At 40.7% G+C, this 126,742-nt stretch overlaps 3 protein-coding genes across 9 annotated transcripts; 1 reads left to right on the forward strand and 2 right to left on the reverse strand.

The window, feature by feature from the left end:
- Window positions 1–3,457: 3,457 nt before the first annotated feature.
- On the forward strand, window positions 3,458–75,913 carry CIT (citron rho-interacting serine/threonine kinase). 7 transcript variants are annotated; one of them, XM_074843899.1, is made up of 47 exons: window positions 3,458–3,553; window positions 4,317–4,458; window positions 5,761–5,936; window positions 7,280–7,381; window positions 7,588–7,730; window positions 8,657–8,750; window positions 10,106–10,309; window positions 11,515–11,668; window positions 19,032–19,212; window positions 26,471–26,576; window positions 27,447–27,590; window positions 28,928–29,047; window positions 32,569–32,739; window positions 32,997–33,050; window positions 33,613–33,666; window positions 34,802–34,942; window positions 35,313–35,438; window positions 38,337–38,432; window positions 40,111–40,227; window positions 40,651–40,760; window positions 43,652–43,826; window positions 45,178–45,375; window positions 47,487–47,540; window positions 55,183–55,380; window positions 55,865–56,058; window positions 56,564–56,699; window positions 57,109–57,213; window positions 58,619–58,759; window positions 58,915–59,022; window positions 59,722–59,884; window positions 60,131–60,295; window positions 61,525–61,662; window positions 61,938–62,118; window positions 62,327–62,418; window positions 62,709–62,813; window positions 63,692–63,861; window positions 64,904–64,984; window positions 65,203–65,338; window positions 66,597–66,736; window positions 67,599–67,691; window positions 70,013–70,121; window positions 70,247–70,375; window positions 71,239–71,319; window positions 71,928–72,006; window positions 72,123–72,305; window positions 73,156–73,459; window positions 73,958–75,913. In XM_074843899.1, exons 1-47 carry the CDS (start codon window positions 3,458–3,460, stop codon window positions 73,979–73,981), a joined length of 6,213 nt encoding a protein of 2,070 aa, XP_074700000.1. In that variant the 3' UTR covers window positions 73,982–75,913. The 7 variants fall into 7 exon arrangements, with proteins under 7 accessions (XP_074700000.1, XP_074699995.1, XP_074699994.1 ...); XM_074843894.1 differs by lacking the exons at window positions 3,458–3,553; window positions 4,317–4,458; window positions 5,761–5,936 and having other exon boundaries at window positions 7,286–7,381; XM_074843893.1 differs by lacking the exons at window positions 3,458–3,553; window positions 4,317–4,458; window positions 5,761–5,936 and having other exon boundaries at window positions 7,286–7,381; window positions 59,767–59,884.
- A 3,641-nt stretch (window positions 75,914–79,554) lies between these two features.
- Window positions 79,555–88,747, reverse strand: PRKAB1 (protein kinase AMP-activated non-catalytic subunit beta 1). The gene is made up of 8 exons (XM_074843929.1): window positions 88,712–88,747; window positions 87,248–87,422; window positions 86,206–86,372; window positions 84,383–84,476; window positions 83,258–83,372; window positions 81,848–81,981; window positions 81,271–81,339; window positions 79,555–81,188 (listed from the first exon to the last, which is right to left on the reverse strand). The coding sequence occupies exons 2-8, from the start codon at window positions 87,410–87,412 to the stop codon at window positions 81,111–81,113; spliced, it is 822 nt and encodes a 273-aa protein (XP_074700030.1). The 5' UTR covers window positions 87,413–87,422; window positions 88,712–88,747; the 3' UTR covers window positions 79,555–81,110.
- A 7,166-nt stretch (window positions 88,748–95,913) lies between these two features.
- On the reverse strand, window positions 95,914–113,182 carry TMEM233 (transmembrane protein 233). Its single transcript, XM_074843932.1, has 3 exons — window positions 112,992–113,182; window positions 105,693–105,827; window positions 95,914–97,775 (listed from the first exon to the last, which is right to left on the reverse strand). Exons 1-3 carry the CDS (start codon window positions 113,178–113,180, stop codon window positions 97,764–97,766), a joined length of 336 nt encoding a protein of 111 aa, XP_074700033.1. The 5' UTR covers window positions 113,181–113,182; the 3' UTR covers window positions 95,914–97,763.
- Between the last annotated feature and the right edge of the window lie 13,560 nt (window positions 113,183–126,742).

Below are 126,742 nucleotides of genomic sequence, written 5' to 3' on the forward strand. Positions count from 1 at the left end.
GTTCATGTCTTAGACCCCAAGCAGCCTGAAGGGTGTTGCAGTGACAAGCAGTCTTTGGAACACGGTCACCTTGGCGCACTATACAACAGCATGAGGGAGGAGAATTTTGGCCAAAGAAATAAAGGGAAACCCCTACTCTTATAATAGAAGAATGCCAAACAGATGGTAACCAATTCAATTCATGGTGAGATGGCAAAACATGTTGAGCACCATATTGGGAACTGTTTAGGGAAAATCACAGAGCTATTTATTCTGTTACGCTTTTGAATGACCTATTAATTTAATTGTAGGGAATAAGCCCTTGTTTTGTACAATTGCAGGTCTGCTGCTGATCCTTCAAGTGAGGTTATCCACAGGCGTAGCTGTCACGATCAAGAAGTGATATATAATTTGACCGTTATAAAGACAAAGAACTAGTGTACTATGATTGCTCTTGATAAAAATATCAAAAGTATGAAGAAATCACCACGTTCACTCTGAAGACTTCGGATCACCAATTTAAAGAAAAATAATATATGTGTTCTTCTGAAAAGATATTTATTGGTTTTTTACCTGAGACATCAGAAATGGGTATTGTTTTATCACTGAAACTGCACAGCTTTTCTCTCTCTCCTCTCCTCTCCTCCCTCCATCTGCCACTTCAGATTCTTTTCTTAACGTTTGATAACAGTTCTGGTGCAGCTGTATTTTTATGCTACTGTTTCATTTTGCTGGTAGACATTCTTGTCTATGTCTTTTACATGGCAAGAAAGAAGAAAAAACAATAAGTGATCTACCACAAGGATTCTAGCAAAATATATATTTAAGGGTCTTCTTAAAGGGAATTAATCTAATTTGAGCCCTCACCTAAACTATGAAGAAAACTATCTGTCCCAAACAATGCTTTTGACAGCCAGCTTTCTTGCTTGCAAGCACTCAACAGTGTGCAAACAAAAAAATCTTTATTTGGAAAAATTAAATTACAGACATGAAAATCATAGCAACTAAACTCATACCATTGTTGAACCTGCTGGGCAGTTGAGAGGCCAGTTATCCAGCGGAGGGAGACTTGTTAGCCAAGCAGCTCACCTGGCTGGTTAAATTTGGGATATGGTGTGGGAGACCCAGTGCTCGTGTTCATGTTGTAGAAGGGAAGGGGGAGCCTAATGTGGATGAGATGAAGCCTTTAATGACCCATCTCCCCATCCAGTTTGTGGATCAGTGTTCTACACCATCCTGCAAAGATGGAATCAGCCACACCTTGTTATTTGAACACAGTATGGAAATGAGCTGTCAGAAGGAGAACCCAGCTCTTCTGCTTCCCCCATTTTCTAAATCTAAACCGATGTACAGATATGGTAATTTCTCAGGTGGTATTGCAAACAGTGCAGATATTTAACAGTAATTTTCACAGTTAAAAGAGAGGGGGCTAATGGCATTTGTGCAGGAGAAGGTAGGCTGGAGAAAGTCAGAGGTGCCTAAAGTTCTCCTGTTAGTTTGGATGGCAGACAATGAGACTTGTCCAAAATCTAGGACAGAGTACCCTTAGACATGATAGGGTTCCAAATATCAGGGCAGAATGTGGTATTTTACTAAAATGCACTAGCATGAAAATTGACCAGTTTATGAAAAGGAAGCTCTTTATTGCGCTTCTTTTTAAGAGCTGATCTCTCCTGTGCAATGCAGTTGACATAAACAATGACAGTGTCCTGAGTGGAATCCAAAAAGCAAATTTGCAGTGCAGGTGGTAGACAATAAATTAGATTTTAAAAACTCTTTCAGGTTTAATAACTTGAAATGAACCCAGATACCTAAGTTTCAGACAAGAATACACCAAAAATATGTCAGTGTTCCAGGCATGGACTGGAAGAGGTGGAAGGAAGCACAAATCTGTGAAATGACTGTATAAAGTCACAATGTAATAAATCCATCAGTGCATTACTTTATCAGCTGGATGCCAAGCCAGTATTAGCATAATTAAAATGATTGCTGGATAGCAAAACATGTTGTTTTATGTATTTTTTTACAGCCATGTATTTTTAAGGAACCCCATCACCTAGATTTCCATTACCAGCTTAAATCCTGCCAAGGCACTGTGTAACAATGAACTGTACTTTGAAATAGCGCCCTGTGTTCTGCATAACTGTGATGTTTTCAGATAGAATCGGTGCTTCTTGCTGATGTTCTCCACTGATCCATTGTTAAACAAGGTCGTGCTGCATTCCACTTAACATTTTGATGGATGGCACGTAGGCACTTTGGAGGGGATGCCGAGCTGGATCATTTTCACCAACGCTTCACCTGAAAGCTAATTACCCTATATATGAATAAAATGGCCACACATATCACACGCAGAAAAAAATCTGGCACATGAAGGTCAAATAAGCATTTTATAGAAGAAAATTTAAAGCTTCTGAAAACATTTTTATTTCCCCTTTGGCTGTCCTACCTGGCAGTTAGCTGCTGCCAACTATGACGTCTAGTCTATGGTTGAACGAGCTCCAGTCAGAACTATTAAGAATGAGTCATTTTTGCCTTAAGATTTGGGGGGGGGAAAAAAAAAAAAAGGTAAAATACAGGACAAGTGGTGTCACACTCTAGGGGAACAAACCCAGCAGTGTCTCAGCGACAGCACAGGGCTGTGTCCCCCAGCCGCGAGCTGGCAGAGCTCAGGCCCGGCGGAAGGCCGCGGAGCCCTGCCTTGTCCCCTCACCGCTCCCGCCCAACGGCCGGGCGAGCACGGCCCCGAGCGAGCGGCTGCCAGGCCCGGCGCGGCGTGGCGCGGGTCAGGGGAAGCCCCACGCCTCCCCTCAGGGCGGGCTGGCCGGACAGACAGACGGCCACCCTGACGGTTACAACCGTTACCCGCCCTCGCCGCCCGCCGCGCTGGGGAGTGACGCACCGCTGACGTCCCCAGGGGCCTCGGCCGCTCCCCTGAGGAGGCGGTGGCTCGTGACGAGCGCGCTTCCGCCAGACCGGCCTCGGGATTGGCTGGCGCGGGGCGCTGGGCGCGCGTCACCGGAAGTGATGGCCGCCGGGACCCGCCCTTCGCTCCGTTCAAACCTGGATGGCGGTAAGGCGGGGCGGCGCGGGGCGGGGGGTGTGGGGCGGCTGGGGGCCGCGGATCGTCCCGCCGGCGCTGAGGGGAGGCCGGAGCCGCGGCTGCGGGAGCGCGGGCTATTGCCTCGCGGGCAGTGGCTCCGCGGACCGCTGACGCCGCCGTTTGGGCGGTGTGCGCCGTCAGGGTTTGTTGTCGTTTTGCAGCCTTTCCCTCTCCCCGCCTTGCCCAAAACCACGTTAATTGCTGTGACACACCGCATGCGCTCAAAATTGCTAGTTTTAATAAATTTTGTCTCCAAGGAAATACAAATCTTGCTTAAATTATACTCCCCCATCCCCTCTTTTTGTATAAGTGCCTCTGCTTGAAAGTCCCTGTTCTCTTTTTCAGGTGATCTTTTATACAAGATAATCTGTAAAGATGTTGAAGTTTAAATGCGGTGCCCGAAATCCGGTAGAGGCAGGACCGACGGAGCCCATCACCAGCCGAATTTCTCGGCTAAATCTGCTCTTTCAGGTAAAGAGCATCTGTCCTGGGTTTAGCTGTTCTCGGTTTCATCTGTGCCCATACCCAGCGCATCAAAATACAGCTTTGCTTGTTTGTGTGGACACTCAAAGTGTGCCTGTGTGTTCTTTGGAGAAAGGGGTAAAAGAAGGAGATACACACTTTGAACTTCAACAAGTTATCTAGTTTGCACAAAGTTCAGTGGATAGCAGCTGATCTTATGTTTATGTGCATCTGTTAATGTTTTAGACTGAGTGGATTTTCCCATGTAAAGATGGACTATTGCACTCTGGGTCCTCTAATCTGCAGTTTTTTCATGGGTGATGTAGCTGAGGGTTTGTCATGTGGAAGGTTTACCTCACCAGCTGCTGTTTGATCATCTGAGGTTCAGCAGCTTTTCCTTCTAGAGCTAATATTGATACTGATTGCTTAAACCATTTGTACTATGAAAAAACCACATGGTGTAATGTCAAGAAAATAGCCAGTCAGATCAGAGTCATCAATAGGATGTAGATAGTTTCAAGAAAGCTGTGCTTTGAACTTTAACCATCTTTTAAGGATTGCTTTATCTAAAAGTAAAATACCTGTAACAGCTATTACAGATAGATGTAGTGAGTTGATATATTTACCTCACACTTCTGTATCATTTGTCTAATTTCTGGAGTAGTGATTTTAAAATGGATAATATATAATCTGCTCTATACATATGTTATTGATTTGAGGTTTTTCATTGTTGTCTGAGACTCCATCTGCTGTTGCTTCTTTTTTTTTCCAGGGGAAGCCACTCTTTGTGACTCAACAGCAGATGTCTCCTCTCTCCCGGGAAGGCATCCTTGATTCTTTATTCGTTCTTTTTGAAGAATGCAGAAACCCCGCTTTAATGAAAATTAAACATGTTGGCAACTTTGTCAAGAAATGTAAGTTTGTTTGATTTGGTTTTTTAGTTTGTTTGTTTGTTTTCAGGTGTTATTTTAAAAGACAGTTCCTAAGAATCTGAATGCTTAAATAATGCTTTAGTTGCTTTGATTCATTAATGACTGTAACCCAGGACTTTGAGCATCTGACTTTTTGTGGGCAGACTCAACATTGCAAAGGGGATCTTGGCAGTCTTAGTAAGTAAGGCTTTGTTCAGGTCCAAAAAGGTCAAATGCAAGTGGCTTTTGAAGTGCTGTGACTTGAACGTGCATCCTACTTAGTCTGTACTATATTTATAGTTGAGGAGGCACTTTCTTTAGAAGTCTCTGAGTACTGCTTACAGCAAAGCTCCAAGTATGCACAATAGAAGGATGTCAGAAGTTGAGAGCAGGACAGTGACTAGAGGTATGAGGTAAAAAATACAGAAAGGAATTTGGTAATCTTTGGCTCTTTCAGCTTGAAGTAATCTTTTTGGATTCCATGTGTTATCTGAATTTTGCATGTGTGCATTGTAAATAGTAATTCTGTGCTTCAGAAATATAATTTCTGATGGAGTGAATGTTTTACTGATAATGTGCTCAGGTTCTTTTTGGGTAAAAGGTAAAAAAGGGTTCATCAATTTTTCTATCAAGTTACACTGCAAAGCCATTTGGTTAAAAGTAACTTACCATGCCTTCTATAACAGTTCCATCCAACAGTTTCTAGATATTATTAGTAGAGAGTAATTTTCTGCTAGTCTGAAGAATTTTTAGAACAATGTACTGTGAGCAATTGATTATCACAGGGTATGTTGGTTGAAACTAGTCAATGGAAAACTTGAACTGAATATCTGAAATAAATGTCTATGGTTATTTGTTAAACAATAGACTAGTGCCTCCCACAGGCAGAGGAAAAAACCCTGCCACTTGACTCGGTAGAACTCGGCTGGGTAAAGCCCTCGTATTTAGAGAATACCCTTTGTGTTGGTAAAGGATAGTTGGAAAGAAATTAGAAACAAAAGAGGCTATCAGCCTATGATGTTATGAATGGGACAGAGTTACGGTTGCTATGGGAACTGTCTTAGCATTTCCTGATTCTTTTGTATGTACCATATTTCAGTCTTAACTATGCATTAATACAGTCTTTTTCTAGTTCTTATGCATACTGTTTTTTTTTTTTTTAAGAAGCATATTCTAGAATGATTTAACATTTCTTGAGAGTCTGGAACTAAATGGCTTTTTTGTGTTTTATTCCCCATTTTTCATGTTGTGTTTATTATGAAATGCCACTTGGCTAATGTAAAAATAAGTATTTTATTTTTATAGATGCGGAGACTATAGCTGAATTAAGGGAACTGCAACCCAGTGTGAAGGATTTTGAAGTAAAGAGCGTGGTTGGCTGTGGTCACTTTGCAGATGTAAAAGTAGTAAGAGAGAAAGTTACTGGTGATGTATACGCTATGAAGGTGATGAGCAAGGAGTCCTTGTTGGCGCAGGAGCACGTATGTATATTTTTCTGTTATGACAGTAGAACAATAAGTTGCAACTTGTTGAACATTTCCTTTTTGTCACTACTATTAGAATTAAGTTTAAAGTGTATCTTGAGAAGGATCATCCTACATTTCAGTGAAATAATGTATTTGTGTGTAGTTTTTCTGTGTTTAAAAGCCATTGTCATAAACTATGAATCTATTGGGTGAGGTGCCATTCAAAACAAAAGATGGCTCTTGTCTTCAAGGGCTTACCAACTAATTGTAAGACAAGAAAAAACAGATGAAAATACTGGATCAGTATTGATCAGCTTGATGATAGCTTGAATTTTCAGGCAATCCATTAAGCTTTTTTTTTTTTTTATTTTAAAGAGCGACGTAGAATGTCAAGAGTGGGTGTGAAGGCAAACTGTGGTGACTGGATTTTTATGGAGAGCCTCTCACTAGCTTGAGAAATGTGTTACTTGAAAACTTAAAAAAGAGATAATGGAGGTTGTTATCATAGTTTGGTGAGAAACAGAAGTTAATCTTTCACTGACATGAGATGACAAGTAGGACAGAGATACTCCATGAAAGACCTCGTGAATATACAGCAATATCTGCATCATTTGGTCTCAGTATATGGTGCAGTTAGATTGCTGCTGAGATCCCTTAGCGTCGTTTGTGGCTATCAGAAATGAAGATAAACTAAAATTACCTTTGCTATGGCATAGGTTGACAAAAAAGCAAAGTATGATACTACCTTCAATATGATACTTGCTCAGTCTTGTTGAGTGTGGGTCAGTGGAAGTAGGGAATGTTGATCTAAATGAACTTGCATATTCGTTATTTGTTATATTTGTTATATTAATTCCTGTTGTCTGGCTGCACATCTGAATAGTTAAATAGTTGCTAGAGGATGATTTCAAGCAAGCCTTGTATTTTAATACCTTAAAATGAATTTATTGCTGAATTAGCTGTAAGATGCTACCCTGTAATTGCTCTAGTTTCTTTTCTGTTTGTCTGATTCTTTTGAGATTAGTATTATTTCATTAGGGCCAGTCCGAATGAAGTCAACCAAGACTGCACTCCACCCTGGTAGATGCTTCACCAGTTTGAAAGGGAAGCTGGCCTTTGCTGCAGGGACTATTCAGTTGAAAGCAAGCTAGACCACAGAAGGTGTGAGGGGACAAAGGAGTAGAATTCCTTTTTTTTAAAGGTGGACATCACAAGGAAATAGCATTTAATATTTTCTACGTAATTTTTTTGTGATTTGTGCCTTTGGCATAGACTCAAATCTTTCTGAAACTAGGGGATTCTAATGTATTCTAACTCATTTGCATCATGATATAACTGAACACTTCCTTTTTTTGTAGGTGTCATTTTTTGAGGAAGAACGCAGTATATTATCTCAGAGCAGCAGTCCATGGATTCCACAGTTACAATATGCATTTCAAGACAAGAAAAATCTCTACTTGGTAATGCCTGGTCTTTGCTTCTTTTCTCCTCTATTAAACGCTATTGCCATTGTTATGTTGAAGAACAATGTGATGGTTGAAACGTGCTCATCTTCTGTAAATTTTCCTGCATTACATGCCATATGTGTCCAGTGTAATATGGAGCAGTTGAATCAAATATCTTTTGTATATATGAACTATATCTGTTCCTTTAAAATTTTATGTAGGTTATGGAGTATCAGCCCGGAGGGGACTTACTGTCACTCTTAAACCGATATGAGGACCAGCTAGATGAGAGTATGGTGCAGTTTTACCTTGCAGAGTTGGTTTTAGCCATTCACAGTGTCCATCAGATGGGTTATGTACACCGGTATGTAAAGATTGCTTTGCATTGCACGTAATATTTGATCAGTATCATTCCAGAAAAAGTGTTCTGGAATGGTGCATTCTTGTTTTTTTTATATTTAGTCCTCTTTCAGGACAGCATTTCACATGCTGTATCAGAAAAGAAAATTAGAAAATTAATCAGACTCAAACGAGAATTTTAGCTAAAGGCATTAACTTTGATGTAAAGTTCAAACTAATATCAAGAAAGGATTGTTACATATATTTTCTGGAGGCTTAGTAAAAAGAAGCCTTAATGTTGCACCACAAAAAATTAAAATCTTTTCCAGAGATTGTTGCTTTTGGCACCAAGTAGTGTGGGAAATTAGTGTAATTGTTAAAACTTGTTGTGTGTTGATTGGTGAACAGGGCAGGATGTTGGAGTAGTTAAACGAGTTTTCTAAAGATCATATCAAGGCTTGAAGGCTGTTACTATATGCATTTTCAAATCATATTGGTGTTTAATAAACTTATTCCATTCTGAGGCTTTGGAAATGCTCTGAAGTATTTTAAGTTTGAAGCAGCTGTAGTGGCTGCACTTAAGAGCATAGGCTGTGGCTTTCTAATACAAGGTAGCTGCCTGGATTTGAAAGATGTACAGAACAAGTTGTGACGAAATTTGGGAAGAAAGCTACATAATGCTTCACTGTAACTCAGTTACGATGTAGTCCAGGTGTGAAACCACCTTCTCTTTCCATCATCTGTCAATAATTATTAACTTTCCATGAAATAAGGGGAACTTTCCTACTTTCGTATTTGATTGGAAACAGAATGACAGTTGGAAATAAGACTCCCACTTGTTAAGGTTTTATGCAACTGGGCACGTGGTTGAGCGTAGCTGAGTAGGGGTATCCTGTTCTCTAGATGTGACAGTGGGAAATGGTATGGAAATTGCTCTCTTCTTGCTTACAGAGATATCAAACCAGAGAATGTTCTCATTGACCGAACAGGACACATTAAACTGGTGGACTTTGGGTCAGCTGCCAGAATGACAATAAACAAAATGGTAATAATGTGGATTTAAGCTTTGTCTATGACTTGTTTGGATAGTCCAGTCAAAAAGGGAAAACTAACTTGATATCTGTTCCTTGATTACAGCTTGTTATTCTGCCTTTCTTGTCCCATATTCACAATGATATGTTTCCATTTATGAATGGCTTTTCAAACATGAGCTCAAATATCTTTTGCAGCTCTCAGAAGATAGGTATTTGCTTACTGAAATTTTAATACACAAGTAAGGTAATGGCAAGTCTACTTTCTCATGGTGCTGCACTGCAAAACAAAATCATACTTTTAGGGATTCTTACAACTGTTCAATGCTGTGTTAAAGAAGGACATGGATTTAAAATTGTTCATAATTGGACTGAAAATTGTGTTTGTTGCAGCTAAGGTGGCATAGTTTTGAAGACTGGGAGCTCTTGATTGAAATGAGTCATATTCCAATGTTCTGGGCTTTACTCACCAGAAAGCACTGTATTCAAAGCTGTGAATCGGTTGAGTTTTTTTATGTTGCTTGTAAATTTAGGTAACTGCATACAATTTCAAGTGATAATTTGAAATTCAAATATATCTAAGCGAGAATGTGAAGTTCTATACCAGATTCCTGCCTTGTTTTACAATTTTTATCTTTTATAGCATTTTCTTAGTATTGTGACTCTTAATATTTTGTTTTCCCAGTTCTTCCCTTTTCACTGCTTCTCTGCATTGCATTTGTCTTTTAAATTTTTTCTTTGCATTATGTTTTCAGTCCTCTTCAAGTTTTTGTGTTAGTTGCCTGTTGTTTTGTTTCATTCTTTAGGCCACTCAGTGCAAAAACTATTGTAGCTTTGACTCCTAATTATCTTTTCTAAGTGCTCCAGAAATTCAAATACCAGTACTTAGCTGATCATGAACACAAGGTAAAAAGGTAGGGATGACACAGAATGGAATGAGGGTAGGGAATACTTATGTCTAAATTTGACTATTTTTGAAATTTCAGCTATGATGTCCCTGCCAATACTAGTTGAAGCAGTAGTGCTAGAGTATGTATATTGCTTAAAACATCAGTGTTTAGTAGTCCTGTGCCTTTTAGAATACTGCTTTTCTACTTTAGCTGTTTGTACTTTCTAGTAACAGTTAGCTCCAATGATTTGACTCATTTTATACCAACTAGCTTGCTTTCTGTTTGTTTATCAGCAGTTTCCTTAACCTTGTACTTTTTTGCTTAACAGCCTTGCTTAAAATTACTTAAAATTCACTTGGAGGGCTGAAAATTGTGTATCATTTAAAAAAAAAAAAAATATTTAAAAAAATTTGGTTTATTACCAAGATCACAACGAACAGAAAGTGCTGTACTTTCACTTGGTATATCTTTGCTTCTAGGTCAATGCTAAGCTACCTGTTGGCACACCTGACTACATGGCACCAGAAATGCTAACGGGGTTGAATGGGGATGGCAAAGCTTCTTATGGTCCAGAATGTGACTGGTGGTCCCTAGGAGTCATTGCGTATGAAATGATTTATGGAAGATCTCCATTCACTGAAGGGACTTCAGCAAAAACTTTCAATAACATCATGAACTTCCAGGTAGAGAGAATTCCTTCCATGTTCTTGAGTAAAAAGGCTGTAACTAAAGTCTTGTGTTTTTTACAGTGTGAAAAGAAGCTTATGGATGTCTCTTACTTTGTCATGTTCATAAAATATTTAGAATATATGCTTTATATTGTTTTTATATGTCTCTGTATTGTAGATATCAAATTATTTTTTGTAACAGGTGTCTAAAAATAACTGTCTGAATTAAAAAAGATTTAGCTGTCCATCTGAGGCAACTATAATTGCAGCATTTGCAAAATAATTTAGAAGAGGGATTAAAACGGTGAATTGTGGCTTGATAAAGTTTCTGAATCTTACTGAGTGTTTCTGGATAGTAAAGGCAAGGGCTAGCTATGAACCGCCGCAGAAAGACTTGAGGATATTGAGTGTCTGCATGATGAAAACATCACATGAAATTTAGTGTAAGTAAGTCTAAACCAATGCATATGAAGGGAAAAGTATCCTGACTTTACCCGGTGGTGGGCTCAAGAACAGTATCTTCATGTTATAATCTATGCAAATGTTAGTTTAGTTCTTGGTAACAGTCCAAAAAGCAGCACATAGAATGGTAGGAGTTAGTAGGAAAGGAAAAGAAAAAAAAAATCATGTGTAGCTGGGAGGAAGTGAACAGAGAATGGTTGCCTATTATCTTGCCTAATATGGGAATTAGGGGCATCAAGTGAAAGTAGCCAGCAGTAACTACATTGCAAACAAAAAAGGGTACTTCATGAAGGACGTTTTCATGCTGGGGACCTCTTTGCCCTAAGTTTGCAGCTACACTATATGTGTTCAAGGAGTGACTAGAAAAACTCATAGAAGAAGAATCCATTGAGATCTGGCAAATACAAAGACATCATTCTGGATCAGAAAATCCTAAGCCACAGAACCTTGGAACTTTGGGAGAATTTTCTGGGGAAGTGTCTTGTTTTACTCTTCCATTTGTGTAATCCACTGGCCATTGTTCAGTGTAAGATGATGATCTGGGACTACTATTTGTCTGATTGGGAATGGTTGTTCCTATGTTCTTTACTGCAATAAATGCATATAAAAGCCTATCTGGAAAAAATGCACAGTGCTTTTATTTGTATGCTGTAAATATTTATCCTTTGTGCCTGACATATCTCAGAATAATGAAACTTAATCTTACTGTTTTGGGACTGTTTTCCTACTGAACAGAACTCCTTTTCTTTCTAATGCAGAGATTTCTGAAGTTCCCAGAGGATGTGAAAGTTAGTAGTGAATTTCTTGACCTGATCCAGAGCCTGCTTTGTGGGCAGAAGGAAAGGCTGGGTTTTGAGGGACTTTGCTGCCATCCATTTTTTTCCAAAATTGACTGGAATAATATCCGTAACTGTAAGTAGAGTAATACTGTATTTATAAACAGTTCCCGTTTCTTTGGGGAACATGAAAATTTGTACAATGTCAGTATTTAAGTGTGTTTGATCTGAATAATTATTCATAATGAAATAGGACTGTGTTCTGGAGTAGGTGTTTTTAACAAAACAATTAATTTTGGTTTTTGAGTAGGATATGTTAACATCTCTCAGGTGAAATTTGTAAGATAAGATCACATTTAATACAGTTCTATATGAATTTCTGTTGCAATTGCCATATTACTGCAGGCCCTAGACTGGAAAATCAAAACAGTCCTTTCCATGTCCTTGCTCAGATTAAAATGCATCATTCTTTCAGGCCTTTTCCTCCTCAATTTGCTTAACTTTGGTTTCATCTCATTATTTTTTGTTGTATCTTCAGCTTTCTGTCTTTCATCGCTTGTGACCCAACTTAAGGTTGTGTTGTTTTTTGTTTTGTTTTCTTTTAGCTCATGTAGGTGATAAAATGTCAGTGGTCATAGGGGCATTGGAGTTTTTCCTCAAAGTCAACATGGCTAATATAGGACTAATTTTTTTGTCAAAAACCTGTTAATTCCACTAGGAATAGAATAAAACCAGTGAGGCAGATACTTTTCTATGCAGAAAATTGTTTATAATACTATGGAAACAATGGAATTTTAATATTCAGAAGTACTGAGACACCAGCTCCATGGGCAAAAGCAAATATTTCACAGATCATCAATGATCTATGTCTGAGAGCCTGACTTGTGTTGGATAGTATTTTAAATTATTTTGACTGTAAGATTATCTGGGCAAGGAACATGTCTGCCTTCTATTCTTTATCAAATGTGCTGTAAGAGCAATGATTGTGCTCCATTTTCCATGATAAATTGCTAAGCCAGAGCTGCTACTTTTGATGACTATCTCAGCACTTCAGCTGTCAGCTCCGCAGAATGTTTACTCACTTTTCTGTTCATTCATTAGTTTTGAACTTGTGGAGCTGCCGTTCTGTTAAATTCTGTTTTTTCTGCCCTTTGAGAGCCATTGAGCCTTGAGTCCTTTTCATAATTTTAGCATATATTTCCCAGACTTCAGCTCACTCTGCCTTCTTTCCCCAGAGCCCAGCCTAAGCCACCAGTTTCCGTTTCTGAAGTTTTTGTATGGCTTTAGTATCATATTATCTCAGATCTGGAAAAAAATGGCGTTTGAACATATGCTCTGGTGTTTCCTTGGCAATTGTCTGTCCAGTATTCACACAAGTGCACAAGTTAATTGAGTGTTCTGCCATTTCATGTGACAACAGTGATAGTGCTGGACAAGCCAGTAGGTAGCTGTGATGTTGTTACAATGTTGAAATAATCATTTGGGATTTCAAAAATCCCATTTCTGCCTGCAGCTGGTCAGTGGATTGCATCATTCCTTGTAATATCCGGACCTACCTACTGTGAAGATTCATGCAGTTTTGACCCTTGACTTCATTGTTATGTCTCATACTTCATAAAGCCCCACTGTAACTAGCACAAAACACAGCAGTCTTCTTGCTTTTAGTAGCAGATTCAATGTATCACCTATTGCTTTGCTCTCTGCAGTGGTTCTCCATTTGCGGGTTTATTCAGGGCAGTGTCGCTGTCATTCTATGCAAAACCCGTGTTGGATTTGACCTGGACTATCTAAAAGCTAAAGGTTTCTTTCTTATCTTGACCTCTGCTGATAGTAATGTTTAACTGGAGCAATGGCAGCCTGAGAAAATTAGGAAACTAGTGAGTGCTGGAACAGGTCACAGGATTTAGATTTAGATTAAAAAATCTCACTCCCTCAAATTAATCTGGTCAAAGATTTTGGTGGTGTGGAATGTTGGACTTGGTGATCTTAAAGGTCTTTAACAACCTAAATGGTTCTATGATTGTTAAATTCTGTGTCAGCACAGTCAGAGTTTCCTCTAGTCTGTAAAAGCAATGATGTTATTTCTATTTCAGACTGAGAAAGGTAGGGAAAAAATGGGTACCCTTGCCTTGGAGGTATTTAAATTATCATGCTGGGAGCTCCAGAATAACCATTCTTAATGCACCGATTTTGGTTAAGAATGTGTCTTTAAGGGGTTTTTTAGTGTTATATTTTGTTGTTATGGTAACCTATGAAACAGTTGACTTTTCAGTAAACCCCTTCCCAAAAGATAGTTGCCTCTAAAAAAGCTTCCAACTTCCTTGGGTTCAAGTAGCATGTATCTGTAGACAGCTCTTCACTTACAGAAACCGAATCCAACCATTACATCTAAGGTCAGGTTTAATTGAATCTGTGTCAACAGGTAATTTTCCCCTTCCTTGCAGTATTTTACTGAAACCTATTTATAGATTCTGCTCTGTGTATTTGTTGATTTCTGCTATTGAATTACTTCTGAAGCTTCTAATCCCCCCTACCCCCCAAACAAAAGAAAACAAAACAAAACTTTCAAAAGATTGTGTTGATTTACTTGACAGAACTTTCTGAAAATATTTTTGAATTTATCTACCTAGAATGAATATATTTCTGTCTGTGTTTCAGCTAAATGATCAGGATTTTAAGTGGAAAGTTGACAACAGAACTACCTGAGTGCTTGATAAGTATGTAAAATCAGAGGTAGAGAACGGGGGAATGACATACTTATCAGCAACAAGGTTGCATTCTATATAATTTGGGCATTTTGTTAATCACCTTTGGTTATTTGAAATCCATAAATTACAGCAGCTGTTTGATTTGGAACAAAAAATTTGCCTGCTGAAGGCTAGCTGAGAGATGATTGGAAGACTTACTGTTATCTAAGCTATATATATGTATAGCATAAAGAATCTTTCATTTTTAGAATTGTTTTGTAACTACAGTCCAAGAGGTCTTGAAAATGGAATGGCGTATTTGGACTTGCATGAGGAAACTGAGAAGAAAAGAATGTCTTGTGCAAACAGAAGAACTTGAGAAAGTGTTGAAGACTGATTTTTAGGCTGTCTTCTGCTATTAGACAGGCAGGAACCCAAATCTCACTGTTCATAAGTCTGAGACTTCCTCATCCTTATGAACCCAAAGTTGTCATTCAGTATGTTAACAGTTAAATGTGTTCCATTTAAATGCTTGCCTTCAGAAAAATGTGTTGGCTTGTTTCTCTAAGTGGAGATCACTTTCATGTCAGCTTGAAGATCACTTTTATTAACGGAAATATGTGTTGGATTACTGTCTTGACAGAACAGTAAAGATGTTAAGATGATATTGTATAAATTGGTTAGAACTAGTATAATGCCTTTTTTTAAGTTAAGTGGTCTTAGAGAAAACATCCTTAAATTACATAACTTGGACTTTATATTTTCTGTTTCTTTTTTCCATAACACTTTACTCAAATAGGCCTCTTGAAGCCTGAGGAAGAGTAATGCCTAACCTACTTAAAAAGGCTCTGTGGATGCTTTTCCTCAGAAAGCATATATAGATCATCTTGCAGATCAAGAAAAGACACATTTTTATTCTTAAGAAACGTTCAGTATTTCCTTTAAATTTCCAATTTCAGTTAAGTCTTTCACTGTCCCAGGGGAAATGCAGTATCTCTTTTCTGAATTTGCATGAAAATATTTTGAAAGGATGGAAAGACCCGATTAAGGCAATGTTCCTTGAACTAGTCATAAATACACACACTAATGCGGAGTTAAAAAACCCCACTTCTTTCCATAAGAGACTTTTTCTCTAATCTTAATGATAAACTGGTTAAAGTACTGCAGTGTATGTGTGGTGGTTTTAATTTTTGATTTTTTTTCCTTTTTTTTTTAAACTTAGCAACTTACAACACCCCCTTTTCCTCTGAAAGTCATTCTTTGGAACAGATGGAAGAGGGTTACATCCTTCCACAAGTGGGGAGGTATCTAGGCAAGCAATTGGCTTTTTTAAAACATGCAGTTCTCTACAAGATACTTTAAATGGTAAACAGAACATGTACGTTCGTTTGTAACATACAGGAGGCAGAAAGAGGTCTTTATACCCAACCAGTTTGTATGAGTAGAAGCATCAGGTTTACTGTCTTTTTGAGTAATAGTTTTGCCTCCCTTTTGGGTGAGCCTGAAAAAAGTGAAAATTTTTCACCTTGTCAGAGGCAATGGCATGGTTTTAACATTTAGTTCTCAGAGGCTTATCTTGACCTCTACTAAAGGATTCTTCTCTTTAAAGAAGCAACTGATAAGCACATCAATGTATTTGCATTCACCAGTCTTCATCTTGTTCTGAAAAGACTATATTTGTGTGACAGTGTTCTTATTTTAAGCAAGAAATAATTTGACTAGAGATTATGTCACCACGTGACCCACACTGGAGAACAAAATTGCTCGTCTGTTTTAGCTTATTTTTACAAGACTACTGTTTATTCTGGAGATATTTTGGACATCAGACAAAGGACTCCTTAGTTTTAGGCATAAAGGACTATGAAGAAGCTACCAAATAATTAACAAAATCAGACAGAGTGGGTCTAGCTTTTTTTTTCTTAAACATATTCCCTCTTACTCCTAAGTGAGTCTTTCTCCAGTGTCCTCAAACTTCTGAAGAAGTTCTTCTCATTTCAGTCACTGTTGACAGTTCAGAACTACTTAACATCTAAAGGTGTTTTTGTTGAATGACTGTTCTTTCTAAGTTTTCCTTTTAGTTGCTACTATTTCTTGATACAAATATCGTAACAAGGTTATACTGCACAGTTGCAGAGTTTTTGGACTGTTAGTCATGGATTTTTAGTAAAGGCAAAATAGAGGACAAATTATTTCTCATTATTTTTTAATCTAGTATTCACAATTTCTCTTCTTTGTTCACATCTTTTATTAAACATTAGAGGAAGCTGTAGTCTAAAACATTGTGTTCTTTAAACTAGTTTCCCACCAGCCCCAAAGGTTTGCTCTGTCTCGCATTCAGTTTTATCCTTTTGCATCCGATGTTCCTGCATCGAGTGGTTTTCATCTTTCTATGTGCATGCTGATCTTAGGCATATTTAAATTATATTTTCTTTTATTCATGTGGTTTGACTAGGGATTCTTATTTTTGATAAGAGGACTTTCTTTTTAATTGCAAGGGCTTGAAGATGACTCTTAAGATCTTCTTAGCTAATTTCTGGTGAGAAGTAAGGCACTAGATCTCTCTTTCAAAGATGAAGTTATCTGTCAGACTCTGAGGAGTATATAACAGGGTTGTTACACCATTATAAAAAGGCAGCTATGTTGCTTTTTTGCTACCTCTTTAAGAAAGATTCTAGACTTCCCCAGACAAAGTGAATAGTTTGCTGTTTTCTCTATTACTTTACCTCAAAGGCAATGTTAAAAACCCCACAGCAACCCCTTCCTGTAAGAGGATGTGCAAAGTTCTTTCAGCAGAGGTCCTAAACTAAAAAAATATTAATCCCTGAACTTATCCTCCTCTGCTATGAATTAAATGGATTTATTTGCATTAAAGATGATATACTTACAAACTGGTTTCTGTTGCTTCTCTGTTTTTAATCATTAAGAATATATGAAAGAATAGCTGGACATTATCCTGACATTAAGTGAATTTTTAAAAAAATACAGATCCTAATCAAAAATCTGTGTTCCAAAATTATGTTTACAGTACATAAATGTCAGCATTAGATTTGATCTAAATTTATAACCAATGAAATAGCAGAAATGAATAAATTTATTATATTGACAGAAAATTTAAATGTTCTGGAGCCAGGAAGTAAAACTATTTACTGTAGAACCTATTTAATTTATATATTTTCCCCATTTATCTCATTCTAATGTACTTGGAACTAGTGTACGTGAGCAGCATCCGATCTGCTTCGTGGAATTTCTTCTCACTTCCCTGCTTGGGAGCAGCGTCAGAACGGCTCCTTGGGGAGCTGCTAACAAAGCCTGCATGTGTAGTTGTGATTTGGCAGTTTATACAGACAGATTTTTTGGTTTTTTTTTTTTTGGCTATTAATGCTGGTCTGGTGGGTAGTTTAAGTGTACATTTGTCTAGAGAATGAAGAGTTAAAAAGCGGGCTGTGAAAGGCTTTGGCAACCTAGAGGGAGCTAGCAAGCTCCAGCCGTGACTCATTCTGCCTGTGTCAGTCAGATAAGCATCAGCATCTGTCACGAATGCAGGCAGGTAGGGTTAAACTCCGAGCATGCAGAGAGTGAGGAGCAGGGAGCCTGCACTGCAGGGGTTGTAATGTTTGTTCCTGGTTCTTCAATTCTCATCAGCCCTTCAGCTACAGGAGATCTATACTGGATCCATGGTAACGGTTTTAGCACACTACACTTCCATCAGCTTGTGACAATGGGCTGTGTTCTAGCTACTGACTGAAGAGCTGTCTCCTTTATAGAGCAAAAAAGAGATTAGTAGATGTGCAGTGAGTGAGGACCTGAGTGATGAAATAAATAAATTAAAAAAAAAAAATCTTACAAAATGTGATTTAATGAGGTAGGAATTGCACAGCAGGCTTTTGCATTCATTCTCTTCACACGTAGCCAAGCCAGCAGGTAGCTCGGGTGCTGCACATCATTGAGAAGAACTTAGTCTTTTGTTTGGTTGGTTAATTAAACTGAAGCAAACATGAGAAAATCAGCTGAAATTAAACAACTGCTTAACAAGTGAAGTAGTACCAATTTAGAAATTCTAGTAAGAAATACACTGTAATTCCTGCTATTTATACCTCTCTTCAGAACTGATTGTATCGGAGCCAGACTGCAGTGGTGTCCCGACAAGAGTTCCAGATCTTTAGTAAGCTCTTTTAGAGAAATAAAATCTCACTGATATATCTTCCCTTCCTAATGGCTAATTAGCTCCTAGTAGCTATAGTTTATTAGGATCTTCCAGGAGAAAGACCAGTTTGCTGTTGAAGTCCATGCTGGGAAGATTCTTGGTGCTACTAAAGGGTAGATAGATATGTCCCTTAGCAGACTAGCAAAGGATCAGGCTACATTCTCATGTAGTGTCATTAACTGGATAGGTTGGAGACATTTTATTTTTCTAGCTGAATAAGAATTGAATTACTTTTAGCTATATTACAGTAATGATTTTCTTAGCCTAGTGCTTTGATTTGATTCAATGCATGTGTCTGAAAAAAAAACCCTAATCTGAAAAAAAACCCCCAAAAACCCAAACCCAAAACCAACAATCTCAAATCCCCAACCTAAAACCCAGTTTAATCAGTGTCGGAGACATTGTGCCTGCAGAGTGGTAGCCATGTTGGTAGCTTAAGGGTTAATCTCTTGTTGCTGTAATACGATTTGAGAGCAGCAGCTCAGTCTGCTTGTGTTAGCAAGATTAAAAGCAGGAGCTGCAGTGCCATTGCAAGCACTGAATGAGTGGGACTGTTGCAGAGTGAACTGTAGCTGAATTTTGTCTTTTCTTCTTGCTTTTTCTACCAGCTCCTCCCCCCTTCGTTCCTACTCTCAAGTCTGATGATGACACCTCAAATTTTGATGAACCCGAGAAGAATTCGCGGGTTTTATCCTCTACGCGCCAGTTGAACCCAGCAGGCTTCTCTGGTGAAGATTTGCCATTTGTGGGGTTTTCATTCATCAAGGCATTAGGGATCCTCAGACCAGAGTAAGTAGGATTTATTGCTTAAGTGGATAGGATCACTGGAAAAATGCAAAGGTTTGTTACAGTGAGGATGGTGTGTGGGGGGAAAAGCTGTTTTAACTGGCCTGTACTCTGCTTTAGGGAAGCTGCCAGATTCTGGCTTTATCTGTTGCTGCCATGGCTTGTGCATGTCCTACCGTTCTGTGATTATTTCTGGGATGAGGGGGAGGGAAGGGAAAGAGTGATTCTAAACCAGTTATTGTTAAAATTGTTGTTCAGATACTTTGAATTAGTTGTTGCTGTTAACCAGAGAGAGTAGGTGATTGCATCTCTGGTATTGCAGATCCCTGGAAGAAGGAGAATACTGAGGAGTTCAGAGATGGGAAAGGTGTGGGGGGGTGGGTGTTATTTTATTGGGTTGGAGAGTGGGCACCAAGTGCTGGGGATGTGTAAGGCTGAATCAGTGATCCACAGAAATGGAGCTTCACTAATCTGGGAATGTGCAGTGGTGGGTCAGTGAATAAGAGAAGGAGCTTCATGGCAGCTGACTGTGCTCTTGGGTCAAGTTAAATACAAGGACTGGACATTGCTGTATTGTGTGTTAAGAGGCTGGAGATTCAGATGAAGTATGCAGGGTATGTGTTTGTGGAGGAAGGTAAAGATCTAGAAAAAATGGTTTTCTATTGAAAGAAAACATGCTTTCTGAGAGAGTGGAGTCAGAGAAAAAGAAGAATATAAATAGTATGGTATAAACCATTTGGTGTGGTGGGTGGTTAGTTTCTGATGACAGAGCTATTGAAAAAGTATTAGTGCAGTACGTTAAGTTGAGAAGTCCTTACCTCAGTATCGTGAGGCCTCAGGATTGCAATGGCTTTAGCTGGGTTAGTGACTCAATGCACTAAGGCACTGTGTTTTTGTGTGAAGCATCATTCATTGCTGCTAGTTAGTTCGCTTAAGGGACTTTGTTGTCCATCTGTCTTAATCAAGTTTTCATTTTTCTGTCATATTGGTTGTGATAGTTGCTCTGCGGTAAGTGTGTAACCAAACCTGGTGATACTGTTGACATCTTTGATCTTGCCCAAACCGTGAATCAAGGTTATATGATGGTTATGCCAGTAATAAAAAGGGAATCTTTGACTTTTCCTCCTCAGCAGAGTTGCTTTTATGACAAAAACGGAAGGAAGGGAGAGGACATAACAACCAAAAAAGTATTATTTTGGTGAAATGATTTAATATTGTCAGCAGAATTAGAAAAATGGAATGTTATATCTGTAGATACCTGGGGTTAAAATCTATTTTGAAGTGTAATAACTTACAGTGTTATCTTTTCTGCCCGGGGAACTGCAATCTGTCTATTAAGGCTACATGACCATTCATGTAACAGTCAGAAGAGGCTCAACAGTGACCATATATGTATGGTAAAAATGTATATGTAATCGGGGTCCAGGACTAGAACTGAAGAGGACTGTGAGGTAAAGTCTCAGGAACAGTGGTGTAACTGTGCTGGAGGTTGGAGGCTGAAAAGTAATATAGATACAGCAGATTGACTGATATGTTTTCTTTGTGGAGCCAGTACCGAAAATGCGTATTGAAGATTTATATTTGAATTTTGGTGATAGATGAGAAGGGGCATAGCAAAAGACTATAGAGATTAATGTGCTCTGGAGAAATTTTGACTCAAGTAAAATTTCTGCTTGTTGTGGCCTGTTTTTTCCTGAGCTGGAACAGAAAGACATCATGTTCTCAATTTTCCCCCAAATAATTTTAATATAAGTAGGTCTTAGTGGTTTCTTTTTTTGAATGAGATCTTGATAAAGGCACTTTGATATTTTCAGCAGTAAATACTTGCATTTTGTTCTAAGAAGATGATTTAAATATGGCTAAGAGGGTATGGAGACTTTAAAATATCTGTATTTAAATAATGCGGTGACTAGCTTATTCTCAACATCACTGCAACACCGTGTCATAAAGATAACTTCTTACTTATAAAATATTGTGTGGTATATGTTTTACTTGAGGAAATAAAGTCGTGTTTCTGTCCACACTAGCTTGACTATCAAATTCTAGATGGGGAAGAGACCAGTAAATGCGGGGTAGGCTTATCTGTTGTGAATCTTGGTATGTCTTCTCTGGAAGGTCCTAAGTCGTCAAGTTTATCAGTCCAGAATTTTTCTTAGAATTTTTCCTCCTAAAGTATAACCCTTCTGGTTGCTAAGTGATGCAGATCTGTTTTCCTGTGTCTGCAGCATGATAGCTCTAATGCCTCTAGTGCTGCTCACAGTTAAGGCCAGGAAACTGCAGAGTGCCATTAACAAGGTCCTTGAAACTTTCATTGCTTCAGGGCTGTCAAGCTATGAAGTTTGGGGTTATACCCTTGCCCTTGTCTACTGGACAGTAAGCAGCCATAGCTGAGCTAGGAATTTTAAATACTTCAGAGAAAAAGCAGTTTAAAAAAAATTGGACAGAAGAAGGATAAAAGAAGTTCTGTTTTCCATTCTCCTCTTTCTCCCAACCACTTAGGGTTAGAAGCGTTCACCTAAGTCACTCAGACCTGTTGCCAGAAATTATGTGGTCAGTGTGTAGTTCAGAAGGGTCCACTGAATGAAAACGTTCTGCATGTTGCCCCATACCATGAGTTTTGGGAAGAATTTGTGACCCTATAACACACGTAAGATTTAACAAGAGTAAAAGGGATGACAATAATGTGTAGTAGGAAACAATCAGGAGAAATCAAGGGCATTGCTTATGTCATAGATTCCTATTCTAGCAAAGTGTTTGTTAAATAAATCTCCTGTATGATTCTAAGAGCTGGGATCAGGCTGCAGAGAAGGACTAGCTAACTCCTTCTCCCATCATGGCCTCTGAATTCTTGATTTGGGGGAGAAATGCCTGTCTGACTGCAAATCTGGCTGGTGGTTTGGCTGCGAGCGTGTGACTGTGACAAGATAACAGGCAACTGAGAGTTTAATTCCATTAAAAGCCAGCCCCACCTTACTTCCTGTCCCTAACTGTGGCTGGTCTCCAGTGCTTAGAACAAGGGAGAAAAACCCTTAGATGCCAGAAATACACATCAAGTGATGAAAGAAAATTGTTCTTGTCCTTTGCAGGTGACTAGCACAAGCCCTAAGGCATAAGATAAATATCTTATAAATCCAGGGTTAACCAAATATACCAAAATACCTAATAAAAATAAATATCTAATAAAATACACCAAAATACCTAATAAAAAATACCTAATTAAAAAATAATTTATGATCTAAATTTTTGCATGCCTCTGTCCTCTTTTAGACTGGAGTAAGGAGCTAAAGGGGCTTGACTACATATGCTACAGAACTCAGGTTAATACAAAATACTTGCTAAACCAGAACCTAGAGATAGATATTCACAGACAAGGCTGACAGTGGGACTAGTTTTTAATTGTCAAAATATAATAAATGTAATCCTAGTAATTTGTGAATTGTAGTCTGTGAGGGTTTGGTATTTTTTCTGTAAGTTCCTAAGTAGTGGTATTTTTTAAGATTTCTTTTTAAAAAAAAAAAAAATTAAAATTTGATGTGGATTCATGATTTTCATTATAAAGTACTGAGAGTTAAAATGGGCCATTTTTCTAAAAAGAAGGAATACTGATTTCTTCTAACAGTTTCTCGGGTTCTGGTAAACTCTTTCACCAAAGATAGATTAAAGAGGAAGCACAGGATGAGCATACCAAAAATATGCTTTGCTTCAGCTAGCTCTATTCACAGATTGATGGTATCACTGTTTGTTTTTGGTTGGTTTTTTTTTAGGCCTGAGCAAGCATTTACGAGGGGGCGGAAGGTACAGATGAGTATAATGCTAAAAAGAATAAAGCATGAGGGACGGGGGATGAGATTATAGGCATGTTGTGTGGGGGCCAGGATTAGGACAGATGGTGTCAATCGTTGTGAGAAGGAAGAAGCACCAGGTGAGTTGGGGGTTTATGAGTGGCATAAAAGGACAAAGGAAGGTATGAGGTATCACAGAATTGTCTAGATTGGAAAAGACCTTGAAGATCATCCAGTCCAACCATCCTATGGTTGGATGATGCACAAGAAAGGTGAAGATACGAGTTTGATACCCCAGAACCATTTTATAGCTTTTCTTATACTAATACTTTTTTCTTCTTCATCTCAGCCACATTAAGACTGGAGGAGCTTTTCACAGCTAGCACCATTTCTGGTAGTTCTGCTGGTTGAGGCTGTTGCTGATCTAGCTGTGAAATCACTAGATAGTCAGCTGTAAGTTAACTTGTTTTTTAGTCATGCAGGCATGCTTCTTTTGAAAGTAAATTGGCACAGCTAGTGCTATCAGCGCTTGGTACTATGGACTTGATTTTGTTTTTAATCTTTTATTGCAATTTTCTTGTTGATGTATGCTGGTTTTTTAATATTATTTTGTTAATATTTTTTTCACACTTCAGAGGAAACAGCAGAAACTGCTCTGTTAAGAGAATTGATCCAGATGTAGCAGTTAATTAAATGAAATATTCTGAGATGGTACCAACTTGAATGATAGCTTTGCATCATGGCTTTTGATGTTGGATTGTATGTGTTTAATTTCTGAGATGATGCTGACTGAGGAAGAATATAAGTGCCCCAGCAATGTGGGTATTTTCCACCTTGTCATGCTGTGTGGAGAGCATGACAAGGCTTATTAGATTAGTCAGTATCCCATTTCTCTTGACTTCCTCTGTCTGCCCCCTTTCTGATACTTTGAAGGTTGTATGGATGTTCGTGAAGTTGTTCTGATATAATTTGTACACAGGAAAGAATTACTGGGCAAGGATGTCTCTTAAGAAAACTGTGTGTCCAGCACATGCAGAAATCACACTCACTTGGGGATAAGATGTACTGTTTCCATGGCAGGAAAATTGTCTTGTCACCAGGACATCTATTTTTAAGGAATTTCTTCCTCCCTTTGCACAGGGATGAGGAAGAAAGATTGTAGTTCTAGTTTGTAGCCTTCTCTTTCCTTACAAAACTGACACCAACCCTGAGGAGCAGCTCCCTCTACAGTCACCTAATGAAATTCAAACTTCAGTCAGTGCGAGTCTCCTGTGCTCTGTCCCATCTCATCACTCCTGGCTGAACAACGTGTCTTTGCAGAGCTCTGTATCTTTTTGCCTGAATCTGTCCTGTTACTTCCTGTGTTGCAGTGCATATGGATGCTTTAAGCTGGCTTGCTAGGAGAAATTTTTGAAATGCAAAATGGTGCCTGTAATATTAGGCTCTGAGTCTTTTAATAGCAAATAAACAAAAATAACAAATTAGCTTCTTTAGGGAGGTGAAATAGAAGCAGCAATTAAAACCAGGTCTGTGAGAACTGGCTAGAGTTTTCTTCGGTAACGTGTTAGATTTGAAAAGAATAAAAGTAAAAAGGTGATGGCTAATGTTGAAACTATAATTAAAAAAAATTTAAAATTGCTTTAGCCAGTACAGCTGAATTTTTATGATAAAAAGATATTCAGACTTGTCTCAGTATACATTTTCAGCTATTTACATATATTTGATTAACATTTTAAAGCAGATTCCTTAGTGTCTCTTTTAGTTAATGTGAGCTTTAATTTGTATTTTTAGCCTGCTTTTCTCAACTATTCATTTTTAGCCTTGTTTGTACACCCAGCTGTTATGGGATTTAATATTCATCTTTCTCAGATGGTTGCTTTTTCTCTGTAGGAGTATAGACACGCTTTATAAATTGATTTTTAAGTATGATAATTTGATGGATATCGGATTGATTGGTCCAGGACTAAAGGAATGCTTTACAAAAGCATTCACTTCTAACAGTTGTTTTTTATTAAGTCGTGATCATATCTGTATTGCTGACATGCAGGATTCTTTCTTCTAAGTTTTTTCCCTATCAAATTTCTGTAGAAATATTAATATTTGACCTTTCAAGGCAGAATTGGTGGATTTTGCTGTGTGTGTTTGCTAATATCAAAGCAGTGTTTCCTAATGACTGCTTGAGGTGGTGGTACTGAAGATCTATTTTGATACAGATATGTTGCTGCAGCATTTTCATAAAAATCTATGTGTCTTTTTTGTGACTATCCGGCATATCTATTTGGATTAAGAAGTAGATTTTTCTCAGAAAATGGTGGTGATGGAATCAAACTTTCCTTGGTGTTAAGAGACTGTGCTGCTGTGTGTGGGTGTATGGCTATATGCAGAGAGCTGCTCAAAGCTCATTTCTCTCCATGGGGATAACTGGCTGCATACCAAACTGTGGCCAGGAGAAGCAGAAAGCAATGTGTGGGCAGACTGTATGATCTTTTATTAGCACCTTCATTGTACTTCTGCATTTTCATCCATCAGTTAACACTGGTTTCATCATTAACTGCTTAAATATCTAGTTTGAATCATTTTATGTGAGGGAGAATGTGATTTTTTTTTTTTTTTTTTAAATGATGTTTTGATGTGTGTACTTAATTTTTTGGTTGCAAATTACATATTTAAAACTGAAAAGCGCTAAAAATATGCTCCAAAACATTGATGGCTTCCTATCCTTTTCTAGAAAGAATTTAGACTAACAGAAATGGTAAATTTCTTAAACGTTGACTCCCAATTAGACAGAAAGCTTAAGAACACATAAATATTTTCCTCAGGTTTCTGGAGTCAAATTTGTTTGAATAGCATAGTTGTGTGTCTCAAAAAAATTACTTATAAGTGAACTCTGAAGTTCTGCAGTGTGACTAATCATATTGATTGAGTTTGTAGGGATCATATGAATTGGGTTAGGAAAGTTGCAGTTCAATTTTGATTCACGGAAGGTAACTAAGGATATTAAATTCTTCTTCCTGTGGTGCACACTATGACATGTTAAAGTTTTTAGGGCTTTTGTACTTTGATGATAATTTTAAAACCTGTTTAAAAATAAAGTACAAAATAAAAAGCAATTCTGAAAATTTGTTATCTTCCCAAATGGATACGTTGAATTCATGCTGTGTTTTTGTAACACTTATAAATTCGTACAAGTTATGCAAAAATATTGCTGTGATTTATTGTTTTGCACTCTGACATAAAAGTCACTGATAGAAAATATTAATATTGTAACTAGAAGTACACATGGATTATTTAATAATGATCTACTGTCATCAGGTTTTATGGTATGTTTGATCTGAAATGATGGCTCTTAGACTGTGATTGCTGCATCTTTCTTTTATCCTGGTATAAGTAAGTACCCAATGACTTTACCAAGGCTGCATAAATGCAGATGTCTGTACCTTTTGCCTGTATTCATGTGCTGTTTGGCTTTGCTCTTTTAGATCTATTTTTTCAAGTGTGGATTCTCCAGCCAAGGTCAGCTCCATGGAAAAGAAACTTCTTCTCAAGAGCAAAGAACTCCAAGACGCCCAGGACAAGTGTCACAAGGTATTTATTTATGCGATTGGCCATCTCCATTGCTCCAAGAATCTGCAACCACTGTATGTCCAGGGATCTGTCAGATGCTGCTGATCATCCAGACTCGTGGTGGGCAAAGTGCTTTTCCTTCAGTGAGGTGGCTTCCCGTTCAGTACAAAGGGAGATGAATTTAGGCCATGCTGTTGCTCTAGATACTTTTATCTTAACAAGAAGTGGCTCTGGATTTTAAACAGTCCTTTTCTCAGCGTGACACAGACGACTGCTTCTTCCTGCAGGCTGTGCCTCTTCATCATACGCACAATTACGGCAGTACTGTTCTGAGGTTCTCTTCCTAACTCATCACCTTCTACTTACGTAACTGTTGTGACATCACTGGTTATGGTGAACATCTTATAACAGTTGCTGTGCTCCAATAAAGGGAACCCGGTGGAGTCTTTTAAACTTACTGTTTGTTTGAGACTTTTATGAGAGTTCGATTACTTTTTTCCCTGCTCTGTTCTGGATTTGACCATTTGCTCCTTACAAGGAGATGGGGGGAAACCATCTTCTGGTCCAGCATGGATTTGGGATAAGGTTAAAGTGACCCATCTCTGCAAGTCAGGTGAAAAATGATTGTGTCTTCTTTGCTAACTGGGGTTCGAAGAATGACTGAATATGAACAAGCAGCTTGAATGAATGGGGTGACTTAGACTTACTACTTGTCCTTAAGAAGAACTGTGCATTCCTGGAGCAGAGACAATGGTATTGGAATTTAAACACCATTTGGAGAAACATAGCTAGAAGTCTCTTGGAGACAAATTCCTTACAAACAGAGCTCTGAAAGTAGCAGTTAACAAAGCTTTTGAAGCCTCCTTTATAACCTCTTGATATTTATTGCAGATGGAGCAGGAAATGACGCGGTTGCACCGGAGAGTGTCAGAGGTGGAGGCTGTACTTAGCCAAAAGGAGGTGGAACTGAAAGCCTCTGAGACCCAGCGATCCCTCCTGGAGCAGGACCTGGCCACCTATATCACAGAATGCAGTGTGAGCCCTTACACCAGTCCTTTCAGCTCTGAAGGCCTGAAATCTGGTGGTCTTTGCCTTTCTCTTCCATCATGGTTTCAGTGGGGTACTTGATGGAGAGAAAATAATATGTGAGAGGATAGCTGTTCAACATGGAGCCCTGAATTGTTTGCAGAGGCTTGCTTGTCAGTTTTATTCAAACTTTGTGTCATGGTCATGTGCTTAGAACATACAGAATAACTACTGTCCTGGTCTTGCTGAAACTATTTATAATGTTTGTCTTACTGGCTGTGCTAGAACATGCTTGGATTTGACTTCTTGCAGGTTTCTTAGCCAGAAGAAGATGGGGCCTAGTCAGTACCTAGACAGACATCTCCAAGGACAAATAAGAGCATTAAGAAACATTGTTGCCTTCATCTGTGGTATTCTGAGTTCAGATTGATCCAGTTCCCCAGTGTAATGTCAGGGATGATGCTAGGACAGGTGCTGTTTTTCAGGTAGTATACAAAAATGAGGCCTTAAAACCATGTCTTCAAAGATCATTTGGCATTTTTTGTGGGAGCTGGAATGTCTGCTCAATTGTCCTGGCAAGGTTCCAGTGAGGATATTTTCATTCTAGTTAATAATCTCTGTATTTTCAGTTGGTTATAATATTCTGTTTCCTCTCTTGTAGCAAGAACAAAAATCCAGATAATACTCTGTTTCAGAGAATGGAAAAGCATTTCTGATGTTTTTTTTTGTTGGGAAGCGTATCTTAAAACAGAGCTGAGTGATTTTCCTATACTAAATGCTACTAGGTAAATAAATAAAATTCAGTTTGCATCTTTCTGTTGAAGAATAATGCACAGTTGATAGGAGGACCACTGGTCTGTCAAAATTTGCAGGTAAGGTGTGTGGTGAGATACAGAAGCAGCTCTTCTGTTCTTTGTAGAAGTTTACCAATGATTGAAGGATTTAACTCAACAGCAACAAGAAAAATGAATAGGCTTGTTAGTAACATGAAGTTGAAGGATTGTATCTAGATTGTGAATTAATAGTGCTAGATAAAATATAGATAAATGCTGTCAGTAATGGATGCTTTTTGTGATCTCTGTTTTGTTTTTGTCTCTAGACCTGATGTGAGGAAGTAGAGATTTGAACTAAGACTTAAGTGTAATAAACAGTGTTTGTAAAATGGGCTGCTTTGATCCAGATAGAAGCAGCACTGGCCATGAATTTCTTTAGGGTTTCATCGTTGGTGTCTTGATTTTTTTTGATGCTTCACTGCAGTCAAGGAGGCATTTATATAGCTAAAGATCTTTATTATGCAGCCATCTGAAAAACGAAAGACTATGTATTGAACATTTTGCTTTCTGCAGAGCTTAAAGCGAAGCCTGGAGCAGGCACGGATGGAGGTGTCTCAGGAAGATGATAAGGCACTACAGCTACTTCATGATATCAGAGAGCAAAGCCGAAAACTGCAAGAGATCAAAGAACAGGTATACCTGCTTCTTTGGGGAGCAGAGTGGCTATCTACAAATGGGCATTCTTGGCATATTCTAGCTCTGTTGCCAGGATTATGTTTTATGTTGGTAGGCTGTGATGACTCCCAATCTATGTATTTTTACAAGGTTTCTTAAACAAAATGGGAAGCAACAAAATTACACTTTTGTGTATAGTAAGCACAAACTCCAAACTTGCAAGTTTTTCTGTTCCTAGTCCTGAAAGTGTCTATAAAATTAGGAGAAAGTTGCAATGCTTTAGTAATATGGTGCCTTAGAAATGAAATACCAATTTTAAATGGTCAAGCTATACAAATTTCACAAGTTAATGAATGTTCTTCTGGGAGAGAACTGAGCTAACCTTAATTTTGTGGGGTTTTTTTCTTCTTATCTGGCCATTTAAAATGCTTAATAGTCTTTCAAAATAGAATCTGTGTTGCCTAACTGTTCTGTTCCTAATTTAATCTATTTTCAAAGTAAATGTTGTTAATTTTTTTTCCACCAGAAGCTTGTTGAAAATTCATTAATCCAGACAGTTGTTCATAAGGAAAAAAAAAAAAATTCAAACTTAAATGAAAATATGGTGACAAATATGGACCTTTTTAGGATTTAAAATGGTCTACAAGACAGAACCCATTCAGTTTTGTGAATAAATAGCAACATATGTATTGAGAAAAAGAAATGGAAATTTGCTATGGCGTTTAAACACTTCTTTGTGATTATCTGTTGTTTTTCATCTTCAAAGCACTTTACAAACATTAACTGACTAATTTCATAGTGTTTGAGACAAGGAAGCCCAGAAACCTTGGTAATAATTCTCCAGACATGAACAGCTCTTATGTAAAAAGTAATGAAATGCAAAAACAACCCTCTGGATGTAGCAGGCCTCCATAGACTTCTACAGCATTCTTCTGGATGGTTGTTTTATGTAATACAAGGGATCTAAAGCTCATTACTCTCTGTTCTGGTGCTTTGTTAGCAAAGTTGCTTTAAATATTGAAGTGTGGAACATTTTTGGCAATGATAAATAATCACTAGATTCTTAGGAAGTACCAACACATGCAACAGAGGAAAAACAATGCAAATAATTTTTAATCAAATATTTTGTCCCAGAATCCCTTAATTTGGATTGTGAAGATTCATGATGACATAAAAATGCTGCTTAGGTCAACAAATGAATCTGTAATATCCTGCAGACTTTAATTTCTGGGGTGGTCTTCTGAGCTATATGAACCCCATGTGCGAGAACACCGCAACAAAATATGCAGAGATGTTTTTGCTGATTCATACCAGCAGGTGGATCTTAGTCATTAAAGACTTGGATCATTATTTTTAAGTCAGAGGGAACTGGGAGGTGAGATGGAAGAGTCCGTTAGAGTTTTGCTGTTGAAAACCTGAGGCTTGAGAGAGAATGAGTGAAATTAACAGCAAATCATAATCTTCAAAACCCAGTAATTAAGCATTTGGTATTTTCAGAGCAAGACTGTAAGTTCAACTTAAGCTTGTGTACTTGAATAGAAGAGCGTGGTGGGTTTGTGCTTCCTTTTTGTTTGGGTTGTGTGTTTGTTTTTTGTTTTGGTTTGGTTTTTTAACTAAACCTGTGTTCTGGTGTTACTTGATGAAGACCCATATGAATGGATGAACTTGCAACAAATTGGAATCTATATTTTTGGGAAGGCCCACTCGTTTGTATGTAGCTACCCTGATGTGATTTGCTTCGGGTATATGCCCTGGGCTTTGCCTGTCCATTAATATGTGCTTAAGTACATCTTTGCTTGTTTTAAACTATGACCAATGCATATACAAGAGTTATTGTTCTGTGTTGCCTTGAGTGATGTGGCCTGTTCCTCTGACCTGACCACGAGATTTATGTAAAGATAGTCTTGCAAACGTGAAGAAACAAGAAAAACTGAAATATTACTAATTATCTCCTCTTCTTCCTTCTTTTCTCCTTCCCCATTCTCCTCCCTTCCCAAACACTCATTTTCACAGTGGCAACTGTAGTCATACCAGTAATTCTTTGGTCAAGTGTTTGCTGATAGAAAAGCCAAGTATTTTAGGAAGTCTTAAAAAATTATGATTTCTGAGCAGAACATTCCTTCAAACCATTCTGCCTTTTTTATTCACAAATGTATTTGTACAAAATGAATATTTGAGTTAATGTATGCTCGATTATTATTAAAAGGCTCTAATTTTTTCCAGCAAGAAAATAAGATCCTCCATAGAGACACTAACTGGAAGGAGTAGGCCCCCTGTCTGCCTTACAAATTGGAGGACCAGTTTGGGGATTACAAACCAAAGAGCCATTCTGCCATGCTCCCTGTAACAGATAGTAAAGCAATCTGTTAAAGGCCCAGCTTCTTTAAATATCTGCATAAGCTCTCCATGTCGCTAGAGAATCACAGGCTGACATTAGGGTCAGTGTTCATGTGATCACTTGTCTATCTAGAGAGAGCTGGCTGTCTGGAAGGAGTGATGACAAACCTGATTTTGTCATGAGATAGTTACTCTTTTGAATATGGGGGTAGTCAGGCGTATTGTAAGATATTAAAATGGAAAGAAAGATAGACTCCCCCACTGTCAGTCCTTCATAATCTTTATTCCTAGCTCTTAATGTGCATGTTTTGTACTTGTTCTCAGCTTCATTAAAAAATACTTTATTTTGGTTGGGGTTTTTTTTGTGGGTTTTTTTAAGAGTAATTTTATAAAATGTATACTTACAGGACTTAGTAAATGCTAAATAAACATACTTAAATTCTTTTCTTTCCAGTGAAGATACGAGAAGCAATCTCCCAAGCTAGTCTCAGTTTGAATGCCCAGTCTCATTGAGATAGTCAATTAAACGTCCTTTTCTTCTCCCACCCTCCCCATCCAAATGCCCTATCTTGTAGCATCATGTGTGGGGAATCATTACTTCTGCCTATATAGGGTGATTTTTAGGCAGTTTTTCTAAGTTAATATTTGATTTTAGGTTGTCTCCCATACAGAGCAATATGATCCTTTTTAACTGTGTCAAGAGAAAATAGCTGACGGCTAGAAGCCACAATATGCTACCCCTCTGCTTCTCCTTTCCTTTTACCCAAGCTGTGCAGATCTGTGGTAATTGTCATGTTATCAGCCCGAGAAAATATATCTTGAGGGAGCATCTGGGCATTTAGTAGAGACATCAACTCAAAGGCACATTTCTGTTTCAGAAATTAGAAATGTAAGTAATTTTTATCATTTGTGTGTAGATGTATGTATGTGTTTCTGCAGTGAAGCCACTCTCAAAAAGTCAATGTTTCGACTTTATGAGGTATTGACTTGAAAATGGCAAGACTCAAACCAGAATACAGAATAACATGGATATAATATTTTATTTAGCTCTTATTGTTATATTTTGTACTTTACTTTTCTTCCACATATTCTTAAATGCAACTCTTGCCTGCAATCAGTATTCTGGGATCTGCTGCTCCAAGTATTTCCCCTGTTGCCTCTAAAATGTGATACCTTTTCCTTCCCTTCCACCGCAACTACAGGAATATCAAGCTCAGGTAGAAGAAATGAGGTTGATGATGAATCAATTAGAAGAGGATCTTATTTCAGCTCGCAGGCGTAGTGATCTTTATGAATCGGAGTTGAGAGAGTCCCGACTGGCAGCTGAAGAGTTCAAACGTAAAGCTACTGAATGTCACAACAAATTGCAAAAGGTAGTTTAGGCTTCATGGGAGAGGGGGCTGATGCTTGCTTGAATTTCTAGTGCTATTTTTATACACACACATATAAGTTGTGTGTGTCCTCTAAAGATTAGCGTGGTTTTGTACAACTAATACAAAATGTCTTTCAATTGTACACTTGAAGTAACGTAACTTATACTTTGTGTAGCTGCATGGGGTGATGACTGTATAAGGACCAGTGTACTACGACTTTTCCTGAGACTTTTATATATTTTATATTTAAGTTACAGGTTAAAGATCAAGGGAAAAATGAAGCAGGAGAGTTGTATTCCAAATTGGAGAAGGTATGCTACTTCAGTGTCCTGGAGTTTGCTTCCTGGGTCTTTCATATTATGCACAGAAACCAAGAGTGTCTTTGGCTAGTCAATGATGTGCACAGCCTCACATGTCTCCTTATTTTATTTTATTTAAAAAAAAAAATCTTCTTGGTGCGATTCACTGTTCTTTCTGATTTGATATGAAGCTGTGTCTGGATATCCTGTTCTTAATGGATTGTGTTCAGAAGCTAGGCAAAGACAGGCCATTATGTGTAATCTGAGTTTGGAGCTATGTTAGTGATACATAAGGGTTTTCTTTATGAATAAAGAATAGCAAACGAAAACTAAAAAGAAATCTGAGTATTCTCACACTGAACTATCTGCTTGGTGACCAAAATATGAAATCAACCAGAAGATAGTAAAATGGGAGTAGATTTGCCAAGGACCACTTTGGTGTGTTGGAATTTGTGGGGAGAAACAAAGATTTTTGGGAATTGAATTAAAATAAATTTTGCATCATGAGTAGAGAGCATTTTTTCCCTCTTGATTTTCTGACACTCTTTCCCCCCATTTTTTTATTTAACTGTAGATCAATACAGAGCAGCAGGCCAAAATCCAGGAGCTTCAGGAAAAGCTGACAAAGGTAATGTCTGGGTGGTGAAAGTGAATTTTCCACAAGATTTTCCAGTGAAACCTTAATGCAGAGGAGGGATGCACTTTGTTTTATCCTCAAAAATAGAATTAGTCATAGCATGGGGGATGATAAGGAAAAGGGGGTGGGAACTGGTATCTGAAATCATTGGTGTTCTCAATATGCTTTTGGCTCTTGAGACATGTCAACAGTGTTTATTTTTACAAATGAAGCTGAGTCAGAACTAGAGTAGTGTAGAGAAATCCTAATTTAAAAGGCCAGTTTGGGCATGCCGTATGCAATGCACTGGTCCCTTGCTTCTGAAGACAAGGTTCAGATGGTTTTGGTTCACTAGTAAAATGCATGTTGGACTGGGTTTAGTCTCCCAGTATACTCTGTTTTAATTGCAAAATCACTTTCCAGTTCAGTTATTCACAGAAAAGATGTTGGATGATAAGGGTTCACAACAGAATTAAAATACCTTAGCAGTGTAAGCTGAAGGAAGTGCACAATATCTGATGTTTGCAGTTGTGGTCAGTCTGTCACTTAAGAAGGCACTGTAAGAGCAGTAGGGGAACTTTTCTTACTGGGATCTTTCAGCAAAGAAGAAAGGGGTTGTCATAATAGTCCACCGAGAGAGCTTTTCAAACTTGGCAACTGCTGAGAGGGGGCTTTTTCAAGGTTAGTGATCTAGAATATGATTAGGAGGCCAAAACTATGTAGAAATAGTATTTCTAATATTTCAAAACAGTTATGTTTTAATCCCCCCTCCCCTTTTCTCTTTTCATTCATTCTACAACAGGTTATTCTCTTTTAGTAAGAGTATTTTGTGAATTCTTTCCAAGAACTTCAGCTGAATTTGGAGGTAGACTTTACTTTCAGTAGAAACAATTAGAAACTTGTAGACTTCCTGGATTCTCATTTTTTTGTGAAACAGAAAAGAATTACATAACAGAACTTAGAATTTGGGTTCCTGCACATGTTTGTAGGTTGTATTAATTTCAGACTGCTAGACCAAAGTTCTGTGGCAATTTTATCCAGAATGTTGACCATCTTGAGGTTATGAACTTTTCACATACCAAGTTTTTGTGTGTGCATGTTTTTCTTACAATACCTTCTTTTTTTTTTTTCTCCTTTGGACCTTTAGGCTGTGAAAGCTAGCTCAGAGGCAACTGAACTTCTTCAGAATATCCGCCAAGCAAAGGAGAGAGCTGAGAAGGAGTTAGAGAAACTGCAGAATCGTGAAGATTCTAATGAAAGCATGAAGAAGAAATTGCTTGAAGCGGAGGTGAGTGGAGAATGTCTATCTAGAGTAAGTTGGTTATCGGGATGTGTCTCAGTTTAAAAACCCTCATCTGGATGACTGTGAACAGCCTGTATTCCTGTAGTAAGTATTCATGGGAAAGTGATGTTAGACATTAATCCATTTTTAATTAAAAAGCAGATATGTCTTTGAAGAAAACTGAGAGGCTTTTTATTTTCAGTGAGAAGTCAATAAGGATATGTGGTTAACATAAGGGATTTGAGGCATGATGAGGATTTCAGATATAAAAGACAACCATATATTGACTGCTTCAGCTGACTTTTTCTAGAAACATACTGCTTTGTGATAATGCAGAGTTGGTTAGCCTAAATGGCAGTTAATAATTGCTCTACAGGAACGGCGCCATTCTCTGGAGAATCAAGTGAAGAGATTAGAGACTGTAGAACGAAGAGAAAACCGTCTAAAGGAAGATATTCAAACTAAATCTCAACAGATTCAACAGATGGCAGAAAAAATTCTGGTGAGCAGAGGTGAAAATGAAACATAAAGGGTAAGAGTTTGTAAGAAAGGGTAGGAAAGGAACGGAAGACATAGAATTGCATTGAATAAGGTGGAAATTGTTGAATAAAGGGGTTTGTTTCTTGTACCAGTCATACTGGAGAAGGCTTAAGCACTCAAATACTATTAACAACTTTAGTTACAAACTCACTCCTGTACGTTTAGTCTTAATACTACTTTAAAATTCTCAGTGGGAGCACTTTTAAGTCAACTTAGTAATATTTAAATTAATTACCTAATGAAGTAAAACAGGACAGGATACTGCAACAATAAAAACATTGATATCTAGCTTTTAAACTGAATTGCAAAGAAATTGAGCGATCAGATCTACGTGAAATGCTTACATTTTGAAGCAGAGAGAAATTAGTCATCTAAACTGTTCGTTTCCAAAGATAATATTTGTCAGGAATCCATTTTCACCCACATACCTTCTTTGTTGGCAATTTCTTGTTTCTCTCCTTGTTAAACCAATTAAATCTTTATAGCGAGTTGGTACGTCAGTCTACAGCGAACCAAGCAGAGGGTGTTCCTAATACTTTCACTTCCCTGGGACAGGAAGTATAATTTTATAGTGGAATAATTAAATTAATTTTGTGTTTCTCATGAGATCTCTTTCTGCGTTGCCAATATGACAAGGAAAAAAAGAATTACATTTTATTGGTAGCAATCCTGAGCATAGACACACTTGAGGAAGGCCAAATGGAAATTTATAAATAACTGTATTAGGAGTCAACAGATGACCCATACTTATTCTGGGTAATAGCTGCATATGTAGACTTCAGCATCAGAATGCCTAAGCGTGCTCAAGAAAAGGTAGAATTGGTTCTTTAGTAGTGCTGTTTCTTTCAAATTGTTTTGATAACATGAGTGCATGGTAAGTGGGAGACTATGGTTTTGCTGGGCTCAGAGCCAACTTTATGTTTAGAAATAGTGTAAAACTTTGAATTGTTTCATAAGCCTCTTGTGTATGGTTGGGGATTGTTCCTTGGTTTTGATTACGTTCTCTGTGGAGGAAAAACTGGAAGGGAATGCAGAAATATCGACTAATTGTTTTACACCATGGGATATGTTTAGCTCTTATAGATAGTTTCCATGGCGTTCTGACAGAATGCTGGACACACAAAAGTATTTTATAGGAAAGTCAAACAGGCGTTGAAGAAATAATCCTATGGAGTCTTTCCTAGTCCCATGCAGCTCTGATCTGGGAGCACAGGGTAATAGTTTTCATTTTTCTCCACTGCTACCCTGTTTGCTCCCTCAAGTTGATCTCTTTTAAACACTTTTGACCTTTCCTGGTATAGAAAGGTAGGAAGGGAGCCGTAGATCCAGAATTGCATAGAATAAGGTGGAAATTGTTGAATAAAGGCATTGGTTTCATGTCCACTCATCTAGCAGTCCTGAGAAGTACCTGCTGGTCTGCTTGAATAAGAAGTAAGAAACAAGTTAGGGAAGGTACCTATTGCTGCTTGAAAATGTAGATTATTGCTATGATGCTAATAACAAAGTTAGTGCTACATAGAGAATAGTAAATGAGAACTAGAATGGTAAGAGATTACCTTTTTAAACCCACACTGGCTGTTAAGTGCCACTGCAGAAACTGGTGAAGCTTCTGCTACAATATGAGCAGTCTGATGCTGGTAGCTTTGAAGCTGCTGCTGATCTGGTTGTCTGATTCTCTGCCAGGACCTGAAACGTGTGGGCTTCTGGGGGAGGTGAGTTGTCCCTCTTGTTGCTGGGAGACATATTTCAATTGCAAAAAGCAGCAATCTCCATTCCTTGCAGAAGTGTCGGGTACTAGGCACTGTAGATGACCTACTTTTGTTGAACCTCCTCTTTGATTCTCACTTCTGGAAAAAGAGGTCTACTGCAATTACTGGAGAAAAAAGGTCTCTGCATGTTTTCAAGATGAGGAAGATCAGAAAAGAGAATATGAAAAGAGCTAAAGTAGAAATATCAGGAAAGTTTCCTGTGCTATGCAGTAACGAAGGTAGACGGGAGACCTGGATGCATCCCAAAACCTGAACTTGTCTATGCAAGAGTCAACCCAGTGGTAGTGAATGACAGACATGGATCTGCCTCTTGTTCTAAGGAAATTGTTGGAATGGCAAATACAACAATGAATGAGCATAAAGTTCTAGACACAACTCTCGCGAGGAGTCCTGTTGAAAGGTGATTATAGATATATCCTGAATAATACAGTCAGACAGCAGAAATAGCTGACTTCCAAGATACGAAATTATTTCAGTCCTTACTGTGCATGGCTCAAACTATCTGATGTGAAGTAAAGAGGTTAAAAATATTCTGGTATGTTCTACCATATCTATGGCATCCTGTACTTTACATTTTCCAAGCAATTTATAAATAGTTATTCTGACAACATTCGTCTGAGGAATATAGCAAAGTAAATACTATTCCCACTCTCTGAATTTAGAATGAAAAGCATAGACAGCAGTGCCCCATTATTGAGCTCTTCCATGAGAAAACAAGTGAGAGACCTTGTTAAAAATAGATCTGGACTTCCTGTGATGCCACTTCTATAAAGTGTTTATAACTGCTTGTTTTCACAGAATGTCCTTGGCCCATCTTTGGGAATATTTTACTGGGTAATGGAGATTCTTGCTGTGGAAGTAGAACTCTTTAGCAGTATATCTGCTAGATGGGTCAGCAGCAATATGCAAAGCTTAAAACTGATTATGTGCAGCTTTCATAATGTTTTTTTATTATCACAGCCCTGGTCTTGGGATTTTTATAGGGTGAAGCCTTAAAAAAGAGAATGAATGAATGTTTGATACCTGTGTAACATATACACACAGCACCTACTATTTCTTTGTGTCTGAATATGAATCTCTGCTGCTTTTAGGAGCTGGAAGAAAAGCATCGTGAGGCTCAGATCGCAGCACAACATCTGGAGTTGCAGCTGAAACAGAAGGAACAATTCTATGAGGAAAAACTCAAAGTAAAAATATCTCCTTATCATCTTCCTACAAGCTTTTGTGGGTAGAATGAGTTCAGGGAAAGACAGTTGCCTTTAGGCTCTGATTGCTTTGTATTATGAGTTGCCTTCTTGCTTAACACTACTGAAGTGTTCAGAGAGCTTAGTGGAATCTGAATAAGTTTTTCTTCTAGCCCATGCCATTGTACCTTATCTGTCTTTAACATTGCATAAAACAGGTGGCATCTGAAGTCAGAACTATAGGAGGGTAGTTGCTGATTGTAATTTGACTATTGCTGACTAAATAATACTTACTTAATGCTATTGGATCTCACATCCTGAATAACTTTCAGTTCCTACTGATGACTTCTATGAGTATTCACACAGCCTACCTGCAAGTTTTAAATTTGGCAAATACTATAGCATTTCTGAAATTCCATCTTCTTGGAGCTGTAACATCTGCCAAGAAGCCACAGAAACCACCCACTTTGTTTTTGTCTTTTCCAGGGTAGCATAAGACAAACAGTTAGAAATAGAATCATAGACACCATCTAAAATTAGGAAAAACAAATTGGGAAATAGGAGTATGTGCACTGGCTAAGGATTTTTTTTCTAAAGAACCTGCAGTACATCAGCCAGTAAATGCATTTTGTAAGAATCTTTATTTCTACTAAGCATAATCTGTTTTCAGCAATCTTTGTCTAATACGTTTACCTAGGACTTTAATTCTACATTTCAGCTTAAATGTGAGAGGATGTAGTATTTAAGAGGAGAGAAGAAATTTCTATGGGAGATATGTGCAGGAAAAAAGAGAAATAAGAAGGAAGATCAGAGGTAGATATTGGGAAAGGAGAAGTGGTGACATAAAAACTGGAAAAGAGGATAGGGTTTGGAAAAAAAATTAAAAGAAAAAGAGAGCCAGTGTGTTATGGCAACATATGATATAGGGTTTAGTAAAAGGAATCAGGAAGCCAGGTGAAAGGGGTTCAAAGGGATGAAAGAGGACATGGGATGTTTGTAACGGGAACAGTAAAAAATATCCTGTGGGGTCCAGACTTTTGCCTTTGAAAACTTGTCTTTGAAGGAAATTACCTTCAGTTTAACAACTGACTTAAAGCTCTGGACATACATGTATAACATTCATTTTTTTAAAAAATATAACAATTGGTTACCTTAGTCCTGTTCCTAATGGCAGGTGTTTGTGCCACAAAAAGAAGTGTTTTGCTTAGCGGTTTCATTTTGTGTCTCTGACTTGAAGAATTCACGAGGTCTCAGTTACCTTCTCACACATACTTATGGAACTTACAAATTGCTTCTGAGCCAGATTGGTAGGGCAGCCAAAGGGTGTGCACTACCTTATTTTCTCTACTGGACATACTGGGGTATAAAGTTTTTCTTTTTTCTGTTGCATTAGTCTGGAATATTTCCTGAACACAGTTTATATGACTTTAATAATTAAAAAAAAATCAACAGTATCTCCATGTCTTCATAAAATTCTATCATTAAATTCAGTCTTCAGAGATAACTGAGGGAGTGCTCTTTTCTGGTGTTTGCTCTTCCATGGATTTCATGCAGTTGCATCTTGGGTTTAATTTTGCTTGAGACTGCTTAAAAAAATTGTCTTTCTTGATGATTTTCTTTCTGCTTGCCCTTTGCCCAGTGAAACAGATATAACTTAGACAAAAGAAATGTCTTCATTTAGGTGTTGGAAAATCAGATGAAGAAAGATCTTGCAGATAAGGAAGCGCTTGAGAATATGCTCAGAAGACATGAAGAAGAAGCACGTGAGAAATGTAAAGTCCTGGCTGAACAGAAGGCGGTATGTATAGTTGAATTGGAAATCAAAGCGTTTTAAGAGTAGCTTTCTGAGACTCTGATTTCCAGCGAGATAATCTTGTTTGAGGTTTTGTAGAGTTTCTTTGAAGGAAATCCACTGATTAATACTAATTTTAAAAGACATGGGTTTTTAATTCAAGGTATCTTCAAGAATATTTCCTTAAATGTAGCAGCCTAGCTTGCTATGTACCCATCGTTTTGTGCATTGATAATATAATGGTTGCGCTCTCCTAAAATGAAAGCAGTTGTAAATGGCTCCAGTGATCCATCTGTAATGCTCTTTTGGCCACTTGATTGGTTTTCTTTTACTTCTTTTTGTTTCTGGGAAAAGTTCAGACATTTTTAAAACACTGTATTTATAATCACTTCTATTGTGCAGTCTCAAGGGCACATTGCTCTGTTTCAGATGATCAATGCAATGGATTCGAAGATTAGGTCACTGGAGCAGAGAATAGTGGAATTGTCCGAGGCCAATAAACTGGCAGCAAATAGCAGCCTTTTTACCCAGAGGAACATGTAAGTATAGCAACTGCTATCATACTGGTCACCACTGAACAGTTGTCAGTAAGATCTGTTCTATTAATGTAAAAGTGGTACTTTCTTGCAGGCCTGCTGTGCTCCCTACTTGTTTTTCAGTGATGCAAAAATATGCTTGTTCTTCAAATAGTTGTGGTTCACTGCATGACAAACATGACTAGGAAAATTGGTTGGTATTGCAATGTTTCCTTTGGAGCCTTTCCTAAGGCTAGTGCTTTGTGCAGGGTTACCAGATATGTTAAATGAATAGTAATAATTTTAATGTCTGAAATACTTCTGGAGAAGCATATATACCTTTTTTGAACATACATATTGCTAATAGATCTATATTTTCTTTGGTTCCTGCAACAGTTACATGATGTTGAAATAGGAAACATTAAACACCTTTCTTTCACAAACATTCCATCCTGCCCTGATGGGTGAGAAGACAAGTAAGAAAACTAGATTTTTTTAAAGCAGTTTTTCTGCATGTTTTTGAATTGCCGGTTGTGAGAGTGAGGTGTTTTGCTGAAACAGACAGAAGTAATGTGAAGTAGGAGATACCCCAGCTTCAGATTCAGAATTCTGCTTCAATTGATTTTGTTTTCTTCCTAGCCCAGGTAGCACCCAGATATTTCTGTTGCCTCCTCAACTTCAGCCTCTCTTTAGTTCTCCTCAATGACCAGTGTAACAGTCAGTTCAGTGGTTTTGGGGTATACTACTGTTTAATGTCATCTTGAATCACTGTGTAATCAGCAGTTGTTCTTGTGGTGAATTCTCATTTATTAAACACAAAGGAAATCTGTGTCAGATCTTTTTGTCTGCATGAACTTTATTTTGCTTTGGATTTCAGCTGAGATTCCTTGTCCTTATAATGATGTTTTTCCTTCATAAATGACTTAAAGGCATTTTACTTCAAGTGTAGGAAGAAGTGTGCCTTGTTTTCTATGTCCTGCAAGGTAGGGCTAAAGTATTACATGCTCTTACTGAGTTAAGAGATTGATGAACTTCAGCTGTCTGCAGAAAGGTTTTCACTGTGTGTCAGCTGTTGAATGCAATGTCAGATAGTGTCTCTGTGGGAGGTACTTGGATGGATTCACCTATAATATTGAATAGAAATCAAACAAGAATGAATTTTGGCAAAAAGTTGCTTTTTTTTTTTTTTTTCCTTTTCAGTGGTAATTATGCTCCAGATATGTAATGGCTTCAATTTTTGTTGTATTTCAAATATCTGGCAAGTTATTTTAGCCTGAGCAGCCAGGAATATTCACAGAAATGAGAAATTTAATTGTGTTGCTTGTGCTCCAGATGACCTCGAGTTAATCACCTATGAAGTTTGTTCAGGCAGCAAAAGCCACAACTTAGCTTCAGTCTGAAATTAAAACAGAAGTATTGTCTCAATGAGTACCTGGGAAGCATGTGCAAGGTCTAGTGCCACAGTCATTGGTGCTGAACTGACTGTAAGAACTCAGCTGAGCTAAATGTGTCCTCCTAGAGCAGGACACTTGACTGGTGATGCACAGAAAACAAGAAAAAATATAATAATATTTTAACAAAGAACTTAGAATATATGATTGAGAGACATACTGTCAAGAAATGTAATTTTGTAGGATTGATAGAAGATAGTACAGCATTAACAGTTTAAGAGAAAATTGCTTTATTATGTATGCAGGTAGCTAATGAAGTTGTGCTTATTCTGTGAATTGTGGTGCAAATGTATAAATCTGTTGTTGGACTGTGTTTGAAATTCGCAAAAGCTACAGCTAATCTGAGCATGTTTGAAGAGGAGAACTAGTGATTAAACCCTTTGGAGGAGAGGGGAACTCTGCTAGCTTTTGTTCCATTAGTATCTGAGGAAGCTAATGATTATCAGGCTCCTGAGAAGATAGCCCAGTAAACATCAGGAAGTGAAATAGCACCATTTGACAGTTCTAGCTGGCAATAATCTGTAGAGGTAAATTAAAAGAGAAAGGGTGAAAGGGTGGTTTTGTGTGCAATGCACAGAAATGTGAGTCAGAAGACTTAAGTTCTATTTTTAGTTTTGTTAAGTCTTCCTGTTTGATCTTGGGCAACCCACATAATTTCTCTGGGATAGGATTAATAACAGCTTATCTCACAGTGAACTTCTTAAAATATTAATTCATTAATATATGTAGAGCTTTGTGAAACTTCTAAGTAGAAAGCACACTATGAGGCAAAAATTTCCAATGCATGATAAAATGATTCCAGGAATTGTAAATAATGTAGAAAGACCTTTTTTTCCTTTTTTTTTTTTTATGTGGGTATCCATTTCAAATTCTTATGGTAATAATCGTTGCCAGCTCTCAAAATTCTTCTGAGCACAAGTAATTATTTTTCTTCACTTTGTAGATTAAGATTTTCATCAGATACAACAAAGCTTTGCTTCAATGTAGGTCAAGTTCTAGGTCCATTACAACTGGAAAAAAAACTCAGCAAAACAACCCACAACACACTAACCCCTCAAACCCTAAACCATAGGGTTTCTCTCATCTCATAGAAATACGTTGTGTGAAAGCAACTATTCTTAGCATTTCTAATGATATGTAATAAGGAATTGGTGAGATGAGAATGAACTGTAGCTTAAATGTTGTTGTAGATTACTGTGTGCAAGATTAATTTTTCTGTGCAATTTACAAACATGGAATTTTAGTGCTCTGGGCATATGTTGATGAATACATTAGTACATGGATCTTTTGCAGGCAGGAATAAAGAGTTGACTTTTTTTTTTTAAGTTGGGATATAGCATTTAAGCTATGACCTTAACTATTCTACTTAACAGGAACCTTGTATATTCATCCTTACTTCCCCCCAGTGAAAGGACCTGTGCTAAGGACACTTTGGGTCTGTCATTTGTGCTTTTCTCCTATCAGGAAAGCCCAAGAGGAGATGATATCAGAGCTCAGGCAACAGAAGTTCTACTTGGAAACACAAGCTGGAAAGTTAGAGGCCCAGAATCGAAAATTAGAAGAACAATTGGAAAAGATGAGTCACCAAGATCACACTGACAAGAACCGCCTGCTGGAGTTAGAGACTAGGCTGCGAGAGGTGAAAACTTGGGTTTAATCCCTCCAAACAAACTTACTTGAGTGTACCCCATGTTGAGTATTATAGTGAGAACTAGAATTAATTTGTTTTAGTTCTGTGTGTCATAAAAAAGGGTATTTTAAAGTGTATTAATTTAGTTTGGTCTAGCAGTACATTTTTTTTCTCCTAGGAATAAAAAAAAAATTAAAATTGCTCATTAGAGGGAGATAAAAGTAAGTATTAAGGATTTGACATTCTTAGACCTAACTGAATCTGAGCTTTTAGATCACCTTGCTTTCTCAGGATCATATTTATGACTTTTTGTACAATATCCTTATAAAGTTGTCCAGCTAGAATGGTTATGGGGTAGAGAATAGAAGTTTAGCTATGTGCACTGACCAGCTTAACCATAGCCTTAGAGTCTACAGAATGGAAAGTAAAGGACACAACTGAATTGCTGTAAGACAACAGGAGACCTGTTGCTTCATGCACATTTTTCAGAAGTTTTCTCGAAAGGAAACCTAACAGTAATATGAAAATATGCATTTTTAAAAATTTGTGAGCTGTGCTTCATTTTTAGTTTTGTATCAACTAGTTTGGATCCACTTCAAATCTTCTTTTACCTTCTCCAGTCTCACTCCACTAATTTTCAGCTAAGACTGAAATCTTGCCTTTAGCTAAGAGGGTTGGACGACCAACACATGTCCTTGTTTGACCGGAAGTTGGTTGGGACCAGTGTAAGATTTCTGGCAGGCTTGTCGCGCATCTACAGCACAACAGACAGATTCACTTGGGATAGCAGACAGCCTGAAGAAGGTGCTAAGGTTTGGAATTGATTTTGAGCACTGAGATCTGTTCTGCTGCTTGTTCATTTCTTATCCATTTCTGGAAATAACATGTTTATCCCTGAGTATGCCTCAAGAAAACCTTCAACAGAAGCCATTCAAATAAACCCAGAGCCAGATGATCTGGTTGGTTTCTTTAAAAAGAATCTGAAAGGAAAATGAAATATGAAAGTCAATTGCAAAATGTATGTAATGTTTACGTGCACGTAAAGATTAGTATTGATTAGTATTTTATATCAACGTTTGATATGTGATATTTGAGTCATACCTGGAGCTATTCTTGTGCCCTAGTTGTTGTTTCAAAATGCCAGGTTGCTTTTAACCTTTTTCAAAGCAAACCAGTAGATTTTAGGTAGTAGACAAAGCTGCGTCCTTGACTTCTCAGTGACTTAAGCAATCTGTCAAGATGTGATTTTTGGGATAGACATGGCAATGGCATCTTAAAGTGAGGTCTGAAATGAGATTACATTGCCTCTATTTTCTTTGTTAGTAACTTATATTTGGTATGCTACTTTTTCTTTCTTCAGGTTAGTCTAGAGCATGAAGAACAAAAGCTGGAACTCAAAAGGCAGTTGACAGAATTGCAGCTGACACTCCAGGAGCGGGAATCTCAAATTACTGGGCTGCAGGCTGCACGGACAGCCCTGGAGAATCAGCTCCGCGAAGCCAAAACAGAACTAGAGGAGACTACAGCTGAGGCAGAGGAAGAGATTCAAGCTCTCACGGTGAGCCCTAAAATTTGTACTATGAGCTGTATGTGCAGATTAGAATTATGTAGATGCATGTTTCATAAAGAGATTAAAATGAATTTATACTATTTAATTTTAAAGTTTCAGAACAGGATATGAAGTGTGCCTTGTGTTGATAGAGGCAGGAATGGCTAAAACGTCGACTTTTGTCTTATTATCTTTAACCATACGAAAGCTTCCTAGTAGTGGTTCATTGCTGCCAAAACTGTTTGTAAGAGCATTATTACTTTTGTGATGAGGTGGAAGCTGCATAGAAAACTGTTTAGAGTTTTACTCGGTGATTTACTTACTATTTAAATAGTATCTCATGAGTTTGAAAGTACTTGATGATCATAAATGTTGTGATGATTTTTTTCCCCTCAGTTACCCTGCTTTGATGATACTTATTTGGGGAAAAACACCCCAACAGATTCCTAGGAAAATAGTGTCGTTAGAACATAATTTTATTCCAATGATTATTTCATTAAAAATTGTCACGTGTGTCTTGCAGTCTCTGGTGAGGTGTGTGAATGATGTAAGGGAAAAAAAGTTCAATTCCCTGCCCCCTGTAAATGGAATTTTAAATTATATGCTGCTGGTTGCTGTCTCTTGAGTACAAAAAGATGCTTTCAAACTGCTTGATTCTAAGAAAGATTTCCTTCATTAAAGATTCCCAGGGCTGTGGAGGGAGAGTGGGGAAGTATATGACCTGCTACCAGCTAACTCCCATTGAGCAGCAGTCTTTAATGACCTTCAAATCCAGTTATTTTGTGCATTCTCTTGCTCCAGTGGCACTTGATCAATGAACTGTTCTGAATATTTCTGCCATTGCTGTTTTTTGGAAGGGATGGTGGGCTCAGCTGAGATAGGTGCTTGTATTGCGTTGATGCTTTGGGTAGATGAATGGGAGCACTGTTCACTCAGCGTGGTTCTAAAGTGGGTACATGCTGGGAAAGTACAGCAACAACATCAAGGCTTAAGGATAACTGAATAGAACATGGCATCAGTTGCTTTTTTGCTCAAAACTGAGGCGGTTCCCTCCCAGCTGAAAGCTTTGCGTGCCAATGGGATGGTGATGTGCTTGGTATCTTTACCATGACCTGTGTTCACTCAGTTATTGCTTCAGTTAATTTGGCACAGTGATAGTGCTTTTGGACCAGCTGTTGTAAGATAGTCCAGTTTGGGCTTGGGAGTATTTCTGTTACGGATTTTTTAATATACTTTTTTTGGTTTTCACATTGCCTGTTGTGGTAAGATAGCTTTTTAGCTCTCATATTTGACTTCTGATGAAGAGTTTTTTCTTGTTTAGTCTCTTGGCTCTAACAAAAATGTTCTGAATGAAGAAAGGGGGCTGGATGTGCTAGTGCACTAACCTTTCATTTGTTAAGTTTTCAGATAGCATATGACATTAGGCTCTTGTTAAATCAGTTTGATGAATTTTGAGAGAGGCCACGAGGCTGAAACAAGAACTTTTGCTTTGTCATGCTTTGCTTGTAAATTAGGAGGTAAAATGGTGCATGCAATACCGCATTCTTTAAAATAAGCATTTGCACTTTGGATGCTGTCTTCCAAAGAATTGATTGTTATGTTTCATCACTGCTTTTTAGAGAGGCTCAGGATTAAATGGTAATTTATGGTAGGATTCAGGTAGATGGACAGAGCTGTTTGGGATAGCTTGCATAATACTTCATTATAGTTTTTCTTTGCAAGCGTTACATTGTATGCAGTATTTACTTTCTATGAAATACCAGTCTGGATATGGAAGTAAAACCAACTCAAATTTAAATGTCAAGAATGTACAAACTTAACATGGAATCGACATGTCTTCTGGTGACCATTTCAGATGGAACCTTTTACATAATTCAGTTCTCAAGTTTGTACATTTTTCTAAAGTAGTTCAGAATTGGGAGTGTAAGTGTGTTTTGATTAAGTAGGATGTGACTTTTGCTAATCAGTTCTTTGCCACTACAGAGTGCTTTCATAGCCTGCAGCATCTGCCTTCCAAACTTTGCTTGCTGGTAGATTGTTCTGCAGTTTGTTTAGCAACAGCTGTTGGATTCGAATTCTAATGTATGAAAAATTGATGATTAACTTCTTACCTCCTTTAGGCACATAGAGATGAAATCCAGCGTAAATTTGAAGCCCTTCGTAATAGCTGCACAGTGAGTATTAAACACAGATCATTGAATTATTTTGAAATTAACAATAAGGACACAAACAATTTATGTATTTAATCCTTGATGACACTAGTTCCTAATGTGGACTTCTGGCTTCAAGGTGTTAGTAGGAGCTGGACGGATTGGATTTGATTTCTTTTAGGTTTCAGGTAAACCTCAATTTGAGGTTTCAGTCTGATCACGAAATTAACACTACTCTTCTTTTTGGAGAAGAAAGTAAATTAAAACATCCCATTGCAGTGCAGCTAATAAGAATGGTGTAGCAGCTGCAAAAAACAGTTGTAGGTGAAGATCCTTTCTGGTCACAAGAAGAAAAGATCTACCTGTCCAAATCCTGAGCTGCATTGTAGATCTAGGCCAGAGTGGAAGAGCCTTCATGCTGCTCTGGGTTTTAAGGAGGACTTTAACACTGTTTGAAGAGGCAAGAAATGTTATGGTTCCAAATAACACATTGACATGTAGTCACCTGCTCAAAGAGCAGAGAGTACTCTAGGATCTTAATTTGCACCTTCTATTGCTTGAGATCTTTTGACATGTTTTTAGATTCATTTCATCAGTTGAGGACAGATGTTGGAGGGTTTGTCAATCAGTAGGGATTCTTGCAGATTTACACTATCTTCAGGCTTATGGTGCTTGATGGACAGCATCTGTCTTTCAATTACATGAATTACAAAACCAGCACTGTCCTCTGGATCAGCACTGATTGATTGCCAGTCATTCTAGGCTTTTTCTCCTTACCCCACCCTATAAGCAGGGCTTAACTGCTGTTTTTTTATCTTGATTGTTTCCCTGCTTCCAGTGATTTCCTCAGACTTAATTTTTCATGCTGTAGATCTAAAGTATCTAATGTTCAAGTTTTCGTCTTTCAAAAATATCTTTTCAGGATGAGTTATTCTGTTTTCCTCAGTTGCTCTTCAGCACTAAGCAAGGGGATTCATCTATTCTGTTCATAGAATATGCTGACATGAAGAAATGAGGAGGTAGAGTTTACCGAAGTGTGTTAACCTCTATCTAAAAGAAATCCTGCACAAGAAACTTTACTTTTTGCTCCCTTCTTTGTTTACTTAGCACATATGGAGCTAGAGGACCAATCTATCATGTATCTCACCTCCATAGCTATCTTCTTTTGTTCTCTCTTGCCCTTTGTAGAGAAAGACACCTTTCTATGAAAATGCTTATGTGATCTCCATGCAGGCAAAAACCAGTTGTGGAAAATCTGTAGCTTCTTTTCACTGCATGGTAGTCTGCCTTTCAGAGGTTGTAACTCATTATCTAGTAACACTTTGGCTCTGTAAGTGTGGTGAACAATCTCCAGCAGTGAAGTGACCCATGACATTTCAAGAATGCTGAGTGCTTCAAAGGTTCTGCACAAAAGGGTTTCTAAAAGTGTTGTGCATTGTAAGGCCCTTCAGTGGGATAAGTGGGATCAGACATCCTCATCAATAAGAAATTAATTAAATAGTTCCTAAATGAATAATACATGCTCATCATACATTCTCTTTCCAGCCCAGGAGAATGCATGTATAATTTAACTAACCATGGATAGAAACTTTCTTGTTCTGTGTTAGGAGTAGTTCTAGCTGTCCATCCTGTCTACTGAGGAGCACTGAGAGAAGATAGAGGACAATCTTTTAGTGACAGTGAGGGATCAGGGAACGTTTATTGTGATGCCTTCACCGGATGTTTCAACCTCATTTTTCTGATTGTGACCAGTATGATGCAGACTTTGCTTTTTGGTGACCATGTGATTCTAATTGAAGGTGATTAGAATTTATACTCCTTTTAAAATAAGATAACACTTCGAGGGAATAATTGTAATGTGCTGGTACATACTCAGCATGATAATGAGTGGGTTTATTCTGTCAGCAAGTTTTCAAAAGATACCCCTTTTAAGCTGAAGCAAACTCCTTGAACTAGTCTGGCAAACTTTGGTATGGAATTATTTTTTATTTAATCTTATTGAGAAGTCCAAAACAACATAAGAATTATGAAAAAAGGATTAGACAGGGAAGAAAATTAAAGATTGAATTACTTCAGTACTTTCATAGTAATCAAAAGGTAAATATTTTCTTTGGTATTTCTTCTGTTTCTCTAGCTTCACAAAGGTCACAGCTTCCAATTGTAGAGAAGGCTTACACCTCAACTGTGTGTCTGCTTTCCTTGTACCCTCATTGCACTCTTGTTCTCCCTTATGCTGAGGTCTCTGACCAAGTAGGCATTTTTTAGGTTCTCCTATTTGTTCATTTTAAATTTGCCGTGTTTTGGGGTGCATACATAAAGACCATTGCTATGTTGTCAGTTGTAATTTCTGCCTTGTTTGTGAATTTATATTCAGTTGCTCTGATATTTCTGCATTGTTTCATCTTGTGACATCTTTGTTTTACCACTGGGGTTCAAAAAGAAAATGCTAGCATTTGCTTTCTCTGCCTCTCAGTTGTGCAAGAAATAATAGGATACATGATTACAATTAAAAATTGTAAACTGTAGTACCTGCTGTACACACACACAGATGCATGTGGGCACACACGAAGAGCAAGATTTTATCATAATCTTCTCACAATGATAGCTCAACCAGCAAATCTGTTGAGGGAGAAGGACTAGTTCCCTACATTTAAAGAATTATTCTATCAAAAATATAATCCATTGAGTGTTAAAAGTATTTTCCTGGCAATCAGAAAAAGATCAAGAAATAAAAGGCACTTTCTGAAATAGGAAAATTTATGTATTTGTCAGTTGTTTCCAACTGCCTCTTAATTACAGCTTGTTGCTGGATCATCAACACATTTGAAGTTAAAAATAAAACTAAGTTAGCTAAATAAGAGTAGAATTGTTTCAAAAATAAAACATTCAGTAAGCGGATGGTAAAGTCTATAAATATTTAGAAGAAAAGAATCCTATAAAGTATTTACACAAAGCTTAGTAAAAGAATATTGTTATTCCAGGGAACCACCATCTGAATATTCTAGTTTTTTTCAGGTACAGGCTGTTGCTTTTACTCTAGCAAGGAGAGTGGCATTTCTTAATACTAATTGGATATTGTATTCCCATTTATTCAAAATTTCTCCAATAAAACAAGGTTTATCTTCCCTCCTTGAGGTTCTTTTGTCATCATCTTAAGTATTAACATTAATACTTAAGTATCTTAAGTATTAGCAGGCTTGATTCTGCACTTGTCTATGAGACTGGATATTGAGGCATTAAATCTGCAAGCCCGTTAGGCACATATATCATTTTAGTCACGCATAAAGTCCTGCTGATTTTGGTCTAAGATCCTGATTCCACATTGGCTCAATGTGTTGGCATACAAGAATAGTCTGTATTCTCAAGAACTTTCAAAATTGTGTCTGAAGATGTTTTATACTTTGAAGCTAAATTATGTTTCAGAGTAAAGGGATCTTGCCCACTGTAACAAGGCTAAATACCCAGGCAAAAACTTTTAGATGGCTTTGTTAAATTTGTAAAAAAAGAAAAAAAAAAAAATTGGCTGTTGGGTGGGAGGGGTTATGCCTGATTCTCATTTCACGGAAAATGTGATGGCAGATGCCAGTTACAGGCTGAAATGGAGCTTTGTAGTTTTTGTAGCCTGACAAAAAGTCAGAGACTTCTTGGGTGTTGATGAGGTGTTGCTGTGAAAGAAGCTACTGGGACCTTCACTGTGGATGACATCATCATCATCATCATCTGAGGCTGAGGCTCATGGTTGGTAGAGGCAGCTCATCTAGAACTACAGCAGAGGAGTACAGGAGACTGTATGTTTTAATGATGGGCTGGTGTGGGAAGGAGAAGAACGCAGACTGTGCAGTGTCCTACTACTCTGCAGCTACTAACGAGAGCAGCGTCCCTCAAGCTAAGCCATGATGAGATTTTGGAGACTGAGATCTCCATGTAAGGTGTGTTTCAAGTCACAGATGTTGGCTGACTATGGAAAGGGGAAGAAAGCGAGGAGTTCGTTGTTATATATTGATCAAACAGGTAGAGATACAAGACTGGTATCTATCAGCAGCTGTGTTCATTAAGAGGCTTGGTATTCTGCTCCATTACAACGCTTGGTATTTCCCTGCTGGAGAAGCTTTGTCTCTTGGATCCAAATGTGAGTAGGTTAAGACAAAGCGAGGCTGATGCCTGCTTTTGCTTCCTTCTCACAATAATTTGGGGCTGAGAGATAGCTTTTTCTTTTTTCCTATTTACTCTGACAGTTAGCTTTCTAGTAAAGATTAGTGAGGGTGGGGAGGAGTGGAAATGGATAGAGTAAAACTATGCATTCGTCTGGAAGTTCTGAATTAAGGTTTTACAAAAAATTTCATTAAACTCCAAATAACATGCTGCTGATAGCATCCTGAAACAGTTGACCTTGGTGTGTCCTGGCATTTTCCTGCATATTTGTTGGCATCTGAGAACTGAGGCGTCTTCATGAAGAAATAAGGTTATGGAGAAGTTTGCAAGCTGCAGTTAGTAGTAGTCTAAAACTGGTTCCTTTTCTCCTTTCCCTCCTTATTTTCCCTGTCATTTTGATACCTGGAGTATATGGATTAAACTTCGTACATTGTGTCTGATATGCAAACCTAATCGTCATGGCCCTGAACTGCTTGTTGCTATATTTAATTTGTGATCCATGCCTGGAGAAGTTTTTGTAGGGCCAGGTATAATAGCTGTGAATCTGTGCAATCTCACAATAGAGAAACACTTTGCTTTTCTGAAGCTATTTAATGGGGAGGGAATTGTGCTGAATATGTTAACTTTTGCTGAAAAGCTATTATGCTTGGGCTGCTCTGTAATATTTAAAAAATGAGATACAGTCTTTTGTATCAGTATAAAGATAAGTTGTCTGCTTAGATGTGGCATGTAGTGAACAATCTGCCAGATTAGCATGGTGTAGTTAGATTCTATCTCTCTTGTGGATTAGTCATGATGAAGATGAGCATAGATTGAGAAAATTTCAGTTGCTCTGAGTGATGATACAGTGGCACAGATAAGGCTGCCTAGATTGTCTGGAATTGCTTTTCCAAGTTTTCAAGTGTTTGGTTGTTTTATAAACTTTAAATGTGAAGATTTTTGTAATTATATTACGGGTTCCTAAAGGATATAATAGTTTTCTTACAGACTTTCCTTTAATGTACTTACAAATCTAACTGCAGAATAGCTCAGGGTTGGTTGGTTGGTTTATTTGGGTTTTTTTGCCTGGGGATTTCCTTAACTGAAAAGAAAAATACCTAAAGGTATTAACTCTTTACAGGTACAGGATTCTGGCATAGGTTGTATGTATGTATGCTGAAGACAGCGTTTCCTATCAAATGTGGTTTTTTGATCTGTGTTTGCTTTCTTCTTGGTTCCCAAAACAGGCATTTATACCACGTCCCATTTTCCAGTGTCAGTATTACCTATTGCTGTTTAGGCTTTACAGTATTTATAAACTCTGTAACCCTGTTGGGTTATACCCAGCTGCAGATAGCTTTTAAAAATTGGATTTGTCAACAAATTTCCCCTTTCCCCATGAAAAAAAGGAAAATTGTACTGAAAAGAACAAATTTTCTCTCTTTAAAAAAGTACAAAAAAATCTATATATAATATATTTGGAATTTAAGCCAAGTCATTTTGGAATTGTCAATAAATATACTATTAGGAAAATATTCAAGGAAGGAGATCACATCACTTCTTCTGGAACCCTGCTTTGTTATTTGTCTTAAGTTTTCCAGAAATATCCTACTAGATAAAATGTAACAGTGAAATTAAAATGGTTTGGTTTAATATTTTATTCGGGGAAAGAAGTCAAAATCTTAGAATATAGAATAAAGGCAAATGGCAGCTTAACTTCCAGCCCTTAAGGGATAAAATCAACTTGAAATACAGCCAGTTTTAAAAAATGAATTAAGTAGTTTGACACATTAATTCTCCATGTCACCTTCTCCATTTTGTGTTTCTCCCATGTCTGCTTTCTTGTATTTCAAAACTAGTTTAATAATTTTTATAGAATATATTTGTATTAATATATAAAATATATGTGGAAGAAACCGTGGATGTATAAAAGATGTCTTAAAAGTGCCTAGATGTGTGGTGTGGCTAAACATAAAAGAAGTAGAAGAAAAAGCTTATCTTACCTGGCAGTCAATAGAAGTCTCAGATGTTACTCGTAAGAATGGCAGGTAAAACACTGTAAAAACAAATGTTCTTTTGTTCCTTTTTGTTTGTATAAATACACTTCTAAGGTCTTATCCCTACAGCCATATAGACACTAACACATCCTTATGACACAGTCTGTGTTCTTTGAAAACTTGAGGCATAGAATACAGAATAAAATGTATTTTGAATAGGGCAGTAACTGTGCTCAAGAAACAACCACACGATCAGATTTTCATTAAAAATATTGTGTTTTAGCGTATGAATCATTTTGATTTGACCCTAAACATATGGGTAGTAGGAACTCCCCTTCACCCAGCAGGGAGTAATGTCAGTTGGACTTTTTCTGCTGACAGTTTAAAAACCAAATACTGTTAATTTAGATCTAGGAGAGGCATGGTAAAAGGCTGCCAATATATGCATTACGGATTCTTCAAAAAGAAATGGTTGTCATCTTTCCAGATAGCTGAGAAGAGCTGCATGCTCTATGCTCTACTGCTTTAGATATTTAAGTCTTTGGCTCGTGTAGGAAATTGGAACATTTAAATTTGAATGTGTGGCCAACTGTGCTCTGGGATTTTATTTTTTCCCATTTAATGAAGTATCTTATTCACTCTTCTTTGACATCTAGGCAAAAAAGCCTCTAGAACATATTTGTAAGAATTGAATATCAATTGTGTAGAGCTTTCCGGTTTCTGAAATTCTCTTTATTAAGCTGATTTCAAGATTATACTGAGGTTCCTTTCTCTTCTGTTGTGATGACGTTGGTTTTGAGTTATAGTATAATGCGATTCTGATTAAACAAATGGATGCTTTCACATCATTAAAGGCAAGGCTATTGTCCTTGTTGAATTTTTGCTTTTCACTGATTTTTCTGTTAAGTCTGTTGTGCTGCCACACTTTTTTCTTTCTTTATGTATCCCGTGCTGCCATCCATAACGCTGTTACTTTGATAGAATATATTTCCTAAAATTTTTCTGTGTTTCCTGGTTACATATAGTGTTACATATAGTAATATAAACGATTGCTAAGCAGATTCATCAGATTTTACTTCCTCCATTGCACTTCTTGTTCAGTTTTCTTAAATATCACACTTCAAAAGCCTTTCTGAGATGTACTATCCTCACTTCACTTAAGGGGAAATTGAGGCAAAAAAAGGTAAAGTGCTTTGGCAAAGACATGCTGTAAGTCAGCAGCAGATCTGAGAATACAGCCACAACTCCCGATTCCCAATCCAGTGCTTTAGATGTGACAGTTCCCTCTCAGCATATTTATACTCTAAACCAAATTTTTAAAAAGTCAAGCTATTTTCTGTAAGAAACAAAGCTATTCCTAATCGAGGTATACTCCCGTGCATAAAATCTACCACTACAACATTGCTTTTGTTTAAATTTGAAAAAAATTGAACGCCAGGCTGTCTCCTTGCTTGACAACAAATGGTTCTGTGAGAAGAGAACACTTCTTCAAAAATCTCTACTCACTGACATGTAATTTAATTTATTTTTCTTTCTAGGTGATTACGGATTTGGAAGAGCAGCTGAACCAGCTCAGTGAAGATAATGCAGAACTGAACAATCAGAACTTCTTCTTGTCCAAACAACTTGATGAGGCCTCAGGGGCCAATGATGAAGTTGTCCAGTTGCGAAGTGAAGTTGACCATCTCCGTCGGGAGATCACTGAGAGAGAGATGCAGCTTACCAGTCAGAAACAAGTAAGGCTTTATAAGTCTGGATCACAGCCTCTGTGTGATAGCTAGCAAATTATTTGAAAGGCAAAAAATTATTTTTCATCTGGAAACTATAAGGAAAGAACGTGCTTCCAGGAGCAATGGCTTACACCAATTATCGTTTAAGCCTTCCTTCCCAGAGCAGTTGAGTGAATGGAAATTTTTGGTATTTCTCATTGTATTTTCATGCAATTTTACTTAGAAATTTTGCACTCTGAAGATGTTGTAACTTAAAATTATTCATTTTAATTTTGTGACCCTGGAAATTTCAAAAATTTTGTAATGAGATAGAACTGACATTAACGGCAATCACAAGTGAATGTATGGAAGCCTTGAAATAAATGGGTTGTGATTTACCAGCTTATGTTTGCTGCCAATTTGCATGTACTCTAATTTAAATGGTAAGGCTGAAGCTTAAAGTGCACGCTTGATGTGGGATGTGAGAATTGATAGGAGGATTTATTTTTAGACTATGGAGGCCTTGAAGACAACATGTACAATGCTGGAAGAGCAAGTAATGGACTTGGAGGCCCTGAATGATGAACTCTTGGAGAAAGAGCGTCAGTGGGAAGCATGGAGAAATGTTCTAGGAGATGAGAAGTCCCAGTTTGAATGTCGAGTTAGAGAGTTGCAGAGGATGCTGGATACTGAGAAACAGAGCAGGTCTCTCCCTCCTCCTCCTCCTTTTATTAACTTTTATGAAAATGCTCTATAGAAGCTAGTACAAAAATTATATTTAGAATAGGATATGGGAGTTGGAACTAAATATAAATTCTTGTGAGGTAGTTCTAAAAATGGTTTATTAGTTAATAGTCATTCACCAGTGATATTGTTCCTTTTGTTTCTTTGCAAGCGAGGGATTCGTGGGGAGTGGTATTTATCATTGTAACTTATAAAATGTCTTGATTTATTATCTTCTGCTTCATTATATGGAAAAACAGTCTTTGATCCTGCCTCTGTGGGGTCTTGAAATTTTCGGGCTGTAGTTCTAGCAGGGGCAGGAACAGGGTTATATAATATAAAAGGGTTGCAGCAAACAGTCAGGCTTTATAAAGTAACATCCTGAATTTGAGGCAACCCCCTGAAAGAGTTATTGATGCCACTGCATGCTAGGAAGAGGTCAAGCCCAGAAAGGAGTTAGGTAACATTATTTTCCATTTTAATACAGAGTGAGAGCAGATCAGCGTATTACTGAATCTCGCCAGGTGGTAGAACTAGCTGTCAAAGAACACAAGGCAGAGATTCTAGCCCTCCAGCAAGCACTAAAGGAACAAAAACTCAAAGCTGAGAGCCTTTCTGATAAGGTAAGTTAGACTTTCATGATTAGATCAGATACTTTTCTAGAGATATTACTTGTAGAAATGTGGTCTTGAGCAGCTTTTTCAAGATTTTAGAGTAAATGTAAAGACTGAAGGTCATAGAATAGAGTTCTGTCTTTGAGCCAAAGACCTTGGATTTCCTTTTGAAAAAGACTAAAGCAGAAAGCAGCCTAAGATGCTTGGAGTGTACAGTGAAGTCCTTCAATGACTTGATATCTGCATTTGAGCAATGGCATACCAAAATACTGTTTGGTTGGTTTTCCCCCTTACAGTAAGTAAAGAGTAACTGTATCATTTTTCTTTAGCATGTGCTTGGTGAAGTTGGATTAGCATTGTGGAACTCTATATTTATTAGTGTTCAATGTTATTCTGTCTATCTATCCCACCTGCCTAGCTCAATGACCTGGAGAAGAAGCATGCTATGTTGGAGATGAATGCACGCAGTTTACAACAGAAGCTTGAGACAGAAAGAGAGCTTAAGCAGAGACTTCTGGAGGAGGTAACCTTGGAAACTCATAAATGCAGAATGTTCCACATCTTGAGGGGGAAAAGTTGTGTGAATAGCAGTGTTACACATCCATCCTTCTGCTGTGTTACTGGGCACAATAATAAAGTTGGGTACAATAATAAAGTTGAGGGGTTTGTTTTTACTTAAAACTTTGCAAAGTGTGTGGTCATGTTGGAGCAGTAAAAGTGAACTGCTCCTCAAGGGGTGGTGAGCTGGCAGTCAAGGGTGACAGCAAGTCAGGCAAGGACAGGGGTGTTGCAGCCGGTGGGCACAGTCCCACAGTACCTGAAGAAGAGCAGAGCAGGCTTGGTGAAGGTAATCAGGTTCAGCCAGCAGCCTGGTGATCGTTACAGAAGCCTGTAGTGATGAGGCACGTCCTAGGTCAGGTCTGCAAGGCAAGGTCCGTGCCCAGGCATGGCATTCTTACAACATAGCTCTAACCAGACTGAGTGCACGGACTGCAGCTTAAAAACAGCTCTGGAGACAGTGTGCTAAGGGTGCACGGGTGGAGGCCACAGGTGAGGCTTCTCACAGCTTTTTTCATAATTTAGCTGGGTTCACAGAAGTCTGATCCACGGTTGCACACCCGCACCGTATCAGCGAGGCATTGGGTGCAGGCAGCCAGACCTGGGCAGTGGGGGACGAGGTTGCAGAGGAGGATTTCAGGGGAAGGGTGGTTACAGACAATTAGACAGGGCAATTAGAGCCTTTTGGTGTACTTGGGGTACTGACAAGGTGACCCCAAGGTTGAGAACTACATTATGCATCCCAGTGAAAGATTTATGGCTCTTGCTTCATAACATATGAGCATTAATGGTTTTCATACTCGGGGACTTTCTCATCAGGAAAGTATAAAACCTGAAAGAATTAGGAGTAGTTTGTCATGTGCCCTGTTCTGTTTCTACTTGGAGACAAACATGTAAACAATTGGACATAGTTTTCCTTATATGACTATAGAGGAAGGAGTTTATCCTGGTATAGGAAAGAATTTATCTTTTTTCATTACAAAGTATTGAGATGGCTTCTGGTGCTTGTAAAGAGAGCTTGAGAAAACGGCATCAAGAAATTCTTCATGTATGTGCAGACTTATTAACAATTACAAGATTTTAAATACTTAAAAAAGGAAATAACTTGAACGTGCAGTTGAAAGAAATGGTGTTACTACAGATCAATGTAAATACACTACATAGAAATGCTTGTTTAGTCATAATGATTCTGAAAGGAAGGAAAACTTCTAGAATACTGTGATTTTCTAGCTTTTAAAGAATTGTCTGTTTACCTTTAAGTTCTCCAATGATGTCTATTTTACAAAGAGTGATAACTTTTAATAGCTTTTATTTATTATTACAAACAAACAACAAAACCAGAACACTGGCCTTTGTTTTCCTCTTAACAGCAGGCAAAGCTGCAGCAGCAAATGGATCTGCAAAAGAATCACATCTTCCGCCTAACTCAAGGTCTGCAAGAGGCTCTAGATCGAGCAGATCTTCTGAAGACTGAAAGAAGTGACCTGGAATATCAGCTGGAAAACATTCAGGTGAGGATGAGGAAGCAGTGGGCAGGACTCTGTGCTGCCAGATATGATCTACGGTTTCTGTGTGACACTTTCCTGATACTATTTTTTAGCTCTGTTCTGCTATTGAATTATCTTCTATTAAGATGAAATTTATTCTATGTATGTGTGGTTCACAGGTTCTCTATTCCCATGAAAAAGTGAAAATGGAGGGCACTATTTCTCAGCAAACCAAACTTATTGATTTCCTCCAGGCAAAGATGGACCAACCAGCAAAAAAGAAAAAGGTGGGTGAAAAAGGTTTGAGAGGCATGGAATTAAATGATGGTTTTGTGATGAGTTATGTGCTGTGTATTCATAATATTCTGTTTTATTTTTCTTTGTGTAACACAAATGTGTCCTCATTTAAGAGCATTCTGAGCTGCTGAACGCAAACTTTACTAGGCAGAATGTGTTCTTTGTGGCTTTTCCAGTATTTTTGTTATTCCTACAATACTTGGGTTACAATCCAGGAGCTACACCTCAGTGAGGCTGTAGGAATACAGAATTTTAACTATGCTTTTATTTTTAATGGTAAGTATGTATGTGTGTATGAACATATTGTGTATCTAGAGTGGTTGTCTTGTAGTTACAGCATAGGATTGATTAGTCAGGCGATGTGACTTGTGTCACATCTTTGTCATAAGCCGTTCTGTCATTTTGAATTAAGTAATTTAATTTTAACCAAGTATTTTGAGATCCTCTGTTTAGATGCTTTCGGAAACTCAAGGTGTGAGTACTAACAGGTAACGTACGCCCCTCCTTTAAATTAATCCACATCTCAACATTTTCTCTCCAGTGCCAATATGAACTAAAAATCCATCCTTACGCATATCAGAATTACCATTAGGCCCTCTGGCCGGACTGCCACTAGCTAGTTTCACTTTGCCTAGTTTAAGCCATCTCTTACTAGGAGTTAGGAGTTGTCTGTGTGTTTCTGTTGCTAGGGCCTGTTTAGTCGGCGGAAAGAGGACCCTTCTTTACCCACACAGGTTCCCCTGCAATACAATGAGCTGAAAGTGGCACTGGAGAAGGAGAAGGCTCGTTCTGCTGAGCTGGAGGAGGCTCTACAGAAAACACGCATTGAACTCAGATCTGCTCGTGAAGAAGGTAGGGGTTAACAGAAAAGGTGAATCTGGAAGGAGACGCACGTTTTTGGTCTGAAAACGTGCCTTTAATTGTGTGCCACTATAGCAGTAACATATGTTGTTTAATTCTTATCTACTGCTGTGAAGATGCAATAAGGCTGCACTTCTTTCTGCGGGCTGTAACCACTGAATGGTTACACAGAACCACTGCTATGAACTAGTGTTTCATATTGGTTATGTTAATGAGTGGCATTTATCTCGTCTATAGCTGCTCATCGGAAAATATCAGACCACCCTCATCCATCTACTCCAGCCACAGCCAGGCAGCAGATCATCATGTCTGCCATAGTCCGCTCGCCAGAGCACCAGCCTACTCCGATCAGTTTGCTAGCGCCGCCCTCCAGTCGCAGGAAGGAATCCTCCACACCGGAGGGTAGGTTCTTGCTGAAATTTTCTGTTACTATTTTTCTGTCTACTATTTCAATGCTATCTCTTTTTTTTTAATTTCAACCCTAGATTTTTTCATGATAGGAATATTAGATAAGTTTTGCTTTTGGTTTAAAATTCTCTATTTGGATTATATAACTTATCTCTGGAAACTTCAGCAATAAAATAATTATTTAGCATGAATTGTTTTACGAGCTTGTTTTTTTCAGAGGAGTGTGTTTTCTGTACTACTCTCTGCATTGATCAAAAGGATTTATGGCTGTTTCCTTAGCAGTTAATATCTAAACCGCAGATTTGTTCCGCTGAGCGGAAAGATTCTATCAAGACTTTTGGTAAAGAGAAAAGACTTCTGTTAGGCATAAAAGGAAGATACTAGGTCAAATACAACATTAATATGCTATTAACTAGAAAAAGGGGATAACCTTGTATATCCTTGAGAATGGAGGGGAGAGGATCATCGGAAGAAATTGAAGGATTGAGGGCTCTGCTCATTTATTCTTAGTTAACCAGTATTCCAGAGTGAGCATTGAACCCAGAGGCTGAACCAAAACCTGCAGCCTTTAGCTGGAAAAAGCCTGAACCCACAAACTGGTCTGGCCATCACAGGTAGCTGGGGAGGCACAGGGTGGGTAACTTTGGTATGGGAAGATGTCCTCAGAGGCAGATCACAGACAGTGAAGAAAATCATGTTCATCAGTAAAAGCCTTGAAGGATAAACTCTGCTCAACACAGATCCCCTAACAGGGATTTTAGGTATGATTTAAGATATGCTGGCACTGATGGTTCGCATGAGGGCTGTATGAAGGCGGCCTGCTGTGTATTGATTACGACTGTATAGGTGTTGAAGGGTTTGTTAGCTATAAGCAAAATTGAGAGATGAGTTTAGCACATTGTAAGAATTGGAGCTGAGTGCAGACTTGGAATTTAGATGGTTTGATTGACATAATCTTGCTACAGCAAACATTAGCCATTTCAGTTCTACAGTCTGTTCTCAAGCAGCACATTCTGTGCATCTGTATAAGGTAATTACTGAGGTGGTAATGTAGCTTAAGTTGTGCAGATTGCAAAGGAAAATAGACAGTGTCTATGTTCAGCAGGGCTTTGATAGAGGTATGTAGTCACTTTTTATTACCTGGCCCTTAAAATGACAAAACCTACTATAATTTTCATCCCTATCACAGTTTTCATCCTGATAATAAATTTTATACCTTCCAGAGTACAGCCGACGCCTGAAAGAGCGAATGCATCATAATATCCCACATCGTTTTAACGTGGGGCTAAATATGAGAGCAACAAAATGTGCGGTGTGTCTGGATACTGTGCACTTTGGACGGCAGGCATCTAAATGCCTTGGTAAGAGCAGAGTGTGTGCATAAACAAAGTGTAACTGGACGGTAGAATGAAAAAGCATCAGCCGTCTAGAACAGATTTTCGGTGAAAGCTGAAGAAAGGACCAAGTATGAAGACTTGGAACTAGTTGGTGCAAACATTCTACATTAGAAAACATCTGATGGTTTAGAGTAGAAGGAGATTCTTGGAAAAACTGGGATTTGTGCGTTAGAAGTTGAGGCAGCTGTGTCATGATTTTTTTGTCTTTTAACAGAAGTTTTTCTCTGTCCTTTTGTCAGAATGCCAGGTGATGTGTCACCCAAAATGCTCAACTTGCTTGCCAGCTACTTGTGGACTGCCAGCAGAATATGCCACGCACTTCTCTGAAGCATTCTGCCGGGATAAAATGAATTCTCCCGGTCTGCAGCTGAAGGAGCCAAGCAGCAGTCTACGTCTTGAAGGATGGATGAAAGTGCCAAGGTATAAACATGAATCTTGGTGCCATATCAGGTGCTGAAATATTTGGAACAGTTCCTTATATTACCCTGGCTCTTACAATGTGATAATTGGTACATGCCCATTACAATTACGTACTACCACTGAAATTTGTCTTTCTAGGAGTTGTATGCTTGTTTTATTCCGAATCCAAGCCGAAAATCCAACCTGGCTTTGTGCTTATTTCCTTCAGGAATAATAAACGTGGACAACAGGGTTGGGACAGGAAGTATATTGTCCTGGAAGGAACGAAAGTGCTCATTTACGATGCAGAAGCAAGAGAAGGTAACAGCATTTCTAGCAAGAACATTTTTTTTTAAATCTTCAGATTTTGTTTGGTGAGTTGAGAGGCTTGAAGATTGTCACTGCTTGCTGTGGCCATACCTAATTTAGCTAAATCTTCTATAATAAGGCAACATTGTTGTTTTTGTAGATCCTTAACAGTATTATTAGCTGGAATGTCATAATAATCCAGCTGTGAAGCATCCAGTGTGTATCCACTTGATTCTGCTGTCGCAGTTATTTTCTTGCTACTTGTTTGTTCTTTCATAATCTGTCTCCCTATTCTCCTGCAGCTGGACAGAGGCCTCTGGAGGAATTTGAGCTCTGCCTTCCTGATGGCGATGTAACTGTTCATGGAGCTGTAGGAGCTACTGAACTTACCAATACAGCAAAGACAGGTGAGAATCTTATGTAGATGAGGTCAAATGGATTTCATCTGGCTTGCCATCAGCTGGCATTCTGTTTGGCTGAACAGAATTTTCTCCCTTTAACTTGCATTCTGTAACTGTGTAATTTTGAGGTTACCTCTCTTTGAATTAGATGAATAGGTCAGTCATCTAGATTTAGTTACACATAGGCTGTTGCTTCTGTCATGGTAGTTGAACTGCGAATAATATAATCATCAAACCAAATGGAAGTAAATTTTAAGAGTTTTGTAACATACTTGAAAGCATTCGGTTTATTTAAATTTCTTCTCTCAATGCTCTCTATCAAGTGTGAAGTGTCATAATTCATGCCACCATTGTGCTCTAACCAGAAAGTCATTAACTTAGAAATACTGTGGGGTGTATACAGTCTCTTATTATGAAAACATGTTGATGTTTTGATTTGTATGTATTGAATAGAACTGATGAAAAGATTATGTATGTCTTGACTTTAACATTAAAGGATACAGACTGTTAAAAACCAAGGTTTCCATAACCAATTTTTACAGATTTTTCTTGAACAGTACAGGGAAAACTTTAGTCAAATGGCTGGTTTTGTATTTTTTTTCACAATGGAATTTCTTTCCCTTATGAATAAAAGGCAAGAAATTATTTTTATTTAGTAAAGACAGCATTGTATGTATGGATTGCATACACCCAGCTAATATTTAGCTTTAAGGAGCTAGCCTGTGCAGGACCTGTAAAGGAGAAACCTATGTATAAATTGCCATGGTAACACGTCATGATAAATACGACTTCTCTCCAATGAGGCTGAAAGGTGTTGATTTTAAGTCCACTGACAATATTCCAAAAACTAATCTAAGTCTTATTCTATCTATATAACATCTCAGATGTGCCATATATCCTAAAATTGGAGTCTCATCCACACACCACTTGCTGGCCTGGTAGAACACTCTACCTGTTAGCACCCAGCTTCCCTGACAAACAGCGCTGGGTCACAGCACTGGAATCAATAGTGGCAGGTGGGAGAGTTTCCAGAGAAAAAGCTGAGGCTGATGCTGTGAGTATAAAAGTTTCATTTAATAATAAAATATTCTGGGAGGGAGCAGAGTTTTGAAAAATATTTTTTCGGTGTTTGACATGCTGAGGTTTAACTGAAGGTAAGTTATTACTTCTGCCTTATGATGATCAGTATGAGTACCAGGAACTAGTTCACCGAGAGACTGACGCTCTAGATTACCAGACCCTTCTTTAGACTTGGGGAGTGTAGTAAGAGGATCCCAAAACTTTATCTCTGTAATTCCAGCAAATGGAAAAGGAAGAAAGAGCAGTTAGGACATGGTTTAAATCCAGTCTCATAATGTACCACATGGAATGAGCAAACCTGGAAAGAAAGAAAGGAAAAACAAGCAAAAAGCTCCCTCCTCACCTATTCTTACGGAGTTGGGTTTTTTTGTTTCTTCTGGGGGAGGGGTGTGTGTGTTGAAGTTTTATCCCTGATAAGAGGTTAAATGGATTTGTTTTGGTTTTGGATAGCCTTTTACATCATTGCTGCACTGATAACTTTTCTGATGAAGGGAGATTTGATGCTATGGCACTGTGTATTAGAATGTTACGGTTGGACTAGGTGATCTTCAAGGTCCTTTCCAACCTAGATGGTTCTGTGATTCGGTTAGCTCTGGAGGCAGGGAATATCTGACTAGCAGGAAACCATCTCTTTTTCTCATGCTAGCATTCCTTTTGTCTCTGACAAGAACACATGCTCCCACCAACATTTGGACTTATTTTTTTAATCCTTTCCCTAGGAAAACTTCACTGCTCTATTGCAGGAGACTGAGGGAAATGGAAAGGATAGAGACAGCAGTAGGTTCTGTCTGAGTTTAGGTTAATTCTGATCGGTTTGCCTAACTGTGTTTCAGGTAGATAAAAGCTTACTAATTCCTTTCTAGGAGGTATCCCTGCAACTTTTAGCTTCCTGAGAAAAAGAAATCTGTGCCAAGTGTTTTGCCTGCCTGAAATGATGACCTTACATTGTTAAAATACTAATAGAGAAAGAGATAAAGATTAACTCAACCGAAAAAATATCTTTTTGTCATTTGCAGAAATTGCTTGGAAACTCCCTGCTGAAGCTAGAGGGTGAAGACCGTTTGGATATAAATTGCACAATGCCCTTCAGTGACCAGGTAATAATAATGTTCAGTTGTTCTGTGTAATAATAATGTTCTGAGTATTGGGTATTTCATTCATGGAATCGGTAACTTGACGGCAATATGTGCAATCATATACTTGTTTGTTGGTTTGTTTTTTCACTGGTAAACAGTATCATTCAAGTTTGCTCTTGGAGCATTCCTTGTTCTCCTCACGTAGTGCTATTTCTATTTTTTTCCTGTTGTCACCGTAGGTAGTACTGGTGGGTGCAGAAGAAGGTCTCTATGCCCTGAATGTACTGAAGAATTCCTTAACGCACATCCCAGGAATGGGTGCTGTCTTCCAAATTCACCTCATCAAGGATCTGGAGAAGCTACTCATGATAGCAGGTAGGGGGCTATATGTTACCATTTGTCCTGCAGTAAATATGTGGTAATTGTTTTGTACTGCTAGGAGTACTGCTGTGCCAAAGGCTTACAGGCTTTCTTCTGTTTTTTATCAGTATATTGTTAGGAATCAATTACTGTGGTTAACACAGTATTTTCTGAGGCTTTCTTGTAAAATGAATGTGTGAATGAAGGCTCAGTTAAACCTTCATGAGAAAGTGATTTCTCAGTTTCCAAAGCTGAGGGAAGGAGGAACCACGGGCAAAATACTTCCAGCTTAGGGGTTTGTCATCATTTTAAATTCAACTTTAAAACTGTTGAGCTGATCAGTGAGCATATCTCTTCCTAATCAATACATAACCTTTCTTTTTAATGCAGTTAACCATTTGAGGACCACGATGTGATCACTGTGGCCTAGGGCCAACAACTCTTAACCTCTCTTCCTCTGAACACTAATCCATGTAACAAAACTGGGGCTTATTTCATGGTTTGTTTAAGATTCCTTTATGAAAGGAACACCAGCTTTAATCTCCATCTGTGGTTTTCCAGAGATAATCCTTCCTACACTGATGTAGGCATGCTGAAACATTAGGGCGTATCTTCATCTGAAAGCCCAAATTATCAAGTGTCTCTATGACATTTGTAGGGAATGAAAAACAAATTCTCTCTCTTGTTCTGTTTGTTCTGCATTTTTCACCTTGTAAAGATTTAAGCTGTCCGTGCTTTTTGTTTAAAGGTGGTAGAGAAAAAAGCAATTGGAAAAAGAAAATCTCACACGAAATTAGGAGAAGGCTATGTTACTGTATCGCTAGACTTCTGAGAGGAATTGGGCTTGGTCTATAAAGCGGTTTATTAGGGCACTTCTTGGAAATCCATTGTTGGTTCTGTTGGCACAGAGAGGCTAAAGGACTATTTACTTTAAGAAGTTCCAAAGGGTAAAATAAAACTTCCTGGCTAGTTTTGAATAGTGTCCTAATGAGGCCACTCTCATTGTGATCTACTAGACCCTAGCTACACTAATAATCCATGGAGAGAATGGTTGTTCTCCCAGTGGATTTACTGCCTGTTGTGTGGTTGGGGTTTTGTAAGTTTTCTGTTTCACTTTTCATAGGAATAATATGGAGTGAATTCTACATGGTGCATTGTGAGTGTTACCACAGAAACAGCCTGTAATGATAAGCTGCTGCTTAGGCAACAGAACAGACTTTTGTAGAGAAGAGGGAGTTTTCCCTTGATGAAATGTAACCATTTTTGTTTCCAGGAGAAGAAAGGGCTCTGTGTCTTGTTGATGTAAAGAAAGTGAAGCAATCTCTAGCTCAGTCTCATCTCCCAGCCCAGCCTGATATCTCACCAAATGTCTTTGAGGCTGTCAAAGGATGTCACCTTTTTGCTGCTGGCAAGGTAGGATACGGCTCCCTCTTGCCCTCAGACCACCCTTTAGACTGCACTGACTTGAATGTTAATCAAAGCAAGCATCTTTATTTCACTGGCAACAAATCCAAGGTCTATATTCTTGTTTTAAATCTTTTTCTTCAAATAAGAAGTGTATAGGGGCTGAAGAGAGGCTGAGCTGGAGACAGCATGGAGGACCTACTACTCATCCTGACTGAATTGATTCATATGGCATGATGGTATAGCCTAAACTGCTACATAAGAAATACAGCATAGCATAGTATAACTGTGTCCTTCAATTTAGAGGTTTATAATTAGTGAATTCCATCCACTGCTTGTTCTTGAATGTCACGTAACAGTTTCCAGGCTAGCAAATTTACTTAGGTCTTTGCGTCACTTAGTAACTCTTGATATTTACAGTAATTCCCAGTTTTAGCATGGAACATTTAGCCACAGCAAAAATTCTCATTAACAGTTACTTCTACGGACTACTTTGATAACAAACTGAACATCGTTCATTTCAAAGTGATGGTTAAGTGACAGTTTCAGGGGTTAAAATGTAGACCTTACCTATTTGAATTTCTTATCCCTTTTAATGAAGCATTTTTCTGTGGAAAACCTAATTTTTTATTAACTTCTTTCAAGTATAAAAGAAATCATAGATGAAGTTCAAATTCATGTTCTTTTTGAGAATGTGAAGAGGTTTTTCATTATTTCACTAATTCACAATAACTACCCTATTAAAAATGTACTTGCTTATCTCTGCAAAGTTCTTTTTGTGACAAGAGGTACTCAGATCCGTTTCACGTGCTCGGCATTAGAATTTACCCTGTATTACCATCCCGAACCATACTTGTAATCTTCCTTACAGGTTGAGAATGGTCTTTGTATCTGTGCAGCCATGCCCAATAAAGTGGTGGTTCTGCGATACAATGAGAGCTTGAGCAAGTTCTGTATCAGAAAGGTAAGCTTAGTAATTCCCTTCACTACTTAAGGTAATTCACACATTGCACTAAGACTTTGCTTTGGAGCAAACATCTTAAACCTTTCTGCATGCCTAAGAACATTTGTTTGCCAGCTAAAATGATAACAAACTGCAACGTGCACTGACTAAAATTGGAGTAGGCAGCAATTTCCTTTAATAAGAGTTGGCATATTTGGAGAGATGCAGAACAGAACTGTGATTTTTATTTTTTTTTTTTTTTTTTTTGAGATACTGGACTCAGCTGTAATCATACCCCCGCTTATTTACCCAGAAAATTATCTTAATTATCCAGCAGTGTTCCCTCACCTCTATTGTCTTTGGAGGAATCCATAACAAATGACTTTTCTCTTCTTTGCAATTAAGGAAGCAATGGGTATCTGAATTTGTTTACTGTACCAGTGAAAATCAAAGGCTATTTGGTGTTACTCCATCTCAGGATAGGCAGCTGTTTCCCATACTTACCCCGATATACGTGTACTTTCTCCTGACCAGCAAATGAGGCAGTAGGGTATGGATGTCCCATGGCTGTGTGTAACCCTGCCTACCTGCAGCCCCAGCACTGCACAGTGCTGCTACCCGTGTTGCTTCATTCTGCCCTGCTTGGGGGTGAAAAGCAGAACTACTTCAGCTCTTCTTCAGACAGCCAGCTGCAGGCAGATAATACTCTGAGCATCTAACCCACTATTCCTCTCAAAGACAAGTCCAATGAATTGTCATGAATAAATTTCATATGCTGATACGCATCCAGAAAAAACCCAAAAGAATAGGGATCTCTCTGCAGAACAAATTGTTTCAACACTGCCCACCTCAAAATGGGCTGGTGCCCAGAAACTCACGTCCTCTCTAACTCACAAATTCAGGGATGTTCAGGTTAAACTACATATCCCACTGAGCTTCTGCAGGTTCCTTTGAAGGCACTGGTTCAATTTACAGCTTGCCTGAGGTTTTTTTATCCCCACGGAGTGCTACACTGGCACTGCTGTAAGGAAGCACAGTCGGCACAGTAATTCAGATGCCGGCCTCCTTGGAAGTAAAGACATGTTTGATGGAGAAGATCTTGGCACAAACAATGTGGATGCCAGCAAACCTGGAACAGCTACAAGCATTGTAGCTGATACCAACTCTTGCTCACAGCAGAGCAGCAGCCGGCAGGAAACACTGAGGATGTACAGTCACCGTCCTCTGTTCGTGCTGCCATTCACCCCCGTAGTGCCGAGTGCCTTGACAAGGGCTTACATGCAAAACATGCAAAGGCGTGTTTCAGAAGGCAAGTTTTCCTTATCTTCACTAATCCAGACAACTGAATTTAGATCCTAACAAGATGGCAGCAAGCCCAGAATACGCTTTTCTGTTCTGCCAGCTAAGTTTCCAGATAAACTAGGAATTATGCAAGGAATCTTGTCCTCAGAAGATCTGGGGAGCTGTGTGTTGTGTCAGCCTAACCTGCAGAGCTATCCTAGCTGTTCAAGCACAGTGCAGATCTTGGTGGACAACACGTGTGTTACATTGTACAAAGACAGAAGGGAGATTGTGTGTGTTTGTTTTCCTTTTGCTTAAGGAGCTATCAAGCTAACTTCTTAAGTGTTAACAGCAGAGATACTTTAGTGAGCTGATTCTTTCTGTTGGGAGAATCACAGTGATGGATGGGCCTGCTGACAAGAGTTGCTCTGTGGGATATGAAGAGTTTGGGAGTTGACTGGGGTCAGTCTTGCTGCAGCTGTCTTGGGATCTTCTGTCCACATTTCTAGCAGCTGCCCTGATTCCTGGTGACTTCCAGGTGAGGAAGTGGTTGTTCTAGCACAGCTGCTCTGGAGCTGGGGCAGTTTTGACTGATAGACTTCCTAGTGACAAGGCTGGCATTCAACCTGGACTGCTCAGTCCTGGTCTTACATCATCTCCAGAGGCTGTTCAGACGTGCAGTCTCTGGTGTGGCTGTGACCTATTGCAAGTAGGGAGCCACTCCCTACTGCTCCAGAAAACTGAGCTGCAGAGCAGAAGAATGTCTTCCAGAATAGCATGTTCTTCCAAAAGGAAGATGTTCTTATTAGGGTTAGCACCTGGAGTTGAGTTGGCATGCGAGTCTATACTCAAGCAAGTATCACTTCCAACAAAACAAAAGGTTTTCTTCTAGAGGGAAAACGTACTTTTCCATACGCTTTTGAGAGACTGTTAGTGACTTTGAGGTTGCTTTCTCTCCCTTTTGTAAAGATAAATGTGGCAATATATAATCTTCCAGAATAAGCAGTATCTGTAAACTGTTACAGGGAACTAATATCCATCCATACTTTCCTCTTTTCCAGGAGATTGAAACCTCTGAGCCTTGCAGCTGCATCCATTTGACCACTTACAGCATCATCATTGGCACCAACAAGTTCTACGAAATTGAGATGAAGCAGTATACACTGGAGGGTAGGAGACATTTCCTGAGGAACACCCCAAGTGGCTGCACAGATTCTTTTGGTGGGGCTTTTCTAAGGCAGTTTAGGAAAAAAAGTTGGTGCTGGCTGAGCTGGTTTTCTCCATTCTCTGTGCAGAGTTTCTGGATAAAAATGACCACACTTTGGCCTCTGCTGTGTTTGCTGCTTCCACCAACAGTTTTCCAGTCAGTATCATCCAAGTGAACCCAACAGGGCAGAGGGAGGAGTACCTGCTGTGTTTCCACGGTAAGTGTGTGGTGTGGTTGTGCAGTTGTTGCACTACAGCCGCTCTCTTTGGTAGCTGAACTGTCAGAAGGTACCCAAGTACTGTTGGAGAGGGAAGCTCAACAGACTTGACATTCTAGTACCTGGTAGCGAAGAGCTGTTGAGGCCTGTGAATCTAAAAGCCCTGGAAGAGTTGTGGCTGGTGGTTTAAACAGTGAGAAGATGCACAGGGCATTGGCACTAGAACAGCTCTTACTGATCCAGCGTGCTGAGGTGCTTTTGGTCAGCTTGCTTCTGGTGTAAGAGAACTCCGTGCCTGTGGTTCAGTTGCCATGTGTGGGCTTCTGTGCCTGAAGGGAGGGGATAGTGGTCAGTGCTAAGTGAAAACAGGTGTTTGATTGTCCTGTTAAAATGTTAAGGGGGTTTCAGACTTTGACTTTCTTGTCTGGTTTCCATACAGACAGATGAGAGTTTTCAATCTTCTTATGATGAAATAAGAGGGTGTTATTTTGTCGTATAGCTGCTTTTGTTGGCCCTCTGGAATAGTGTCATGAAAATGCACAGGAAGTCTTCAAAAGCCCACTAGCAGTAATTTTGGGTGAGTAACAGTAGGAGTCTCAGTGTCTTCCCAACTGTAGATTAAATAATAACCTTAACTGGTATAGAGAGACCTAGAATTGCAGTACCTTTTGGTACTGAAAGTGCTCCTACATCTAGGCAATTCAGTGTCAATTAGAGTAATTCATGACACTCTAGGGTTTGCAAGATAGTAAGCACCCTGCCTGCTAAATAGCCCAGGGTCAATTGCCTTTGTCCTTCAAAAATAAATGAATAAAATTCAGGCGCATCCTCTTGACATGACGTGACATGACTTTTCTTGGCAGAGTTTGGTGTCTTTGTGGATTCCTATGGAAGACGCAGTAGGACAGATGACCTGAAATGGAATCGCTTGCCCTTAGCTTTTGGTAGGTGTTGAGGGACATTCACTTGGATTATGGAAATTGTTGAAACCAGGAAGCATCCTCGTGGGACAGGTATCCTTCACTCAGCGCTTCTGGTTCCTCTTCCCTCTCCCAATTCTCCCAGAAACTCTGGGGATTTTCCCATGATTTAAGATCATTATAAATCATTAAGATCAGATGGCAAACCTTCTGAAGTAGAAACAATTTGAGGAAAACTAAACCAAAGTTGGATTTCCTTAATGTTCCTAGTCTGATGTGATTGAACTGGTTAGTGGAATTTTTAATGTTGCTTCGAAGTTTCTGAAATAGTCAAGAATATATCACGTCAGCGTGGTTCCCTCAGGCCGTTCACACTACCTAATGGGATTTTGTTCAGTTAATAGTCTATTTTTAATGCCTTTTTCATGATACTTTGGTTAGTAAAATTCTTGAGATAGAGACAGTTTCAAAGCAACAATCCTTTAAGCTTGCATCTCCCTACTTAGTGTTTGTGTCTTATTACAGAAAATATATTCCCTTAGTTTTCCCAAGGGGCTGTGAGGCTCTGTTGTGCTCACTGATGCTTTTTAGAAGTTTTTAACAGAGAATTTTCTTTTGTGTTTTCCCTTCAGCCTACAGGGAGCCCTATCTGTTTGTGACCCACTTCAATTCCCTTGAAGTGATCGAGATTCAGGCACGAGCTTCTCTAGGGTAAGTTGTTCTCTTCTCATTACTTTGAACAGCATGTGCTGCAAGAATATGTGTACTTGCCAGAAAAAGGCACAGTGTTGTCATTTGTGAAGACTCTTTCCTGCAATTTTACCCAGAACTCCTGCACGAGCCCACCTGGAGATACCAAATCCACGGTATCTAGGGCCTGCAATTTCATCTGGAGCTATCTACTTGGCCTCCTCCTACCAAGACAAATTAAGGGTGATTTGCTGTAAGGGCAATCTAGTGAAGGAGACCAACAACGAGCAGCACCACAGAGGATCTTCCGCTACACGCAGGTACGATGAAGTCGGTGTGTCGAGGTCCCTGTGCACCTCGTGAGCAAACTCTGCTCCAGGTGGCTTTTCCCCCAATGCTGTGGGATGCCCTTGTTCCACTCTTAGAGATCGAGGCTGGCGTTAGCCAGTTATTGTAATGCTGGAACGAGGAGTAGAGTAGCTGGTGTTTTAAAATCCAGGAGGCAAAGAAACATTAGCTCTGTATGTGGGAATATGTGAGTAATCTCCACAAATGCTCTGCTCTCTTCAGCTGGTTTGTGTTGTGAGAGCACTGTGACTTCAAAGCTTGGTGAGCTCAGATGCCATTGACATGACACTAGACATTGACTCACCGAAACAATCTCTAAAGCAAGAGCCCCTTCCTCTTAAATAACGCGTATGCCTTAGGGAAGGTGTGATACGATCGTGTTCTGCTCAGCAGAACAGTGATACTTCAGAGGGGTGAATACCAGGGTCGACAGTGCCACTGTCCGTTGAGAAACTGAGGCTTGTAGCTCATCCTGACCTGGCCTGCACACCCTGGAGCTACTTTTGTATGTGAAAAAGCATATACCAAATTTCAGTGTACTTTCATAAGGAAAAGTATTCTGCTGAAGTATATGACTGTACTTTTGTGGCCTGTTCCGTAGGCATGACTTACATGGGCAATTCAGTAAGGCACTTCACTAGTGTGGCTGATGTGATGGATACTCAGCTATCAAAGTGTCTTTTCATCTTCCCTCAGGGAGGTCTGATGCTCTTTCACCTAAACACTGCTGGGTGTTTGGGGAAAGTTATATTTTTGTTTAAAGAAAGCGTAACTGAAGTTTTTGTCGCTCAGCTGTTCGCGTCCATTATTTTTGAATGACAGTAGTCCTAACAAGAGAGGTCCGCCCACATACAACGAGCACATAACCAAGCGGGTAGCGTCAAGCCCAGGACCACCGGAAGGTCCAAGCCACCCTCGAGAGCCAAGCACACCCCATCGGTACCGCGAGGGAAGGACAGAGCTGCGGAGGGACAAGTCACCTGGGCGACCGCTGGAGAGGGAGAAGTCTCCAGGCCGGCTTCTGAGCACCCGCAGAGAGAGGTCCCCTGGAAGACTGTTCGACGAGAGCAGCCGAGGACGAATGCCTGTGAGTGGTGCCAGAACTCCTCTTGCTCAAGTCAATAAGGTAAGTTTGGAGCCTGGAGAACTTTTCTGTTCTCAAGAAAAGGCGCAGAAGGGCTGGTGGTACTGTAGAGTACAAAAGAGCAAATCAAATCTCATCCCCCTCTCAACTTCTGCTAAAACAGAGCGCATACGGTGTAACTCACTGTGAACACCTTCCCTTGTGCCAGTTCTGTAACTGCAAAAGCAGCTTGACTCTGGAACAGGCTAAAGTCCTCCAGATCCAAAAGCAAAGATGCATTTACCAACAGAAGTCAGGTTATCAAGGGTTTGAAGGGGGACAGTGTCTGGAGAAAGGAACGTGGGAGCCTGCTGTGTTCAGGGTGACGCTGACAGTACTTGCCTTTGTCAGTGGATTGAGTGATGCCACCTGGCAGCACGCGGGCAGGCAGCGCTCGCTCAGCAGCGGCGCCAGGAGTGAGGTGATGGACTGCTGCTGGCACCCGTGCGTACGTGAGAAAAATAGGGGCGACTTGTAACTGTCATTTTATTTCCCTGCCAGGTCTGGGACCAGTCTTCAGTGTAAGTCTCAGCTAGACAAAGTTACTCATCTTGACCTGCAGGAAAAAAAAGGAAATATACTGAGTATATGCACTCCATGTCTGCGGCCCAGTTACCAAAACAGCATTCCTGGGCCAAAGCTCGCTCCGCATCGGGAGACGTGATGCTTTTGAAGATTGTTCGCATCTCAGTTAATTTCTCTGCACTTTCCTGCACTCCTGTTTTTGCACTTTGTACTACTGTTACTCTTTCAAGCAGTTCATGAACTTTTTGTATTCACTTTAGTCCCTAGTGGTTCATCAAGGAAATTAAACGGGACTAGAGTCCCACCCCAGGTCTTTATTGTGGTTAGCACCCCTTACCAGAGAATTGGTCATAGTTCTGAGACATGCTGGGAATTCCTGATGGCCTGGAAACAGAAGGGCCAAGGTGAGTCTTTCAATAGGAGGTGTGATTGGATATTCTCTACAGAACACAAGAAAAATTACTTCTGATTAGTCCGTTCACCTGCCACTTCTGAAAGTTATTTTGTTCTCACTAAAATTGCTCTAGAGCAGCTCTGATGGGGAGGGAAGAACCCTGCTTTAAACGATCCCATGTGCCCGGCCCTGAGACAAAGTGCGTTACCTATAAGCTACTGGGGTGTAAGACTTTATCCAGGTCTTCTGCATGACAGTTCACTGCATGCTGCTGCACCATCACTGGCTGCTCTCTCCTTTTAGGTTGCTTTGCTGAGTAGTGTATTGTACCTCACTTGTAAACTAACTGAAACCTTTAGATTACGCTGCAAAATAACCGTTAATTACTCTGGAAATTTGGCAACGAAGAGTTCACAAGCCTTATTCTATGACAAGAATTACAGTCACGCTTGTGTTCTCCTCTCAGCATTGAACGTGGTCCTGACAGTCTCACGTGGCCCCGAGCGAGGAGCAGCCCCGGGCTGGCTCTTCCCGTGACCTGTAACTTGTCGTACAATAAGAACCAACTGTCATGGCACAAGAGGATACTCACAATGAACAGCTTTAGCGGTTACCGAACACCTTCGCCTTTGCTTCTGCGTATCTAACCTCGAGCCCTTTATTGCTTTCTGTTCTCTTTTGCTGTGAACATGAAGCAGAGAGCAAATGATTTTCGAAGCAGGTTTTGACCATTCAGTCTGCAATAGCAACATTCTAAGTGAACAACCATGTTCTTTACAACTGGAAAGAGCAAAACTGCATCCAATCTTCCCTTGGCCACACTCTTAAACTTCTGCTAGTCCCTTGCAAGCCTGTGCTAACCTGTTCTAGAAACCCATAAAAATTCAAATGCCTTGTCAGTGTCCTTTGGCGAGTTTCATGAATATTGTATTCCGTTCTCTTGTCTGTTGGGTTATTTTAGGTCAGATGATTTGGCAGGAAACTTGCTGAAAGTTTTTGTCTCCTGGTCTGAATATTTTGAAGGGTCACTGAGATCAGTCTTTAAATCTTTGCATCTCATGGAAGATCTTCAAGACCTCAGAAATGGGCTTGTTGAGTCCTGAAAGTGTATATCTTGTGTCTTGTTCGTGAAATGCTTCCTGCTATAGAAATAGCTCAAAGGACTGTACATATTTACAAGAAACTTTATATTCGTAACAAAAGGGAATTGAATTGGTTTCTACTTTTTTATTGTAAACTGTGCGTTTTTCAACACTAGCTTTTTGTTTTAATGGTGGTTGTGGACAGCCATCTTCAGACGCTGGAGGGGCCTCAGCTTAGTCCTCCTTGCTCCCATGAAGAAATATTGTAACATTAAATTGCAATTGAAGCTTGTTAGCATAAATGAGGTTTTAGGTCTCTAAAAGTACAGGATTTTTCTTCATTACCTTTTTATTATTGACAAGGGAGGGAACCAGAGGGACAGTTCAAAGCTCCACCTGGAAAGTATTGAACTTTGTTGTTGAACAATAACCAAATAAAACAAATAACTATCTTGACTGGCATGGTGAAATGAACGCTTCCTTCTCTATAGAGTAACACTGAGCCATCCTACCATTGCACCCAGCATTAGAGGCTGTGTAATCTATAGGCGTCAAAGCTTACCAAAGAGCTAAACTTGACAATATTTAGCATTTTAATAGTTGTGATTCCCTGAACAAGTAGCGTAAGTGGCTTCACAAAAAGCATGTTCATAGGAACTAAAACAGGTGGATTTGTCCAAATATTTTACTAGAGCAGCAGTCAGCTGCAAACACCTACAGCTAAATTCTGCCCTCACATACCGAACTAGTGCTATGGGTAGAGGTAAGACACGTGTGAGTATCTGGGAAAACAATCTCGCCCTGGTAAGTGACCCACACATCTTGAGCTGGAAAAACCATCTTAATTAACAATAGTGTGATCTAATGACAGGTTTGGGATTTATCCTGGCAATGTACTGGTAGCAAAGCGGATGGAGACAGTTACTCATCTCACCGCTGTAACATGCTGGTGCTTTAAGGCCTAATAGCTGCAACTTTAAAAAAACCCCCACATTCACAAATCAAGTCAGATTGAGTACAACCTGCAGAGTTACTGTACATCTTAACTTACACCTGCTGGGAAAACTTGCTAGATCAGACTTAAATGTAAATACATCTATTTTTAACTGAACCAGTTTTTACAGGGTCTGAAGTATTCTTTCACAGGAAGAGGTTTTTAATATTCACACTGCTGCCTACAGTAACTTAATTTGTCCTCCTACTGTTCAGTGTTTTTGGTTCTGTGCACGTAACCACCCCCTTACCCCCAATAAAGGGCTTGTTGGAGGGTGTGGGGGTGGGTTACTAATAGCTCCTCTTACATTTTGGTCTACATGACATTCTTCATGAAAATGCTCTACATAAAAACCAAGCTGCTTGATTTATCTATTGTGCCTACTATCTGATGTATATGATGAAATGCTAACTTGTTAAATGTTCCTTTATTTCTATTTTACTGTGCACAAAGAATACTTATTTAAAGCTCATTGTTGCAGTCCTATGATGCATGATCAGAATTGTAACAAAACTAAAATAATCCAGAAACTGGTGGAGTAAAAAAAAATTATTTATTGAGCCTTTTGATTATCAAGAACCCTGCACAAATCCACTGTCAGCTTGACCACCCCACACTGTGCTGAAATTTAGGGGGGTCGGGGAGGGCAGGGAGCTCTTGTTATTTCTGCCGTAGACACTGAATGTAACGGCTTACTCAAGAGTCCCAAAAAATGACTATAACAAAAGTCTCTGCATCTACCTTAAAAAAAATGTGCTCTCCTAGCAACAGCCAAGAATAAACATAACAGCACAGACTGTGAGCTGTGGGTGGGGAATGTGAGTGAGCTAATAAATCCAACTCTTGATCCAGCTTTTGCCTTGGGAGGGATTTGATTCATCCTGTTACAATAAGGGAACACAGTGTGATTAATTGAATTCATTCACCTGTCAAGCAGAAAACAATCTAACAAAAAAAAAAAGACCCCCCCCCACCCCAAAACCCACCCCACAGCAAAAAACCAAACCCACCAGCCTACATCTGCCTTCATCAGCCCCTGCCCTGCCAGGAGCCAGCCCCCCCGCAGCTGCTCCCGCAGCAAAGAGGGATCTGGGGGGGGCTGAGGGGCCGCTGTGGCTTTACCTGGACAAAGCTTGTGGCTCCTGGGAGATGCTGGTTGAGGCCACAGGTGCCAGGGAGCACCACACCTCCGGCACCTTGCCCAGCCCCTGCCTGCGGGAGGCCCCTGGGCAGCTGCGCGCTGACCCGCGCAAGCAGAGGAAGGTGGAGGTGATCCCAGCGCAGTCCCTGCGGCTGGGCCGTGCGCCGGGCACAAAGTCTGGGCCCCTCACCCTGATTTCTGAGGCAAACAAAGCTTTTCTGGAGCTGCAAAAGCTGATGGTGCAGTGCTGGCTGCAGACTGTGCACCAAGTGCTCTACCATCTGAGACATGGCTGTAGGCTGCAAGTTACAACAAACAAAATAAAAAGGTTTCTATAAAATAACTGGTTCTGTCCTGTGGTTCCAGCATACCAGCACCAATGGAAAACCTGGAGTGAGTTACGCATATATGTAATTGGAAAAAAAAAATCCACAAAGCTTAGCAAGAACTAATGAGACTGAGTCCATAAATACTGTTCAGTAAGTCTTGCATACTTTCACCTTCCTTTCTGGTCTCTATTTCTCAAAGTTTCAGTTTCTTTAGTCTTTGACTCGTGAAACATTTGTTTTGCAACTGAAAAAAACCCCCAAACTTATTAAGCTACCTCTAAGCTCCTCTTTCCTTCTAGCAAAAAAATTAATTCTGGGTTATTCAAATAAGAAACGTCTGCTATCATTTCCCCGCTGGCACTAAAAGCATTTAAGAGGACTCACTGCATGACTTCTGTCTGCCAATACACTCGCGCATCTACTTTTCTCTGAACACAGCTGAAAAAAAAAAAAACCTCCTTCCAACACTTGTCTCTGCTGACGCTTATCCTACCAGACAGCCTCAGTTCTGCACAAACGCCCTCACCTAGTTTGCTTCCACAGCACGTGACCCGCGCTCGGCCTCCCGCAGCCCACGGCTCGCCCGTCGTCGTCAGCCCCAGGAGCACCCACGGCCTCGGCCACGCGCTCCCAGCCACGGGCGCAGCCGGGGCTCCCACGCCCACAGCTCCCCGAGCTGCAGGCTGCCAGCCCTCCTCCAGCGCCCCGAGCCACTCGGCTGACAGCCCTCCACCACTCTGACACCCACGGCAGAGCACGTCACGCGAGACCCCCCCACCACGCCGCTTCCGTGTGAAGCTCCGCTGTGCTCCATCGGGCGCCGGCACACCTCTGTGGGTGCCACCACGGACGGAGAGGCCGTTATTTAACGGCAGGGAACTGACAAAGAACGGCTGTGGTCACACACTTCTCTACCAGCGCTTTGGCCGAGTTTACATTTCAACAAAAGGCACTCCTGTTCAATTAGTTAACTGGAGCTGTTCCAACCCACGCTCCCTTCTCGGCTATTGATGCATCTTTGTTTATTGCCCTGACGCAACCAGCTCAAGCTAAGAGGAACCTCTGGCTGCCCCGCCGAAGCACACGGGCCTCCCTGCAGCACGTGCTGCTCTGCAGGTACCAGCACTGACCACACACCCCAGTCTCCTCCCTGACCTCCTGCCCCGTCAGCATTGTCAGGTGCTAACCCATATGGCAGAGGGTGCAGGCTGTGCACTGCACAGCCATTCACGTGCCTGACACCACAGCCCATAGCCAGCCAGGGAGAGAGGCTTGGGAAAAAAAGGGCTGCTTGAAGAGTGGCTGGAACAAAGAGAAGCCTATGGGAGGCTTAAGGCCAATACCAAGATTTTCAGCACTAAGGAACCGATTGCTGGAGCTTTCAAGTAAACAGACTCTTGTTCTTCCTGTAAACTTTACATCACAAACACACACTAACACCTCCCTCATCTTCTTTACTGATTGACTGGAAATGGACAAATTATTTCAGGCTGCATCTATGAATGAAAAGCTTGCACAATCCACCAAGGCATAGAACTGCAATCAGGCACTCACAGGTTATAAAAAAAATAACAACTCAAGGAAGCTGAGGTTACCACAAATGGGAAGGATAATAACAAATCAAGTCACCCACTTTTCTTGAAAATGTTTTATTTGTTTCTAAAGAGGCTGAAAACAAAGCAATTCCATATTTCAGAATACCAAATACTATCCATAGCACAGAACGAAGAAAGAGTTTCCAGAGAAAACCATTGCACTAGACCCAGATCTACTCAGCTACTCAGGATATCGCAACAAGGCTAGTGAACAGATCTGAGGATGGCAAACCACCCTTCTGCTGTGGCTGGCCCCTGCACGCTGGCTGCTGCAGCTTTCGTCCCCACTCAGACTCCTTGCGGATTTGTGCAATGTGCTCCTCCCCGCAGCCGGACGGGGGCTGGTTATCATTGGCACAGTCACTCTCAGGCACCAAAAAACAGAGGGAAGGACCCAGCAGGTCCCCTCTGAGCTGGTTCCTCCGGGGCAGGCCCGAGGCACGCCAGCAGGCAGTTTTGCATTAACGTTGCATTTGTTTTGGGATAAAACAGGCTGCGAGTACCAAGTACAGGCGACCCAGTGCTACTATAATCACTTAGAAAAGATAAACAATAAAAAGTCGCAGAGATCCCCACAGCCCTGGCTGTGGAAGCACCAGGGATTTTATACCCGCGGTCAATGCTGCAACCTGGAGCACAGGGCCAGCTCCAGCCCCGGGCACAGGAGGGAGCGGCGCTGCTGTACCCAGCACCCTGCAACTGCTTATGCCAAGGGGCAAGTTTGGCCACTGGGATACAGGTGACTTACAGTCACCTTCAGGCTGTTACTGAAGAACTAATCCCTAAACTGAGTACATCGATTTCCTTACAGCTACCTAGCCCAGCTTAAGGAAGTCCTTATCAGTGACAGCAAGAGAAATTGGTTTCAAAAAGCAGATTACTGCAAGACACATTTATGATTTACAGAAAAATCCAGCCATTAAAAACAATTGTCTTTACCAGAAATTCCACAGGGGAAAAGTTGTATTTCAGTTCTCATGAAGAGAAAAACTACAGAGCTATTCACAGCAGAAAGTGTACCCCAGTCTACCGTAAAATAAAAATGAGCTTGTTGGTGATTGTGTTGCTGATTCTGCCTAGAAAAGGCTGCTACAACATCATCAATATTCACACTTATTTCAGCCATGCAAGTGTGGAACTTGCTACTGAAGTAATTGCATGTTTGATGAGTTATGAAACAGTAATGGGCTTGCTTTTGCTGAGTGTTGAGCTCAAGTAAGATTCCACAAGAATCCTGAACTTCCTAGACTTTGGGCTGGCTTGTCTTTGGGCTTACAGTCTGCCTCACTGCTAAAGGTCTTTAATCTGTTGCTGCCCACACATTTTTCAGCCTAATTAAATTGGTGTTTTTTTAACTGAGCTGACAATGGGCACTGCGACCTTTGCCATCTGTCTAGTTGCCATGAAGCTGCCATCTCCAAGAACTTCCAAGGTGGGACTGGGAAAATAAGAGAGAACTTGGAAGTCTCAGAAACGATATGAAATCAGAGTTCATTTGCTACAGCACAGAGCAGGAGTACATTTGGTTAAGAGAAGAATTCTTTTTCTGAGACTGCACTGGCCCAGAACAACCAGTCACAAACTACTATGATGTTCATATCGGCTTGTACAGCAAAGTAGTCACATATTTCTTCTTGTAACGATGTGTAGCGCTAAGCACCATCACTCCATCCTACAGGAGATGGAAAACAAGTGAGCATGTTACATGGTTATCTAAAAGCTGCAAGTGTGAGGAACACGCTCTGGCCTCTCACCTTGATAGAAAGTGCGTAGAGGTGGTTCAACATGACATGGTTGGGTTCAGGGAGCAGAGCAGGATCGCACTGGAGAATAGAGGAAGTGAGACAGGGTAAAAATAATGGAATTCACAGTGTACTCACCACAGCTATGGGTGATAAACACCGTCGGTAACTATCCACACCCTCAAATACATCACATGGCTGCTTACACTGAGTCCATAAACAAACACAAAGTTTCAGAACAATCCCAGACTCCACCAGGGTGAAACCCTCTGCATCCTCACTGTGACTGTGAAACGGGCCTCAATTATTTCTTATGTGCTTCTGACATTTTAAAAGCATTGCAGTGGGAAGATTAGGGTTTCTGTGAGTAAAATAGCAATCTAGTTTTCTTTGCAATTTTTAAGAGAGTCAAGCAGAGAAATAAATTTACTTCAGACAGATCCGTCTGGACATATGTAATAAAGAATTTACCAACATGGCAACTATTCTGAAGTTTTTCCTTGCCTGTCCCCTGTCTGTACCCAGACTTTTTCCCCATCTGTTCACACCCTCAAGGCCATTATTCAGCGAAACAAACTAATGTACTTACAGAAATGCCTGTGTCCTTATTCAGGATGACCTGCAACAGGTGGGGGGGAAGAATAGGTGGTGATTTAAAGCGCTCCTCTGCCTTACAAACGTAGGGCTCCTGGTGGTACGGTCCTGGGGGGGAACTGGACAACTCTGCCAGAGAGATGTTAAATATTTATTCTGAAATAGTCTGTAAGAATATCTGCTCTTTATAGGTACGTTTTTAGTGGTACTTCGATTTTCACATCCAGAAACATGAGGCCAAAAGAAATCAATGGCACGTAAGTACAAGAACTGCAGCAGCTGATGCGGTGCCAGAGGATCAGTCACTGCCCACAAAGTGATTTAAGATGTCCAAAGTCTGTCTGACTTGAGCCCAGCTGGGAAGGTCTGAGGGCCCCACTGCACTCCAGCACCTCACTGTCATCTCTGCCCAGCACTTCTCCAGCAAATACCTAACAGTAAACATTGCTCTACAACGTCACCTCCAAGGAAGCACTAAAAACATGGTAGGCACGTGTAAAAGGCAGGTATTATTCCCATGCAGGGAGAGGGTAATAGAAAGGGCTCTTTAGAGTCTAAAGCCATATAATGAAAAGTTCTTACAGCACATGGAGGGGAAGCGTCTACCAGAATCTCCTGGCTTCTTGCAGCGTCCCAAGTCTCACAAATCACAACACTTTCTCCAAAAAGGCTTTCTCCAGGGGAAAGTTACATAGAGCAAAAAACAACCAAATGCACCTTCTGCCTCAGATTCAAAGGACAGGTCTTCTGAAGGAGGATTTAAGGTGCTATTTCAACCACAGTCTCCATCCCTACAAAGGTCTATAAAGAACAGGTGGCAAGGCTGATCTCAGAGATGACTCAAGCTAAATCTTACCTCTCTTTTGTTACGCTCAAATACGAAACTTAAAGCAAAAATATAATTTTCATATTATTCTAAGATATAGATCATTTGTACTAAACTGAGAGGATATGACATATTCTTGAGCCCGTGTTAGCACTACTAAGATACACCTAATTGCTACCTCTTAATGTGCACTTCTGACCCATCTCCTTAGCAGAGAGAGATGGTATTAGGAGCAGCGTAGGCTGTCAACACTGGTTTGATGTTGTAAGGTAGAGGCTGATCCACTACCGAGTGTGCCAAACCCAGCCATTTCACACTGCACAGGCAAGCAAACAGCTGGTAAGCACCCATGACTTCCTCCTAATGGGATCCACAGTGGCCTGTGTTGCTCTGTCAGAGGCTTCCCCCTTTATGCATTCCATGTTCTTCCTCTGTGCATTTGTGATTCCTGCACACGTCCACAGGGCCTGACAAAAGTGGAGGTTAATCTATACTGCAGCTTTAACTCCAGATGGAAAGGAAGATAGAATTTTTAACAGCTCTAAAAAGCGTGATATAAAATCACCGGTAAGCTCATACCAGACATGTCTGAACATTTTTGGGAGTCCACCATCAAAGCATCAAATACTTCAAAGTCAGTTTTCTTCACCTGTATGATGTTGTTGACGGTACCTAGCTGGCTGGTTACTACCGGCTGGGAAGAAACAAGATACAAAAGTCAGAATAAAAAAGCTTGCAGGACTATTAGATTCTCAAAACTACACAATCAGCCTTACCAAGAATGAGATATATTGTTTTTAAAATATACTATACCAGATATGAAAAGAGCTCACCATTAGTCAGTGTTAGGTTAAGAGCAAGTGCAGGATTTAGGACTGAAGGGGATGCATGTCAGTTGAACCTGCTAGGTTCACAGCACTCAATAAATTCTCAGGCTATAGATAAGGCTAGGATCAGGTTTGGGCTAAAGTTAACAGTGACAATACAAGGAGCTAAGCTTTACTTCCGGCTTCTACAGGGCTTTCAGAGCCAGGCTAAGATCTGCAGGGCCTAATGTAGGACAGAGTACGGTTGGTATTGCTGGTTTACTACCAAAGCTAAGACTGGAGTCCAAGGCAGAGGGTTCAAAGAGCTAAATTTACTGCAAGGTAAATTCTGCCAGGTTCTGCAAGGTTCGCCAAGACAGCAAGGAGATGAACCAGCAGCTGTGAATGGTTAGTTCTGAAGCAGGTAGGGACTGCTGGGCGGGCTGGGATTAAAGCTCATTTTACAGCAGAGGAGGAAGTGAGGGCCTGGTAGATTTTGGCACAATTACTGGACCGTGAAAAGATCTAGAGCAGCCATAGCAACCTTCTGGCACACATAGCTAGTAGAGCACAGAGAGATTTGGGCTGTCAGCAATACTACAGTGCTTTAAAAGACAGTTTGGCACCGGACAAGAAAAACTCCCCACCTCTTATAAACCCATAACCAAGAGACCTTGTCACCCATTTGTTACAAAATCTCCCGTTCTTTGAGGCCGTTAGTCTGATGCCGACACCTAGGCCAGCTGGGATCAGAAATATCTCTCTCACCAGCTTTCAACAGTCAGTTTCTGTTGTTAACCTTCCCTCTGAAAAGGCCTGCTATTGGTAGAGAAACCAGCCAGTTTCTCATCTTCAGATGCCTCTACGAATAAATACAGTGAATTGAAGAAAACATCACCTCTGAAGGATCGTGTGTCCACTGCCCGTCCACAAAGAACTTGTATTGGTGCTCTCCTTCTGGCAGGTCCAGGATTGCCACAAAGTTATTGTGACTGAAATTTAAGACAAACCATCAGCCCTGAAATACTCTGAAAAGTACATCAATCTGTAAACTGTGACAAACACTGTAACACAGAATACGAGCCCCCTTAACATGCAAAGACTTAAAAAGGCAGTGCCACCTTTAAGAGAATCTCATGCAACTTAAAGGTAAAGGATCAAACTGAGGTTAATGTTAATGACAATTTACTCTGTGACACTAAGTCCCTACACATTCAAAATTAGTAACCCCATTCCTGGCACCAAGGAATTAGCACTGAGCTTTCATAAAGCCATCCTCACATCTTCACATTACTTGTTAGTGTGCAAGACCTCATTTTATCTGTGAGACTCCTGTTGATGGAACAAGATGAGCTTACTCCTATTTCCTGGCCTTTCAGTATTTGCCATCATAAACTGCATTTCACAAATGCCTATGAAATGAATGAACAATGACTAGAAGGTGAAAGCAGCAACTTGATACCTTGGGTCTGAATAGCTGCTGCTTGGTAATTTTGATACTTCTGTGCTGTGAACTTCCTGATTCTTCAGAAGTCTTTACCAGCTTCTCAAAGAAGCTGAGAAGCAGTTAATTCTATGTGAACAATTCAAACAGGCCACACAATGCCAGTATCTACTTCTCCTCAGGTAAGGAGCACAAGCATACCACCACAGAGCTGGATTTGGAATTCCAGTTCAGAATAATGAACTCCTTCACTTGAGCATATTTGATTTAGTAACATGATTTTATGCAGCCTCTGAGGAGATCCAAATCCTTTCCCAGAATACCTAATCTGACAAGAGACAAACCTGGTGGGTTTTGTGGGTTTTTTGGTAGAGAGACATTTTTGTCCTTCCAGATTTATTGCACCATTTCCCATCTCCCAGGCTTTCTACTTAGAGTATGACAGTAATACTGATGTTCCACTGGCCTTTTTGCCAGCTCCTATCTTGATAATTTATTTCCCATTGTTCATGCACAGACCAATCCTCCCATACCATTTCATCAGGCCACTGTGCTCCTCTCTCAAGTTTCCTAAGAAATTAAGGCACTTCTGCAACAATGACAATGCAGGTAGTCACTCACTGAGATAAGAAACACCAGAAATTGGCAAGAGAGGAATCTGTCATGGATATGTCATCAATGACAAACAACAGCGCTCAGATCAACAGCTAAATTCAGACTCTCTGTCATCCATTAAGTTTTAAATTTTTGGCTTAAATGAAATACTTACTCAGGTATAGAATTAAGAGCTCCAGAGCTCTCTAGCAGGAAAAAGCACTTGGTACCTTAACACAGATTTATTCTCTTGTTCATGTAGTTTGCCAGCAGGTATCCCAAGCTCAGAGTTTCCTAAGCACAATTTGGACACTTTGAACTGGGCAAAAGCCAATGATATGGCAAGAAAGTACATGTGCCGTCAGAGGTACTATGCTTATCACCAGCTTCACCTTACATACCCCAGCTCTACCCCAGGTAGCAGTCTGCACAAGGATTATTTTGGGTCATTCATGTGTGGTGCCTAGTGAACAAATCACTCCTTCAAAACTGACACACAGCTCAACTTTCATCCTGTGCCATCCAAGAATCAAAAAGTCAGACTCTCAAGGGCTTGAGGAGAGCAGCAGGACAGTGGTAAATCCAAGCACAATACCAATCTATCAGCTGACCACCTTTCTCACCGCACTAAGCATTCACAGTCTGTAGGGAATATCACTGGCATAGCAGCAGCAGTTTATTACCTCCTTGTCAGAGGAATTTTACTCCAGTTGTTGAAGGACCCAGATAAATAAACTTCTTTCCCTCCTCCAGTCCAGCGAAATACTGTTGGTCGAGCTTGAGTGGGGGTTTTATCATTCACTTCCAGATCTTGTTGCCAAGCTAGGAATTCTTCTTTCTCCAACGGAGCCTACAAGCAAAATGTCTTAATCAAAAGGAATTCTCTCCTGGCAGACTTGGACAACCTACATTTTACCGAAAGCACTTTTTGCGCTCAGTCACGATTCTCTAAGCTACAAGTCTACAAGTAGTTTTTGTCAGATGGAGATTAGAAACTGCATTTCTAGATGCTGTTCACAAGTTCATTTGCACAAATTCTGCAAAGATGTTAAAGCCTTCCAAATCTGCAGAAAGAGCGGAAGGCAAAATAATCCCCCTTCCTCCAGCCTAAATTATGCTAAAAAGAAATGACGTGAGCTCACAAAAGTCTTCAAAATAACAGATAAAAGAAGAGGGAGAAAAATAATTAAGAAGAAATACACTTAAGAAGCATTTAGATTACAGAAACAATAGTAGGCACAAAATTTGTAGCAGGCAGGAAGATTATGAGTTGTCTGTGGGAAACAGCTCTGACCAACAATTGAAATCTAAGTGTAACTTTCTGTTAGATATTCTTACACAATACACAGCAAGGCATGTCTAACAATCCATCTAATACTGAGCAAAAAAACCCGTTAACAGATCTTTTAATATGGAAAATAATAGACAGGTAAAACGTCATTGGTAACTGCAAGAGCATTAAGGATCCAAAGGAAGCTGGGGCACTGTACTTAGAGCTTTAACCCAGTTACATTTTAGTTTTTCTACAATTAATTCTTGCTGGAAACCATGACGTTACACTCCTTGTATCTGCCTGAACATCAATGCACTATCTCTCTTTAGCATGGGAAGCAAAGGAGACAGTCAGTTTTGTGTGTAAACTCAATGACAGAATTATTGAAGCCCCACAGCTGGACAGCATTCCCAAGTTACCAATGTTAGAAGACAAGAACAAACCAGCAATACCTTCATTTCCTCTGAATGGAACAAGTCTGCGTCTTCAGGACTGTCCATTAAAATTTTTGGTCTGTCACCCTCTTTTGTACTGATAGCTCCTCCTGAGCTGTCACCTCGGGATGCCTTATGCCCATGACGCTCCAGACCAGCTCGCTCGCTGCTTGTGTTCCCCATTTTTAAGGCCCTAAAAGAGCAGGAAAAGTCAGATTAGCACATGTACTTTTGAAGTCAGAACACCAGCAGGAGGGAGAGCAGGTTTGTCAGTAGACCTGGGCTGTTTTTGAGTAGAAGACTGTAAGAAACGTGATTCACCCAAAATGGTTAAAATTATATCACACCCGGAACAAAGACACTAAATGATAATTGTTAGCTACTCTTAATAATGTGCTAGAGCTCAACATCTAGCATCTCTGCAAGACTCAGCCACTCTAAAAGCTGCCCAGGCAGGTGTCTGTCACTGCAGCACACTGGCATTCTGTCTTCCCAAGCTAAGTACTTGTTCTTCTGCTTTCTAAATACCCATATGTATAATGTTCTACCACATGGGTTGAAACGTCAGTAGAACTTTTTGTTCGAATGTATCAAAACCTGCCCTCTAGAAATGTGACTGCACTAGAAAATAAAAAGTTAGCTGAGGCGGCCGCCTGCTGAGGACCCTTATAGCGGCTGGCTGCGGCTCTAAAGCCCAGACAGCTCAGTCCCACTGATGCTCCACTGGAGACTCTTCTCTGGGAGGGGCTGGGGGCTGCTGTGCAAGAAACACAACTCTTCCTCCTGCTCCACAGCCCCTGCGGCCACTGCCACAGGGAGGAGGGGCGAGACTGGATGCACACGCCAGGGCTTATCTGAAAGGCTCCTGCCAGGTGGAGAGCAGCAGCTCGGAGGTGGCCAAGGGGGCTGTGTGGAACCGTACGACAGGGCCCGGCAGAGCGCCCAGCAGGGTACCAGTGTGTGTATGGGATGTCGCCCAGTTTCCTGTAAACTCCAGTTACGGACATTGCCCAACTTTCCACTGTACCGATCTCATCTCATCTCAGTCAGCACCTAAAACCAGCGTCAGCGTGCGTGGCTTCAGTGAATACACGGCTAAACAAACAATAGTTGAACTAGCACAGCACGTACAAACGCTAACTGGTTATGTCAAACTGCAATAGCTCGGAGCCTTCTACATCTTTAAGCAGCTGATTCTGCGAGACGGACTTTTGAGAAGGCCCGATTCGCCCCGTCCCTGCCGAGCCCATCCCCGCCCCGACGGGCGCAGCCGCTGCCCCGCCGCCCCCCCGCCCCGGGCCGGCCCAGCCCCGCGCCAGGCAGCTCGGTTCCCCCGCCAGCGCCGTTACAAAGGCTCCGGGCCGCTCCCGCACGGCAGCCCAGCCCGGCATCCCCCTGCAGCCGAGCGGCACCGGGGTCCCCACAGCAACCGCCGGGCCCCCGCCTCTCCCCCCAGCCCCGCTCCCGCCCGCAGGAACCCACCTCCCGCCGCCTGAGCCCGCCGCCGCTTCCCTTCCCCTTCCGCTTCCGCTTCCGCCCGGCCGCCGCCACGGGCACAACCCGAGCCCGGCGCGCGGGTTCCGGCGCGGCCCCAGGCCCTCGGGCCCGGCCCCAGGCCCGCTCCTGCCGGCGGCCCCCGCAGGCCCCCCCCCCCCCCGCCTGCTGGGCCTCCCCCTGCCTCTCGAGCTGCGTTCTCCAAATCGCCAGCACAAGAGGTTTTGGATAAGCTCGGGGGAACACGAGTGAGCCCGGGACGCTGGAACCAGGCAATAAATGCACTTTTTAACGGGAAACGGGAGCAAGAGGCAGCTGTACGGGTGCTGACCGCGAGGTGGTCCGAGCTGCCCGGGAAACCACCAGCACGCGGCGCGTTCCTCCGAGGAAGCACAGATGGAAATTTAAGTCCTTAACTGATGTTGCCCAAATTATATTACACTCATATATTTCTCTAACATATTTCTGTCGGCATTTCTAATTACACTATCGCATTGTACCCTTCGCTCTTCATCAGCTGTCACTGTCTGTCTTCTACTTTTCTAACGAGCATAAAATTGGGAGGACTGCAGGTTCCCGGGTCAGCAGTTCTTTTTACAAGAAAATTGTTGGTTTTTTTCTTAACCAGTGGAAGCAACCTGCAACGAGAAGGATTCCTACCAAACCGAAGCGTATCCTTGTGGCACGCTGTTGTCGCGGGAAGGATTCTGCCGGGACAGGCAGATTCACCGTGCTTAATGGCGAGGGCAGGGCTGGCTCCCGCAGTGTGTTTTGAAGAACAGCTGCTCCTAGTTTGTCTTTCATGGGTAGAATATCTCGGCACGGGACAGCCTGCCAGAGGGGGTGTGAGGGGAATGTGTGTGGGCAGCTCTTCCCCAGCCCCTGCAGAACAGTTACCCTGCTATAAAATGCAGCTGTTGTTATTTTGATATTTCACACAGCTTAGCACTATTAAATTCTTTGTCTCCAAACGCGATTGTTTTGTTCTCCCTAGTTCTTTTTTGGCCAGCACCAATGCACGTGCCTCTGCCTGTGCTGGTTACGTCTGCAGACCTGTCTGCAGTGTAGGCTGGAGATACACGCTACCATGTCTTGTCCATCACCTGCCCAGTAGGACCATTGTGACGATCTGTCTACAGTCAGACTCATCGCAAGCAGCAGTGCCTTCACTCTGGGGGCCATCCTCACTTTGCAATGGTTTTTGTTACTTCTAAGAACCACAGATAGGTAATAAACTGCTACCAGCTCATGAGGCTGTGAGAACTATTCTGTGGTAGGTCCAAGCATTACTCAAAGTTCTGGTATTAAAATCTGATGGTTCCTCCCTAGCTGTGATGAACCATCCATCCATGGTGTGATTCTGTGTAAAATCTTTGGGAATTATTGGCCTGTGGACAGGACAGAGGCAATGGACGCCTGCATCACGACCTCTTGGTAGTTGGGCTTCACTGTTGCTGCCTTCTCCTCCTTGTTTTCCCCATGACTGCTTTCTCTTCACCCCTGACTCTGTCAGTCGTGACAGGTGGCTGTAGCACAGCCCTAGAGCCTGTAACTCTTTGTGAGGTGCCTGGTCCCCATGAATTATGAGGGCTGGATGACATTACACCATGAACAAAGTCCTATGTGGGGGACTTGCCACTGCTGCCCACTAAATCATCACCCTGCCTCCTCACAGGCATGTCTGTATGCATGGTCCTCACATGCACTGGGGTATTGTTTTCTGCGATCAGCTTGAGTGGGAGCCCGATTTCCTTACAGCTGTTAATGCAGGAGATGTGGGAAGCGAGAGATGAGCTGAAGAAATGCCACAAGGGCCTGGCAGAGCTCATCCACCCACTGATTTTCTGGAACCCTGGAGTTTTGCTCCTCCCTTTAACAGCATCTGTGATTTTTGCCTCCTTCCATGCTCTGCAACCTGAAGGGCATAAAAACTCCCCCTCTCCCATTCCATCCACTACCAGCCTCCACATTCCAAAGGAAGACTACAAAATACCTTTTCTATTCCTGCCCCTTTACATACCTGTCTTAACCTTCTTTTTCTTACTGCCAGATGAGGATGTAACAGATGAGGAGCTGGTTCACATTCTTCCACCAGGACTTCCATATGTGTCACAAATGAGGTTCCTGGTTCACTTCCCTAGTGAGAATGTCAGAGGTGTCACTTGCCATTGAAATAATTTAGCACAACAACTCTCTCTAGTTTTCTAAACTGCCATATCTCAGATGGGGGACATAGCAAGAGGCCACTTAGGCTTAGCCTTTGCTAAGCACTCCTGACATTGGTACCGGAATAATTTGTTCTTTAACTGTTTAGCTGTGTACATTGCCTTACAATTCTGGGGGGTGCCCAAGAATAGTGACCGTAAGCACTGTCACTGAGAAGGAAAGAAAGAATTAGATAAAAATCTCCCTCTTGTCTCTCACACTAGCTGCCAGCATGACCTTCAAGAAGAGTCTTAATCACTTTTGCCTTTAGCTGTTAGCTTTCCATCAGCCAAAGGAAGGTAATGCTAGGTTGGGTGAATATTGCAAAATCTTTTAGTTAAATACGAATTCAGAACTGCAGATTATTTTGTTCTGGTGTATTCAGGACCCTGCTTGTGTTCACTACCCACATTTCCATGGAAAAAAGACTCACCTTAAGCAAATATTAAATTTAGACATCACAAAAGCAAACATGAAATTTTGGTACTAGCAATCACACCAACCATGTGAATGCCCTAGGATTTATGTTGTCTGATCAGGAAAACAGAGGTGGTGGTATCACAGAAATTGTATGGCAAATCACAACAGTTTGAATTGCAAATGGCAGGCTGGAGGATAAAAGCATCAGGGGGAAATGTAACTAAATAATTTTGAGTCAGAAATTCCCTGGGGAAAAAAAAAAGCACAGTCTGCTTTCAGACTGTCCACAATCCATAAAACAAGATAAAAGTAATGGATTAAATGCTTTATCAGGTGTCATGACTGTGCTACACCACCTCACAGGGCAATGCGAGGTTTTAAAAGGAGATGCTTGTCAAACACCTGCAGGATATGAAAAGCCACATGCTCTCTGTGTTATTTACCATGTCACTAGCCACAAGCAAAGGTCAGCTCCTTTTTCCCTTACTCACATCTACCTTCTTTAATAAACACTAACTAGACCTGGCCTGACTATTAAGACTCACACAGAGCATTTTATTCAGAAATTAATTTTAAGGCATTTTGGTTCTTGGCTCATAAGATGATGAGACTCAGCAGACTTTGTCAAAGTTCTAGCAATCATGACAGAGCACTTTTGGTGCTGTAAAGGCTGAGGGGACAAGTGAAGTGGTATCTTTATTACTGAGTCATTCTACCCCCTTGGAGATATCACTTACCATCTTTCTTCATCAGCTGACTCATTTTTAAAGAAAGTAAGGACCAAATGATATATCTGAGGTCGGGAGAGACCTGTATTAGGAGAATGTATGTCTCTGATTAAATGGGGTGAAGAATCACCTTACAAACCTTTCAGGCACAAAAAGTCAAAGCTAAACTTGTGCTAGCCCCACAGAAGGGATGGCACTCACCAACCACTTGTGCTCTAGGCCAGAATCTCATTTTCACTGTTTGGATTATCTCCTGGAGTTGGTTAAAATCAAAAGGCAATTAAGTCCCCACTGAACACTGGTTGTGATACGGGTACACGATGCTGCCATGCTTCACCATTACCCCACAGCCTGCTCTGGTGTGCATCCCTTAATTTCAGTGGAGTTTCCCTTTCTCTTACCCCAGAGTATGTATTGAAAAAGAAACGCATTGGCCTAAAGTCTCAGACTGTGCAGTTTAAAGTCCTCGTGAATCCGCTGGTATCTGGCAAAGTTTTTTCCTTGACACGATGCAAGCTTATTTAGCCAAAGTCATTGCAAGCGAAGTGGAAGCTGACTCAGCCCTACAGTTAGATATGACAAGAAGAGAAGAGCCATCCTCAGTCAGGAGCTGGTAGATCAAATTCAGACATGCCATAAATCACATTATAAAGGACACGTGAGCAAGTGCTTCTTGTAGCTTCTGTGCCACGGAGAGTGAGTTAGGTGGCAGCAGCAGCAGAATGTATCCGACAGTTCAAAACAGGATAAATTTAACTGCAAAAGCCTTCCAGTTGAATTTCTTACTATAACCTTCCTTTCTGCCTCGGACTCCCAAGTTTGTTCCTCCATCTTTACATTGGCTCAGTGATCTGTTTCCAAACCCCCTCCTCCTTTTAGGTCACTTCTGAATTTAGCCCATTTTGCCAGGCTGCCAGGGAGTGATGCAGAGGAAGTTGGGCAGCCTCCTTAAAGGCTCACTCACATTTCAGGGACACATGCCGTTGCCGTGCATGCAGAACATGCCGTTGTGCTTGGGAAGCGGAAAATTGTGAGCGCACACAAAAATCACTCACAGACCATTGCATCTCTTCTCAACTCCTCTACTCCAACATAACACTGCACACCTTCAGACGCCTACTAATTAAAAATGAGGTTGGAGATGGGAGGACAGTAAGAGGAAATCAACATTCAAGTAGTGTTTCAGCCTGAAGGTACTACCCATGAAATACTGAGGGCTCAGCCTCAGAAGAGCTGCAGCTGTGCAGACTACCCTGCACAGGCCTTCTGACATCTCTGACTTTGCCTGGAAGTATCTCCTCCAAAGTCAGGGTAGGTTCCACATCTATTCAACTTCCTCTTAGTTCACCCCATTATCAGGAGTGAAGGTGTGGCGATATGGGCTCTTCCCTCCACGAAACAACACATTCTACAGAGGCTCCTGAACAGCTGTCAGGTAACCAGGGTGTGGCTTACAAGCTGGGCCCTGAATCAATCCAGTGACTTTCTTTGTATTAAATCTTACTTCCCTTGGGGAATCCAGTCCTTCAAGGGCATCCTCCTGTGCATGTGAGCACACACAGTGCACTCGAAGTAAAAACTAACTGGGAAGATGATCCAGTCTCTCCCCTACTGATGCAAAGCAGTAACAAAATCCATCTTAAACAGCCGATAGACAAAGTTAGGGGGTCCAGGTAAGGAAATGAGCTTAGAGAGAGATGCTTGCACACAGTTCCAGCAGATGCACCTGGACTGATTCTGAGAGCGATGGACACTGTAGCAGCAATCAGATGCAACCTGTCTCCAGGCTGAGAGGCAGGACACAGTTCACACTGGGAGCACATATCCAAAGATACAGCTACAAAAGCAACAGCTTCTGAAGCCTTGAGCCACACTGTTCATGGATTGTGGTTGCAACCCCATCAATTGAAGAGCCACTGCTGATCTTCAAGTCACAACCTGTAAACTCCTGGGTGTGCCTGCAGTGAGACACCCTAAGAATTTCATTTCATATTGTCCCCTTGATTTTTTTCTGCTGTGCAATCTGATGAAACATACACTGCATGTTGTTTAAGCGTCTGGCTGACCTCCTTCATATGGTAGCAGAGAAACTCCTCTTATATTTAGAAGCCCTCTTCTAGGGTTACATATCAAGATACATGCACACTGCTGTTTTGCAGAATGCAGCTGCCCTGTAAGAAGTGAAAGATGCTAACATGATCCAGGAGCTGAGGCCAGCAATTTCAAGTTTCCATCTGTCTCTGCCTGTAATACACACAGGAAGGAAAAGAGACCTGGACTTCAGGCATTAGTTGGTGTGTTCAGCATGCAGGAAGACTGCACCAAAAAATGGAAGCCTGAAGCAGCTTTGTGGAAGGAAGACTGTTCACCTGCCCAGGACACAGATGTTGAGCTGAAATATGTTTTACCGCTTCCCCCCCCCCCTCCATTTAATGAAATAACATCATTCAGAGCATACATATGGCAGCGCTTTCTTTTTTTTCTCCACCAAAAAATGGTAGATGCAATGCAAATAATGGGCCAAATCCAAATCTAGATGCATGTCGATGAAGAGCAGGTAATTTCCAAAGCCTGTCACAGATACTGGAATTTGTTTATAGGCCCCTCAAAATAAAAAGCAGGCACTAATTCCTCAGTCAGACAACTGTGTTCTGCCTTCCACACCCACTGCTGTCAGCAGAGGTCTTGCTGATTTGGGCAGTAAAATATCATTAGCTTCCCTATGTTTGATACCTCACTTCGTACGGGTCTGTCACACCTACAACAGAATGATTTGGTTATACAAGGACCATATTCATTTCCAGCACAAGCTGCGTTTCACTGCATTTCACAAACATGGTTGAAAATTTACGTCAACATAAATAAATTAAGAGAACTGATACCAGTACATTAGTAAAGCAAAAATAAGACTACCTATGACATAGAAGCACTAAAGGACATTAGAGGAATTGCTGCATTTTCCCCTCCCTGTCACATTAAGTGGTTTAATATAAAGCCTTTATTTTTATACCAATCAATAGCACTGTAAGGTAGCAACATTTATCTTCAGAAGCACTGAAGATACAATGGCTCAATTCTCAATTATATTAAGAGCAAGACTTCAAAGATATTTATGAGCACCAAGATGCAAGTTAGATTTCCAGTATGGTTTTCAAAAGCATCTGAACAAGTCAGGTGTCTAGCTCCTATTGATCTAAATCCTTGTCAGGCACTTTAAAAAATACTTCAAGTTGCCTATCCCTATCCTCTAGTGCCCAAATAACTCTGGAAATCTTTCTCCCCTCTCACACCACTAGCTGTGGTTTAGTTTACAGTACTGAAGTTTATTATTCTGCAGAAGGATGAAACGCTTTTTTTTGGTATACACTTTTTGATTTTTAGCACACTGACACGGAGAACTATTACTAAAGCAATGCAATGGGGTTTACTTTGATGCCAGCAATTCAAGGTGGTGAAAATCTGACCTCTGTTACCTGCTGAGAGACCTCCTTTGGTGACCTCATTTGACCACTTTTTGACCCTCATGGTAGGAAAGCCCCGAAGAGACCACTGAGGGACCATTTTGAAATGGCCTCAACACTCCTTCTGGGTGCTATTTTGAAAATGAAGCAAAGAGCCTACCTTGCTGATATTTTGAGAATTAGCTGATCTCTAGCAACTTCTGAATGTACTAGCTACAGTACAGACTGGTTGTATAGCATCACGTAGGTCAGAAATCCTGGTTTTGCTTTGATCCATTTCACTCTGAAACTGTCCAAGGGGTTAGAAAAAGGGATATTACTCTTTAAAATAGAAAAGGCAACAAAACTTAGGAAAGACACTTCCCACATACCAGAATGGACATGAATTAAAAGTAATTTTATTCCACTTCTCAATGACAGTTCTATCATATCTGGTAATAAGGCAAGCTACTAAAAGTCCCACAAGACATATCAGACCATTGAAATAGTATTCAAAAACCAAAGAGGAGTTCACAGAACAGCCAATTCTTGGGATCATCAAAATCAGTGGCAACGTTCCCACGTGGACAAAATCAATCAGTATAAATGCTGAAGAAATCAACTGATTTCACCAGTGTTTGTGAGGTTTTATACTGGAGTAATTAAGGATATAGGTGATGCATCACTGACTTCAATGAAAAAAAGAATTTGGCAGAAAGAAAAGCGAATAAGCACATTAAAAGTATAATATCAAGGCACAGAAAATGCATGCTACTTCCAGGCATATATTTTAACAGGTAAAGGTTTCTGGGAGATTTTTTTTTTTTTTTTAATTGGTAGTTGTACTCCTGCCAGGCATGATTCTTTTCTCACTTGCACCTGCAAAACTCCCATGCATTTCTGGGTAGTCCGTCCAGATTTATGTTAGTGCAAAGAGAATAAGTGTAAGTCAGCATAGCTTGCTTGAAGATGTAGTAACAATTTAAAGCAAATGGAGCAACAACCACTGAAGATTTAGCCATCTGTCTTAACGCTCACCAGAGCTTACTCCTTTTAACACGGAATATTTGTGTGACAAAACAAATATATTCTTTCCAACAGTCTTCAGGTAATAAAAAACAGCTGTCCCATGCTAAGTTTTCGTAAGGTATCAAGAAACTGCAGTAATTTAGAGGCCATCAATTTTGTAACCCAAGGCTGTTCACTGAGTAATGTCTCAGGATCAGCAAGAGTGTATGTAACTATGTAAGGGCACAAAAGTCTGTCCATCTCTAACTGCTTTGATATATAGACTACTCATAGCAAGATGAGAGGATGAACTAAACAAAAAGACACGAACAAAGCGGAACACAATGAAACTATGTGACTTGCTAGAAGAACAATAACAAAGGGATGCAGAAGAACATCTATTTAAAAAGAAGATCTTTTGTCAGTTAAAAAAAAGGAACTTTTTACATATGTGAAGTTGAAAGAGGAAAATATGATCAGTGCAACTTTAATGCAGGACTGGAGTGAAGTCAAGGGAGTTCAACAATGAAAGACAACAAAACAAAAATAAATCATTAACAAAAATATGGATGCTATGGAAGAAGAGTGTCTCTTAATAATCAAGTGATTAAAATCGGTCCCAGGTGGTTAAAAATCCAAGGTAAAGACCTAAAAGCTGAGGATGACAGAAGAAAGCAGCCGCTGAGTCAGAGTACGCCCACGGCATTATAAAATCACATAACAGGATAAAATCACAACCCCATGGTTACGATTGTGTTATGTTGAGACTATTTTAAAGTAATAAAAATGTCCTTAACGGCCTGATCCAAAACCCACTGGAGGCAACAGAAGTTCTACTAGCTTCAGCGGGCTGTGCATCAGATCTTATATTGCGGACTATAAACAGTCTAGATATGTTGGCTTTGTCTGGCTAAGGTCAGCCAGGGAACATCATGGATCCAGCATACATTCCATGTAAACGAGAAAGAAAAGGGAGTTGTTAGGGCAAGATCTCATTATACATTAGGGTAAAAGAGAAAATGCTGCTTTATACTGAGATTTCTTATAAATAAATAATTTTGAAAACCTGGTCACGCCATGCTGATTAACTAACTGGACTATCAGTTCATCCACCAGCAACATGCCTCTGCAGACTTGTAGGGTCAAATCTAAGAGTCTGGAATGAAGGGTTTCCTTCTCTTCTTCTTTTTCCCCTCCCGAGATTTACATGATGATATCCTCCAAGTGCAGTCCTGATCTTCAGATAGCATGCTGCAAGGACACAGAAATATGTATTTTTAAAGGAGGAAAAGACAGAGAGTTTGCCTTGTTAGTTTAAATTATTAATTCTACAGATCTAATGGATACATTATGCCACATTAGTGGCACTTGTTCTCTTAACAAACATCCTCCAGATTAGTGGTTCAATACAGTTTTGAATCAAAGAGCTATGTTTCTAATGGCACCAGTCATCTGTCAATCTGAACTGAATTTTTAAACTGGGTTACCTGAATCAATGCAAGTTAGGATCTTTCATTGCCAGGAAACAGGCTCTTATTTGACAAAGTTTCATGAGGTCAACAGCATCTCTGCTTCTTTGAAGTGATACATAAAACAGTCAGGCAAGAACAATACTTTCAGCTGTAGACAACTTGGTAAATACAACTGCAATACATGACAGATGTTTTAAAAAGGACTGGGTAACCTCTCTTGTGCACCTGCATTAGAAGAAAGATCTGAGAAGTTCCCCCAAATTCTTGGCAGGTCTCAGACACTACCCACGGATGTACTGATCTCCCTGGTTTGTCCCTGGATGCCTAGCTCTCTGCTGGAGTCCAAAATATCTTCTCCATCAAGCAGCTATCTTTTAGCAGCTCCTTAAAGAGAGTTCTAGGACATGAGGCACTAAACAGTAAATATATCCTGCAGACAGCATTAACTCCTGTGTTGATTGTCTCTTGGATGCTACTCAGGACTCCAATGGGCAGAATCTGTTGTGGGGACATTTTCTCCATGTGCAGATGAAACAACTAGACCAGAATTCTTAATGTGGCTTGCTAAGGAAATGAGGCTGATATAATCACATTGCCCCTGTGCATCTACACGTCTGCCACTACTCAGCCTCTGAAGCTGACTGAACACATCTGACAGACAGACAGAGGACTTTAAGATCTTACATTTGTACAAATCCTGTAAAAAGAGGTAGGGTATCAAGGAGTTAATCAGCGCCCTTACTGATAGAAAAGCAGCAGTGTGAGCTCACTGGCTAGGTGGACACCAAAAATTAATGTGGGTAAAAGACAACAGGAATGCCCTGACTTCAGACTTTGTGCTCTATCAGCTAGTGGCAGGTCAATCCCTGCAGTGAAAGGCAGGTAGTCTTCCTTGACTCTTTTTTTCTATGGTAAGGTACAGAGAACAGCATTGGCAATGTAAAGATCTGGAGGCTGGCTCTGTAATTCCTGTCATCTTACCAGCCCTCAGTTTATTGTCTCTGAAAGAGAGACAGTCCCTCAGTGAAATGGCTGCAAAGCTTTTGAGAGTTTCAGGAAGGAGACAGCAGAGATATTAAAAATAATCTTGCATGCCTTTTCCCCCTGAAGAATTATTTCCAAGTTAGTAAGAAAAACTTATGTAGACATCTGTCCCCATTGCACAGTCTAAACGCTTACTCCTTTTCCTTCTACCAGTAATTAGAAATGTTGTATTACTGCACATATGCTTGATTTAAGACCCTACTGATTATGAAACAGTATAAGCTAGTACTTTCCACACAGCCTGGCTGTGTCTCTGTCTTCCTTCGAAGCCATGCTGACAGGTGGTATTTCTGTGACTCCCATGGGGTGAAGTTCTAGACCAAGTGAGATTAAAGAAGGGGTCAGAAGTTCACACTCCTCTACGAAAGCATTAAAATATCATAATGGTTTGCATGAAATTCTGAAGTCACTGAACACAACCACCCTTCTCACATAAGTTATTACCGGAAGATAATTCTACCCTGCCTGTGTCTGGGGTTCAAGATAAACAAAGACAATGAACTTCTGATGTGAATTTAAAAAGTCTTGGACACTGGTCCATTGGCAGGAGTTTCTTGCATTCCTTTCCTTCAGTATTTTGGCTACCCTTCCTCATAGCAAAACTGTTGCCATCTCTGTCAAAGCTCTACAGAAAAGCTTATGTCTTTAATTCACTCTAACACCTCTTACTAGTTCTCCACATTTCTACTTGACTCACTCCCGACTTGCCTAGTCTGCAGAGAACCACTATGGAGGTGCACAGAAGACATGGGCTTTATATGATGTTTTAGGGCTCAATGGGGACACAAAACTCATGTGAGCTCTAGTTCTGCCCCGAGCAGCACTGTCAAGTGTCACTCAGACGCTAGAGATAGTCTAAAACTATGTGCTGTAAGAAGCTGCATGTTGTTTCAGACTAACAGGCGGTGCAGCAAACCCAGCAATGGAATAAGAATGCATGATTCCCGTGGTAGCATGAAGTAGAATATGACACGTTGTGATCCAGTTAAGAAAAGGGTTTGGAATACCTGGGGTGTCCTCCACTTAAGTAAGAAGGTCCCAGCCAAGATTATGTTTCCCTAAATCCTGCCAGTAGGACTCAAATGAAATCCAAAGACACCAAACTTCTTGTGTTATCAGAAAGCAAAACAGAATCCGGAATCTGCTCCAAAAATTTGAAGACTGCTCTGAAAGCACAGATCATGAACTACTGGACAACCCTCATTCACTGACAAAATTATTAGCTTTTGCTGATCAAAATACTTAGGAAAAGACAGGAAGGCTGACTCGAAATCCATTCAAGTCAGTGGAAAGGCTACTAACAGGCTTCATGAAGGAGCGTAAGAACAGAGGTACTGGGTCAGAGCAAACAGCCACCTTTGCAGCACCCCCTCTCTAACAGTGCCATGTTACAAATGCCTCATGGGACTGTGTAAGAAAAGGCTATGGCCAGGGTGATATTTCTCCCTCTATTGCCTTCCAGCTCTGGCAATCTGCAGTTTAGAAACATTCTGAGCCCCAGATTGTATCTGCATCTTTGCATTTAAGCTTTTTTTTTGTAACTTCACGTGCTACTGTTTCAAAACATTTGTAATTTTTGTATCCACAGCAACCAGAAGGAATAAGTCCCACAGCTGCATTGTATGTCACATGGAAAAGTACCTCCTTGTTTAAAGCTGTTTTCCTGTGGCGCCACTTCATCTCATTCGTAACAGACAACAAATAATCACTCTATTTCACTGCCTTTAACAACCACTTCCTAAGTCTTTCTTTCCCAAGCCAAAGAGATTGTGTCTATTTTGTCTGTCCACATATAAAGGTTTTTTCATACCTTGCAGCCCTTCTCTATGTTGTGGGGGGTTTTTTTGGTGCATGTCTGTTTATATGTATATACACTGCATCTTTCTTAAGTCAAGGACATCAGAACTAGAGGCAGGATTCAGGATGTGGTTCACAGCTGCGTGTCGCCTGTCATTAGGTGCCTTGCCATTCACTCCCAAACCAGGCACATTACAGCTGATTAAGGCCACGTGCAGGCTATGGCGCACAGCTCTGCACTGTTTCAGTTAGTAGTGATGCCTCCTTATGGAAGGATATCAAGTATATCCCTTTTCTCACTGCAGTTCTTGATGGACAACATGCCTATGGGCACATACGCAGGGTTAGACTCAGTGGTGACACAAATATTGGTTTAAGTTACATCTGAGCAAGCAGTGGAAGTGTAATTCAGCATTCAGGACTGGCAAGGTAGGAGTGCAGGAGAAGCTGACAGGAGAGGGTAAAAGTTACGGAATGGAGTAAGAATAAATTTGGCCTAGTGTGAAATGAGGGACAGCCCTGATTCAGCACACACTGTAGCTTAACTCTCAGTGATTCCTCAGCATAACGAGGAACACCCCAGTTTACATTGATCAAGACAGACAAGTTTTATTGCTGGGCTGTTAACTCCAGTGATGCAAGTGACGGCTTCCCCTTGTCTACATTCAGGGTCATGACTGCAGAAGGTAGATGGTTCCCAAGTGTTGGGTGGGCCCTGTTCCAGGCTATATATATATGTATCACTATATATCTTGATATATGTTTGCTAAAGATAACATGCCAGTGTTGAAGATAAACGAGGCTCTCCAAGGCAGCAGCAGAAGCCCCGAGTTGGCTTAGCACTGAGTTAATCTTCAAAATGAAAAGTCAAGGCTGTTTCTTCCATGCAGACGTAGGTGTCGCCTGCTGTTATTCCTGTGCTATGTTGCTCTGCAACTGAATAAACCAAAGGCAGCATGCAAGGCAGCTCAGGGCTCAGAGGCAGGAATTTTATGAAAAGTGAAAGGATCTTCCTCGAGTCCACCAGTATTACTGGGGGTATAATGTCACTCTTTGTTCAAAGCAGGAATTTCTTGCACTTGCTCTCTGCAGGTTCAACCATTTCTACCCTCAACACGCCTGACTAGATGTTTTTCTCCTGGCTGAGGCATGTGAAGTACCACAAGAGCCCCCTCAGCTCAGCTTAAAGCAGAGGTATTAACCCCTTTCCTAAGCAAGATGGAACACATAGTAGATTTGGGTATTGAAAAGACAGAAGACATGTGGGAACAAAAGGATAACTTTGGTTGGAATTTGTAATAGGGCATGTGGGTTTTGATACCCAGAGGCTACCGAAATTCAGCAAGTTAGGCACTGTCCTCATTGAACTAGTCTTCTAGAAATGGCGTTCATAGAGAGGAAATTACTTTCCAGTAAGTACTGAAGGAATCTGCGTCCAGAGATGGAGAAGTATTTCAGTGCTCAATTCACAGTGGTTTCAATGAGAGATGCTCAAGAGTGGCAAAGAGGGTTTTTTTGGCAATTAAGTTGTGAGTTTGCACAGGAGACCAGAAACTCTGTTGAAGACAGCAAGGGACTGCTTGGGACTGTGCAAGAGTGGTTGTGATAAACCACAGGGCAGCATCTCCCAAACTGCTGGAGCAACTGCCTGGCATATCAGATGCCTTGACCCAGATGGAGCTTTGGAAGGAGGATGTAGCTGTCCAGGTTGCAGCTGCGCGGAGTGACTGCTGCCTGTCTTTGGGGCTGGGACATTGGTGGCCTCTCTGGTGGGAGCGGTACTCTGAAGCTCTGCATCTCCAGGGAAAAGAGCTTCAGGAGGAGGTGAGCAGACTGCAGACCACCAGGGTGCACAAACAGGAGACCAACAGGGTCTCCACAGAGACTCTGCCTGAGCTCTACAAAGCAGAGGATGAACAACTGAAAACTACACTTGAACAAGAGCTGAATGGAGACTTACATGATGGGGAAGGCCTGATGTTTATGACTTCTGGCAGGAAAAGGAAGGTTCCTTCTTGGCCTGCAGATCCTCCAGGACATGTGTAGCCAGTCCTCTGGAAGAAGGCGAGGAGCTGTTTTGAAGGAGACTTCAGAGCCAGCTGAGCCTGAATCAAGTTTTTGTACCAAGAGGAAAAGTTGTGTAACAATTGACAGAGATTCCCTCCTGTCAACCTGATTTGGATGTCTCAGGTTTGTTGCTTTCCAGAAGCTCAGACCCAGGATGTTGTGGAAGAACTCCCAAGGCTCAAGGCTCATCCAGCCCTCAAACTCATTACACCTTGCATCTCTGATACTGTCAGCAGGACCACAGATAAACCAGAATGTTTATGAATACTCAAGTAACACACTGTGAGAAGCTCTAGCAGCCATAAGAGAACAGATAAAGTACTCACACAGAAATGGGATGGTAGGGTGGTAAACAACAAGCTCTAGGGAGAAATACATAAGAATATGGAAGGAGAATACAAGGGAGTACTCCCAATGGTAATTTCCAATGAGACTTGTCCTTTGAAAACCAAAAGAAGCCACACGGAATGTCAGCAGGAGCAACTGGGTAATATGGTAGCTGATGAATTTCATGATAAAACACACAGTTATAAATCCTGGAAGGGTCAAGCTTTTCATACATGTTGCTGATGTCTAAATTAACTTTCAGGAAAAATGCATGTATAGGTCATGGAAACATCAAATCTGTGCCTAATGGTAATCAAATGGTTACAGGGCTAACTATCATATTATTCTATTAAGGCTATTTTGTACTATCTTACAAATACTGAAGCATATATATTAAAGTTAGCATGGAAGTAATTTACCATCACTTCACATTAGCAGAGTGCGAAGCAGCTGTTAGTAAATAATCATGACCAAGGTACAAATGGATGCGAGATAACTGCACAGAGAATGCAATGCCATCCGCAGCAGTGGCATGTCAAACTCAATGACAGTTTAGTGTAAAATATAAATGTCCATGAGTAAGGCAACAAAGGGGAGTCAGGTAAGCATGGAGGTTGGAAAGGCTGGTTGGATGCTCCTGTTCACTCATTTTCACACCAGAAAAATAAAGAAGATTGTAGCTCCCATCAAACACTTTCTTAGAAGCAAGTGCTCTTTGGAGTGTGACAGGTGAGAGGGAGAAGGGGAACAGTAGAGAGACTGGAAAGCCAGAGAGCAGGGTGAATCCAGTAAACCTTGAGTCCTCACAAAACCCAAGGTACCATTTGGCCAAGAGACCTCTATGGAAGCTACTCACTGAATACAGAAATTGGTATCCCAGCAGTGCGCTGAGTGCTCCCAGGCACCTGGCAATGCTTCCATCTAACACAGAGATTTTTCTCTTGAAAAAAAACCCCAAACCAATTTGAAAAAATCCTCAAGAGACAAAGCTTAAGAAAAAACCATAAAGTCGCCTTATACTGATTTACTGCTGCTTACTTCCTTGAGGGTAGGAAAGAGAGAGGTGCTTACGAATACTAGCTAGATGTAAAGTGCTAACTACCACTAATATCTGGCAGTGGGCATAAAAAAGCATTCACACGTTCAGCACACAGGGTCCTACTGTAGCAGAGGTGAAATGTTGACTACAACTAAATGTAGGTAGTGTGCCCTGGTTAACGTGAATGCTTCAGGTCAGTGTTGTCTGCCACTCCTCAGGCTGCCCTTCTCTCCTACTTAAAAAAAAAAATTATTGAGCTGCTATCCTTGTCTGAGAAATGATGAGTAAGGTAGTAGAAGCGAACAGAGGAATTTACTGCTGCTGTCAATTACAAAACTTGGCACACCCTGCCTGAAGTGACTTGGTTTTAAATCTGAGGGCTGAGCAAACTGAACACAAGCTGAACCAAAGAGAGATTCATGCCTGCAAAATGCAGTGGAAATTAATGAATATACAGTAAGCTTCTGATTCTGCAGCACCATCCACTAACATCCTACTGAAATGGACCCCATCCCCACTAAACTCCCCGCAGTTCAACATGGTGTACTGTAAATTTTTGTCTGAAAATGTTGTACATGTTTAAACAGCTACTCCATTCCACTCCCCAGAGGTGTTTGCATTTCAGTGGTGGATGAGGTGATCTCTGTTTATACATAAGTTTGTACTGAAAGGCTCTCCAACCAAAACAGCCAATAACAAATTGATGTAAACTGGTTATTTTAATGGGAAGTGCACATTACCTCGGAGCAAAGAACAGATTGTCACACAACCTTAAGAAAGGATATCAATACCCTAATTACTTTTGTCCTCTTTTCCAAACAAGCTTACAATCCATCTGGGTAACCACTGTGTATACAGAGATTCATTTGTTGAGCTTCTTCACTATTGCTGCAGGTGTACGAAAGCAGGTCAGTCACACAGCACTGAGAGCTAATGACCTTATCCCACTGCAAGCCAAATCAAAATTACATTTACGGTCACTTTTGGTATAGTTATGGTCACCTTAATATCAAAGGGTAAAATAGTAATTGACTGTCATCTTCTCCTTGCAAAGTTAAAAGATCTGTTGGACAGATTATGAGATGGAAAATTAGCACTTGGAGACTGTATTACCTGAAATCTAAGGATCTCTATGCACTTGGTCTTACAGATGATGAAATTGGCCTAAATTGGAAAAACCTGTGGGAGCTGAAAGAGTTTCTAGAAAATCTACTGCTGCTAAGACACAGTTGCTTGCGTTTAACTACAGACAATTCGAATTTTCTGAATTGCACAATAAGTAAGATTTGCTCTTTTGGAAAACATGCACACATCCCTAAATTTTAACATTAGTAGACAGTTCTGAAAATCTTTAGTTTCTTATTCTGAAGCCCGTGCACAGAGGAGAACTGCTTGCATTGGAACTAGTAGCATTTTGCTTACCGTTGTGAAATGAACTACGCAATAGATTCCAATGATGACAAGGCCAATGATAATTGATGCAACAGCAACCCAGAGGGCATTGCGACCCAGTCTTTTTGACCCTTCTATATCTCCTTGATTATAACTGTTTAAAGCCTGTAGAAGAAAAAGAGAGTTTGTGATTTTTTTTTTTAAAAACAGAAAAGCGACACAAACCAATGTGACTGCTTTGAACTACGTTCTGTGCACATTGGTACTGTAGAAAGGACTTCAGAAAATGGTGATTTACTTTGTAAAAATCAACTGCCAACAGTCCAAGGTAAGCGGGGAGTCTAGTTTCCTGTTCCACTCATTTTCAGTACAGCTCTTTTATTTTCAGTGATGAAATATATTCATATGATGAGTTTTCTTGTACACACCAGCATAAAAGCTGTCAAATCAAATCAACTCTAATCCACCCACATAAATCAGTGGCTTTTATCTCTGGAAATGTTTTTATAGTATATGTGAACTGTTAGTTGGCCACTTCACTAGCAGTGAAATAAACTCTTATGCTTTATAGGACCATAAACATGAAAAGGAGCATAAATAGGCTGCTTTTTTTTACTGAAAGCCTCAGGAAAGCTTCTTAGAAAAAGCTTACTAACGTCTTATTTTTCCAGTGTTTTACTTTTCAAAACAAAGTTTGAAGAATTAATAGGCAGTTTGCTGATGGTAGAAAACAAAAATAAAACAAAGAAATACAGATCATCTGAACAAAACATCTGAGTGCCATCTTCAGGGGCTAGAAATTCTGTCTCCTTGCATTTTTGGAATACACTGATAATTATTATCATCATATACACCAGACATACAGGTATTAGCTCAACAGACTTGAGTTTATCTCTATCCACCCATGATTTGGCAGATGCTTTATATTTATTACATATAGAGATTGCAAGGTGTAATAGGACCACTCTGATCTTCTAGTCTTTTGTGAGACAGACTGTAGGATTTTCTGATTTAATTTTTGTTTTAACCAGACCATATTTTTAAAAGAAAAGATTCAATGAAGGACACTGAAGTATTCTAGTACATGAGTGTAACAGTTTGTAGCAACTTTTTCCCAAGAATAAGATGCTATCAAAGAATTTTTTAAAAAGAGTATTATTACTAAGAATTATTTTGTAAGATTAGGAGAGTTTGAGTTCATAAACCATGACATTGAGTCCAGATTTCTTTATCAGATTGCATTATTGAACTATCTCAGCATACTTCCTCGGGGAATCAGGTTAGTCATAACCTGTTCTTCAGTAACTCTTAAGTATTCCAGGAAGTATCCCAGAAATGGGAGATGCAGGAGAAGAAATATGGGGACATGATCAAATGAACTGTTCCATGGACTAAATAATTCAGGTTGTCTTTAGAAAATGACTGCATGAAGTATCACCAAGTGCTATTAGGAAAGTGCTTTAGTTATGAATTACTTCTTGTAGTAAAGACAGAACAAGTTATTCAACAGAATGAAGATCTGAGGCTGTGGAGAGCAAGAAAGGAATGAACTTCAGAGGATACCAAGCATTGTTGTAAAACCTTTTTTCCCCAAGCAGAAAAATAATTAGGGACATTATCTCTGTGTTCTGTTGATTAGTGAGCACACAGAAGTTAATGGGCTAGACGCATCCTTGGTGTTAGCACTGCAGTCAGATCACTCGTGCCAAGACAGTCCCAAAGCAATGAAGCCTATATTCCTAGAATTGCATCTCAAGGATAAGTGCAGGTACTTATTCTCTGGTGTCTAAGAAAGACTGAGCTGCTGATGCACTCTTGCTCTTAAAGAGAGCACCGATACATTCCTTCCCTTGCTGGAAGCCTACATGCCTAAACATTCCTCTATTTTATTTCCCTAAAGAATATCGCTAATACCTCTGCTCTGCTGTCAAATTGCATCGAGGTTGGCTAGTGGACTTAAAGGATATAGTGGGGAAAGAGGGAAGAGATGGAAATGAGAGGCGGACACAAACACACAGTCCAGTAGGATGATGTCACCTCTGATCCTCCACCAGTGCAGCCTCCTGTTAAAGGGTGGCTGGCACAGTTCCTCTCACCTAAGTTACTCCACTGCTTGCAGTAGTCCTGTGTACAGGAGAAGAGCTTTCTTAGGTTTTCTCAAAATACATTCAGGAAGGTCAATAAAAGGACTATCAGGAGAAACATGGCTTGGCTTGGCCTTGAGCAGGCTGACTTCTCCTCCTGCCTCTGTCAGCAGTTATGAATGTGACTGTGGCTACAGGGAGAAACATGGAGAAACATCACTGACACCCCAGTCCTGTACTTTGTTCCCCCACCCATCAAGGAACCCACTTTGCATGACATCTAGAGTGGTCCTGTAAACACTCTAAACTCAGTTCCCCATATATGTGGTCTCAAGACTGAGACAGAGTTGTATCTAAGACATGACAGCACCAGCTTGCAGTTCCGTGCAATTTTACTAATGTATTTAGGAAGTCTGGAGAATGTCCATGTGATTTCTGCAGGTACTGCATAAATAATTCAGCCTGGGCGCTTTAATAAATAATGTCATTTTAATACAAATCCATGATGAAGAGGAGGAAAACAGCATTAAGGATAAAGAAGAGGATTTGGGAGAGACAGGAAGGAGACAAAAGTTTCTTTATTAAGAGGTTTAAATTAAATGGCATAACTTAGCATTCAAAAAAAAAAAAAAGAGGTTTGGGGGAGTGGTTAGGGTCTGATGCAAAGCTCTTTGAAATTCGTTTACTTCCATCTGTTTCAAAGGGCCTTGGATCAAGCTTTCAGTTTTCAACACTAGACACAGACAACATTAACTGTTAAAGCCTTAAATGTTTCACCTGTTTATCTCCAAGGGCTGGGCAATATATGCAGAATACAGCATCTGTGTGCGATATTTGGTCTGTCCAACTTTTAAAACAAATTTCAGCCATTTTCAATCTAATACCATATGATTTCTCAGGTTTCTGCTATCTCCCTCACTATGAAGTCATAAACTAAATTAAAGCCACAGTTCCGCAGCTGCTTATTTACTTGAGCAATCTCAGTGACTTCACCAGGTTCACACACATCTATTTATAAAAGATATTCTCAGTTCAACAATGAAGCAGCTTAACCTCATATGAACAGAAATTTCCTGAATTAGCTACAAACTATTAATCCCTTTTAACGTGCATTTTCTGTTCCACATTCCCAGAGCACCATTTATGGCAAAAGCAGAAATACTACTGAATTACTTCAGAAATCCTCCTCTACACCTCTTACAAATCTGGCAGACCAGACTGTGGTTCTCTGATCAACATTTTCTAGGCTCTCCATAAGCCAGGCTGTAACAAACCTTATCTGGCCGTGCCTGGAAATGAGACTCTCTATTTCAGACCAAAGGAAGAATGAGACATGCTGGCTCAGTATGACTGCTCACTGTGAGAACAACTTACAGCGAAAGAGAAAGAAGAGGGGGGACTCGAGGAGCAATTCAGAACCAGGCTTGATCTCTGCTTTTTGGCAAATGAAATGGGCAGGTGATGAGCAGGACACAATGAAAGGGCAGTTTGCTCTGCAGGCTGTATAGCAGCACATAAACAAGGGCTGGACTTCTGTGTCTCTGGGGACAGGCTGAAAGTGGTGTTGCAGAGGAAAAGCTTACCAGTTTGCAGAGATAAGGGCCATGCAAAAATGTTTAAGAACAGCTGCTGAGTCTTGTTGTTTAATAATCCTGAAATAGGTACAGGCTGTCCCATATGGTGTTAGGTGCCCAGGTACCGACAAGCTACTTACAAAAAGCTGTATGAATAATAAACTTTCCAAATAAACTTTTTAACTAAAGAGAAGTACAGCTGTAGAGGAACACTGGTCACTGTGCTAGTCACTGACCTGACCAAAGCCAACACACTGTACACGGCTCGTTAGGAACCAATTAGAAGTGCGGGATCCCCCCAGGAAGCAAGTTCCATCCTTTGCTGTCCCATGATTTCTACCACTCTCTTGCTTGTTGTCTCTGCTGAGGGAAACTAACATACAGACAAGGCATCTGAATCCAAGGGTAACAAATACAGTCAAAGAACTTGTTGCTGTCAGAAGCAGATGAGCCAAGATGGTCACAACTTGACCACATACATTGTTTGAAACATGCAAATGATTAAAGAGAAAGGTGTCTACATAAAGAGGGAGTTAGGAGCAAACAATGAGGGAGAAACAGCTTTTGAGAGACTGTTTTGAAGTTGTTACAAATCTAAGGCCCTATGGAATTAGATGACTAATTCGACATACAGATCTCTGAAATAAAGACAACCAAAGGTGGTGAGAAAGGCCAAAGTTCATTCAACTATCAGAGCTCGATGCTGGTATTAGAAATATCTGATTTATTTTTCAGAGTTGTCCCATGGCCTCCCTCTAGCTCTGATTCCATGAGTCAGGTACAGCCAGTCCACTTGAGCCAGGTCTCAGCTACAACAGCAGTTCACTGCCAGTTAGGTGCTCTTTGGGTTCACAACAGGGGGAAAAGACACCACTGCAGATAAGGAGCCAAAGAGCTCAGTGACACACTGCCTAGCTACAGCCTCACACCAGAGAAGTATCTTCTGTCACATGAGCCTCCTGACATGGTACCTGCCCCCACACTCTTGCCCCTGATGCCTGTGGTCTCACCTACGTGAGAAAGAACAGGGCAAGTCTGAGCGAGGCACCTCTGGGGTTGAGTGAGCCAACTAATTGTACAGCAACACGATACAGCTGCTGGAAGCAACAGGAAGCAGGAGAACTGATGGCATCTGGCTGGAACTGCAGAGGAGCACTGAGAACAGTAATTCTACAGCCAGCAGTCCTGGCCAGGACCCTGGGGAAAACAGATCTCCATTTGCTATAAATGCCAAGCAATCCTCACATCTGCCAGTGACCAGCAACTAGTTTGAGGGGGCTGCTCTTGTGATGACAATATATCAACACACTGATGCCATTAAGCGTCCATTCTAGCAGCTAACCTCTTACCCCTGTCATGAGAAAGAGATTTCTTTCACAAAGGAGGTAAGGAACAAGAAAAGGTTATTATCACAATAGGGGGAACTTGGGAGAGGTTGATTCTAAAAATATAGTCAAGGAGGTAAGATCTGAAATGGTAAGGTTTGTGCCCCCAAAGGTGAGAAAGAAGTGAGGAAACCAGTGCTGGAGTTGTAAATGGGACAGCGGAAGAGACTGAAGACAAATCTGTCATTTAATTCAGGGGTGTGTTAGAGCCCAGACTCTACTTTTAGAGCGAAAACATTGCCTGAATTCAGAGCACTGAAGGAGGACATGACCTAGGCAAACAGGGTGCTGAACCATGCCCCTCTAGAAGCCAACAGGACTTTTCTTTCCAGGCCCATTCTAGGAAGTGGAAATTTATAGAGAACTCCACTTTTATGGGTCTTTATCTCTTCTGACACAAGATCTCAGACAAACTCTGCAGACTATAAAGGCATCTTCTTGTCAGAAAAGAAAATAATCCACTCTTGCATCTCAGTGTTAACCCTTAGCAACTCTAGGAAACAAGCTGAGAAAGAGACAGAGGATGTAGATCCCAGCAGAAGTGGAAATAAAACCATCACAGGTTAAAATGCAGACCCTGCAGTTGACATTAACGGAGCAGTTACAGGTTGCAGCTCCAAAAGGCAGGGGAATCAGGCTGTGGAAAAGAAGTTGGACATGTTACTTTTGCAGAAAAGAAGAGGTTTTAGGTAAGAATGATGTTGAAACAGAAGGCATTTGCATACAGTGGAGATTATTGGTTTGGGCCTTGTCTCCCCCCTTTAAGGGAGTGGGCAGCTGAGACCTGTACAGACTGTTTAGCATTCAGGAAGTGCTCTTCCCACCCTGGTTTCTACATATCCCCCTGGTGACAGTTACTTACACCTGACTCCAAACGCCTGCATGAACTTCAACTAGGGCGTGGGTGGAGATTTCTCCATATGGGGTGCAAAAATCTTTAGAGGCCAAATTCTGTCCTTGACAGTTAACTTCTGTGCAGCCCTAGTGCTTTGGTGCAAGCACTGTCACAGCGAACAGATGCTCGCAGCCCCAGATCACCAGCTCTCATTACTTTATATAGCACCCTAAGTGTCCACAGACAGAAAGGATGCTGGGTACCAGCAGAACCAAATCTTCTCAAAGCAAGGAAAAGTGCATATTGTATAGTTAAGTTAACAACAAAGAAAATAAACACATAGAAAAAAAAAAAAAGTGACAGCTAATACTTATCCAGACAAAAAAGGTTGTGAAGATGGCTTTGGAATCGCTTCTTCAAGGAATTTGCAAGCTTAAGGCATGTATCCCAATATTTAGGTGTGATTTCTGATCAATCTTACTGGTTTTAAAAGAGTGTGCTTTAGCGTGTTTTTGATATAAGTCATTATTCTTATACTTAATTGCAAAAAGAAACAACTATATTTTTTACTTACCTTTTCAGCCTGGCTGTCAGAGAAAAGGATGAAAACACACAACATGTTTTAAACCCTTTTCAGCTCCTAAACAACAGAAATACATTGCAGTATTACTGATTACACTGATCACGTATCCTATTAGAAAAGTCTGGATCTGACTCTGCAACTTTTAACTGCAAGGAGATTCTGTTCTAACAATCCTTTTGAAGTTAACGGGATTGGTGGATTATTAAGGACTATGCAAATCCGTTACGGTTTGTATGAGTAAAGCTGTTCTCTCAGTGTACTTGATACTCAATTTTATAAGGGGTTTTGCCAGCAACCTACAATCGTTATCGTTGTGTGTATTATTCTAGCAGACAGTATCACGCTAAAGAACCTGTTTTCTGGAAAAAAGGCACTTCTATTTGATTAGCTCAAGTAGAAACCACACCTGTTCCTTTGCAAACCTGATTTCTGCACCCCAACTGCCACTTTCACACATAGATACTATGTCCAATTCAGTGTGCAAGTTAGTTGATGTAACAAATCTCATGAATTGGGATAAACCTCCCTCTGCTATATAGCCCGATACTGAAAACTGGATTTGAGCTGCCTTTAATTCCCCGTTTTACATCTGCTGCTGGGACAGCTAAGCGGACATCCTGGCTGAGCCGCTGATGCTCTCAGGCTCGCTGCCTCACCTAACTTTGTCCACACACGCCAGGGACAAGCGGCTAAAAGGCGGCGGGATGCCCCTCAGCCTGGCGGCTCCCCCAGCCCCCTCGGCCGCTGCGGGTCCCGGCCGGGAGCGGCGCGGCGGGGGCCGGGCGGGCGCGGAGAGCCGGCGGCTGCCCCGCCGAACCCCCGAGGCCAAGGAGGTCGCTGGAGCAGCCGGCGGGGTGCTGCTACTCACCATGACGGCGAAGACGAAGGCGACGATGTTGACGGGATAGGCGGGACAGAAGCAGGCGAGGATGCTGAGGAGCAGGTAGTTCTTGGGCCGCGGCTGCGGCGGCCCGTCGGGCAGCTCATCCTCGATGTTAGTCTCGGGGCTGTTCTCCAGAGCCCTCTTGATGTCGGCACCGGCGGGGAGCGCGGACATGGGGCTGCGGTGCGGCGGGCGGGCGGCTGGAAAAGCCCAGCGCCGCGCCCCGGGCAGGCGGGACCCCGCCGCGGCGCCGAGCCAAGGGAGCCGCCCGGCGCGGAGCGGCGCCTCCCCGGGACGGGCACCCGCCGGCGGGGCGGGGCGGGGGCGCCCGCCCGCAGCTCCGCGGCTGCCGAAGCCTTTAGCCCGGCAGTCGATTCCGGGGAGGAATCGGGGGGGAAAAAGAAAAAATAAAAAGGAAAACCAGGCAAAAGCCGCCGAGTGTTTCCAGCGCCGCGACCCGGAGGCGGGCGGCGGTTCCCCGGGCAAGCCCGCTCCTGCTCCGGAGCCTGCCCCGCCGCCGGCACAGCGGGGGCCGCAGCCGCAGGGCCCGGGGCTCTTCCGAAAGTTTCTAACTGTTTTCAGTTAAAGGATTTTAACTGAGTTTGCATTACCCCCAGGGAGCACTTCGCTGTGTTGGCAGACTCTCATCTCTAGAACCGGCGAGCTCCCTCAGCAAGTGGCGTGAGGTCTGCAAGGGCATTTCCTTTGATCTGGGCTCAATTTGTCATCTCCTAACCCCCGTGACTTGCGAAACTTAGCAAAACCATGAAAGACTGGCAGAAAATAACCAACTTAAAGCATTTTGGTGGCTCAGGCCCAGCGTAATTTGGCCAATTTTTAGCAAGTGATTCAGTCCTTGATGAACAGAGCATCTGTCAGGTGAAACTCACTTTGGGGGATGCAGGAAGGGGAGCAAGGAAATGAATCTTCATTATGGAAAAAACCCCAAACAAACCACAAAACAAGTAAATAAAGATCTAATTTCATCGTAAGTTTGAAGCTGGTGAGGAAAAGTATGACAGCCTGCACCCAGAAAGGAACAGGCTCTGTTTCTGCCATGTGATATAAGAAAAAAAACTTTATACCTGCATGGACCTTCAGCAAAATGAAGAGACTTCTGATCAGATGGAGGGTGGAGTTGAGATTTTGCTCTGTCTGGCTCCCCCTGTGCGCATTTCATTAATCGAAGTTACAGAAAACTGTAAGTTGTGTTTAGAGCTTTATGAATGAGCTACTTTTGTCACTGAAGGTTTTACAATTTGCTTGAATAGAGCCATAGTTTCCCATTTCTGGATGTCACCCTACAAGATAAAATGCAGTCAACACAGTAAAGACATAAGAAATATATGTGCAGTATTTTTACTTTCATAGACATTAATCATTTCTCAGCTGCATGCCTGGACTATAATGTAGAATGAGAATCTGCTGATCTATCAGAATGTCAAAAGAAAAGATTCTACATCTTTAGGAAAGAGTAAGAAATGCCGAAGTTACATCCGCTTGCCAACGTACCCATTAGTGTTCAGGCACAAGCTCTCTGTAGCTGTAAAATCTCTGATATGTTTGTTCTCAGGGGCCTTTAAACACCAGACAAGCTCCGGAAACACAGTCCGCATCACACCACACAATTACTTTTAGAATTGAGTTCAGCAGGGATGGAGGCCATGGACTTACCCTCTGCAAGGGGTCAGCATCTTCTGGAGCCACTCAAGCCTTTAATCCACGAGAATGCTTTCAGTGAAACATTGTAATGGCTTAATGAGTTTATCTGCTTGTAGTTGAAACACAGGTAAATGAGAACTTATTATCAGGCATGTGAATGAGAACACCGAGCTCACTTGGGGCAGTTTGAGCCATTGATGTTGAACATAAACAAGCACAACAAAAAGCTGCCAGCACATCAGCTCTGGAGAGAAGGCAAAGTTGTGTGCAGAGATTAGCCAGGAAGACTTGAAACTGGGCTGTGAGGAAAGGATGTAGATTCTTACTGTCTAACATCAGACATTTAGTTTAAGGACCTTTGTGGAGGACCTCCAAGAGGGTGATTCAGGGACTGGTGGAGTTACCAGTCACATCAGGCCAACAATCTGCACTAAATCTTCCTCTGAGGACCATGAACTGTAGGATGTATCTGAGCTCTGTTAAGTTGGACCATGTGAATCCCTTCCCAGGGCTCCCAAAGACACAGACCTAATAGTAGAACCTGGGGTTCCTTGTGCGTTTCTAGAAACAGTAAAATTTAATTGTTCAAATGAGGCTGCTAAGGGATGCTAATGGATTGTAAAGAAAGCAGGAGACAGGAAGCGGTGAGATGTGTGGAGCTACAGAAGATATTATAGATATTCAGGGGCAATTTGTGATAACAAGAGCTCATTAAGAGGTTCTTCAGACAAAGGTTCTGTCATAAGGCAGTTATTGTAGCTGAATTTAGTGGTTTGTTTTATGTAGAAGATGGGTTAAAATCCAAGACGTATATCCTGTTAGGACAAGATTGATTAAATTTTAAATGGCACTGACTTGCAGCCATTTACTGAGGTAAAGAAAAAGAAGGAGGTATTCAGCCAATAGCTTGGTTTCACAGGCTGCCGTGATGGAGGGTAGTTACATTCCCCATAACCTGGAAAAAGCTCTTACCTCAGAGGAAAGAACCACTGTGCTGAGATGGCTCAGCAAAAAGCTGTGAAAATTATTTAAGGACATTAACAAGAGTTTTAAGAAGTAGTTCCACAGAGAACAATCATAAAAATATCCCTCCAAGAGAATGAGTCAGAGTACCCAGTATTCTTGCTTACAGCCTTACACTTCAAGCTGAGTCTTGAAAAAGAAACTGATCACTCTGCGCAGAGCAGAGATCTTCCCAGTGATGTGAGTAAGGTAAGATGCTGGATACATTGCTTACCATGATGGGCAAAGCAGATGGGCTAGAGACATGATGGTTTCGAGATTATTTTTTCTAAAGGTCTTCTTCCCCTGATTTCAGAGGGTGCTAAGGCTCAACAGCAGGATCTGTTGTAAGGCAGAATACGGTCTCTCCACCACACTTTGCTGTGTTGCTGGCTGGTAGGACTCTCCTCAAAGGCACGTCCATGGCTCATAGTGGTTCTGGAAAGAAGTTCCAGTGTCTGCACACACAAGTCCACGTAAAGATCAAAAATGGTAGTTTAACGCTCAGAGGTTGTTTGGGACTAACATGTATGTCCAGACAACATGATACAAGGAGCTTCCTCATTGGTTCTTCACGGCACTGAGAGAGCCGAGTCTGCAAATCCTGAGCACTAAGAACCCTTCTCAAGTGTAGAGTCACACCAGAAGGAGCTGGTGGGACCTTGTAATGGCCTGAGAGACTGGTCAGATAGGCTAGGCTTCCCTAGCTCGGTGTAAGGCAAGGGAGGCATTTCCAGATCACAGTTCTTGCTGGAACAACGTGGCAACGTGCCACCAAACTGGCCTTACACGGGGCTGTGTTTGATCAGCGCAGTCAATCCCTATGCAGCAGACCTGGTGACGTTCACAAACCCAACTTCAGATCACGCTCTTTGCTCTCCTGTGACAAAAATGAGCACACTGCTCTTTCCCAACTACTCTTAGAAAAAAAGAAACTAACTGAAATTTTTTAAGAGAGTGCGGTGTGCCCAGTGGAGGAATAGTAACCTGACATAACGCAAACAGTGTCTTCCTAAAACAAACTGTTATTTCTCAGTATGGTCACACAGCTGCCTACCATTGCCTCTGTTTCCAACCCTTCTGGGATATTAAGCAGAAAAAAAGGACTATAGAAATAATAAAGGAGACCTGTGAGAAACACCTTTATAGTTTTCCAAAGAACTGTTGTTCTCTGGGTAGAGCATGTACTCAAGCTGTTCCAAATACAGCAGACAAGATGTTTGCAGGAACCTTTCTCCACCCAGACTTAAACACCACTTTCGGGGAAGGAAGTCACATGAACAGGCAATGGCCATGTAAGGCTCCAAGCTGAGTTCTACTTATCTGTAGAAAAAAAATCCTGTCAAGCATCTTCCAACATTTAGCCATACTTTATCCTTCCTGAGAGAACAGTAAACCTGGCTACTGTATAATCCCAAGGGAAAAGCATAAACTGGAAATTAAGTAATTCAATATCTAAAATTCTCATACTGTATCCATTGCACAGTAATTTAAAATTCTTCATATACTTCATCACAATAGCTCATGATAGTAAAAACCATCCCTGTTTTACAAAGGGAACAAGCCAGCCCCCGGGGATGAAGGCTACGCATACACCGCAGGGCTGGTACTTCTGTCATGTAGCTCAAAGCTCTCTCCCCCTCCCCCAAAAGGGGGATCAGCTGCAGATGAGACGTGAGACTGGATGGAGGACTCCCATACTCTGAAAAGTAGCATTTCAGCTTGTTTTAATAACTGCTTGTACAGAAGTATTCTTCTATGGGGAAGCAGGGGAAAACTAATGTACCCTTTTATTTTTAAAGACGATTCTGTACCTGGTCATCCCGGTCTTGACAAGTACGTGGGAACATCCCTTCTCTGCCTGCTGTTCATTGCCAGGCCATTTAGCCACACTTCACAAACCCAGAGACTGTGGCTATGAAGGAACACAGAACTGCCTTATAGGTTCTTGCTGCTAGTAAGTTATAAAGAAATCTGTGTCACCCAAGCAGCTATTGGAGGGAAATGGTTCCGTGTCTGTTCCCAGTCAGCAACGCCAAATGAACCAGTGTCTCCAGGGCCTTCAGTTTTTTGTCTTTGCAGGCTTACTGCTAAATCAGTCCTTTCTTCTGTACATTTCAGTGTCCAAATCTGCTTTGCACTGATAGGTCTTTGCTTAGAAGCCTCTATTTGTAGTGAACTGAGGTGAATGGTCTTTTTTACTCCTGCCTGGACTTCAGCTGTTGAAAACTTTTTTTTTTTTTTTTTTTTTTTTTTTGAGGCCTTAAACCCAAATACCTCCACAGTTTGGGGTTTTCAGGATTTGGACCAGAACTCTGTGCCTGGTGCTTATTGTTAAGAGAGAGGCCATATTTCTGATTCTATATTGCAGTTAGAGTTGAACAGAAGTTACAGAGAATCCTGAATGAGAGTGAGATATAAGAGAATAGCTGCCCTGGTTGTTATTGATCTTCAGATAATCCTTTCTAATCTTATTTGGTGGGCTCCTAGGACACTTCTTATTACAAATACAGAATGTTTATGCAAGTGTGACATTTTGTCCTGGACTCAGAACAAGGCATGAAAGTAACTCAAAATAAGGAATAAAGAAGTAGCCTCAGTGTGATGGCAGTGAGTATACTACTATTAACCAACAGAATGCTTGGATAAAAATGAAGATTATGTTAATGACTAAAACAGGTACAGCAGACGACTAAGCAGTACTAAGGAATGCAGGACTACTACAGTTTGAAGTTAAAAAGGAAAGAAATTTATTGTAATTCATTGTGTTGACCCCAACGCAGCTGTACCGTGAAGGTTTACTCGCAGGCTTTGGGAAGCAGCCATTATGCTTTTGGTTTTAGATGTTCTGGTATCTCCTAGCTGCTGTTCAGGTGATTATGTTGTTTGTATAGGGGAGCTTGTAGACAGAAGCAATTTGTACAGGCATGTTGAAACCACTAAACTTACTTAAGCATGAAAAGAAATGAGAAGGGAGAGATTTGGGAGGCTGCTTAAGGCTGCTTACTGCTACCTATCATTTAGTGATTCAAAATGAGTATTTGGATCAAACTCTTTGTCAACATTAGGCAAAGGAAATTGTTCTAATGAGCTATCATAGAGACAGTTGTTCCTAGCTCTGAAGTAACATTTTGCGATAGTGTCAATAGAGAAACTTCATAAGTTCCTTTCAGGCAGTGCTGGATAATGACAAACTAAAATTCCTTTATCCAGGAGACAGAAACTAAGCCTACTTGAGGGCCCTTAAATTCCAGTTGATTCAGTGGGAGCCTAGGAAAGGTGTTATTAGTTTATGAGGTTGAATCAGATCAGTACAGTTTACTGGTTTTCATACATATTATATATTCACAGTTACACTTTTCCTAAGACAGGGAGCTGCTGTATTATTTAACTGAATACTGTAGCCAGGGAGTTACAAGAGTAATTGTCATGGTGATTTCTCACGGAAAGCACAGTAGAGTGAGTGGACTTATGAAGAAGACAGAGACAACTTGTCTGAAAATTATTTCTTTTCCATGAGAAACAGGTAAGAGTCAATATCTGTGCATGGCACAAATCAAGAGGTATATTTGCCCTTTAACTCTCTGCCATAAATAAATGAGAACATTCAGGAATCAAAGGCTAAATTCCCGTTGGCTCTTTTTTTTTGCCAACTTGCATATATTTGCATTACATTGCACTTCAAGAATTAATTTAGACCTTTCCCTAAGTCTGTTCATATCACTGTCATTGTTTCTTGTAGTGTATAACCAGTTAGGGCACAACAGGGGCATGTCTCATTTTTCCTGCTTTTGAAGTGGACAGAGTTTAGTATGTGGCATATTAAATAATAGAAAGTGTAATGGCTGGAAGGATGCATGTTCCCTTCCTTAAAAATGGTGGCTCAGGACTCTTTTTACTATTATATTTCTGTGCGTATTACTGGGTCAGCAGTGTCTGTGGGGCTGATGCATTATTCTGCCACTGGGATTTGTGTACGCTGATGCTGTAATAGGTATTGTGAGAGAAATGCCTTTCTTAGTTTAAACATAACTTTGCTATTTTACCCTTGCAGCTGTATGCTCTTATTTTTTGTTGTGGACTATAACTGTGGGCTGTGGCTTTGCAAACAGAGGTCTATGATAAGCTGTTAACTTTGGTAAATTATTCATGGTAAATAAATATGTGAACAGGGAAATGTTCAGATAAAAATGAAAGCCTCCTTCACAGTCTGAGATTGTTTTTTCATTCACTGATAACCTTCTGAAGTACTATCATAATTTGAAGCCAATAAATAAGTTGACTGTGCAAACCTGCTAGCACTTAAACACATGTGAAGATGTCTTTATATGTTTTTCATGCTCTATCCTTTTCCATTCTATCTCCTGGCTTCTGACCTATCTGATTTAGTCACTTAACATTAAAGGATCTGTTATGCCAGCTCAGACAGCAATGGACATCTGCTCAGTGGGTCACCCGTGCTGCGCTGCCAGAAGCCCTTGTTTTATCTCAGTGTTCCATTTCCCTGCAAATGAGTTCATGTTCTTGGAAGTTTTTCTCCTTGTGACAAGACAGTCTGTTGTAGTGGTCCCTTTGAGGCACTGAAATGGCAGGATTTCTCTTACCTCACTTTAACCATCTGAAAACAGAGCATCACAGATCAGCTAAGTCAAATTTCCTTTAGAATCCATGTGGAGAAGAATGAAGCTGAAGTGAGCTTGCATGCCCTAGGATTAAAAGTTAGGGGAGATGAATCCCTGGCAGAAATTTTGCTTATAAGTCACTTCCAAAGCACGTTTTGAGTCCATTACCGTGCTAAGAAGTGTTCTCAGCAGCTGCCTTCTGTAGCATGCCTGAAAAACTAGAAAATTTAGCTGTGCTGAATAGAAGCAGTTGCAGAGGCTAAGAGCCCTTGCAAAAAGAATATTCAAAGCCTCTCCTCTAACAAAGGAGTCTAGCATACGTGTCCTTCGTGTCCTCACTACCTTTCTTCTTGGGCCAGGTGGGCTGGTCCCTGGTTACTCTGGGCCTGTCTGGGATCCAGGGTGACTGGGTGCAGCCATACCCTCATGTGTCAGTTGACACCTGCTCTTTGACAGCCAGGCACAGACCAAAAAGCGTCACTGTACTGTTCAGTTTGACTGATGAGGGACTCACATGTGCTTTTTGACAATACCCAGGGGTGTACCCAGTGGTGCACACACTCTGCTGGTATTAACTTAATTGCTGGTGTTGACTTAATTGCTTTGACTCTGGCTGTCACCCTGCCCTCTTCCTTACACATTGGCAACTGTGAGACTTTTTTTCTGAAAAAATCCCATGGACCTTAGTGTGTACTTATTGCCTGACTAAACTCACGTTTGGATGTGCTGCTCAGAGTTAGCAGTTATTAAAACTCTTAGATATACTTACATAAGTTTGATTGTGCTCTGCTCAGGTTTTGCAAGGGGCTGAAATATTAGCAGTTTAGTTGAATGTATTTGGAATATGTTAAAATAGACTGATTATGTTTTGAAACTTTTCTACAGCTAAGTGCAGTGTTTTTCAAATTTAGGCCTTCATCTGCTAAGAATGTTATCACACACTGATGTTCCAGTGCTAGTTTCTCATGGACAGTATCATTTATGTAATCTAATTAAAAACAATGTTGATAACGGCATTTATTTAAAATACATCATAAAGAAGACATATTTCTTTCTCTGTCACTCTATGTGGACAGCCTATACTACATTAAATCTGATTTTACCTGTTTTCTTCTACGAATAGTTACTACTAGGGGGTTTAATAGCAGACACCTTCTCAATTATATCTTACTTTCTTTTAAACTGGGCACCTATTTTTCTGGATTTCTTGTAATGAGAATTCGTTTCAGACATGGCTGTGCAATGCAGTGCTGTAAATTAAGCCTTTCTGAAATATTAATGAACATTTATTTTCTAGGAGTTCCTGAAAACATTTATAACAGACCTAATAGTTTAAGAATTTGAACAATTTTGCCAACTTGAAGGGTATTTGTATTATCAAAGAAATTGCAAACTAAGTTGTACTAGCAAATAATGGAAAATTGCTGGTTTGAATAATTTTAATAAATTGAAGTGTTTATGAAAGTGTTTCAGGATTATTTAATATTATTTCATATTCTATTAAGGCATTTGATACAGACAATTAATTTAATTAGTTCTCACTCACCCCACAGTCAGTCTGGAATCTCTTCATAGACTTCTCTGGATCAGCTCCAGCTTCACACAATAAAAAAAGAGCAAAACACAGGCATGGCTCCGTGTATTGCTCTGTGGCTGGGCTAGGTCACTTATGTTAAAGTAGGGTAGGGCTTGAACCAAAAGGCTAAATGCACCCATTAGGGAAAGTTTGGATCTGGACTCAGATCTGAACTTGTGGGACAAGCTGAACACTAATTGTTCTATAAATAATTAATAGACTTAGCACTTTCCCACTGTGTAGCACCCCATAGGAACCATCTATCCTTCTCTCACACATATATACATGTACTCTTCTTTCATTAAGGATTCCCAAATACAGCAATTAGAATAGTCATCAAATTTAGATCTGACTGATCAATGCCACTCCAGCTTTATTTCAATGTAATTGCAGTGGCCTAGAGCACGTTGCTGAACATGGCCCAGAACTCATTTAACTATTACATGAGGAGATCATTTAATGGGAAAAAGGCAACTGAGACCCCTTTTCTGGGATACAAAACCCACCAGGAAATATCCTGGATGTAGACATGATTCTTTTTCCTAATTTATACATTACACTTATCACAATTCCAAAAAAACCTGTTTGAATGTATAAACTCAGCGTTCACTTTCGTCCTGTGATGTCAAGTCATGTTGCAGTACAGATAAAGCTACTGACTGGGTAGACACCAGCACATCAGACTGATAAATATGTAAATATCCTATTCTGGGACAGAACTGCCATGCTATGGTCCCTGACTGTCAAAAATCCAGATGCAATACTATCACAGAAAAAATGCTCCTTGGAGGGCTACTCAGCAAAAGAAGCTTTAGCCACATACCTCTAGCCAGGTGATTTCTCTTAGCCCCCTCTATAGCTAACAGTGAGAACTGCTTCTCCAGAAATGACCAGAATCCAGAGTACCCGCCCTAACTTGTGTGGGGGTAGGTACTTCTGGGCTCGGGATTGCTGTGTGGGTTAAGGGCTTCTCGTCCCTTTAGCTATAGAGGGGGCTGTAACTGTGGAGAAAGACTAGCTAGCTAATGCTCCTTGCCTGTGACTGAGGAGTGATTGCCCACTGCTCATCCCCACACAGTTTCCATGCTAAATGATTATTTTGTTTAATAATTCCAGTATCTTCTTTTTACACTTCATGCATGAGAAAATATGGTCATTCTCTTGTGGAGTTTGGAGAGGGCTTTTAACAATATTCAGTCCTTACTCATGTCCTGGATTCTTTTTACAAGCTTGCAGTAATCAAGTCTATTTTTTTCAAAAGCAAAAGCTTGCTTTTTTGTCATTTTTATCTCAGCCACTTAGATTATATGTGTCACAGTTCTTCCTCTTTTCCTACAACAAATAGGACCAGCTGGACATTGTAATCTTCCCTCCACACTTTCTCTGTGAAATTTTCATTACAGACCATATGTATTTCCCTTAGCTGCAACCTGCCCTACTTTGTAAACATGGTTTGAAGAACCATAGGTAGGAAACAGCCTCTTAAAGGCAAGTATTTGTTACAGAATATTCTGAGAAATATTCTGATAAACTATCTGTGCAAGACAATGTTTTGATGACTGTTATAGTAATCTGGCACTACAAATAAATCAGATGCCCCAGTTGTCAACCATGATGGGTTCTTTTAAAAATCGACAACTTATAGCACAAATCCATCATATATAGTTGGGTGTAATTTACAGTGTAATGTATTAAAATATAGCCATCCTAATAAAAAGCTATATATCAGACAGAAAAGAAACTACCATTTGCCAGGGAAAAAAAAAAAAAAAAGAGAGAGACATGTCAACAAAGAGAAAAGGCTTTCTTTTTCAGCCTTTCCCTACTTTAGGGTCTAATCCCGCCCCTGTGAAGTGCACTGCAAAAGTCTAGTTCAACAATGGAAAAATCATGATCTTGAACATTGTTAATCAGGACTGACACCATTGAAACTAATGTGGGGGGTGATGCAGTAATCCGTCTAAAGCCTGCAGATTTGTGTAGCTCTAGCATACCAGCTCCTTTGGAAGGCATATTCTGATGGGAAAGAGTTAGCTCTGAGGTTGCTCTACTTTGTGCAAGAGCAAATTATTTCCCTTCCAGTGGAATATACCCTTTATTTCCCTTCTCGACTGCAGAATAATCTAGGATCTACCTTTTATTCCTTAAGACCACACTTAAGGATGGAAATGGCCACCTACCGCAAAGAGGAAAATAGTCAGAGTCAGCTGTGGTGGCATCCTCAAAACATGGAACGCACTGGCTGGTTCAATGGGATGAATGCTGCTGTTTCCCTGCCCTTCTGGCATAGCAGCAAAAAAGCATTCCTCACGTCTCACTGTTGAAAGGGCTCCTGAATGAATATCCTTTCTGCTTCCCGTTACCCTGATAAACAGATAAATACAACTTCAAAGATGCTACAGTGACACTGGTATATTAGACTATTACCCAACAGTAGCAACTTTTCCCTCCCTCTCCAATTTTGTCATAAAACACAAGCATTAGGTAGACCAAAATGCATCTACATCCCACCTTTGCCATTGGCTAATGACAGATGATTAAGAAGCCCACAAGAAACAGGGCAATTTCAGGGTGTTTCAGGATCCAGTATGTCCTCCCAGCTTCTCGTGAGCAGCTGTTTATGATCTTTTTAGGAGTAGGTTAGACATTGATTTCTTTCATCCAGTAGTCAGTCAAATCAAGGAAGCCAAGGTTTTACTAAAGAAAAACACCCAAATACAGGGCTGTAAATTTAAAAATAGGAGGAAATTACATTTCCTACCCAGAAGAACTGAGGGGTGGGATGGAATAAGCCATGCCAACCCTTGTGTAGGTTATAATAGAAATGGAGAGGGGAAGATGTCTGCTTCCAAAAACTGTTCTTCCATCTTCTCTAGACGATGAGCCTGGTGGGCTGGCCCAGGTAATCTTCCCTGATACAGAGCCTGCTATTACTTTCAAAGGTATGATTCAGTTCCAGCCAAAGTGAGAAAGATTAAGCTTTACTTCCATTGTGCTCCAGGCAATGGATGAAGAACAGTCCTATCTACATATACGTTTGGTGTTATTATTTCTACTCTGATGATTCAAAACAGCTCTGATATTATTTTCCATAAACCAGTCCTTAATAGTACTAAATCATTAAATCATTACTTAGCTATGCTTCCCAGTAAAATGCCCCTTGAAGGGGCCTCTGAACCTTTTAACATCCAGAAAGAGGAAATCAAGTCTTTGGAAGATAGAGAAGTAGGATAGGGACTTCAGCAAGAAGACTGGTCTGTACAGAAACCTCTCTGCCACTGAACAGCTGATCAATGACCTCATGCCCTTGGTACATGTCCAGCACTCGTCCTTCTTTGGAAGCTGCTTTTAGGCACATGAGAAGAAATCTCACCAGAGACAGGAAATTAAGGTTGGGGTTCTGAGAACTCTTCCCAGCTGCATTCCCTCTGTCACATCTTTTTTCCTCTTTGATTACTTTCTTTTGGTGACTGGTCAGCTTTCCTACTGGGAAGCACATTTTTATTTTGCTTTGTATAGGCTCCCTACATAGCCAAAAGTATGGCTACAAGCACTCAGTTAGTGCCTTGAATAAAAGATCAAGCTGCTGGCTACAAGATCAGCCATTTCACTTGTCATAACAACCTATTCTGATTTTACAGTAATCAATACTCAACAGGGTCAGTAAGAAGCTTTCCATTGACCTTAATATCCTGGGGTTTGTTAGCCTGAGCTTTTATCTTCTGCAATGCTACAGCAGTGATATTTATTAAAACTTAGCAAAAAGAATTGCTGTTATTAATATGTGAGGCTAAATATAGTTACATCTCTAACATGCTGGCATGGTGCCATTAATTTACAAGACAGCAGAATAGAGCAGCAATACATAAAGCAGAAATTCCGATTAGAAGGATGTACCCTGATTTCTGAATACCCCTACAATGACTGTGACATTTATTCACAACAGCCTATCTCCAAGAAAGACAGAGATATTTATTTTATAACCCTAGTTTATAAAATGCTGCTTTTTACGTCCAATGTAAAACACAGTGGGAGTATTGTTGTTGATAGAATAGGATGGTTGGCTCCTTTTCTATCATGGTAAAATCTTTCCTATGAAAAGAATAGGGATGACAGTTTCAGAACCATTGTAAAGCAGAAGGGAAGGGTGAACGGTGAAAGAGGCATTACTTGCTATTTTAATTTATGAGTTTTCCTTGCCAGCCTAATATCTAAGCAATTCTCATGCAACAACTTTCTGTCCTGCTATCAGTGAGACCCAGGACAATGTTATTTCAGTTTCAGAGAGGTGTAATCTGAGAAGGGTGGGGTTTAAGATGACACTGGGAACACATCAGGCAGCAGGAAACAGGATCAAGATTTTCTGCGAGTTCAGTGTCTGAATTCCCCAGACATCCCTCCAATGCATGAAGCAAGTGACTAACCCAAGCTTACATGGCTTTTTTGGCCAATGGAATTTGTGAATGACTGGCCCATTAGCTGAAATTGTCAAGGACCAGAACAGAATGGGAGGAAGGATGAGTGGATGGAACACTCATCCAAGCAGCTCTACCACATGCTCTGTTGAACTTTAGCAAATTGCTTGGACTCTTGGTGCATCCATCTCCAATATGTTAACTGTATGAGGTTCAATAAGGCCAAATGCCAGGTGTTTCACTTCAGCCACAACCACCCCCAGCGGCGCTACAGGCTTGGGGAGGAGTGGCTGGAGAGCTGCCAGTCAGAGAGGGACCTGGGGGTGTGGATTGACAGCCGGCTGAACCGGAGCCAGCAGTGTGCCCAGGTGGCCAAGAAGGCCAATGGCATCCTGGCTTGTATCAGAAATAGCGTGGCCAGCAGGGACAGGGAAGGGATCTTACCCCTGTACTCAGCAC

Source organism: Strix aluco, chromosome 18 (genome assembly GCF_031877795.1).
Source record: "Strix aluco isolate bStrAlu1 chromosome 18, bStrAlu1.hap1, whole genome shotgun sequence".
Classification (NCBI taxonomy): Eukaryota; Metazoa; Chordata; class Aves; order Strigiformes; family Strigidae; genus Strix; species Strix aluco.

Excerpts from the sequence above, each read along its gene's own strand:
- TMEM233 (XM_074843932.1), bottom strand. The coding sequence starts at position 113,180 with ATGTCCGCGCTCCCCGCCGGTGCCGACATCAAGAGGGCTCTGGAGAAC. Across the intron at positions 105,828-112,991 it reads CCTTCGTCTTCGCCGTCATG|GCTTTAAACAGTTATAATCA; the intron begins GTGAGTAGCAGC and ends TTTCTTCTACAG.
- PRKAB1 (XM_074843929.1), bottom strand. The coding sequence starts at position 87,412 with ATGGGGAACACAAGCAGCGAGCGAGCTGGTCTGGAGCGTCATGGGCAT. Across the intron at positions 83,373-84,382 it reads GGACACACGATCCTTCAGAG|CCGGTAGTAACCAGCCAGCT; the intron begins GTGATGTTTTCT and ends GTTTCTTCCCAG. Across the intron at positions 81,982-83,257 it reads AAAATGTTCAGACATGTCTG|AGTTGTCCAGTTCCCCCCCA; the intron begins GTATGAGCTTAC and ends TCTCTCTGGCAG.
- CIT (XM_074843899.1), top strand. The coding sequence starts at position 3,458 with ATGTTGAAGTTTAAATGCGGTGCCCGAAATCCGGTAGAGGCAGGACCG. Across the intron at positions 60,296-61,524 it reads GGAATCCTCCACACCGGAGG|AGTACAGCCGACGCCTGAAA; the intron begins GTAGGTTCTTGC and ends TATACCTTCCAG. Across the intron at positions 64,985-65,202 it reads CAATGCCCTTCAGTGACCAG|GTAGTACTGGTGGGTGCAGA; the intron begins GTAATAATAATG and ends TTGTCACCGTAG.